The sequence below is a fragment of the Xenopus tropicalis genome, chromosome 2, assembly GCF_000004195.4.
Source record: "Xenopus tropicalis strain Nigerian chromosome 2, UCB_Xtro_10.0, whole genome shotgun sequence".
Lineage (NCBI taxonomy): Eukaryota > Metazoa > Chordata > Amphibia > Anura > Pipidae > Xenopus > Xenopus tropicalis.
Window position 1 is genome coordinate 143700696 of NC_030678.2, and position 144179 is coordinate 143844874.

A 144179-nucleotide genomic window follows, 5' to 3' on the forward strand; every position below is an offset into this window, starting at 1 on the left:
CAACATGTTACTTGGTTCCCTTTATTCCCTCAGATCTTGCAGGACCATATAAAATGTAATGTTACAAGAGAGCATAAAATAACTCCCCATGAAAATACAGTTCACCTTGTTGTCGGTTATCCGTGTGTCAAAACGAACAAAGCAAATGAGTGTGTATTGAGTTACAGCCCACTGTGGGAACTCTGGGACACATTCATGGTGACGTTATAGCCAGGGTTTTTTTTCAGCGTGGATAGGCTTACTTGCACACGATGAGGCAGGATGGACTGCAATGGCACTTAGCACAACTATGAGAAGTGCAAGCGTTGTGTTTGGGCACAAGTACCTTTAATTAGTGGCATCAGTAAGTGAAACACTGGGTCCATTTTATCACAACCTATGTCTATAGGAGCAAATCTCTAAGACACAGAGATCTTTTGATATATAGGAGTGAAGTTGTGGGTAAATAGTTCTGGGTATCAAAATCACCTTGGGGCTTAGTTTTTAATAGCAAAGTGCAAGCTAAGAAAACGGAGAAATCTCATGTCCTCCCTTACTTGTGTGCTATCTACACATTTCAGTTTTCAGAAAGTTGCTCAATGGGCTTCGGTTTACATGAAAGGACATGTAAACTCTATTTTACTGGGGGGTGCCAAAATGTTAGGCACCCCAGCAATGAAACAGATGGCGTAACTTTTCATTGAGCCCATGCCCCTTTTAGGAGAAAACTGCACTAGCCTATGGAAAAGCTAACAGGCATCTCTGTGCCTTTGATTATCTATTGTTTAGCGGTTGGCATTCTGCTCATGCGCAGTAGTGTAGATCTGCTGGGTTTACTCTACTGCACGTTCGCAAACATGGATTTTTGCAGAGGACACCTGGGATGCTGGTAGGAAAGGTAAGTAAAATGCTGGCAGAGCACTAAGTGAGGTTTTTCCACATGCCAGTGCAGTTTTCTCCCAACAGGAGCACCAGCCTTTTGAAAAAAAAAAGCAATCTATTTCAGTGGGGGGGGGGTGCATAATCTTTTAGCACCCCCAGTGATATAAACTTTACATCACATTTCTATTCTCTTTATTGGTATCTATTATTTAAAATATTTTTTAACAAGGCTCTAACTGCCACGCTATTTGCAGTTACAGGCATTTATTTAGTGTTTATTGCCAATGTTACATAAGTTTGGGTTATGCAAACCATCTGCTAGCTTTCACAACAATGCTTTTTATGTGACTTGTACATTTCAGTTTTACTTTACTTTATACCTATTACTGTGATTTATTTTTAAAGCTGAAAACCTCTATCTGCAGTAAGAATTACAATAGGTTGTACATAGATATCTGGGACATGTAACATAGAGGTGTATTTAGTGCATTTGTAGTTCAGAGACCTCATTGCCAACAGGTGGAACCTTGATGGGGTAATGGAACAAGATTGGCGAATACCCAAATGTAGTTCAATATAAAGATAACCCAAACAGTGGGTTGCACAGAAGACATTTTAAGGGCTATAAAATTTACTAGCCCAGGGATATATCTTTTGACCCTACACATATTAAAGGCAAAAGGTAAAGGAGGGCGTCATTTATAAGAAACAAGTATAACTGTTGCTTTTCAGCATGAGAGCAGGTTCATGAAAAGATTTTAAAGACAAACTAATGCTATACCTGTATAATCAAATTATAAACTACATAACAACTGCAAATATAAAATGAAAATATTCTCTCATTTTTCATTTGCCAGGGCCAGAGTGTTACAAGTACAATGATATATTTTACTATCTCTCTCTGATGCATATTTCTGCTGGGGATACCTAAACTAACATTCATTTAAGGGACAGGCAAGCCAATAGATGGCTTTTTGATGTGTGCAGCGATGTCACCTAAACCACTGCAGAGTGGATAGTAGGTGAACTTTAACAATAAATTGCATATTGAATATACCTAAACCACTGGAGGTTATCACTTTGTAGGCTAATTTGGGTTTTGTGTTGACAATTTCGGTTTTGGAGGCAACCCCTCAACCTATCTTACCTTGATTTCCCTTTGAACCTCTGTATCATATGCCCTCTTCCCCCCACAGATGCGCATACCAAAAAATCTTATGTATTATATTATAAGGTATAGTACTCCCTTGCTCCAGCAAAGAAATATTTTATAGTTCATAGCCTTATATTTAACACCAGGGCGTTCAATATTACATATACAGCACTGTAGAGGTCATGTGAGATCCCCACATGCAGAAGTGCAAGAATGAGCACCTTTGTACAGAATTAGGCAGTACCAGAGGGCGCAGGCCAGCCAGCCTGCCATAGGGTGCCTTCCACAATTGACGCTTCTTAAACAGAACTATTCAAAAAGCAGATAGGGCTATTTCAAGAGGAAAAGTGCTTGAGTGATGGCTTGTGAGTTGTGAGTTGAATAGGAGTCTTGAAAGTATGTTTCAAGAAAGTATGTTTATTAGTTTCTTGTTTATCTGTGTGTATTAGATTTTTTTATTCACTAATCTAGCTGATGGTGGTAGTTTTAGAAAAACTAATACTGTTAGGATGCACATATTCAATGACATTGTGGAGGGCATCTTATGGGTCAACTTCACCTTCCATTTCAGCAGAGAAGGCTTGTCCATGGATCACCAATACCAATGTCTTGAAGAAAGCTAGCTAACTTATAATAATATAAATATGTACAGTATGGTATAATGGTTAAGTTTCTCCTTAACATTTCATTCCATGTTATCTGAAGAAATAGAAAATTATTTGATTATTTAGCTGGAAAGTAATTTATTTAAATGTTAAATACATTTGGATGGGAATTTAAAAACAATTATTTATAGCTGCAGGCTACATACTATTCTTGTACTACAGTCCTGTGAGATATACCACAGGGAACATAACAACACTCTGCTTCTCTGTGTTTATATTGTTCATGATTCAATAACAGTAAAATAAGATAGATTTACCAATGAATTATATGAAGTTATTTGAGTGTGAGAATAATATTGGGATTTCAAGATGTAGCAGGCATATCATTTAACTAGCAAATAAGGCCGGGAGGGTAAGAAAATAAGATTTGCTGTAGGCAGTGCTGGTTGCCTTGTTATGGGTGTATAAGAGCTAAAATACTGGAAGGTATAGAAGCAACTGAGAAAACAAAAAGTGAGAAAGTAAACACACTGAAAGCAGCGTAGACATTGAATAGAACATATGTGAATTGAAATCCTTTCCAGACATCAAGGTGGGGGAGTTAAAGCTAAAATAGCACATGGAAAGACCACCAGTAAAACAATCACACCAAGGGAAGCATATGGTCGCTTGGTTTGTACTTGTGCAAAGTGTATGCTCATTCAAAGATAAACTAACCCCCACAGGCATCATGTCCATAGCCCCAAACATATCTGTTCCATTAACTCTGCAGCTCTGCATTGCCGGCTTGGTAGTTACTGTGTTTGGCTGTGTTATTTCACAGTGGTGTTCAATGACCAGGAGCATGACAGTTGACTCCTAATACAGGCCCATTATGCATGCTCCTGTTCACTGATCACTGCAGCGGAACCTGGAACTATAAGTGCGGTGGCTGCCAACCCAACTGTGCGACTCTGCACTTCTAAAGATGGAAGTTTGGCTCTGAGCCAGTGATATGTTTGGTGGGGGCACCCTGGTTCTAATGCATGTGTGTGTGCATGGGATATATGTGGACTGCCACATATATGTATGCCCCGCAAATGAAAGGTGCTGACAGCATGCCTTAAGCTGGCCGACACATCTTATTGCTCCATTTCACATTATTTTCCCTGTCTAAAACCAAGCAGGTTTTAAGCTGCAAAATGTAATTTGTTTTTCAATTTTTGTAGAAAAGATGAGATTGACAAGAAAACAAATGTGATCACAGAATCATGGCAAAATACAATCTTGAAAAATGAATAAATCAGCCTTCATCTGTTCTCTCAGGCAACGTGCATGCTCCCACCTTTCAGCCAATTCTACTATTCCCAACCAGGGTACCTATGAAGGCTATAAGCAGTGGGTGTGCAGAAATGTCAACTTTTTAAAAACGGCATAGGGAATATGCCAAATGTGACGTTTTAACTTATAACTGTATTACAAAAAAAATGTTAATTGCTTTTTCGAGATTCAGTGTTACAGATAGTTCAAAGTCTTTCCAAATTCCTGTTTAGAAACGTTGATTCTTTTATGGAATGAAAATAATAAGAATGTTACTTTTAAATGTTCATGCATTTAAAACTAATATTTTACTAAAACATATGTAATAAAATAGTATGATAAAGTCAGTGACCCCCATTTGTAAGCTTGAAAGATGGTAAATAATTAAAAAAACTATACAAAATAAATAATAAAGACCCATTGTAAAGTTGCTAGGAATAAGATATTTTATAACATATTAAAAGTTATCTTAAAGTTGAACCACCACATTAAGAAGTGCGTGTGCATTAAGCTGCTTCTCTTCTAGACCAGCCAAGTGGACATTTGCTGAATGTCAAGTCATTGTCTTTTGCAAATGTCTATGGCAGAATGACTGGTATAACACCTGCTGTCAAATGCAACCTATAACATCATATATAGAGATAGATATTTTAAATATCCAGCTGATCTAGTAGAGCCAATTTACATTATATCCAAACACAGTCAAGGGAAGAGCACCCACCATAGAGGAGCATACTAAAAGGATTTAGTATCCATTTATTGAAATTGGCAGTAAGCAACAATGGGTAGCATTAGTGCCTTGCAGTGTTGGATTCTGAGCTCTGATTTCAGCCAGGTCTCTGAAAGGTGATTCTTCATTCTCCACATGCTTACGTGGGTTTCCACTAAGTACTGTGGTTTTTTCCTATATCCCAAAAACATATAAGAAGTTTAAACAGCTTTTGATAAATCTGACCATAGTCTGTGTATGTGATAGGGACCTGATTGTAGGGGTAACTGAGTGAGGGACTATATAAATAAAGGATAATAAAGTCTGAAAGTCTGCATCAGAATGCAGTCAAAACTTATTCTACGGCAGTGTGAGTCAGGTGATTTGACAATCATGCAATGTGATCCATTTATCAAACCTAATATAGGTATAGGATCTTCTTTCTGGAATTCTTGGAATCTGTGGTTTTCCAGATGAGGAATTGTTCCATAATTTGGATCACCATACCCTAAGGCTACTAAGAGCAAACCCAACAGGATTGTTTTGCCACCATAAAAGGAAATCATTTTTTTTTTAAATATTCTGGATAAGGTATCCCATACCTGTTTAAAACTTGGATCAAAAATTCCCAAGGAACATGAGGAACACTGAATAAGAGAATACAGCAAAATGTAGGTCAGTTATCTTTGGTATATAATTTTCCTTTGTTACCCAATTTAAATAATTACGCTGCTCTTATTTTAACTTTTTTTCATCTATTCCCCAAGTTTCCTATCACCCTTACTGAGTCATATCCCATTATTTACTTTTTCATCACCTGTTGTCCTACCCAGGCTGATAATAGTGGCATATGGTATAAAGGAGCATCTCTGTGCCCTCCACCAAGGCTAAGAAAGAGAATGGCGGATAATAGTAAGCATGTGTGACATACCACCTCACAATCCTGGTCCAATCACTAATAAACTACCTTGGGCCATCTAACTTATGAACACTAAAAAAGGGATTGTTTTATTATCAAACTGAAAAGGGAAACCATTAAAAAAATAGAATTTACCTAAAATGGAATCAGATGACCTTCCTGTAATTTGGAGTTTTCTGGATATCGGGGTTCTGGATAAGAGATGCATGTACCAAAATGAAAGTTCCATGTATTTGTAAACATTGCTTTAATATTTTGTTTACATTGACTTCATAGTATAAATGTGGAACCACAATTGTGATCATTTTGGACTCCAAGTTCTAGAGCAACATTTTAAACCATGAGTCAAAAAGGTTTGGCCTGCAGAGTTCATTCAGACCTCACCAAAATGACAAGTGCATCTGACAAGTATGGCTGGCTTCGCTGTCTGAGCAACTTTGACTCAACTTGATATAAATAGCAAGTGTCTGAAGAATGAAGGCAGCAATCTGATAAAAAGTAGCAGAACAGGGGAAAGTTTCCCTTTTCTCACTTACACCTGGCAGAAGCATTTGGCTTAGTTATGCAATATAACAAAATCTTACAGATCGCATTTCCTTGGCTGATACGAGGATCAGTTAGATAAATATAAGCCAGTAATATTAGGGCCAGAGGAAATGTAATCTCAGTCAAGAATTTATGCATCTGTGAGTCTGATATCTAAATCAGGCCAATCTGTAGGAAGTATTGTTAACAGGTAACACTAAACAAATCTGGACACCGATAATATAGTTAATGCTAATTTGTCTGATATTGTATGAGAGATGGATCTTTAAAGGCTACATGCACTTGCAAAGAACTATGGCACACGCAGAGATCATTTCTATTACATTAGGAAAAGGTCTCGATTTTACTAGTGAAGGGTCAGTTTCTGCTGATTATAAAGTAATAGCAAATATTACATGTATTTATGTGTAGTTTATGCTCCCTGTTTTATCCTATTAATGTTTTGTTTTAATGTGCAGCACTGTGTATGCAAGTAATTAGAAATGTGTGGGTTGACCCGTAACCCGTGGGACCCATTGGCTTACCCTTAAGTCAGGCAGGTTAGAGTTGAAATTTGGGCGAACATTGCGGGTTCGGGTTGGGTGCAGATCAAACTGGGGAAGTACACTCTTCCTTGTCTTGGAACCTAAGGCGTGTGCAGAAGTAGCATACAGAGTAGAAAGACACAGGCACAGGTTGGGTGGGGGTCCTACCAAGGCATTGTTTTGTGCGTTAGATTTGGGTGCAGGTTAAGATTTTGCAGGTTAGGGTCGAGTGCGGGTTGAATTTTTCCTGACCCCCACATCACTATAAGTACTATATAGATGATAATATATATACAAACAACATTGTGCATCAGAGTTACAACAGTATGCTCAAAACCTGCATGCTAAAAGGGCAATTCTAAATTAAGATGCCCATGCATCAGCTGAAAAGTTGATTTGGCCCCATCAATCTAAGTCAGGAAAACCTTGTCCCAATGGTGTAACAATAGAGAGGCCTGGGGGCCAGGGGGCCCAGACCACGAGGGCTGGCTTCCTCTATTGTTGCATATAAATCCTGGCACTCGGGTAGGCTTTGCCCCTCCAAAGATTATTTTGTGCGGGAACCCTCGCAGAGTAGTTATGCTACTGGTTTGTCTGGTTAATATCTGGCTGCAAGTCGGGCAACTTTTATCAGGCAGGTTTGAGAATCTTGTTGGGCAAGGAATACATCAACGTGTCACATCCAACAGGGCTACATAGGTCCGGTGTGTAATCTAATTGTTGACTCCCATATTGGGTAGAGATCGACTTGTTTAATCTCCACCAGAGACTGTGGAAATAATTTGGTAACAGAATTTGGTAACATTCATAACTGCAATGTAACCCCCAAGCAGCAGTTAATGGGGCATTGAGGGGGAATCAACCATAGTAATTCAACCAACTTTATTCAGCAATCAGGTGTAAACAAATTCATTTTACCACTTTATCAGAGATGTTTGACACAAAATACAAAGTTCATCCTCTTCCTCTTCCAGGATTTCCCTCACAAACTCTTATTTACACTTTGTGAGATGTACCTGGATGCCTTGAATGAACCATGTTGTATGGGCTGAACCATGTTGTGATAAAGTCATCCCAAATACAAGGAAAAAGTGGCAAAAACACTGTTTCTGTTATGAATGAACTAAATGTTCTAGAAAACACTTGTTTGACTGTCATATATTAAATCCAATCTGTAAATAACATACCCTTTTAATAGTGTTAGTTTGAAGAATTTATATCTCTTTGCAGGAAAAGTGGTATCTGTTACTACTGCAGTTGTTCCGGCAATTTTTTTTGGATGCATCTGATATAAAAGGGTACTGTGATTATGTTGTTCTCATTGTGAGTAGTGTAATCTGGTTACAATGGGAAACCATTTGACATTTCAGGACGAGCCTTTCATTGAATAGTTAGAATAGGACACTGGAAAATGAAATAGTCCATTAGTTATTTCATCGCAAAAAGTCACAGAGACATACAATGACATAACCCACTAATGCAACACAATGATTTTGCTGTGAAGGTACACAATAAAGTGTATTGTTCATTATGCAATGACCTGGTGATGGAATTATATAGTGGGCACTATGGGCACTAAGCCCCCTCCGCTAAATATCACAGTCACTTAAGGCCTAATTCAATTAGACTCTTAATAGAGAATAAATCTACTTTTTGATCACAAAGCTTTATTCGGCAGGGAAATGTGTGGATAAGAGTTGAACATGGCTGTCAGCAACAGTGAAATTACATTTATGCAAACAGACTTTTTTACCATATCAGATTAAAAGTTGTTTTGTTTAATTTGCAAATTGTATCAATGTCTATATGGCTTTTTAAATGGGGCCTAGGGAGTAAACTCACCACATTAATAGAAAACTATACCCCTGAAATGAATACTTAACCAACAGACCTATTAAAGAATCTTGTCACAGTGAAATATATATATATAAATATATAAGTATCAAAATAAAACAGCCAGCACCAAGGGTCTTTGTATTTCAAAAAATCTCTTGTGTATTATAATTGCATGTACAACCGACGTTTCGGTCCCTTTTGGGACCTTTTTCAATTGCACTAGTTTCATTAGGCAAAGTGAACATGTTTGTTTGAGTCAATTTGAGGGGTAAACCCCCCAAAATATAGTATATATATATACTGTATCTATAATGTGATACAGTATCTATAATGTGATACAGTGACGGGAAGAACTGTAAAGGTAGGGGGGTATGTTTTTCCCAGAATTCTCTATGAAACACAGCAGATGAATATAGAGGTATTGAATCAGGCTGGGGCAGCCAGACCAAATGCTCTGACCACCTGGGGAAACAGGAGGGGCTGGGGGCGAGCTCTCTGCCCAGGAAGCAGTAAGTAGGAAGTAGGTGAAGAGTTCCTTGTGGAATTAGTTTTTAGAGTTCTGAGGAAAATTGAATGGGAGTTCAATATCTGTGTTTTGTATGGAGTAAATGACACAAATAATGGCTGAAACCTTATGAAAGAGTAAGTCCTGTATAGGCAGATGCCAATAAATCAGCTGTTCTGGTTAAACAGGAATAAACTGTGAGTTGTCTGTAAAAAAAATTTCCAATGTTTTCCCAAATTGTGGTGGGGTGTTCCCAAAGGGTGATGGGCCAAGCTGAAGTTCAGTTATGGTGAGACATTAGGAGAATGCCAACTTTCTGTGCTAGATACTTCTAGAAGACCACCTTTGGGTTAAACAGAGTGGAATTTGGGGTTAGTTAGGCTTTTAATGTAAGGTGAAAGTCCTACCGTTTATGGTTTCTTTATAGAAGACTGAAACACACTAGCAGTTTTTTTCTGTTAAGTGCACTACTACAAACAATGACAGCTTCCATTTTGAGATGTGGCCTTATGCAAACAAAGACAGTATGCTCTAATGGAGCCCAAGCATGAGAAAAGAAATGAAATCAACTCTGGATGCTTAGCAAGGTTTATAATGCTAATGTACAATTGTGAAGGATTTTAAAGGGAATTTAAAAATTAGAGGCCTTATTTACTAAACCAGTGCAAAATTTGGACCCATTCTCCATGTTTTCGAGCAACAGAGCTGTGCATTTTACAGAATTCCAGCATTATTGTGGGAACCTGCTGAATAGTGTGCACCACACAGGATTTACCAGTGTAGACACATTTAGTTGGTGCCAAATGCTACCAGTGCCCTGGAAATAGAGCTAACTCAAGGCAGTTGTTAATTCCAGGGTTCCCTTCAGTCCATTACTCCCTGTACTTAGCACTTGTGCCCCATTCATCTGATCAGACCGAACATGTGCAGAATTAGTAAGGTATGTGTCTGGGAGCAAAGAAAACCTGCGTGAATAGCATTAAATGGCGCACAATTTTACATTCATTCTGGTGCACTGCACATGTTCTTGCTTTCTTGAAAAAGACTTCAGGTCTTCGGGGCTCTGGTTGTTTGACCAGGAAAGGAAGCTTCCAAAGACAGCCCCTAACCACAGCCACACCCTGCCCTTGTGAATGGCAAGTAATGGTCGCGTTTATAGGCTACTTGCCATTCACTAAGGCAGAGTTAAAGTAGGCAAGATCCCATTTCTCACTCCACCATACAAGGTTCATTTTATTTTCTGATAAATGGAAATTAAGTTTTGCTTGATATTAGAGGAAATAAGAAAATATGTTTGAGAGAGAGAGAGCAGTACATGACCATTTCCATAATAGCTTGTCCCTGGTGAGACTGCCCTCATTATATCTGTGCAGAAGGATGAATATGGAGCAAGCATAGGTGAATGAATAATCCACTGTGCAGCTGGACTCACCAGCACCCATGATATAGCATTTACACTGATAGCCTTATACTTGCACAGCAGAGTGCAAAACTAGATACAATGGGATTATTCACACTCTAACTGCCTCTCACTAAGTGCAATGTTATTCCCTAGAGCAGAGGTGTGCAAAGCTTCCCTGAGGATGGAACAGGAACTTCATACAAGGGCATTTGCTGTAACATCTGCACTGCAGCCCTAAATGGCTGATTTCCTGATTTCCATGATTCATCGCCAGTGGGTAGTTAAAATGAAAACTAGTACTGGAAATAGGAATGAAATTGGTGGCACTGGATTGCTTAAACCCCCCCTGCCTGCTGGGCTCTAAAGATGCTCAAATTTGTAGATCTTCAGCAGCTGAAGTTTGCCCATTTCTAGTGGAAATTGTGCTTCTCTTCATTGCTCTTGCTAACTGAATTTAGTCATCCTAATTTAATGAAAGATGAAATATAAGTTAATAAGTTCAGGTTTAATATATTGGATGCTAAAATAATCAGCAACACCTCTTTATACTTCAATAAATTTCAAAGCAATTATTGTTTTAATCTTAATTAAAATATGAGAACATCAGATGTCTAAAGAACCTCACTAAAAACATCTCAAAATCCACTCATATCATGCAGACCTGTCAAAACAATGCTGCCTCTGAACCTCTCATGTGAAAAGTGATTGGCTGAACAGCTCTTATTTTAATTGGCTAGAACTTGTGACACCCATTTGGTATATTTAACTAATAAACGAGTAATAGGAAAAGCAACTAAAAGGACAGAAAATCAGCACTTTGAAAATGGTTCTTTTCTGTTCATCTGTGCCACCACCCAAAAATGTTGGTGCTAATATTTAAAGTAATTGCCCAATTAAATGCTTATTAAACCATAGAATTAAATGTGCCTTGGAATATCAATCAACTGAGGTGCACAGAATAAATAGTTCATTAACTTTGGTTTAGTAACAATGGATACATTTATTTGAAATCATACATAAATTATCAAAGGGCATGTATATCTGCAATGTATCAGTTCTATTTGGCACCACAAATACAATGTTACCCCGAAGAAGACAAAAAAGATTTATTTTGATAAAATATGAAATAAATACAAATAAAACAGAATGACATTTTGTATAGAAAATAAAAGAACAAAAATGTAATATTTAGCCATATGCTGCATTCAATACAACATTGCACTATTATAGAAAATGTAATTTCCCATTATTAAATCTTATATTCCCAAAAACATAAATGAGTAATATTGGCAAATGAGTAATATTGATTAATTCAAATAATGCTGCAAAAAGCTCACAGCAGAACTGACTTTGCTAGATCAAATCTGATTTCTGACCCTCCCTTCCAGCACTTAGAGCCCAAAAGAGTTAGTCCCACAGATCCCACTGAATAGGACCACCTGGCCAGACTGACATCAGTCTGAAAACTAATTCCTAGCTTTAACATACGGTTGTAATAGAAAGATCATTCAGCTCTGCTCAGAAAGAGAAAACAGTTACACATTCTTGTGATTGCATTAATGAAAAGTCCTTCTGCTTTGCCATGTTACTTGTATTAGCCATCAGCTGTACATGCATTTGCTACAAGCTGAGCAATATTAGGTCTGCCACTGCTAAATGTATCCTGATTACAGAGAGACAGACAGAGAAGACTGACAGAAGCACCAGCTGAGAAAAGGGAAAGCTAAAGAAAACAGACAGAAAATAGAGAAGTAGATAGACTCATAGTAGTTTGTAGGACAGAGGGAGAATCTGAAAGATGGCAAGACACACATACATACACATAGAGAAGGATAGATAGATGGATAGATAGATAGATGGAAAAATAGATAGATAGATAGATAGATAGATAGATAGATGGATAGATAGATAGATAGATAGATAGATGGATAGATAGATAGATAGATAGATAGATAGATAGATAGATAGATGGATAGATAGATAGACAGATAAAAAAATAGATAGACAGATAGATGATAGATAGATAGATAGATAGATAGATTGCTAGATTATGTTCTAGGATAGATGCCTGAATGAATAGATATAGATGATGAAAGAAAATGAGAGAGATGAATGGATGGGTGGATAGGCAAAGAGATACATAGATAATTGGATAATAAATTCTCAATAATAATGCTGATGTAATTATGATAGGCAGACAGACATGCATACATGCCTATAACACTGTGAGAGATAGATATAGATGCAGATTCAGAGAGACAGAAAGAAAGAAAGAAAGAAAGATAGATAGATAGATAGATAGATAGATAGATAGATAGATAGATAGAAAATCAGCTGCAGTTATGAGTTAGTTTCTGTGTTAAGAGTTAGATGAATAATCCATGCCAGATTGAAGTACACATACAGAAGCAGAATACAGACACATAGCAAGGCAATTGGATGGATCTTACAGGTTCAGTCCCTAGTTGCCAAAAGTGGTTAAAATGCACCAGAAAGCAAAATGGGTTAGAAAACTGAAAACACACATACTTTGCCCTGAGCCTTTTAAATGTGCCATATTCCAGGTGGCACTGAGCGAAAGGCGTTTCGATCCACAGCCAGAAAATCACAAGAACCGTATGAACCTGGGAGACCTCCCCAGATCAGCTCTCACATAGCTAAACTTTTCTACTTTAGCAGAGCTCCCAAGGAAAACTTTCCTGCAAGCTCACTGTAGAAAAGAGACCTGCTTTAACAAATTGCAGTTTTTTTCCTGCCTCTCTCTAAATGGTAGCACTTTTTTTTTTTGACAGAGGAATGAGAGAGTTTAGGTGAGGGGGGCGAAGGAGGGAAGAGAGAGAGCAGGAGGGTTTGGGACAGTGGGAGGGAGGCAGAAGGGGACAGAAAGTGGCAAGCAAGGGAAAGGGTCCCTGCAAGAAAGGAGGGGTTTGGTGGGATGGGGAGAGGGCAGAGAGGAGTGGAGGGGCTCAGATTTCAGCTCTGCTGGGGGCAGGGGAGGACTAAGATGTGGGCATATACGTTGACTTCAACCCACACAGGAGTATAACTTCAGTACCTTGGCCCAGAGCAGTTAGTACTAAGTTTCTGCTGGGGCCTGGTACTGGATTCTCCTTCTTTTCCCAAGAAATCGGCTGCATGAAGACAAGATAACTATTGGAGACAGCCATCCTCCTTCTCCCCTTCTCTTCACATTTTTCCCCACAAAGATTCTGCATGTCTAATATTTAGACATGTTTAGCTTTGTGGATTCAAGGACTCTAGTGCTGTTCGCAGCCACACAAGTCATTTTATTAGCGGTTGTACGATGCCAAGATGAAGAAGATGTCCGTAAGTTGCCATTTCTTTAAAGTTTTTGCATTATTTGTATGCACTTGCTGAGAGGAACCTGAAATCAGCCTGGGGAAAGGTTAACAGCACTGCAAAGGTTAAGCCTTTCAGCTGGTTAAAGGGAAAAAAGAGGGAATATAACATCCAAAATGATATAAATGTGAATGGGGCAAGTGGTAACAGGTCAAAGTGTGTAAATGCATCGGTAATCTCTGTGTCGGAGACTGATCCATTCAAGTCTTCTGCATCCTGGGTAGTGAGAGCATCCAGTGCACTGCACTTTGGGAACTTGGCATCTGTGCTGCAAACTTCACTTGGGCTACGGAACTGGGGGTTTATTCAGATAATGTTCTGATCCCTGGCCAAAGTGACCACAATGCTACATGCAAAACAGCAGCACTCAAATACTTTGCCTGTATGGAACAGTATCTGATTAACAACTTCTTTCCAGTTTAGATTCAGACTTTAAAAATCTGTATTATATTATTGTCCAATGAACAGTGTGTGGCCCTTCAGCTTTAGCTGAACTGCAACTCTATACCTCCAGTTGTCGGAAGGTGATTGCAGTTTAGCAAAAGGGTCTCAAGTGAGATATTGTTTATACAACAGAAATGTAAATGCATGTAATGGTTAAATAATTCATTGTGAGATGGCCCTGCTAGTTACTCCAGTGCATAAGACACTGTGGGGATTGATATGCATTGAATATGATTGTGGTACAGTAGGTGCTATTGCTGAGTATTGTTCCAGTAGGGATGTGAAACCTTATCCCCTCTATGAACAGCTGAAATAACCATAAAAGAGGCGTTTAATGACACTGACTTACTTTAGAAGTTGAGGTTCCTTCTGTTTAAACTCATGCCTGCAAATGTTAGCTCTTACTGATTGTGAAGGAAAGGAGACTTAAAAATAGGTTTTTGTTGCCCTTTTTAGACAAAACACAGCCCTGCACGTCTGGGGATGGCAAGTAAGGTGTTATTAGTATAAGGGGAGAACAGAAGCTGCATTCCTGGGTAACTGATAGCTTTGGAGAACCGAATTGGAACGTTCCCACGAGGCCACCTGAAGGTTGAAAAACATTCTAGGGGGCTTCCATTTGTTCCAAGGAGCTCCTTTAAATAGACTCACTTTTACAATAAGTTAGGCAGAAAGCCCTATTTCCATGGCAACTCAGAAGCACTTCATACTCTAGAAGTGAATAAAGAGAAAACATTTTCTTCCCCTTTTCCTAATGCTTTATTAGTAATCATTATCACTGTGATATAAATCCTAATTAATGGCCATCAAGATTGTTTCTATTATTATTGCTTTCAGTATTGTTTCAGTTGTAATTGTTGTATTTAAATGACAAAATAAGGAGAGAAAGTAAAAAGAAAACTGGCAAAAAAAGAATGGAATATATGAGAGAACACCTGGCTACATAGCCGTCTGGGCAATTCTTCTAGTTAAATGCTGGAAGCTTTCTTTCTTTAGAGAAAAATGTGCAACTTGCTGGGGCAGGTCCCAATGGTTAGAGAAAAAAATAAAAATTCCTTTACGAGTCCTTCACATACTACAGACTGTAAATCCATTGCACTGCTAGTATGGAAAAGGCATCTTTTTCTGAATATTTGCCAGGTTTTTTTTTTATTGGAATACCTATTCTTTTCCATAAAACGTTCTTAATCTGAACTGCACATCTGTAGAAAGGGGAATATGTGTGAAATGCTCAAGTAGCAGGCTGGAATCTCTCTCAGCTGATCTACTGTCTGTATAGTTTCCAGTCAAAGATTGCTTTTCATAGCTTAAATCAGGGCTTTCAGAGGGTTCTGGGAGTTGTAGTTTTAAGATAGCTGAAAAGTTACAGCCCCCTGCCTTAAATCATATACTTGCTAAATACATAGTTTACCATTAATACAATTACTGGAAAATAGACATGCTTACCTATGGCCTTTGAACTGTTGTTGAACTACAATCCCCACCAGTCCTTGGCTGTCGAGGAATGCTGGGAGTTGTAGTTTATTAGCTAGAGGACAGAAGGTTAGACATCTCTGATGCAGAAAATAGATTTTGGGTGGCACCTGTCAACTTGAGGGTTTGCATGTTATATAATTCCCCCTTGAGGAGAAAGCAATAATAAAGGAAAACATACTCATATGGGAATTCTATAAACTCATAGAGGAAACCTTATAAGTATGTTATTGTTGAAGACTGCTCTGGGATATGAGGAAATGCTCAAAACTTTTTAATGTACGCATATTAAGTCTAGAGGTCCATCCACTGTATTTATAAAGGTGATTAAAATGGAAGGGCCTTGCTTAAAGGCTTCAATTCAGTATTGTGATGGTTTATTTGCACTGGGAGGATTGGCAGCAATGGTTTCCAGATGGAGTTGAAATGCTGCCCATGTTTATTTAAACTGGCCCCTGACAGTGAAATGTGAATTGAGACCTCTGTGTATTTTACAAAAAGGCCCATTCATTAAGGGTCCTCTGGGCTACCCAAGCATGGGCCATGGACCCAACGGGAGTGATGCAGGGTCTAATCAAGATCACTGCTTGGGTCACAATGGATTAATATGACATCCTTTGTTATCTAATAGCCTTTATTAACAGAATCTCATCCTACCTTTCAACAAATGTGAGAACTAGTTGGTATGTACCATTCTTCCCAGTGTTTGATCTTAGCAAACATTCTTGATAAGTACAGATTTTTCATCCAGTAGCTGCATTTTATTCAATTATGCTCCTTTTTAGCCTTTACTATTTCCTATTAATTTGCTTTATGAGAAACAGTGAAGACACCTTAGGGAGTCTAATTTCAAAAGCAGATTCTCTAGCTTTTAATGACCTCAGGGAGACTGTTATTAACTATTCACCATAGTTCATGTTGTAATATTATACTACAACTTCCTAAACTCTCAGCCAATATATACTGGATGAATGCCCCCAGCTACTCACACCCTCCTTACAAGACTCCCTGCGCTAGCTTTACCCAGATCACCTTTGCCTCTTTTATTTAACACTGCCCCCACCTGGTTAAGAATTTCACTACACCAAAAACTATTGTAAATTTTGTGTGCAAAATAGCAACACATGGAGAAGATGGACATTTATTTGTATGGACATTTTATGAATTTCTGATGTTTTTTTATTATTTCTTTGCTTCCCCTTTCTGCTTCCTTATCAATGTTAACCCTTCCCACTCTGATACAGTGGCCACAGGCAGCTGCGTGCAGCATGGGCAGAGGTATAGTGATAAAGATGTGTGGAAACCAGAGCCCTGCCAAATCTGTGTCTGTGACACTGGGAATGTTCTCTGCGATGAGATAATCTGCGAAGATCCCAAAGATTGCCCCAATGCTGAGATCCCCTTCGGAGAGTGCTGCCCCATCTGCCCAACTGAGCAATCTTCTACCTCCAGTGGTCGTAATTTATTTATTATCTATTTTAAATAAATTACTTGGGCATACCTATGGATGAAATACCTTTCTCTAACAGACTGGGCATCCATAGGTCACTGCTGGACATTAAAAGGGCACCTCTTGTTTACTCTTCTGCCTCCAGTATAGAAGTGCACAAAATTCTAGCAGACTATATTATTTTTGGGGAAAATACACTGTCTATATATATATATATATATCTATATATATTTACAGTATATTATAGACCTTTAATTTAAGGATAACATCAGAAGAGTGTACACTGTATGTGCTCATTTGATTTAAAGCTTCATACCACAAAGTATAAGCTTTAAAGATCTCTTCTGGCAGAGATATTACTAGCACATACCACACAAACCAAACCTAAAGCATAGTGCCTATTCCAAAAAAAGACAAAAAGCCCTCTCTCTTTCTGTTTGATAAAATAGCAAACAGAGCCCTTTACACAAGAGGCAGGAGATAAAGTATTACCTGAGGTCCCCTTTTAACAGGTTACCTACATGGGCTGTACTGTAATTTTAAATGCTGTTTATATAAGTTTAATTACAGACCCATGTTGGTAATGAGCAACTGCTGTTTTTGTTTCATACTAAACTTATGTTTAACGGTGCATTGTTCCATGGCTTCCTGTTACTAACCACTGCAACCTATGGCCTTATTCTTACAACATTTCTCTCTCAATTTAGAGAAACTAATCCTGTTTTTATTTGTTTGCTAAACTTTTTTTTATTTAGTTTTTTCCATTCTTCCATGTCCATGTGCTTAACATTTCCATGCTTAAATGAGAAGGTGCTTCATTTTCCTTCATTAGTCCTCTGGTCATTCTATTAGAGAAATCCATACTTGATCTACATCACTTCTTTACACAACCCCATCTTGAATGGAGCAGTTGGATTTTATTTTTATTTCTGGTGTTTGGGGTGTGGTTGCTGTTACTTGAACAAAGCTATGTTCATCCTTCCTTTCACTTTGGTTATGTTGTGTGTTTTTGTCATTGACATTGTTTCCTTGTTTTTTGTGTTTAGTTGCCCTTTATGTCTTTAATGATCAGTGACAATATTTAATTTTGTTCTTATTTTTTACAGGGCAAGGAGTACTCAAGGTAAATTACTGCAAACTCTGATTTTGTTATGTGTTTGTGACACATCCTCTACATTAAAGCTCCTTCATCCCACATGACTGGTCTATAATGTAGATGGATCTAGACAATCCAGTGAGAACCAGGATCTTTCAGGCCTGCCTTCCTATTACAGCCTACAGGAATACATATTTGTTTCAATATCTCTAAGTCATAACAGGATTCTGGGAAGAAATTCCTTAAGGCTCCTAGAAAAGTCCCATTTACATGGGCTTTGTCCCATTTACATGGGTTTATCCTATAGGCTAAAGCTCACCCACTGGGTTTAAAGCAGAAGCCAGGATAATAGCTGATCAGATTCCCAACTACAGACCGGTTTATATCTCTTTAAGACTTGGCTAGACACAGGGTGAATGTGTTTTAATGTAGACTAGACTTGCTTGGTAATCACTAGACAAGTGAGTTGACCTTGTTCTAGTTTTGTGTTGATAAAAGTATACTGTATTTGTAAGGAGGCGTTATAGCCACTATAAATCTTAAGTGAAACCTAGTGGCGTAGGGTGTTTTACATAGAAAATCCTATTTATCTGACATTTGTGTTTATTCATATGAGTTGAAGCAGCAATGGTTGCTCTTAACATATCCTTTCATAAAATATTATATGCCCTCCTGTGGCCAAATGATAAAAAATGTAGGGATGCTTGCTTGGATTTGCCTAGCATTGATCAGTTGTTAAAGCATATAAAATCTTCTTCATCAATAATTGGTCAGTGTATTTCACCTTTAAGCTATCTTAATTATCTTATGAGTGCATGAAATGCTACATAACCTAGAACAAATGACTTAACTGCCAAAGCAGCCTGTTTTAGAGTAATATAAATATATCTATACACATATATCTATACATATTTATATATAAAATGAAAACATAGATAGGTTATGATATTTTTTAGAATCACTGATGGCCTGAAAATGTTCTTATTTTTGTTGTCATTCCCAGGGCCAGAAAGGTGAACCCGGTGATATTAAAGATGTAAGTGGTTTTCTTTCTGGCTTTCTGTCTGTTTGGCAAATTAACATTAAACCTCATACAAGTAAACTAATAATCATTACTTTGTGGGTTTTTTTTTAACCAGGTTGTAGGACCAAAAGGACCACCTGGACCACAGGTCTGTAATTTAATGTTAACCACATCATCTGGATATTTTGTATGATTATTTTGTGTTGGGATAATGTTTATTTTTCTTCATGATAAATCCCTTATCCTATTTTAGGGACCTTCTGGTGAACAAGGACCTAGAGGAGATCGTGGAGACAAGGGCGAGAAAGTAAGTGAATTTAGAATTATGTTATCAACAAAGAAATGAGTGTCACACTACTTCTCCTGGGGTTAGAAGCTAAGTATAATAATATGCTGGACCCCTGTAGGGTACCATAACATACTGTCCTCTTGTTTTTAGGGTGCTCCTGGACCCCGTGGAAGAGATGGCGAACCCGGTACTCCTGGGAACCCAGGACCTGTTGGACCCCCTGGACCTCCTGGACCCCCTGGCCTTGGCGGAGTAAGTAGAAAAATGCACCAAACATTTGCCATAGCTCTGTGGTGTTCACATTTACTCTAGATCTCAGAACTCAGCTCTCAGTGCTGAAAGGCCTCACTGTTACCAAGTAGCACATAACAGTCATTCATTGTAATCACTCAGTTTGTTTGCATTCCTCTGACACAATATATCTCCTCTGCTCAGCAGCACTTTTTTTTTCTAAAATCACTGACCTCAATACAAGCGCATGATTATCCCAACCTAGAAATAGTATGCCCTGCCATTGTCTGTAATGTGGAAGTTTCATAATAATAATTTGGAATCACTTTTTTCATATCTTTTAATATTACAGAAATGTTTGACCTCCCAGTAGCACAAATAATTTGGAATGAAACATAACTAGCCAGGGACTCTGGCTGAACAGAAGTCCCTCATAACTGAATAGCAATCACTCACAAAACAATTACAAGGCTAGTTTCATGGGAGGAAAATAGGGTAGGAGCTATGAAGCATATCATTATTATTTGTAGACATGTTTTTTTCATTGGCTACAAATTGAGGCAGAATGGGTAATGTTACTGACCTTTTATCTGCCTCTCCTTTCATCATTATAGTGGGCAGGTGGTTAAGTCCAGCCTAAATGGGCCTTTGTTGTCTTCAACATTTTCATTTGAAGAACCCTACACCATAAAATAAAATGGCCCTTCAGTTCCAACATTACTTTCAAATTTCATTTTTTTTAGGTTATTAAAGTAAATTATAAAGTAAATTATAGTATTACCAGTATTTTCAGTCCCACTTAAAATCTTATACATTTAAGCCCAAACAAGTCAGAGATAACTGCAAGTTTCTTATTTATTAGGAAAGCTGGTAGCTTCAAAAGGTGAAGTGCTGCAGATATATCCTGGCATCCCAAAACAGAGGGGTGTGCATAGTAACCTAAAGTATAATCATAAAACAGATCCCAGTTTAGAAGGCAATGGATGATTTGCCAATAAATTAATTTGGAATGCTAGTTAAGTTGGTTTCATACTGGGAGAACTTAAGAGGCACTAATGCTAAAAAACCATACAGATCCTATAACAATAGTCACTAATAGTTACAGCAGTAAAATCTTATAGTTCCTGAGCTGTTTTAGCTAACAAAGGGAATAATGGGGACAGTGTAACAAAAGGGACAAAGTAGACCAAATATCCCATAATAACCAATCATATGTTTTATTTTAATTAGCAGACCAGTAAATGATACCTGTTAATTGGTTGCTAAGGGTTACTGGAACAGGACCAAACTCTGCACCTGTTAATACATTGCCCTATTTTATGAAAATGGAAGCAGTAGAGATAATTGTGTCTTTGGACAATTCCCAATGATATGAATTGTCAGTGACTGAAGACAATTACTGAGTGGTTTGATACTTGCAGTTACCTACAGTACTGCTTCCCAATACATTTGATATTAGATAAATATTGACTGCAATAGAAAAGGCAAGATTTTGTACAGCTTTTTGCAGCAGACAATTGATGTTAATGTACACTGAAGAATTTGAGCTATCCTTCTCAAAGAAATAGCAGACACATGGTTTCTACTATGCCTACTAGCATAAAAATGGTATGATTCAGGCATAATGGTATCCTACACTACTATAATGTTATATATGATGCAAAATCTGCACCACGTCTAGTAGCCTATAGCAACAAGTCAGTAGTTAGCAGTTAATGGTGACTTGTATGAAAGGAACCATTTGATATGGGTTACTAAACCTGGTGCAAATATTGTGTTGGTTATTACATTACCCCTGTATGAGATAGTAACAAGTGGAAGATTTTCTAGAGCTCTGGTAACCCCCGAGCAACCAATCAGTAGGTAGCATTTACTGTCTATTGGTTTCTAGCCCAAGAGCTAACATTGTATCTAACATTGGCCCATAATGTGTGGTGGCATATTTATTAAAGAGGATTTCTATAAATTAGGGATTGCCAAAGCATTGGCCAAGTAGTTGTGTCCCATAAACCTCAGTCAACAGAGGCCCAAAGGTTGAACTCTAATCTTAAAGGGTGTCTTAGGATTCAGAAGTATTTATTTTATTCACCCATAGCCGCCAATCGACAGATAGCATTTACTGGTGACCAAACATCTTATTGGTAATATTTGTTGTCCATCTGTTTAAAAGCAAACATCCAATTGGTTGCTATGAGTTACTGCACCAGGAAAACATTCTGCCTTTTGTTACATATGGGTTTCTGAACTAACGGTTTATTATTGCTGAAGCATAGGTATTGTATATGTCCAGTATTAAAAGAATAGGAAGACATCATGCAAACATATGGGAGTGTGGCAGAGGTATAAGAACTAGTTACTATGAGGACAGTATACAGGTATGGGATCCCTTATCTGGAAACCCGTTATCCAGAAAGTTCCGAATTATAGAAAGGCCCTCTCCCATAGACTTCATTATAAGCAAATAATTCCAATTTTTTAAAATGATTTCCCTTTTCTCTGTAATAATAAATAAACAGTACCTTGTACTTGGTCCCAACTAAGATAAATTTAATCCTTATTGGAGGCAAACACTCCTATTGGGTTTATTCAATATTTAAATGATTTTTAGCAGGCTTAAATTGTGGAGATCTAAATTACAGAAAGATCCCTTATCTGGAAAACCTCAGGTCCCGAGCATTCTGGATAACAGGTCCCATATCTGTAAAAGTCACATCCTGACACTCTAGCTGCAGAAAGTACTAAACCAGACACACCAGTACATTCTCATAAGCTAAATAGTAACATTTCCAACAAAACAGTTTCTGTTTCCAAGGGCAGTGATCGTTATAGGTCAAAAATTAACTTAAAACATTTATAGCTAGGAAAGCTGCAAGCAGCAAACACACTCTGCCAAACAGACATGCATCCTATGGTTTCTACATTTCCACTGGTACAGAGAATACATTAGGACACACTAAGTTCTTATACAGTATCAAGTATACCAGTGGTATAATGACTGTGCCTACCTTAATATCTTCTTGTGCCACACACACTTCAGACAGCTGGGCAAGGCAAATATGAATACACTGAGGCCCTAAAATTTTTGGAGCCTTTATGTTGTAAAAGGCACAAAGTTTGTTCAGGTGCAGTAACCCACAGCAACCAATAAGATGTTGGCTTTTAAATAAGCAACCAGTAAAAGCTTCTTAGTCCCATTGTTGTATTGTTCCATCACTGTTGCAGGCTAATATAAGGTCTCTATAAAGCACTGCAGCAACATCAATAAAAGACATATGCATTTTAAAGGAACGCTTAACCCTGATGCTAATTTATATTTAATGCAGAATAGTGAACTAGTGAACCTTACTTTTACAGTTCTTTTGAAGTGTGTTTTGAATTTTCAATAGTTCATAATTCATAATTCAATCCAAAAGCATGTTAAGTCCATTAGTTTCTTATATCATGGGATATCATTTTACCAAATACCCAAATCTATTTGGCCATGAACACATTCATTAGTCATTATTAGATGACTAATCATCTTCCAATGTCTAATATGTTCATTGGAAGATGCTTATACCTCTGTATTCATTTAGATTAGATCACATGAGGTTAGAATCTTAGGCAGCAGACCACACCTACATGCTCAGTGGCATCTTACAAGAGAGTGGTAGTGAATCCTTTAAAGTGATACTGACACTAAAAAAACAACTTTTCAAAATATGAATGTACATAAAAAGTTACCCATAGGTCATTTTTTTCACTGATAGGGCTGCTTTTGTAAGTAATTGTTACTTGAAGTTTTTAAACCTGACTGTTTTGCCAACCTGACTGTCACTTCCAAACTATCAGTTATAGCTTCTAATACTAAAAGACTACTGGGGCACAATTATGGCAGCCTCCTTATAGAGGACATAGAGGATCAGATAGGTAATATAAAAGTACCAGGCAAATACTTTTATGGCAAAATGATTAAGGTCATACAAAGACATTGTTATGATACATGCAAAAAAAGGTTTCATTTCTGGTGTCAGTATCTCTTTTATGTAAGTCCTCTAAAGCATGCATTAAAAAATATTTATATTTACCTTTTGCAGTAATGCGCTAGATATGTTTATAGTGAAAGTCAATTAGCTTTTTGGTTAGTGCTTATGTACATTTGGATATATTAATAATGAGTCAATACATCATTTAATATATTTAAAAGTAATTATTTTAGAGCTTAGATGAATTACAGATTCTATGAACAAGAAAAACTATTGAGCACATGCAAGGTTGTCTTCTCAGTAAATTATCAAATCTGATGAGATTCAGTTCCTGATACACTTAAGCAGTGCAAAGTTAGGTTGTGCTGTTTGTAACATCAGGACTCTCTTTCCATCCTGGATTGGTCCATCATTTTTTGTGTATGAGCACAGAGCTCACTAATAAGCATTATGAATAAATGGTGATAAATGCATGCATGCTTGATTTCTAAAATTCTAGATTTCTAAAGTCTAAAACATATTTCCAATTTTGTTTCTGCAGAACTTTGCTGCTCAAATGACAGGAGGATTTGATGAAAAAGCTGGTGGTGCACAAATGGGAGTTATGCAAGGACCAATGGTGAGAAGCTCATTTTGTTTTCAACGGCTCAGGCAAATATATTACACTGCCACCTAGAGGTCTGGAGCAAGACTATGCACGAATTGTACTGGCATTCCCTGAGGGAAACAAGCTGCATACTGTACTGAGACAGAACAGACTATGTAACATAGACTAGACAAATTAGCTAAAATGGCTTTGATCTTTTCTCTCCTTGCTATTTTGGCTGAAAACCTAAGCCAAAAACCTCACGAATAATATTTCATGGGTAAACACAAAGTGCAGTTTGTTTTAGAGGCAGCATGCTCATGGACTGGAAGTTAAAACATTCAGACGGCAGCTACAACTTTGCAAAATCCCTAAAGAATTCCAACAGGAAATGTCTGTATTGCAGCCTTTCTTGGCACACACTAAATGAAACTTAGAATCTTGAAACATGGCTGCCTTCCAGCTAAAAGCTTCTTAGGGCTGCTGTAAATAAATATAGATGTGTTACACAGTATTAACAAATGGCACACAGTTACTGGCGCTGTACAGAAGGCTATTGATTTGCTTCTCAGTCATGTTCAGGATGGGATTCTAAAGTCTCTACATTAATCATGATTTGTTATTATTATTACAGGGCCCTATGGGACCAAGAGGACCTCCCGGCCCAACAGGAGCTCCTGTGAGTATTTCTATTCCATAAACAAGCTTCTCCACATGTTTCTCTTCTCCACATTCATTTCTCTTCCATCAACACTGAATCCAGAGCTTAACATATATTCATTGTTTCAAATTCTAGGGACCTCAAGGTTTCCAAGGCAATCCCGGTGAACCTGGTGAACCTGGCGCTGGTGTAAGTAATTAGAGAAATTTTTAATAACTGTGAAATGTTGAAACAACCATAGGCCCCATTAGGTGCAATTACTAAAGGGCACAATCAGAGTTTGCTTGCATGCAGTACAGTAGCATAGGATACTGTACAAAGTGCAGCCTCACTCATACCATTTATAAATGGGGCTCACTGGGATGTAATGGGATGCCGAAATGCGATGGAGCCCTATCAAATACAGGGCTCCTTTACACAGACTCAGGATTGGTAGCTGACACATTTCCTAAGCAAATCCTAATATGCTTATGAAACTCCCAAACTGATCACCATTCTGGTACCACCTACTATACATAGCCCCCTATTATATCGTATTGTATAGCGCTGCGGAATATGTTTGGCGCTTTATAAATAAATGTTAATAATAATAATAATATCCTTTGTTCAGCTTAAGTTTAGTGGGTGGGTGGACCTACAGGAAATGCCAGTCAGTGGTAAATATGAAATCTGGGGAATCTAATACAGGATATGATGTCTGTTTTAAACATTTGTAGATCAGTTGGCCACAAACTCTACTCTAGACCAGGGCTTTCCAGATGTTAGACACCTAAGCCAGAGATAACCCTCCAAATGATTTTTATGGGGTTCCTCATCTGGCACATGTGTGGCATCATCATTTTAATGTAATATTGCCCACGATCAATAATTGGCTCACTATATGTTATATGTAATTGTTTGTATTCATTCCTCTACATTATGATTCATTCAAGTGATATTCAGCTTATGTCCCTGTTGTTAACCTACGATTCACTGCATGCCCAACAATCTTCGGCAATTATACTTCAATCAGTGTAAAGCCACAGGCTTGACATTCCCTGGTTTAATTAACAGAGTAGCAGGCAGCTCCCCTGTGTTAAAATCACACTGAGCTGTGGACCTTGCCATGAGCCATATGGGATATATATGCAGACAAACATTCCTCTTTGAACTGTGTAAATAAACACAATATATCATTACACAGCGGATGTCTGTGGGGGGCTGGCAGGAAAGAAAGGAAATCAAAGAATACCAAAGACACTTTTATTTCCAGTTTACAGTGTTTATCTGCAGATTGTAGGTGAAGCTGAGCATGCAGTCTGTGTGATCAGCTGTCTGGAATTTGCAGCAACATACCCCTTCCTTTTGTTCCCCTAATGCTCACATAAGTACTGTGCTGCTATACATCTGCTTCTGCATCCTAAAGGACCCCTTTGCTGTCATCACATTATTTTAATTATTATCCTTTTGTTTATATAGCAGCATAAAATCCACTTTCACGAATACATGCATAGCTATTACAGTACACCCATATATACATAGTGCTGTACATTAACCCACTGATGATGCATTTTTTATGCACATCGATACAAACCTTTTTCCATTGAAAGAAATTCTTGATTATTTCAATCAAGAATTAGCATTCCCTTTCTACTATGACAACGTAACAATAATATTCTATTGTATCCATGCAATAGATTTCAGTGGGTATTCATGAGATTCTGGAAGCTGGCCTTATTGGTTAGTTGGTTACCCAAGTTAGTTCATCAAAGGTGAATCCAGTTGAATATACAAAACAATCAAACCTTCTCTCTGATATCTTTCCCATAGTCTGGTACTGGTTGAATTGAATGGACTTATTTTAGAGCTTTAAATTTATATATGATTTAGTCTAAATGTTTTTCTTTTCTCTTATCATTGTAGGGTCCAATGGGTCCCCGTGGTCCTCCTGGCCCTGCTGGAAAGCCTGGTGATGATGTAAGAATCATTTTCTATTCTGTATTCTAGCAAATTAAATCTTTCAGGTATTCACATCCCTTTGCAGGTTGCTCTGTAGCTGAAGGTAGGCCCAAGATTTATATCAATGCCATAAAGTCCCAAATATAATAAATGAAATTGCTGCCAAAGCTTCCCTGCAGCAAATGTAAACTTGACACTCCAAATACTGCTGTGTACTATTCTCAGCATCCTCAGCCAGGATACTGGGTGTCATAGTTCAGCAGCTATCCCTGCCCAACAGAGCAGCACTGCATAATAGCAGATAGATTTCTATTTTCTATTGTTTCTTTAAATATTTTGTTTGTTCCAGTTGATAGAATATTTGTCTCCCTTGAGTATATTTGCAATATATAGAGAAACTGACCAGTATTTATTTCCTAACTATAGGGTGAAGCTGGCAAACCTGGCAAATCTGGTGAGCGTGGACCCCCAGGACCACAGGTAAAATTGCCATTGACAAACTGATTTAAATAAAGCAGGATGTAATCAATAGAGGGAGCTGGACAGAGCAAACTGACATTATTCAAGCCAGTAACCTAAACTTCCTAAGTAAGAGCTAACATATTGCTTTCTCTGCAGAGGTAAATTAAAACATTTTCCATAGACTACAACAGCAAAAACAACCATAGTAAATACATAATGATGTTTATGGAGAATGCTCAGGCTTACCCCTACCAGTTCCAAGCACATACTGGGGTCTGAAGGACATTAATAAAAATATATAGGTTTTACTGAATTACTGCTTAATATCATCTTTATAATGTGGAACATTAAACTCATTATATAAAGATATCTAGCTTAGTAAATGGCATAGTAAAATGAATAACTGGGAAGGCAAAGGGGAAAGTATAATTTTACCTAGAAATATCCAGCTTTTGGGAAAGCCAATTAACATGATTACCAGCACTTGGGCTTCTGTATCACAGCGCAGATAATTTTTAAACCATAACTGTTATAGTCCTTCTATAAAGTAAGGCATATTTAAATGTCTCTTTCCATTCTGGATAGTCATGTAGTGGTACATATACCAGTTGCATCAGTTTGGATGTATTGTGTGACACTGAAGATCTATAGACACAGAAATGTAAAACACACCTAAACATGAAAGCTCCCAGTCCTAGAGGTAATGGGAACTACAAATTTCAGCAGACAAAATAAATCAAAAAGTTGAACTTTATGGTAGATTATTGGTTCTGGTTGTGATGCTGACTGACACACTGGATTATGATGAGGGCAGGCCCAGACTGGCAACCTGTGGATTCAGGCAAATGCCAAAGGGGCTGCTGTAAGGTACCATAGACACTGTTTAGTGGGTTGGTGGGGATGTGAAATGCCAGGGCCCATTTTGAATCTCAGTCTAGATAAAGGTTTTGTTCTTTGCCCTTTATAATGATTTGTTCTTCTTTTTTAGGGAGCTAGAGGTTTCCCTGGAACCCCAGGACTTCCAGGAGTAAAAGGACACAGGGTTTGTATTCACTTACTGCTCTTTCTTAGCTGTCTATACACATAGATTCTGCATGCACACAGAGCAGAGAGTTGGCTCAATATGCATTTCCTTACATGCTAGTTTTAACTTAAGGATCTTACAGACATTTGCACATCTATTTAGAGTGTCTTGGGTTTAGGCATAAGCATAACTTGGAATAAATGTAGGTAATGAACTGAAATTAATGTGGATGTGTTTCTTGCCTGTAAAATATCCTACAACATCCAAAGGAATCAACAAAGTGACCACACCAGACGTATTGGTCATATAGTTCCTTAGCACCCAATGCATTTATTTGGGGGCAGCAAAAAAGGAAAATAAAGCCATCAAGTTCCCTAAAGTGTATATGGTGCAGTAAGACACATAAGTGGGTTAGAACATATAGTATTTGTACACATTCTCTTCTAGAGCATTCTCTTCTAGAGCATATAGCTACATCTTAGCCAGCTACTACTACCAATGTTAAATAGTGCCATGTCTTTTCTCTATCATTAAATAACCATTGCCATTATCTTGTTATTCAGGGTTACCCAGGTCTTGATGGGTCAAAGGGTGAAGCTGGTGCTGCTGGTGCCAAGGTAAACTTTTTTTTTATTCTGCTGAGAGAGAATTGCACAGCCACCAAATGTTGTCCCCTCTACCTTCTTCCCCAACCACAGGAGATTGTGTTGTTGTGCTCTATTTTTTTCTGGAGCTGGAACCTCTGACTTATAAGCAGAAGTTCATTTTATTAAATGGCATATTCCCTGTGTTTTCAATTTGGCATTCATTTGTCTGAGGTAAGGAGCTTACCTTGCCTTATGGCTGAAACACCCCTGGGGATTTTGTAGAACTACAACTCCAAAGATCTCACTGACATAGGTTGGCCAGCCTTTGTGAAAATAACAGAAAAAGCATATAATAAACATCATTTTTACATTTAAAACATTATTGGTCAAAGTGCCCCTCGAAGACTGGAGCCAATGGCAATGCCTGCTGTGACCTGCCCCTAAAACTGACCCTGATTAATTATTCATATTATGTGAAAATGTTAACTGCCATTCACTTGTCAGTATCTGTTGCCCCACCATATTATATGTTGCATTGCAGCTATAATGTACTGTATATGGGATAGGACTCAAGCAACCTATGCAGTCACAAAGTAATCCAATTGTGACAGCCAAATATACCCTATATACCTCTGTCTGAGTTTATATTGTGTTATAGAGAATACTCTTAGCTAATATCTTCATTTTTGTTCCATCTTCGTCTCTAGGGAGAAGGTGGTGCTACTGGTGAAGCTGGATCTCCTGGTCCAATGGTATGTAAGAACATTGTTGCAAAAATCAATAGTAACATTTTATCAGAAAGTCAAAAAGCTTTCTAGTGAAAGGATAGCAATTATGAGTATTTGATGACCAGTAATCTGCCAGATCAACAAAGGAAAGTGAAATAGGCCAGGACTACCTACAAAAAGCTGATGAACCCTCAGAACTCCATGACCGTTAAGCAAATACTACCTGTAAGTAAAATGATAGGCCAGGTTTTTGAGTAGTGAGAGAGGATAAGGCAAAGTTTGTTTCAAGTGTTGAATATAATAAATATAATTTAATTAAGCTACTAAATATAATTTACAAGGCTGCTAAACATGGAACCTATTTTTATATGTTTTCAGGGTCCCCGTGGTCTTCCAGGTGAGAGAGGACGCCCTGGAGCTTCTGGTGCTGCTGTAAGTATTAGATTGTTTTTTAAGATGTGTCTGTTTCTTCCATACTTAATAGAATTATACTTTTGTATAATTCTATTATGACACAACCTTCATTGTAAAATATGGCCTTCCCATATGGCCTATTCCCCACTACATTGATACCCTAACTGAATGCTGTATTTCTGTTTGTCCAACTGTCAGCGGCTTAAGTCTATTCTAGTGAACAAATCTCTTTTCTCTTTTAGCGACATAATGAAAGTCACTCAGCACTGTCTTTAAGCTGAGACCACATTAAACAGATAATGTTAGTACAGGGCAGGCTTCTTTTGAAAGAAACTGTTTTTAAAATAAACATCTCTGTGGGGAACCTAATGTTCTGTGTTTGAAAAGAAGTCAAGGGTGTCAGTAAGATCTGTACAGTGTTATTAATGTGCATTGAACATGTACAGTCTAGTAGCCCTTGCAGGCCTTAGGCCCTAAGAAAACCAGGGTTATATTGCTTAGATACAGACACTCAGTCTTATTTTTAATATCTTTTTAAGGCTTGATATTTTTATTAGGAGACCTGAAAAGATAACAATTCCTTATATCAAATCTACTACAACCCCACATAGTTGTTTTAAGCCAGTGAGTAAAATAAACGAGAAAGATGTTACAGCATGTATTACAACATACACCCTGCAGCTCACATATATGGTATGAGCAGCATATTTTACTGTCCCTTAAACATTGGGTTCTAGAACAGTTTTTGTTTAGGCTTGTTTCCAACATTCCACCATAACTCAGCTTGGCTCACAGCTGCCCAGCAGGGATTTAGCTGATATGTTAGGAATATTCCTTGCTTTCTGAGTTTAGGATATCTGCCACTTTCCCCTCACTGTCCATGTCTGATCCAGTTACCCCATAGCCAAGAGCATGTTGCAGATTTCACTCTGATAAATGTACAGAATGACATAATAACAACTGATCTGATGATACAAGATATAGTTTTTAACCATCCGAGGGACATATTTTCCTTTGCACTCCTTACTTGCCCAATTTTAACACCCAGATTTGAAAGTGAAAACATGTTACTTTGGGTAATTTGGGTCTTTTTTGGGCAATAGCATATATTCTTTAGGTATACGATTACCTCCTATTCAAAATTGGACTGGAATACAATATACATGCTAAGTGACTAATTAGCAATTAATTTTGTATGCATGATGCATGGCTGCTCTGGGACTAGTGCAGTCTGCAGCATGCATCTCATTAAGATTGCTGTTTACTTTTGAAACAGCAATTTCATTACTTCTTTTAAAGTGATGAGGTTGCAGTGCTAATCAAATACCTTTATTTCTGTTACATACCTTCATATACATGAATATGTATTTTATTATGATCCTGTAACTGCTTTTACATAATGCACCCATAGGTGGTGCTGTGTCAGTATATTTACAGCAGTTACAAGTGCTCTTGCCCATAGCAGTTACATAATTAAATCAAAGATCTGATTGCTTGTTAGGGGCAACTGCACTAGTGCATTTTAGCACCTATCATAGCAAATCAGCCCCACAGTAACTAAGGTTCTTTACTTGGGCATAAAGGGGAAGAAAAGCTCAAACTTAAGCTGCACCTTTACTAAAAAGTAGCATTCACATGCACATTCAGTTTTAGAATTTTTAGAACCATAAATATATTTTCAATACATGTTGCTAATAATAATCAGTTGGGCAATGTTTAGTTCAAGTTTATAGTACACAGCAATTGCCAACAAAACTGACGGTACAATAGGATAAATATCTATGTGAACTTTAACAATACTGCATAATTATAATTATTAGATATTGTTGCAGTGTAACTAGAAGCAACTAATCAGATGTTTGCTTTTAAACAGGCTACCAGCCTGGGGGGTTTTGCAACTTTTATCAACCTTTGTGGTCTTTAAAAAATAACAAAAGTGTATGCAGTGCTGCATTTTCCCCACTATGTGGCAGTAATGTGATACAGCTACTAGGAGACACACACAGTAGCCTAGAAGAAATTCCAAACACAGATCCTATCATAAGAAACTCAAGTTTCTAACTCTAAGCTGCAGTTAACATATCACTATGATATGCTCTCTGGCAACACAAGATTTACTGCTTCTAAAGTTGAAGGTTGTATGTCATAAATATTTTAGAAGAATGTTAACACATTACGAATTAAGAGAAAATTGGCTGCCTGCCTGTGAATGATACATCCCTGTGCTATTTACTACTGGATGAATTAGTTGGGATAAGGGCCTCCATTCCAGAAAGCTCTCCAGCTATTACTTTACCTGCAGTTATCAAGCAAATAGAAAGTTTATATTTTACAGCAGGTGCAGGTTTATTTTGTAGATCTGTAGTTCTGAGAGTATGCTGGGAGTTGGAGTTCAGTACAGTGATAATTCTTGTTTTAGTAATGCGTTTCAGTAATTTTCATAGGAAATTAAAGTTTGTCGTTCAGTAAGGGGAACCTTTAAAAGACACACATATTTCTGTAAAATAATCTGCAAATTAAGTGCATTTTGATGCATTTCAGCAGGTTAGACCATAGTGCAGTTTGACCTTACCAGAGTTCTGATTGGCTACATCTGGGAGTTATATAAATATATCAATTCTGGAAATGTTTCTTTTAATAAAACAAACTTCTCATAGGTTACTTTAGTTGACCGGACCATGGAAACGTAATGCAGCACATCATAGCCTTGTATTGGCAGTTAATAACATTCATGAGACTAAATAATACATTTTCTGATAAATTGTATGAATTTAGTGGATTTTCTTAAACATTTAGATGAGAAAGATAATTTATACTTTAACTTTGTGGCAAAAACAGTCAGTTTTATTCCATCACATTTATGCTTATGGGTATAGAAATGCTACTATCTACATTTGCTACCATATTTCATAGATGATTCACTTTTAACTTAGCCAATGTTTTATTTTCCCAGGGTGCTCGTGGTAATGATGGTCTTCCTGGCCCTGCTGGTCCCCCAGTAAGTATTTTCGTTTGGCTTCTTTATCTCTCTGTATTTTTAGAAGAGCATTTCATATTATTTTGACATAATAGAAAAAACGATTATAAACCTGCATAAGATTTGCTCTTAGTTACTCTGCCTTTACAACCTGTTAGAGGTCTGCAATACACTTTATTTCAACTCTTACTGCACCCTGATTTCCCCAACAGCCAACAGTATTAACACTTTAGTATAAGCAGAGGCAAAGCTGCTTACTGTTATAATCACTTGCGTTGAGTTGGCTATGGGTTTCAGGTCTCCATGAAAAGAATACTTGCTTAAATAATAGATGTCCAAAATGCAGTCATTCAGCTATGCACTGCAGGTCCCACAACCCCTTGCATGTAATTGGATTGCTGGATATTTTTGGTATATTTTAAGGCAAGGTAAATTAGCCTAAATATGTACATTCATCAAGTATATATTCCCTACATTAAAACCAGCCTAAAAAGTTTCTGACTGTATACGCTCAGCATTGGGTAATACAGCAGGCAGTAAATGAGGGATGCTGCTCTGTGCCATCATGCAACATGAATGTATATGTTGTTTCAAACCCATCTCCTCACTGACTTTATGCTTCATCACTTTAGGAAACATTTTATTGTTGTATCTCAGATACTTAATTGTTTCTGTGTATTTTATAGGGACCTGTTGGCCCTGCTGGTGCTCCTGGTTTCCCTGGTGCTCCTGGTTCAAAGGTATGTATAAATACTAAGCTTGACATATCCTACTTTAAAGCTCCAGTTCTTCAGATGGCCTGTGGTCTATAGGGCTAAACATTAAACAAGTGTAATAACCTTTAGGTTCTGAATCACATCACACAAGGAAACAAATGAGAGTTCAGTGAATTCCTAGGAATGCAAATTGGTTAAGGCTAGAAAGAAAAGGCTGCATATTTATTGCTGGAAAGGAACACATCAAAAAGCAATGTTCCCAATGCAAACTAGTTATCATCATACAGTTTAGCTTCATTGCTTTTATCAGCTGTATTTTGGTCTGAAGCAGGAGATAAGTAATTTCAGTTATTTGTAATAAAATTGCTACCCAAATAGGTTTGCATGTTACAGATGTAACTTATTATTCCAGACCCAAAGGCTTTATTGCATGAAACAGTGACAGTATATCTTCATGTCAAAATCACTAGGGCTTTATTAATAGAGAAGATCAGATGCATATTTCCAAAATTTAGCTGCTGAAGTAAATTGATACAATCACTAAATTGCCAATATTATGTTTACATTAGCTGCACTTTTCATGCTTAAATATAGTCATACTATGTAATAAGTAATAATACTAATGTAATAACAGTCACAAACTTTGCTCTGGGTCTAGCAACCAACAGCAGTCAATCAGATTTGCTTTCTAAAAGGTGACCAATAAATGCTACCTGTTGATTGGTTGCTGTGGGTCATTAGACTAGATGCAAATGTTGTGACTGCTTTTACATTTCCCACATAGAGGCTGTGCTCTGCCTCTGATACGGGACCTCAGTATTGGGGCCTTCCATATGTCTGCAGCCCAGATGATCCTTTTGGTAGCACCTTAGGCCAGACCATAATTCCCTATCACTTGTTCCCAACAATCTTAGTCAGATATACGCATGTAAGCAAACTGAAGAATAATGCAGCCAGCCATAACTACGTAATTGATTGCTAGCCTGAAGCTGGTATTTTAATTTAAATATAGTACAGGCTGCCAGCACTTGCACATTAAAAGCTAAGTTAAAAACACTAAACATCTGTTTGTTATACATGCTTTTAGTAGCATAGAGAGTATTATAAAGTTAGCATATAGTGTATTGGCATCTGACTATAATAAATGACTTGGTGTGCATTGCAAAAGAGAATAAATGATCATTAGAGAGACATATTTAAGTGTAGCAGTCATAAGCAGTACACCAGTTCCCAAATCTATTTGTACTAGGTTCACTGTATACTCAATAAATACAGTGTAAATGGAGGGCCCAGGGGTTCCTGGAAATAATATAAACTGTTGATGGTAAATTACTAGAAACTATTGAATAGGATATTGTATGTTACTTGGCCCTCTTCAGTAATAGCTTCAGCCCCATAGATGGTAATCAGAAAGCATACATTCAAGAAATGTAGGCAGATTTCTTTTAATTTCTTTAATGGACCCCTTCAAAAAAATGGTTCTAATAGGTTATAGAAGGCACCTGTTATTGCACTATATAGTAGTTAGCACAATCATTGTTCCCCTGTACTGATATTGTGTAGCAGAATTTTAGCTACAAATAAATCATTATTATAGATAAAGAACAAGACCAGGCTCAGTTATTAAAATAGAAAAAATATGTCCCCATGTATGTATGTATGTATGTATATTTTTATTTATAAAGCGCTACTTATGTACGCAGCGCTGTACAGTAGAATACATTAATACAAACAGGGGGTTAATAAGATAATAGATAAATACAAAGTATAACAATAAATACAAATAAATAGAAGATACAGTAACAGTTGCAATAAGTTAAGAGTCAAAGACACAAGAGGATGGAGGTCCCTGCCCCGTAGAGCTTACAATCTATATAATCCCCATGCAGTGCATCAGTGCAGCAAACAATCAGCATCTAGCTTCCATTAGTTTAGTGTTGGTAGAATAAACAAAGAGAATGAAAAAAGATTTTGATTGGTTGTTATGGGTAATAAGAAATTTAGCTATTAGGTAACAAAAAAGTTTGTTTTATTTTTTTATAAAAGAATAGTATGAAAGAATAAATTATTTCAGAGGACAATATTATATGGCTATGGAAGAAATTGAAAATGTTTTGATGGTTTTATATAGTGTAAATCAGATGAATAAACACAGTTTAGACTTCTAGTGCTGAAACAAAATAAAAAAGAGATATCCTAAATAAAGATAAGGATCTACAAAAAGGCCCATTTTAATATTTTCTGTAGCATATGTAATATTTGAGGATTTTCTCTAAAGTGAAACACCAGGTTATCCACTAGATGGTGCTAATTTAAGTAACTGAGTAACCACAGCAACCACAAAATTGGATGTATTCAATGAAATAAAATAGTTGTGGCTTGGCTTATGTGTTCCCTTCCTTTGGTCTAAATTTGGTTTGACTGAATTTAACTTTTACAAATTGGCATAGGATATTATAATAGGATAATATTATACATTCGATATTACCATTCGCTAGAATGGATATTAGTCCTTATCCCATAAAGCTTATCCAATTGTAGGTAATGAAACAATCTAGCAAGCGTAACACAGTCAATATTCTTTCAAGCAGCATTGAAATAAAATGTAATGGTGACTATATATTATGACCAAAAATCTCCTCTTTCTATTAGGGTGAAGCTGGCCCAACTGGTGCTCGTGGACCTGAGGGTGCTCAAGGACCCAGAGGAGAATCTGGTACCCCTGGATCTCCTGGACCTGCTGGAGCTTCTGTAAGTTGCCATCAAACTTTTACAAACACTATGATATCAGGAAATTCTGAGATCCCAGCTAAGACTTTGAGGACTTTGTTTATAGTCCAAAAAGAGGCAGCTTGTACATGGGATCCCTAGTTTTTATACATTGTTTTAATCTGGACACCATTTGCCTGCATCCTTATCATTTCATAAATCAAAGGGGGGGCATCGTAGCCCTTCTACCTTTGGAATGTTTAGAAGCAAATGAATATGATTTCAATGCTTAACAAACTCAACATTGTATCATTAGCCAAACTATCCACACTTACTGTGGCCATTGACTGTTTTTTTTCTGAAGTACCTACAGATAGCTGAGTCTTAGTCCCACACCCTTTAAATTATGTATTAATTAATTATGTAACTATTATTATGTAACTATTATTATGTAACTTAAATTATATCATACACACCTTAAATTGTGTAACTTTCTACAGTAAAATATATTACGTCCTTTGCTTCTATGAACCTGTGTCCAAAACCAGGATTTGTATTAACTTAAGGTGTAATATATATTAATTGTTCCCCACCAGTTGGTCTGGACAATTAAACTCCCATTATGCTCTACAGTTCTTGATAGTGAAAGTACAACAGAAGGGCAAGAGTAAAAATAAAAGCATTATAGTGACAAAAAGAGATCAAACAATTGAACCTCTCAGGAAGGAAACTGTTGCCATATATAACAGATAACCCTAAAGCACTTAGCAGTTTGGTTCACTAGCTATTAAAAGCAATACAGTTTAGTTATAATGGAGTGTCTGTGATTAAATTGATTTTGTACATAGCGTTTAAGGACAATGCATAACTGTATATTAAAATGTTTATTTTTATCCCTCTAATTTAGGGTAACCCTGGTACTGATGGTATTCCTGGCGCCAAAGGTTCATCTGTAAGTAGCATTGCTCATTGATATATAAGAAAACAAAATGAGATATTTTACATAATGTTTGCAGAAAATGATTAAATGCTTTTTTACTTTGGTCTAATTATAAAAAAAAAACATCACTTTTTCTGAATAACTATATGTCCATAGTCTGCATAGAAAATTAGTTATATTGGAAATTAGAAAACTATTAGTAGTTTAATAAAATAGTAGGTATTTTGTTGATTTATTTAACTTCTTTCACCCCTTTTTACCTTTTAGGGTGCTCCTGGTATTGCTGGTGCCCCTGGTTTCCCTGGACCACGTGGTCCTCCAGGACCTCAGGGAGCTACTGGTCCTCTTGGTCCCAAAGGCCAGACTGTAAGTAAATGAATAGTATTAACACTCTGATATATTGTACATAGAATATAATACATATCCTAGTACTATGACTAATAAACTATATAATGTTTAATGACTAATGAGTACATATCTGTAATAATTGGACGTTTTAGTATTTTATTGACCAATACATTATTTTATGCTTGTGCAATACAAATATAATAAATATGTATCATGTCTTACATATGAAATTAATTCCCATTCTAATGTCTTATTTTAGGGTGACCCCGGTGTTGCAGGTTTCAAGGGTGAACATGGTCCCAAAGGTGAAATCGTAAGTATATGAGTCTTTGGAAAGCATTTTTTTATGGCTCTATATTAAGTAATTTAGTCATTCTTTAGCTAGTTTTTGTTCAACCCTATATATTTTAATCTGACACATGATAAATTAGTTACATGTACAAGCCTCAATAATTTTGCACTAAATGTGTAGAAACTGGTTAATAAATACATTTGCTTTGGTTAAATTTGGCACATATAGTCTAACCCTTTACCATTAAAATAAAGGCAATGCCTAGTCTACATTTATATTTATATTACAGAAGAGCAGTAATTGGTAATCAGATATAAAAGTTAGCCCCTAAGGGCTATTATTTGCAATATATGACTGGGCTCCACTTTATTTTCACAGGTGCCTATGCTTTTGCATTCTAAAATGTACATTTAAATTTGAAAACTAGATATGTTTACACCTGATAGCAAGTGTCAGCCATTTATTTAAATTGTTCCTATCCAAGTCAAGATATATAATATTCTTATACATCAGTAAAATGGTACATTTACATATTAATCTTTTATCTGTGTTTAACATAGGGGTCTGCAGGTCCTCAGGGTGCTCCTGGCCCAGCTGGTGAAGAAGGCAAGAGAGGAGCCCGTGGTGAACCTGGTGCTGCTGGACCCCTTGGTCCTCCTGGAGAGAGAGTAAGTATTATTTAGATCACATAGATTTTTCAATCATTAAAACATAATAATCATAAACATTAATGCATGCAATTATGTTGGCGTGCAAATACAGATCAGGAAATTTCTACTGTCCATCCAGTGGTGCATGTATGGTCACCACAGGGAGTAGTTTGGACAGGCAATCTTGTGCTTGCAGTTAGTCTGTCCAAATTGAACATTTGGACAGACCAACTGCTGATCTTGGTCTGGGAATGACTGCTTCTATATACAAATTTCATATAAAACAAGACACTTTTGAATAACTTATTACAATAATCCTCCTAAATGAAGAATATGCAGCCTATTGGCCAAGAGGATGGGTGCATGGGCATCTAAGGCATGGTTAGTCGAAAGTGGCTTGACAAAGATTAGGCATAAAGATCAAAATATTCATCATAGATTTTCCCCTGTGCTCAACACAAGTGGACAGTATATATATGTTTTATTTAGTGGCCATTTAATGCTGTTTTTTAACCTGTGATACAGTGCATCTTATAATGGCACACCATTCTTGTTTAGACACTGCCCTATTTCATCATATTACATTGAGCTGAATTTATATGATTTGGAACTGATGACACAAACTAATAAGTCTATCCTAATAGTTTATAATTACTCCTATCTTCAAATAAACTATTAAATATCCATATGCTGAAATGGCCATGGTATCTATTAACCTGAATAAGAAAAAGCCTATCATTAGAAAATCTTAAATTGGAATATTCTTCACTTCAACTTTAAACAAAAATGACTTTAATAAGAAAACAGAATGTTAAACATTGAAGACATTTTTCCAGATTGTTGGTATAATAATAATCAGTGTACTGTGTTTATTTTACTGCCTAGGGTGCTCCTGGTAATCGTGGTTTCCCTGGTCAAGATGGTCTTGCTGGTCCTAAGGTAAGTAAAATGATAAATGAAATAATAAGTAATAAATAATAACAAGTATATGGATAGGTATATAATAAATAAGTAAATGGAAAATGAGAAAATCAGTTATACTTTGCCTACTAGAAAAAGCAAAGACTGTGAATAGAGGTGAAGTCAAAGCAGACTGATGGCTGGTAATGGCTACCATTTCAGTTACTGATTATATATACACCTCCCAAAATCAATGGCTGCTCTAGGTGGCCAAACTCAAGCTGCAATTGCCCCCAAAAATTTTTGCATTCTCTTCAATATTGAAAATCTAATAACAGAATTTTAAATACACTGTTATTTAATAGCATATTGATATAGTGCTGTGTAGCAAGTCACCAAAGTAGCAAGACCTTCTATAGTAACCTTAAAGAAACATATTATTACATTATTCCCTATTTTTCTTTTGTGAAGTCATGAAACACCATATTCTATCTGTTTGGTATATTACAACCAAACAACTTGTATTTTTCAGCTACTTCTAGATTTATTTTTTTATGACTTCCTTATATTTTCTATGTTGGGTATGGGCAACTGAATATCCAAATAATTTTTCTTTTAGGGTGCTCCTGGTGAACGTGGTGTTCCAGGTCTTGGTGGACCAAAGGGTGCTAATGGTGATCCTGGCCGTCCTGGCGAACCTGGTCTCCCTGGTGCTAGGGTAAGTAAATTTACAATTTACTACAATTTATTGTAAAATAATAGCTACTGTTGAGATGCATTATATTTAGTTAATACATTTATATTTGTAGCTAAGGGTTTTTAAAGCAAACCTTTACAATAATTGTATGCTTTTTGGTAAACTGTAAATGGACATTCAGATTGTAAAATAAAATCTTTAAATGAATGAAAATGGCAAGAGATTTAACTTTCAAATTATTTTCTTTTACACCTTCCAGGGTCTTACTGGCCGTCCTGGTGATGCTGGTCCTCAGGGAAAAGTTGGGCCCTCTGTAAGTAAATATATCATGATAATGTTTGATATTTACATTATACCTGAAAATATTGATTTTATGTTCTAATTAGCTTAGAACATTCCGTTATAAAAATGGTTTCATTATTGATGTTTATGATATTATTTTCTTATTTAATTGATTACAGGGTGCTTCTGGTGAAGATGGTCGTCCTGGACCTCCTGGGCCACAAGGTGCTCGTGGTCAGCCTGGTGTTATGGGTTTCCCTGGGCCTAAAGGTGCCAATGTAAGTCGTTACAATATTAAATGACAGCTTTTGTATTTTAAAGCATAAATTCTTAGCACTGCATTATTGATCAGGCACAGGCAATGGATGTTACCCTTGTTGTGGAACTACTAATCCCAGTAGTCTGCACTGGGATTTGTGTTTCTGCAATGGCTTGTGTACCATATGTTATAGCACATTGCCTTATATGGGCCTATTCACTGACAAAGCCAAACACTTTCTTCTGATCAAGTAATTTCTCAAAAGAATCATGAAACTCTAAAGCCTTGCCTTGACCAATTATCGTGAAATTATCTACTTTCATTATAAACATAAATAGGACATTTAAAAATCGACTGTAAAATTGTGAGAAGTAATAAACTTTATCTACATGTGATTCATGTCTTCCTTTCCCTATTATGCTATTCTTTCTCTCTTCCTCATTCCTCTCTTGACCCTGTGTCATATAAGTCACCTTTGTGCTTTATAAATTTACCAAAAAGATAATATTACAAAGCATTTCACTTATACCTTCATTGCTTTTCTTCATAGGGCGAACCTGGCAAAGCTGGTGAGAAAGGACTGCTTGGTGCTCCTGGTCTGAGGGTAAGTTGTTATTTCCTCAGTAAAATTCTTCCTGTGCCATATTTGCTCAGATACTGAACATAACTGTCCAAAACCTTTATACCAATTTGTATCAGGGAAGGAGGATTCGAACAGGCGTTAGTGCTTAGTGCTGAGCAGCACTGAGTACTGACACCCAAGCTTCAGCTGCCCCAAGCAGTTGAAGATATTCTTTTGAAATAACACATCTATGTGCTTTGATAAATAAGTACATTTATTAACACTTTATTGATAGTCAGGCGAGTATTGTTAAATCAAAAGTAAGACCAAAGTGCTGGGAATCCGTCTGAATTGTCCAAATTGTTTTCTAATAAATATAAACCCATGTTTAAATTTTGTAGACTGAGATCACATATATATTGTATGTATAAAATTTGGAACCAGGGATTTTCCTACTAAAATTGTGAATATTTCTCACTAACTAAAAGTGGGTACATGTGCACTAGAACAGTCATATTGAGAATCATATTGTATTGATTATTATGCTTCCTGAAACTGGCAGTGCTAATCACTGGCTGGTTGCTGTGGGTTACTGCGGGTTACTGCGGGTTACTGCCCAGAAGAAAACTACATTGGTAATATATCTGCACTGTCTTGTTCTATCCTATTTAAAATATATTACTCTGGGATCAACTGGTATAGCACACATTTAATAATGCATTATCTATAATTATTACTATAATAGTACTCTTCAGTTTCCCACATTTAAAATTTCCAAGTAGAATACACAGCTGAGGACAGAGAAACATCTTACCTTAATTCTCAATCTAGAGAAGAGTCTTTGTCCTGTAAAATAACAATTTTGTTGCTGGCTTTCTGATGAACTGGTGTTGCAATGCTAAAACAACTCAAGAGCTAATGGTTGGGATTTTCCTTTTTACATATATCTCTGATTTCTCATTAAGTTAAGACATTTTCCAAGATCACTAATAGCATATCCAACACACAGTGCAGAATTTCACCTATGCCCAAGCTACTCCACGAGGCTCAACATAGATAATTTGTTAATTAATGATATAACATAAGCCAATTTTAATGATTTTATATGAGCCCAATATCTATTTATTTATGTATATGCATGTAATTTTGGCTCTTAAAAATAATTTGGCTTTCTTTATTACTTTAGGGTCTGCCTGGAAAAGATGGTGAAACTGGTGCTCAAGGTCCCAATGGTCCAGCTGTAAGTATCCATTAAAATTGTTAGCATATAATAATATTAACATATATTGTATAGCAAAAAGAATCCAAGTGCAGGCACTTACTGTAAACTTGGATGGTACTAGGCATAGCATCAGTTATTCACAGCATCAGTTCTAAAAGAAAGGAAAAACACTAATATCAAATGGAATCACTATGCAAAAGAGTTTCGAGTTTTTTTGGGAATATAAAGAAGTTATATGAGAATATAAATGCTGTTGAATATAATATTTGTTTATTCCTTTCTGCTCTCTGGTTTTGACTCTGGAAACAATGCAGTAGAAGCAATTTCTCTTCCAGGTCTGTTTACGGGCTTGTTTCAGTAGCCAGAACTAGAAATTCAACTGCATTACATTTGGAACTAACTTTTAGCCATTGAACATTTCTAAATGTGTATTGAAAAGTTGCTTACAAATGCATTTTCCTTTCATTATGCAAAAACATAGATTTTGGGTGGGAAGTTATTGCAATCTTATACAATTACTCTTCAATTCTTGCCTAATATACTTTCACATTAGGCAATAAGCCATCATCCTATTGCATTATGCATTATATTTTTTTAAATGCCACTTGGTCATAACTGTATATATTTTGTTTAATATTCATTATTTACATTTATATAAAATAAATAATGGAAACCATAACACAATTCTATAGACATATATATTTAGATGAAAATATAGTGTATTGTATATTAAGCTATTGTTTAATATTATTATCTTATCTTATATATATATATTCCTATAGAGCTGACTCATTTATTTGAGATCGTCCATCATTAATATAAGTCCTACCCCAGTAGAGTCTTAGTTCCTTACAATGTTAACATGCTTGGAGTTTAGGACCATTTTCATCAGGAGCCTATTAAAGTTCCTGTATGTTTTTGGAGTGGTAGAGTACCCTCAGGTAGCCCAATGAGACACAAAGAGAACATACAAATACCTTGCAAATAATGCAAAAAATGATTACCCTGCACTGGTATAAACTCAATAACTACAATACATTTTATATAAATGAGGTACTATGTAGTCATTGGTGCTGCCATGTAGGTTTAGCAGGGCTGTAGTGGCCACCAACTTCTTGTAGGCATATTAGTATTATATTCATTTACATAACCATCATTTTAATTTTTTATTCTTTTAGGGACCTGCTGGTGAAAGAGGTGAACAAGGACCTCCTGGCCCATCTGGCTTCCAGGTAAGTTTCTATGACTTAATAATAAATAGGCCATCTTTAGTATTATATTAAAATACGAATGTATACATTAATGCCTATATGAATTAAGATTAAATCTAGTTATATTTCTTTGTACTTAATACTATTGATGCTTTCTTGATCAATAAATAAAATAATTACATTTTCTTTAATATAGCCGGTTTTTAGTGCCTACTAGTGAGTGCTTTGTTCATAAATATGGTATCCTACAAAAATATATGTGTGTTTTCAGGGACTTCCTGGACCTCCCGGTTCTCCCGGAGAAGGTGGCAAACCAGGTGATCAGGTGAGTAGTAAACTAGAGAATCTTTAATTTAGTTTTTGTCTTGTTTTTTTCCTTTTGTGATATTATTTGCAATACAATTACAATGTATTTTTTATTTGTTTTTAGGGTGTTCCCGGTGAAGCAGGTGCCCCTGGTCTTGTTGGCCCAAGAGTAAGTTAAATGTTTTTTTTCTTACTTAATGAAGATACTGAACTGCAGAGCTGTCCAACTGAAGACTTGCAGATAGGATACAGCACTTAATATATTTTATAACTCCTTGACTGCCTATGGGCTCCATAAACTCCTCTGTATGATATCATGATACTTTAATACAACCTAGCCACTAAATATGGTGTATACTGGCCCACTACAAGCAAAAAGTTGGACAGCACTGCTGTAATGTATGTGCTAGTATTTATTGAATGATTTATCAGGGCTCTAAACATATAATTGTTCTTTACCTATTAGGGTGAGCGTGGTTTCCCAGGTGAACGTGGTTCTTCAGGTCCTCAAGGTCTTCAGGGTCCTCGTGGTCTTCCTGGAACTCCTGGTACTGATGGTCCCAAGGTAAGATTAGAATAAAGCATTTATTCTAAACAAAATTATACTCAGTGTTATTTGTCATGTAATAGTTACAGTGTACATCAGCTGACATATTATTTAATGATTCCATTAGGGTGCAACTGGTCCATCTGGTCCCAATGGTGCCCAAGGTCCTCCTGGTCTTCAAGGTATGCCTGGTGAGAGAGGAGCTGCTGGTATTTCTGGACCCAAGGGTGATAGAGTAAGTGCATCAGTTTAATTGCATTTGATTCTAGCTCGAAATACTAGAAAGGAAGCAAAAATATGCAGGCATTCTTTTAGTCACCTATGTGGCAAAAGAGTGGATGTAGGACCATGTAATCATTCCCTATTAAGAAATTATTGGGGCCTTAATGGGGTTTGGCCACTGCACCTGCTGCACTTATGGCAGTTCCACCCCAGTAACTTAGATAAGAATATTATTTTAATCTCCCACAAATACCAAGCTCCTAATCAGCTGAAAAAAGCATATCACTGATTTGTTTCTAGAAAAAAATATACAAAAACTGTTTTTAGAAAATGTGAGGCATCCTAATTAAACAGGTAAATTGTACATTAGATAATCATTTATTATTATATTCAATATTTCATCTATCATCTATTAAAATGTCTATATAAGGTGCCTATCAGTAGCAGAAAGTTTATCTGAAATCTATAACTTAAATAAACAACAACACCATACAGATCATTAAAAGCCCAAACCGGTGTCCAGTGGTTGGTGATTAACAGTACTAAACCAGCTACCTCAGATCAGTGGTACTCCAAATGTTTATGGGCTACAACAACCAGTGTTGTATATTCATTCTCTAAACAGTGGATATGCAATCAACAGCAACCACAACCAGCCATGGCCATTCACTAGGTCTCAACTGCAGCAAGAACCTTATGTAGTCAGTCACAGAATAAGGTTATTTTTAAATGTAGATCAGCTACAACTGTCTTCTACTGAATAATATTACAGTGGGCATGCAATTAATAAAACAGTAGAAGAAATTACATCACAGAATCTGACTTTAATGTAGAATATCCTGGTTTAGATCCCAAATCTTTGTGTGAGGTTGGACAACTTACAAGCATGCCTCATTCACTGATTGATCAATGAAACATAAACAGCCCTATACATCTCTCTTTTGTTATATCAACATTTGATACAAAAGATTCAATATGTAATCATTACCCATAGGCCCTGTAATCTTATACTTATTGCAAATTATGTACCTAAAAGCTTTACCACACCAGTTTTATCTGTACACGTGTTTAGCTTAGTCACTTATTTACTAACTATTCTTAAGACACTGGACAGGAATACCTAAATTTAACATGATAATTCACCCTCCAGCATATACAATGTGATTTATGTAGCCATCCAGTTAATTAATTACACTAACAAATCCTTCTGTTTGATAACTAACTTTGTAGGGTGATACTGGTGAGAAAGGCCCAGAGGGTGCTCCTGGTAAAGATGGTTCAAGAGTAAGTATAATTACATTATAGAGAAAAAGAAAAAAAATGTAATAACTTGGTGCATTTTGAAACTATTGGATAAATACAAATCTATGGAATATTTATTATTTCCAATATAAAATATATGTATTGAAGAAGATTTAAGCTTTTTTGCATTATTAAGTATTTAGTATTACACTTTTGCTTACTACCAACTGTGGCTAATGTATGCCCAAATATATCATTCAAAGCTAACGCTATCTGCCATGGTAAGAAGTACATGGAAAAAAATAAAAGACAGGTACTTTGTGTTGATTGAAATAACAATTAAGCATTTAAGCATTTATAAAGCACAAATACAAAATTGAATGGAGTTTTTTAATTCATATGTACATTTTATTTCAGGGTTTGACTGGTCCAATTGGTCCCCCTGGTCCATCTGGTCCTAATGGTGAGAAGGTAAGAGTCATTTTTCAATAAAATACACATATCTATTTGTACTTATGTACTTAAGGTTCAATTTAGAGGCAATGAACTAAAACTGTGCAAAATGACTGCACTGAAGACTGTGGGAGCCAAATCGATTCTCACTCTCTTCAGTCAAACCTGAACTTGACTTATATGCTTTCCTGCTATATTGAGGACTTATAAGTATCACAGTAATTGTCATTATAGTCAATCCTATATGCTAGAAGTAGTGAGATTCCTTTATCACTTACAAGGACAAGCATTAGGAATGGACATTCTTTACCAAGTTGTGTACAATGTTCACTTTAGTATCAATAAACAGCATATATTTAACAACTGAGAACTAATTTTATTTAGAGTAGCCTAAAACAACGACGTTACAAATGACATAAAACAAATTTAGAAAATTTTGAAATTCTAGAAATGTTTCCTGTAAAACATTATTACTTCACAAAAATCAGGTTCATAAACTGAAATGCTTCCTATTGTCTTTTTTTAGGGAGAATCTGGTCCTTCCGGTCCAGCTGGTATTGTTGGTGCCCGTGGTGCCCCTGTAAGTTGTTTGAACATAATTATCTTCTATGACTTTATTTGGTTATTCCTCTATTTGTGTGATTTTTTCTTTCTATATCATTATGGAACTTGCTATTGCATTGTTGCCCTCTCATATTGTGTTTCTCTCTGATCACTAACTGCACTTACAGAATTATATAACAGTTGACATTGCATAAAAGATACACATATATCTATATATATCTACCTTTAAATAATAAATATGTTCCCGGAACTGGCTGTATTTAATGTCTTCCAAAAAGCCAACTATATTTATTTATAAAGTACAAACAACTACCACATCTCAAAATGTATAAGAACAAAAAAATTAAAACATTTAAAAAAAAAAAATAATTATATAACCAGTACCCATGGCCCAAACCCTTTTTAAGCGTATATGAAAAGGTTATGTACATATGTATACATATATATATATACTGTATATATATATAGTGTCTATATTTTGATTTTCTGATATTGATTTTATTTTATATTACAGGGTGATCGTGGTGAGACTGGCCCTCCAGGTCCTGCTGGCTTTGCTGGTCCTCCTGTGAGTACTGACCTCTCTTAACTACAGAAAATAGATCTAATGTATAAATTTATTCTTTTACTTGGATTTTTATTCCTTTGATAAAACATATATGGTTTCTTCCATATTGTTCCACATTTTTAGGTGGTTTCTCAGTATGTTTTTAGAAGACAGATTATCCACATCTCATTCTCCTCTCTGAATGTGTCCAACATTATAAGAAACTGTAAAGGCAAATTACACCTAAATATAGGGGCCCTAAGGAATACATGGGGTGGAATAGAATTAGCTGAAGCCATGGATTGGCCATTAGTCACTATTGTGAGCAGGGGATGTACTATTATTTGGAAAGACCCAGTCTAACAGACTTGTAGCTTAGACACTGCCTAGATAGATGACTAGATAAACGGACTAATTTAATAACTGCTGCAGTTAGGCGAATTGGGGCCTAGTAAATGTAGTCTCCAGTGAATAAATAGACCAGATAGGCTTTGAGTAGACATCAGATACAATATGGCCAAACATTACAGTGCTGATATCTGATAACACACTGCAATCAAATACTTCTACTTCAAAAATATATTTTAGTAGTACAGGTAAAAGTATACAGTATGTCAGGCTAGATTCAGAATGTTAATTTCTGCTGTGACTGGCCCCTTATGCTATATTTTTAATAGATTCATTTTTTTGGATATGCTTTAATGCGTTTACTTTTTGTGTTACAGGGTGCTGATGGTCAAGCTGGTCTTAAGGGTGATCAAGGTGAATCTGGCCAGAAGGGTGATGCTGGTGCTCCTGGTCCCCAGGGTCCATCTGGTGCTCCTGGCCCACAGGTTGGTTCTACATTTTCTTAAATACATTATAATTCATTTAAAACTTATGCATGAAATGTGCCATGTGCAGGTCTCTGTTCACATATAACCCCTTTAAGAGAGACATTTTGTGCAATAGGAAACACATAACACATTCTGATATTAAAAAAACAGATACACTAATACAAAATGCAGTGTATGCACACACTGTAGTTATTGTTATCATCCTTTATTTATATAGTCCCAACATATTCAGCAGTAGTTTACAGAGATAATACATCGTTCACATCAGTGCCTTTCCAAGTGGAGCTTACAGTTTAAAGGGGTTGTTCACCTCTGAGTTAACTTTAGATGCAATGTATTCTGAGTGTTATTCTGAGACAATTTGCAATGGGTCTTCATTTTTTTATTATTAGTAGTTTTTTTATTATTTTACTTTTTGTTAGACAGCTTTCCAGTTTGGAATTTCAGCTGTTATCTGGAGTCCAGTTTACCTTAGTAACCAGGGAGTGACTGATATATGCACTGTAGAGGGGCTAACTAGAAGGATAGGTAATAAAAAGTAACAATGACAATAACATTTTAGCCTCACAGAGCAATAGTTTTTGGTTGCTGGGATCAGTGACCCCCATTTGAAAGCTGGAAAGAGGCAGAAGAATAAGGCAGATAATTAAAAAAATATAAAAAATGAAGACTTGAAAAGTTGCTTAGAATTAGCCATTCTATAACATATTAAAAGTTAACTTAAAGGTGCAGAAACATTAGAGTAAATTAACCTGCCTGCCTGTTTTTGGAGTGTGGAGGGAAAATATAGTACCAGAGGAAACTCACATAATCACAGGGAGAACATACAAACTCCTTGCAGATAGTGCTCTGCCTGGAATTGAACCTAGAACCCCAGCACTGCTCCATAGTAACATAACATATGTAGATAAAAACAAACCCATCAAGCCTACCTATTTGAAACCTGCCTGGGTACTGTTTGAAATAAAGGAAGGCAAAAAATAAAATAAAAACCCATCCCAAGCCATCTCCAATATGCCTCACAGGAGAAATAATCATGTAATATGTATTATTTTGTTATTCAAAAACATTATCAGTACTTTACATGGAATGGAATGCCAACTTTAAGCTAAACAAGCTTTTATTCTAAACAATTAATGCCTGTTCTAGAGAGTAACATGCTAACTATAAATCTCATAATCATTGAAGAACACAGAATATTACTATAAATTGTCTTTGTACTGCTTATTCACTATGGAAAGCATTAGCACATAGTTATGTATTTCCAGAGCCTACACTCTTGGTAAAGCAACAAAATAAAACAACTCTCATCTTCTTTTCTTCTCAGGGCCCAACTGGTGTTAATGGTCCTAAGGGAGCTCGTGGTGCTCAAGGTCCTCCTGTAAGTATCATTTTGCTAAAAATGTAGAAAACCAGCACAAACTATTAAATATATTTCTGAATTCATTAGATATTCCCATAGCTTTAACTTTAAACCCTTCTCCAATATTTGTACTGCATGAAAAACAAACTACTAAAATCTCACATTTGAACCACAGTATGTAATAAATATATGTTTTTTATTTCAAAGGGTGCTACTGGATTCCCTGGTGCTGCTGGAAGAGTTGGTCCCCCTGGTCCCAATGTAAGTGGCATATTTCTAAAATGCACCCATTAAATTTACAGGTGATATTAGTTTCTTAGTATTCGAAATGATTCTAATAGATGTGGACTATAACTTCCTGTTGCTCTCATCACTTCCTGTTCAGGTGGTGTTAAAGTTCTAGGACAATACAAAGCAGAAAATCATAATATCAACCTATATTTTTTACCATAAGAGTTACTTTTCCCACTTATGGTGCAGTAAGTTTTCAAAAAAAAATAAATTACTCATTACCAGCCCATATGTGTGTCTTTGTTGTCAATTACCTTATAGATATATTATACTATTTTTATACATATAACAAATAGTCTAAAGTATATATGTAGCCTATAATCATTATTTTGATACTGGTCCTGGTATTGCAGTACCATTTCAGCCTCCATTAAAACAGTTGTGATGTAACAACTACATGATTATGTATTAAAATAATGTACCCCCAGGAGTTTCATAATCATATATATATATATATATATATATATATATATATATATATATATATATATATATAGTACAGTTCATGTAAATCTAGGTTGTATTCTATTATCCTCACATTTTACAACAGGGTGTATATAATGCATTATAATCCAGTGAGTCACTTGACACAAATTACATTGCTAAACATCATTAAATGATAACATCAATAACCTCTATATAAAAGGATTTAATTAGCAGGATATTTATGGTACTTGTGTATTATCATTTTATGTTACTTGTGTGGCATCACTAATGTTTTACCTTTAATAATATATCTAATGAGGATTCTATAACTCACTATCAGGATCCATCAATAACAACTAAAAGTAACTGGAAAGGACATGGTTTGGCCAAATACATCAAGATGTCAAGTTGATAAAGAAGTCAAGGGCAGGTCATTTGACCATGGATAAAACTACAATTGCATATTACCTTAATATTTACTATGTGTAAGATATTTATATTCAGTATTTATATAATTTCTTCTCAAGCTGGGAATATCTTGAACTGCCCAGCTCCAAGTTTAGTCTAGAAAGACATGTTGCTTCAAGCCATCAAGTTGTTTAGCTGCAAATAGACAATATTACATATTAGTAATGCACCTATAGTTTATTTTTTTTTCCAACAACCACTCATAAAGTATTTAGAAATATATTCCTTTTAAGACATCAAGACTGTGGCCTAAATGTATTTTAATTTTTATCCACAGGGTAACCCTGGACCTTCAGGTGCTCCTGGATCTGCTGGTAAAGAAGGGCCAAAGGGTGCACGTGGTGATGCTGGTCCTACTGGTCGTGCTGGTGATCCAGGTCTTCAAGGTCCTGCTGGTGTTCCTGGAGAGAAGGGAGAGTCTGGTGAAGATGGTCCTTCTGTAAGTGGTATTGCAGAAAATATACAACAGTTGAAGAGTAGGAGCTTGTTTATTTTTAAAGGATGTAGCTTCCAAAGTCTCTGTATCGCTGCACAACCTTTAGAATATGTGGGCAAGTTACCAAGTGCAGCCGAAATGCTTCAACTTGGTAACTTTCAAAAAAAATAGAACGATTGTGGGCATCCCTTAATGGCAGCTGTTTACTAAAGGCTTATAGCTTCCCTATGTTGTCAACTAAAAGCTGTCCTTCAATCCTAAATATAAGGTACAAGGTTAGTGGAAGCATTCTGCATAAAGAAAGCCTCTACCACACCCCATGCAACCTTGCATCTAACTGATATTTGCAATATTTGGGCTCTTGGGGGGAATCTCATGAGCCCAAAAAGCTCACAGCATACTGGCAATTATTTACCACCATATGGACAAAAAAATAAATGGAGATCCATGCACTTAAAGTTTATTTATGGTTTGAATGAAACCTTTGAAAGCTACAAGTGATAGCAAAGACTTCCAAATTCTACTGGTGACATCCTTGCATACCCTACAACCTTGCAGTCTATCTGATATCTTATAATATTAAATATGTTAACACTGTTCTATTTAAAAAGTATAAAATGTAATTTATATTAATGTAGATAAAGAAAAATGAAGACCTATACATGTCAAAAATAATATATGTTTTTACATGCTTAGTATTTTAGATTGTATGAGTGCCACTGGAAAGCCAACATAGAGCAATGCATACATTGATGATTTTTTTGTCTGGTGCACATATTAATGTTTTCTTATCTTCCTTAGGGTCCAGATGGTCCCCCAGGTCCTCAAGGTTTGTCTGGACAGCGTGGTATTGTTGGTCTGCCAGGTCAGCGTGGTGAAAGAGGATTCCCTGGACTTCCTGGTCCATCTGTAAGTTTAAATTTGTTAAGTGAAAAAGCATACACATATATTATCATTATCATCGCCAGTTACAAATGAGTTTAGAATTATTCCAGATTTGAATGCAAAATGTCATTAAGGGGCTATTATAATATTTTCACAGGCTACCAACACCCCTTTATTAAGCTATAAAGTTTATTTGTGGCACCAAACTGTGACAAAGTCTAAACTGATAAAGTGTAAACAAAAACTGGATGCATCTGTATCCATACTACAGTGGTTGTAGATCCTACCTTTGGTCATACTCCAGTTCTTTATTCATTACAAGGTTAGAGATGTAGGAAAATATTGGTGCTGTCATTCAGTCATAGTTCCAAGAAAGTTTTCAAGCCAAATTTCACCGTAATTGACTTTCAAGTTGGGCTTTTAGGTGTATCTATGATAGCAAACAGACCATCTCCTCTTACTGACCTTCACATTGATCCCCTATTGTAATGCTGCAAGTAACTGCAGGGAGGCCACTCCTATAATTTGGGTACCACTGCTATTGCCATAAAGAGAAATAAATGCACTTTACTGTTTTGGCCAAATTTAGTTTGTCATTATCTATTTCTATTTGTTAAGTAAATTACCAAATGAATAGTATAAAAATGAGATGGATGAATCCTTACTCCTGAGGATGCAAACTAGAAGAAATTTGTGAAGTTATAACATTTGGTGAATTTTTGGTTGTGAATCCCTTTAGTGATACCATTCATAACACTCTTATTAACTCCTACAAGCCTCAGGTTTTTATTGACCGATAGATTGGCTGCTATTATTGAAATATTTTGATCATGTAATGTTTACAAATTTTTATTAAGGGTGAACCTGGAAAACAAGGAGGCCCTGGATCTGCTGGAGACCGTGGACCCCCTGGCCCTGTTGGCCCACCTGGTTTGACTGGACCTGCTGGAGAGCCTGGACGTGAAGTAAGTAGATATTAGTATGATCAAGATGGAAGGACAATTTTCCAAAAAGTGTTTAATCATACTGAATTTAAAAGTACAACTTAGGCTAGGAAAAAGTTAGTTGTGTTATATCATATGACATGTCTGTATATTGTTGAATAATAAATATACATATTATAGTATAACTGCATTTATTGGCCTAAAGTAAATATAAGACATTACAATACAGGTGCAGTCTCTGTTACAGTATCAGTTCTGGTTTGGAATCAATAAGACTGATTGTGGGGAGATGAGGCAAAGTAACAGAACAATTAACTCATGATCTTCCTTTCAAATGCATATTTTTGCATTCTTTATTAGGGATATTTTGTATACTAAATGGTATATTTAATGTATACAACCATACCGAATTTACTGCCCTACTTAAAATTGTCTCCATGCCCTCTGGCAACTGTCAGCATATGTATGCAGCAAAGTCCATACTCAAACCTGAGACCTGCATTGCTGACCTTAAGGAAGTGAACATGTTTGGGTCCAATACTTCCATAATCTGAGTTTGTGGATTGCAGCAATGCAGCAGTGTAATGGTTGAGAGTACTTCTCACAAACCTATGGGCTTGAGACATTGTGTTCTCACTATAATGGCTGCACAAGAAAAAAAGTCTTAAACATTCTGGCAAAAATATCACTTTATTTTGGGAGCCATTTTCCTAAAAATTGGTTAGTTATCTCACAGGAGCATATGGTTGCTCTCATGTAGTCACAGAAACCAAATGGACATTGATTACTTATTACTCTACCTTGCACCATGATAGCTTGCTATAGCTTACTGGCTCTGGTTAAGTTTGCCTTTGATACTACATAAACTATTAAATAGCTAAATTGTGTTCCCCATTCAATTTTTATTTTGTAAGGAACTTTTTTTCCTATAGAAAACAGATTATATTGTACTATTATCTTACTAATGTTTACATTTTTTTAGGGTAACGCTGGATCTGATGGCCCACCTGGTCGTGATGGTGCTACTGGAATTAAGGTAATATTGCACAGCCATTTTCTTATTCTTAAACTATTATACACTGTTCATTACCTATTTCCTGAAGCAGTAAGATAATGAAATACACAGTACCCAGCAGGATCTTTTGAAATATTTAGAGATGAAAGAAAGGCTTAAGTAATAATTAAAAATCATATAAATCACAGTGACTTAGTTTTAGTTATTTTATACTGTTTCTTATGAAACTGGTGAATGACATAAATGCATTACATAAAATCATTTACAGACCCATAGCCAGACATGTTTGTGTTTATCATTAAGAAGACTGAATACATAAAGCTATATATTATAATTGTTTCCAACAATTTAATTTTGATTTTTTTGTAAGCAATAATAGAAAATAAGAGATCAAAGGGTGATTAAACATTTTCACCAATCTTTCAGGGTGATCGTGGTGAGACTGGTCCTCTTGGTGCTCCTGGTGCTCCCGGTGCCCCTGGTGCTCCTGGACCTGTTGGCCCAACTGGAAAACAAGGAGACAGAGGAGAATCTGTAAGTATCAGTAACATGTTAAGAAAAGCTCTCAACAGTAGATTAGGGCCATTTCTTTTTAGTTTTATAGGGAATCATGTTTGCTTTCTATATTTCAAAAACACAGATGTAACATAACAAGTATGGCAGAGTAGAACATTTCAAGAACATTTTTGCTGCAATACAATTCTACCTCTACAATTCTATCCCTGCAATACAATTCTACCTCTAATATACAATTGTATTTGTGGATTTTTTTTATGGTATGAGACTTGTTAAGGCAAATATAATAAAGGGTCTTTAATAGACAGGGGCACTAAACAAATGTTGGCATAGTTGATGTATATGAAGCACACAAAACAGAGGCACACACCTTCTAAAATATTAACAATTAGCAAAATGAGAAGAAAAATACAAGCATGCATTTTCTATTTTGTTTATTTTGCATATATATGTGCTTGATCGCAGCCTTTTGGTTACTCTATGCAAAATGACAAATATGATAAATTGTGCTTAAAAAGGGTAATAAAGCCCTATGGCTATTTTGTATTAACTGGCTCCAAAAGTTCTTAAATAAAAATTAGAAATTCCAACCTTTAAAAAGAACATTATTATTTCCTTATTTATATATTCTGCTAGAACTCTCCCAAATCTTCTAGGGAAGGGGGTACATATCTCTCAAAAAACACTATTTAACAGGAACACCTACCCCAAACCAACACAATGGTAGGTTTTCTACAGAACAAAAGGAAATGACACCTGGAAGAAAACAAAAATACTACAATTTATTGTTACTTAGATGTAAACAGGAACTATAAAAAAGGATTATATAGTATTTGGTAATAATAAAAGTCCAAAACACATTATTTTAACATCGGCTTACACCTCCAGCCTTGGCTTTAGGTAGGATATTCCCAAATATTCTATCTAACTCCCATGGTATGAATGCTACCTAATGATTTATGCTATATTAAAGTGTAAGTAGTTTAGCAACAAAGCTTGCTAGTGGAGAGTAATTGGAATATACCAGTTTTCATGTATTTTAGGTCTGAATTAAAAAACAGAAAAGCAATCTATTACAGCATCTCCCAGAATGTTTTTTGTTTTTTTTTTAAAAGGGCACATAAAATCAATAATTTATACATTTTTTTTAATTTTCTGTTATGATTTAAACTTCATGTCTCAATTCTAATTCAAATATAGACCAGCAAAGAATACACAACTTCATTTTTAAATGAATGATCATAGTTCATACATAGTTAAACCAATAAACATAGCTTCCATCCATGATATCTAACAGAAATATGTCTTTTTTAGGGACCCCAAGGTCCACTTGGTCCATCTGGTCCTGCTGGTGCTCGTGGCTTGCCTGTAAGTATCATTTTATGCAATTAACTGCAATGTGGAAAAATGGAAAACTGAAGTATTTTGAACATCATGTGATTTACTAAACCACCCTGTGTTAGATAAAATAATAATAAAAACCATACATATATTATATCTGTTCTCATGATAAAGTAAATGGTGACTCTTAGTTGATCATTGTCTTGCTAAAATGTTCAGTTATTGTGGCTGAGACTAACATGTTATATAGAATAGTGTATAGATCTGGAATGTATTATTACTAGATACATCTGTAGCCAGGACTGAAGAGCTTTATAAGCAATTCCTCAGCAATTAATCCAATTATAATAAGAATTGCTGTTCCGCTCTAACTTATGCATGTGTAGAGTATGGATCATGATACATATATTTTAGTAAATGGTCTTATTTTTTTATTAGACAATTATAATATTAATATTTACAATAATTCAGAATGTATGAGAAATAAGGTAGTCCTAGAAGTTAGATATGCATGCGATTCAGGGTGAATATATTGGATTTAATCAACCAATAAATGAAGTACAGGTATAGGACCCATTATCCAGAATGCTCGGGACCAAGGGTATTCCGGATAAGGGGTCTTTCCGTAATTTGGATCTCAATACCTTAAGTCTACTAAAAAATCAATAAAACATTAATTAAACCCAATAGGATTGTTTTGCATCCAATAAGGATTAATTATATCTTAGTTGGAATCAATTACAAGGTTCTGTTTTATTTCTATATAGAAAAAGGAAATCAGTTTTAAAATTCTGAATTATTTGATTAAAACGGAGTCTATGGGAGACGGGCATTCCGTAATTCGGAGCTTTCTGGATAACGGGTTTCCGGATAAGGGGTCCGATACCTGTACTAGATTTTACAAGCTTGTTTTATCTTTTATAGGGTCCTCAAGGTCCACGTGGTGATAAGGGTGAAGCTGGTGAGGCAGGAGAGAGAGGACAGAAAGGTCACAGAGGATTCACTGGTCTTCAGGGTCTGCCAGGTCCCCCAGTAAGTGAATACTTTAATCGAATGATAATGAATCAATCCAAATCAATCCTATCATTAGTATGAATGCTAGGACTACATGCTGATTATAATAGCTTGACTATTGATTGCAAACTGTCACAACCTTTGTTAAAGCTGACACTTGGAATAGAATAATAGTCTTATCATTATTCAAGCAAATTAGTAAACTAGGATTTTACACTAAGCATGTGGTTCTTATAGCATGTGCAAGAATGGCTTCCCAAACATGTTAAACTAGAAGCCTGGTATGAAATGTGTTAAACTTAGTATATTCTAGGATGCATTTATTTATAGTCTGCCTTTTACTAAATCATTTCAGACCTTAGGGTTCCTAAAACATAGCAGTTTGCCATTTAACATTCAAAGAACAAGGTATAAAACCCCTATTAAATGTTTTCAATGGTAACCTCAGTAACTAACATTAGCTAAAGAGTGTTTAAGATGAAAAGTAAATTAAGCGATGGTCACATAAATACAATAAAATATTTTCTATTTCATAGGGTACTGCTGGTGACCAAGGTGCTTCTGGTCCTGCCGGTCCTGGTGGTCCTAGAGTGAGTAATACAAAATAAATGTAATATTTTTTTTAGAATGTTTGATAATGTATATACTCCATGCATTACTAAACAACTTACCTGCTCTTATATAGGGTCCCCCTGGCCCTGTTGGTCCTTCTGGCAAAGATGGCTCTAATGGTCTTCCTGGTCCAATTGGTCCACCTGGTCCACGCGGTCGCGGTGGTGAAACTGGTCCTGCTGTAAGTATAAAGTTGTTAAAATACATGTGTAAATAAAAACTGAATGTGAATTTTGTATTGAAAAATTTTGTATTGAATACTGATAAAGTTATGATTATATAATTTTCTCTAATAGGGTCCACCTGGTCAACCTGGCCCACCTGGTCCCCCTGGTCCTCCTGGCCCTGGAATTGACATGTCTGCTTTCGCCGGCCTATCTCAACCTGAAAAAGGACCCGACCCAATGCGTTACATGCGTGCTGACCAAGCCTCCAGCTCTGTCCCTCAGCGTGATGTTGATGTTGAAGCCACTTTGAAATCCCTTAATAACCAGATCGAAAGCATCCGCAGCCCAGATGGTACCAAGAAGAACCCAGCCCGCACATGCCGTGACCTGAAACTCTGCCATCCTGAATGGAAGAGCGGTATGTACAAAATTACATTGCACCCACCTTCTACTTATTTAGTTACCCATAGAAACTAATCAGAAGGTAGTATTTGATGGTTGCTATTTGCAAACAACATTTTTTTTGCATTACCCTGTTACTATATATTTTTTTTTAATATATATATATATATATATATATATATATATATATATATATATATATATATATATATATTTCCACTAGAAATTGATTAGTATTTCATGAATTCAAACTACTTTTATCTCTAGAACTTACAATTGACTATAACAGGAATATTGTAAGGAAAATAGGGCTCAGGGAGTCAACAGGGTCATGTTAGTACTGCACATAACAATGAATATTTTACAACTGTTCTTTTAATTCTGTGGCATTTATTGTTAATATATGTTTCTCCTTTTAGGTGACTATTGGATCGATCCCAACCAGGGCTGCACTGTAGATGCTATCAAAGTCTTCTGCAACATGGAGACTGGAGAGACCTGTGTATACCCCAACCCATCAAAGATCCCCAAGAAGAACTGGTGGTCCGCCAAGGGCAAGGAAAAGAAACACATTTGGTTTGGAGAGACAATCAATGGTGGCTTCCAAGTAAGTATTAGAATTTAAACACAATCTATGGATATACCCCTTTTTATAATTACATTTTGTAAATTTAACAAGGTGTTCTACATACTGTTTCTTGGCATATAGTTAAATAATAATGCTAAATGGCTGGCTTGAGACCCTATAATGATAAACTGTTTTATGATTATGGTTAATTTGAATTACAGTCAACCTTCATGTTCTCTGTCTTGACCTTTTCAGTTTAGCTATGGAGATGACAGCTCAGCACCCAACACTGCCAACATTCAGATGACCTTCCTGCGTCTGCTCTCCACTGATGCAACCCAGAACATCACCTATCACTGCAAGAACAGCATTGCATTTATGGATGAAGCTTCAGGCAACCTTAAGAAGGCTGTTCTACTCCAAGGATCCAATGATGTAGAAATCAGAGCTGAGGGCAACAGTAGATTCACATACAATGCCTTGGAAGATGGCTGCAAGGTAACTTATTATGTTGCTCATGATCAAATATAGCATTTAAAATTAAGAAACACATTCTTAACTGAACCAGTTGAACTCTTAATGAAAATGCTAAACAAGATAATGAAATATTTGAACATAGTGGGCCTAATACACAATATAAACCAAATATTTGAAGGCCAAACATTTTTAAAATGGTAGTCTTATGAAAAGAAAGATCTGGAGCCTAGAAATACCTTACAGGGCTGCATCCAGTCTGTGGGCATTAAATGTGGTAATACCATTTTAAATATCAAGGAAAAACATGCTATTGTTATTATTATTACTGTTGGTGGCTTTTCTAGCTTGCTATAGCTAAACACTTTATTCTGCTTCTTTCAGAAACACACTGGCAAATGGAGCAAGACAGTAATTGAATACAGGACACAGAAAACATCCCGCCTGCCCATCGTAGACATTGCACCTATGGATATTGGTGGCGCTGATCAGGAATTTGGTGTTGACATTGGCCCAGTCTGCTTCTTGTAAAAACCAAAAAAGCATAATAAAAATAAATAAAACCCTAAGGACCTGAGTACTTTCCAATCACTTTTAGGACTTCTGCACTGAATGGCTGAACCGACCCCAAATTTCCATTCATCCACGCGCTTACATTTTGGACTTTTTTATTTTGAATTTCAAGGCCAGAACTGGGCAGACTGAAAAATAAAATCACGGTATTATTTATTTATTGTCTTCCTGTAAGACCTATGGGTCAGGTGAAGGTTTGAAACTAACTGGCATGTTTGAAGGCCCCCTAACTGTTGTACAAAGTGCAGTTTAAAGCAGCCCTCCCCCTCACAGTGTATATCAACAGGAAAACTGTGTGTGTAATTGAATTAAATGGTGCTATTGTTGTAAAACAGTTTTGTATTTTAAAATATCAACTGATATAAAAAAATCTTTTTGGAAAGTACAAGTTGATCTGGGCTTTGTTCTTTTATATTTTTATATACTGTAGATAGAAAGAAAAATTCCAAGATTGTCAGTCCGCCTGCCCTTTTGTTGTGGTTTTTTCCAATATGAGATGAAGGAAGTTTAGGGCAATATTAGAACTTCCCAGGTTTAAGCTACCTCACACTAACTAAAAACTAAAGACAAAAGTGAAACCTTGAAGCTGAACTAAACATGCAGTACTGTAGGAGTCAAAGAAACAGTGATTGATGGAACAATCTTGGGTTACGTTCTCAAGTTCAGGTGCTTATCTTATGCTTCTGGGTTCTGCATCTGGGAGAAGACTGAGAGGAAGATCAAAGATTGAGGATCAATTTGATGGCACAAAGGAGTATATAATGATGAATAAAGAGTTGCTGTTTTTTTGGTGGAACAACTAGACAATGCCAAAGTTTAGCAGCTATAGTCTTAATAAAATCAGTATTGTAGGCAAGTGGTTGATGATTATAATTCAGGTCATAGCCATTCAAAAGAGACAATGTTGTCTTCCAAATATGTATGTGAATTATCTACCCCTAACATCTAAGTATCTCTGACCTTATTTTGCTGTGTTTTTGAGGATCAAACAGTTAGACACTTTGGCCAGAGGGAGGGAGGGGGAAGCAAAGAAGGGATAAGAACCAAGAATATGTACTATTTTGTATAGAATTTTTTTTTTTTTAAACTTCGCAATACTGATTTTCGGCATAGTAGATTAGTAAAAATGCCCACACCAACACTAATCTTTCTTGTGAAATAATTGTCTTACTGTATCTTTTTTTTCTCATTTTCCAATCCCTCTTCTTTTCTGCAATAAAGACTAAAAAGCTTTTTCTATTAAAAAAAAAATAAAAATAAAACACGTTTGTTTGATTTTTTATTTGTATTAAATTCCATCCTATGATGTAATCTTTGTTGAATGATGTTAATCTTATCTGGGGTATTTCATGACAAAACGAAACAACACAAATAAAACTTTTAATTAAAAAAGAAAATCACAAGGCTTTTTATTTTCATTGAACCCCTTTGTCATAATTATCTAATCAATGGAAAGATTGAATTCTTGCATTTACACAAGGTATGTTTGAATCACAAGATATTTATACCCTAAATGTTATTTAAAATGATGCTCAGTTAGCCCCAAAACTGAAGATTTAATAAAAAAAACAGGGTGTTGAAGAATTTTTAATGGAATATTCGAGGTACATACATTTCATAATATCCCCTAAGGGTTAATTAGTAAGCAATTGTTTCACCAGGGACCACAGTTAATCAATTAAGCACAGTACGAATTGTCACTAAAGTTGTCATTGTGTATTGGGCAATTAATGGAACTGTGGTCCCAGGTGAATGATAGCTTACTAATTAAGCCTTTGTGGATATTGTGGAACATTTAATTAGAGCAATCTCCTAGGTTTACCCAATACATAGCATGCAATTTAATAAAGACTGGGTTCCCCAAACAAATTACAGATTAGATGTCACAGAATCATGCACTGTCACTAATAATAGGGTTACCGCTTAAACAATGCAATATAGTCGTGCGTGGTTATATTATTTATTTCATTATCTCATTATATTTTATGAGACTTTCTGTTACATCAGTTCTTTTTCTACATAATGGACAAATATGATATTTGGAGGGAGATTTTACACTTAACAGGGCAAATTGTAAAATTGAAAGTCGTGTTCTACTTCTCAGATTGTATGGGCACAATTAAAACAAATCACCAGTCCACTGAAAATCCCCCTGAGTAAACAAATCCCACCCTTCCCCTACCTACAGCCTGTAGTCACTCATTATACCTGTTCTCAATGAACTGCGGATTTGGTTTGATTGTGCTTGTACGAACCAGGAAGCAGAATGTAACTTTGCTATCAATTTCAGAACCCATACACATAATATGCTCAGCACAAGCCTTATTCATTCATTCAGCCAATGTTGAAAAAAAAGGTATAGTGTCTCTTTAAGATAGCATGTGTTATATCTTGTTGGCTAGAATGGCTGCCTCTCAAGTTGTTTTGTTTATGATTTTTAATTATTTGGCTTCCTATTTCACCTCTTTTCAGATTACAGTTTAAAATGCTGTCTAGTTGTTGTGGCCCCAATACCCTTAATATGATGCTTTGTAAGGCTGCATTTGTCTTGTTGTTGCTACTATTTATTGCTTATCTTTCTGTAGGGGTCCTATCCTTTTCGTCTATTCTAACTTTCAAACCAATGCCTGGTTGCTATATTAAATGGCTGTACAAATTTCATACTGGAAAATTGCAGAACAAAAACCTTAATATAATATACACATAAAAAATAAACAGCAACTTGCTAATTGCCCTACAATATTGTTGTTTACAGGATACTTAAGTAATAAACAGTGATGGCATTTAGATACATGCCCCATACATATTAAGGGTTGAACAGAGAGTGGTCCAGCCTCCCACCCCTTAACTGGCATGCTATTCAAATGCACAAGTGAGGGAGTGAAGGCCACAACTGCACGCTGTTCTTATGGCCAGTCCTTTGGCAGGTTGTAATGCCAGAGTTGTCTTTTGCATGCAAAGGGCAACCAGACCCCAGAAGCATGTAATTTTAGAGAAGAAAAGTTACAATCACTGGGGGTGCCCAGAAAATTGCACTTCTCCCCAGGCAGAAGATCACACGGTCAGATACCCAGAGCCGGTGTAGTTTTCTGCTAACAGGAGCACTGCCCCAGGGTATCAGGTAAGTGATAACAATCACTGGGGGTGCCTAACATTTGGCATCCCCAGTGATTAGTCCTTTCTTCTCCTTTAAATGAGCACTATTGTGTATGCTTTTGCAATTGCAGCTTGGGATCAAAGTAAATTATCTCCAAAATGGAAACACAAAAAATGTGGGCAGTATGGTGGCCCAATGGTTAGCAATGTTGCCCTGCCAGCGGCACTGGTTTACTAAGGCACTGTCTGCAGCAAGTTTGTTCCCCTGTGCTTGTGTTGGTTTCTGTCAGGTTATCTGGTTTTTCTCCCAAATCATACAGGTAGGGTCATGGGTTTCTGATAAAACTGACTAGAGTGTATGTGATGGTGATAGGGACCTTAGATTGTGGTGTAGGGATTGATGTATAATCTTTGTAAAGCAGATAGCCAGGGCTTGTCTTTTTTTTTCTTTTGTCTGCCTGACTTTGCTCTCTTTATATATTACTACTACTGAGCTGTAACTCTTTCTGTATAATGTGCTCAATTACAGACTCCTTTCTACTTTCCACATGCAGTTTCCTGGTATAGACTATTCACATACTTTTTTGCACAATTTGGCCTTTATTGCTGTACCAAACATACCACACAGGTTACTTTCTGCAGATGGTACCATACTAAGGGTACTGTGATTTAAGGGTCTCCTTATATACTGTAAATGCTGCCCCTTATCTCATAAGTGCATGATGTGCCTACATACACATGTAATTCACTAACACCCCTTATCTGGCACAAACATTTGCACTGGGTTGCAGGGCCCAAAAAGAGCTGTGTATGGTGGTTTGTGTCAATATTTTGCATTAGTTGAGAAACCGGATTTCATATACATGTTCAGCAAAACACCTGTTCTTAGCTGTGCCTTACCTTACTAGTAATTAGAGACAGTAGAAACACAGAGAAAAGAAAGTTTTGGACTGAATGAACACAATCATTTGTTGATAGTAGAACAAGTCTTTATTTATTAGAGAAATTTATTTACACAGCTTAAACAAAAGATTTATTATACAGCAGAATTACAAAAATGTACGGTAAATTGATTTCTATTATTGTTGCATTAACAAAGAGTTTTAACCATAGTTGTGGGATGAAGCAGCCCATAGTCTGACAGGTGGAGATCTTAAATGAAACAGGATGGAGAGAGTTGTATCCACCTGACATACACAGCGATATTTACTACACTCAATGGTATTACTATTCATCCTGGGAGCAGACATGGTGGGGGTGCCTTTGACAAGCCAATGTGTGTCCATCTCCTTTCTCCACCTTTTGCACATAATACAAAACCATTTCTTTTTTGGAATCTGATCAGTGAGAAGCTAAAGAAAGCAACAAAGGAATTGTGCAATGTAAAAAAGAAAACAGATATATTGTTATTGCTATTATCCTCATCAGTCATTAAATAATCTGAAAGCTTAATAATGGGGAAAGCAGCTGCAACTACACACAGTCACGATTAAATATTACAACTTGAACAACTTCCAACACTCAAATGGAAACAGGGGCTATTAGTTTCAATTATTTTCAGAAATCACAGTGTCTCAAAGCAACAGAGCTTAAAACCAATAGTTCCCCTTGTTCAGTCAATACATTCTTTGCAATGCAAAACATAAGAAGGATCAAGTGAAGATATTAAGACCATATACAGTATGAACTTAATCCATGATATTTGTCCTGAAGGGACACTTTCAGCCCTACTCTGCTGAAGATGAAACTGTACACACAGCCATGCTCACTTACCTCCTCTAGCATATAGGATACCATACCTCACGTGTACATACCACTGCTTAACAACTACATGATTAAGCAGTAATGTGTTTTTTTTCATATGTCATTATAAAATGACATATATGTGTACATGTATACACAAACACGTGTAAGTCTTTATTAAAAAGGCAATAAATCCAATTAAATCAAAATAAATATCCAGTTTATGCTACTTAGCATTTTTTTCTAGAATGTATGAACAATGCATAGAAACTGAACTAATGTTTGATGAATAGTAAATTAGGAGCAGGTTTATCATGCACAGTGTTTGCTTGCTATTACCCCCAATTTGCAGTGGTGATTAAAGGAAGAGTTCACTAAAACACACTGGGGGTGCCAGTGAATATAATTACTTACTTTAGCCCAGTGATCCCCAACCAGTGGCCTGCGAGCAACATGTTGCTCCCCAACCCCCTTGGATGTTGCTCCCCAACCCCCTTGGATGTTGCTCCCCAACCCCCTTGGATGTTGCTCCCCAAACCCCTTGGATGTTGCTCCCCAAACCCCTTGGATGTTGCTCCCAGTGGCCTCAAAGCAGGTTCCTATTTTTGAATTCCCGACTTGGAGGCAAGTTTTAGTTGCATAAAACCAGGTGTACTGCCAGTCCACATAGGGGCTATGAATACAGCCCATATTTAGCACTGCTTGTGTTGCTCGACAACATTTTTTTTTTACATTTAAATGCAGCTCAAGGGTAAAAAAGTTTGGGGATCCCAGCTTGAGACCAAGGGCCAAAACTCTGTTTTGTGCACCGGCTCTGGATAGTATCCTTTGAACATGGCATCTCAGGTGATGTTTCTCCATTCTCTTCGCTGTCCCAGTCAGCCTGAATGTGCCGTACAGTAAATATAGAAACTCAAGTTGAAGTTCAGAATTGTATTATACTGCACACTATATAGGGCAGTGCAGAGAGTCACTGGAACATCACCTGAGATGGCAGAGAGGTGCTCAAGAGATTGTACTCCAGGACGGTGCACTTTTCAGCAAATAGTCAACCTGTGGCCTAAGTTAACCGATCTATTCCCTGGGCTCCCCCAGTGGATCTGCACTGTTCTTTAGGGATTGAGAGTGGTGATAGATCCCAGTGCCACTGCTGAGCGCACACCCATTAGAGCTGAATGATAACCAACTGCTCAAAGCAGCTGAACTACTGTGTCATATCCCAGCCCAATATTTGAGAAACCTGCCCTCATGAGAAAACACTTATAGTAATAAGAGGATTAAAGGATCACTATCATTAGAAAAATATATTTACAACTTAAAGCTGCACAACATTATTTAATAAGATCAGTGTTGAAAAGAAAAAGAAAAAAAGCTGAATCTACAGAAAAAATAGTCATATATTTAACTGCATAGTAGAATACCTTTCCTTCCAGACATAAGATGCTCTACTGTTTGTACCCCAGAGTCCAAAACATAATCAAGGATCTAGACCTACAACACTGAATCGTTTAAAGGCATGGATGTTGCAATGACAGATGTTTTGTTTCCTGTGACTAACCTTAGCTACAGCAGGCAACAAAACCTCCCTTGTTTCCTCTCCAGCAACTAACATGCAAATCCCTGCTTGGGAAACGTATGTGGCACGGTTACTTTGCGCCGCATTATGTTTTCCCAGCAGCAAATTCACGTGTTGGCCTGTAGTGAGGAAACAAGGTCATTCTGACAGCCGCTGTAGCCGAGATTTATCTCTGGAATCAAAACATTCTGTCTGCCATTGCCTTAAAGGTATTGAGCTACGCAGTTAAATTATAATATCCCTTTAAAATATTCAGTCAAGACTAGGCTAATTCTAGCCAATAAGAATATTGAATTGCTGGCACAAAATATATGAAAACATTTTAAATGTGTCAACATCTAGCTTATTTACCATGAATACAGCTGGGTGATTCTGGTATCCTCCAGGTGCAGGTGCAAACAAACACACTGACCCCTAATTATGGGACCTGTTGCCCAGAATATTCAGGGCCTGGGGTTTTCCAGATAAGGGGTCTCTCCATAATTTGGATCTCCATACTATAAATCTACTAAAAAATATCGTAAATATTAAATAAACCCAATAGGATTGCCCTGCCCCCACTAAGCATTTATCTTAGCTAGGGTCCTGCAGAAGGTACTGTTTTATTATTATAGAGTAAAAGGAAATCATTTTTAAAAAATGTAATTATTTGATTATAATGGAGTCTATGAGAGGGTCTATGGATAATAAATCCTTTACCTGTACATGTCACCTACATAGAGGCCAAGCCAAAACCACAGAAATAGAACAATTTAAACAAAATGATCTTTTTTCTTACCCTTTCTTAAATTAAAATTACAACCAGAATGTTATATTCATAAGTTCCCTTCCAGGGAGTTCATAAACTGCTCTGGACTGAATAAGATCTTCTTTTGACTAATGATCTTTACAACATGTTTTGAAGAAAAGGATTATTGTGTAGAGATTTGTTAACCTTTAGTTCCCTTCCCTTTGGATTAAATAAGCGACATGAACTGATCTCATATGGAGTTTGTACATCTTTATAAATAACATTACAAATGGGACAGGATTGCTACTTGTCGACATTCTCTAATATTACTGACTGCCAAATAATTGTATGTTTAGAGAAATTTTTAAAATTTAACAGAATTATTATTACAGTACCTAGGACTTTTAATGTAAACATGCACAGCCATCTTTACTGTGGAATCAGCCAAAATATGAAAAAGCTTTTAGCATTTGCCTATTTTCTGGGTCCAGTTATGGAGTTATCCCAAACAATAGTAGAATTAGCCCCACAATCAATGTACTGGTAGGTTTCCAAGGAGCTTTGGGACACATGTCCAATGTAGGAAAACTTGACAGATGTTCTGTAGAAAAAAAAAAAGGAAAAGTAAATTTCTACTTTGTAACATCAGACAGGTTTCAACATTTAACTTGGCAGAAGAAATATATATAATATATATATATAAATTTTAACCTACGCCTAGGAATGAAAGCATTAAACAAAATGCAAAAGAAACATACCTCATAAAAACCACAATATTATGAACTTTAACTGATGGTAATGTACAGAAGTAACTGCAAGAAAAGGAAAAATCCATTAATGTCATAATCTTATATCAGAAATCAGACTTTGTTTTTGATAAACAGAAGTAAAATCGGACATTTTAATGATTCATTTTACATTTAACCTACTCCCATTACACTCATGTAGTAGGATTATCATTTTTTAGATGGAAGCAGCAGGTCAGGCCTGCTGTCATAGAGGTAAAGGCCAAATAGCCAATCAAAACAGAGCAAAAAGAACTATCTACATCTGCCTATATAAAGAAATACTAAGCAAAACTTAGCACACAAAATGTTTACTGCCCATTTTAGTAACTGGTGTATCGAAAAGGGAAGTTAGCAAATATTTAACACGCCATGAAAAAATGAATTTTGCAGTGTTCTGCTATGTACATAACTCATACTTCCTTACATGCTTCTTTCACTTCCACGTTTCATTTGTCTTGCCTCTTCTGCAGAATCAAGCGCAAATTTACAGTGCTTTTTTACACTGGGGAACCTGACTAGCTGATTCCTGACTAGCCCCAAATGTGCATGCTCCTGTAGGGTCCATGTTGGAGGTGAGACCCAAAGCATTTTCTAATGGAGAGAAGATGGCGCCTAGGTACTCTGCTGCACTGCTCTGCTTTTTTAGGTCAGGTTTTTAAACAGGGCCACTTATCAATGTAATGATGTGCGAGAACAGGGAGGTGAGGGCATTCGATGGAGGGCAGTTAAGGGGGCTTTTGTACCTGGGGGGGTTAGTTCTCCTTTAAAAGTGAGGCTGACCTTTAAATTAACTAGTTGGTCTTCATTTGTTTCTACTTCTGAAATTATTTACCTGCATTGTTTCAACTTGAAAGTCAAAAAGTTATTGCTCTGCGAGGCTACAATTTTATTGCTATTGTCACGGTTTAATACTTATATTTCTATTCAGGCCCTCTCCTATTCATATTCCATTTTCTCATCCACACATCATTTAAAAAATAAACAACAAATAAAAATAAAGACCAATAGCAAACTGTCTCAGAATATTACTATCTACATCAGACTAAAAGTACATTTAAAGATGAACTACCCCCTCTTTGTCTTGAAATACAATAGTTAAGTACAGCAATATTTGCAAGAACAGTTAAACACTTACTATAAATACGAAAGAGTATTACCCAACTCTGCCTTAACTGTGAAATTCACCTATAAATGTAAAAAATACATTGAATAAAATTACATATTGTAAACAAGCCATAAAAACAGTACTGCATATTTTCTTAAAGGAAAAAATCCATATCATATGTTCTGTTTAAACAAATAAATAGAATAACTTGACATGTTTTTCATTTGTTTCTCTATATGAATCAATTTCAAGGGAGGGTTAAAGGGCACACACAGTAATCTAGTACCGATTTCTAGTGATGAGCAAACATTTCAGCAGGTATGGATTCACTGCAAATATTAAAGCAAAACAGCCACAGAAAAATGCCCATAGACTCCAAAGTATTCTATGCAGCAAACGTTGTTCTGAAAAAAAAGTTGCTGCAAAAAAACACCCATATGCTTCAATGCATTTTGCTCTGAAAAAGTAGAATGGAAAAAAATGTTTGTATGGAAAAAGTTGCATTGAAAATATGCCCATTGACTTGAATGCCACTTTTTAGACATTTCACAAATTTTCCCGCAGTATTGAAATTTTTTTTGCAAAGTGAAACATGACCAATTCGCTCATTACTACTGGCCCTCTGCCCCTCCCAATGGCAAGTTTTGTTGAGACTTCACAAATTACACTGTGAGCCTAAGGGATGTTGGGAAATGGTTCTTAATGAGTATCATGGTTTCCTTTCAGGTATGTCTTTGTATAAAACAAATTATATCTCTATTTGTTTCTCATACATCAGATACTGTTCATGGACCTATCCTACATAAGCCTATTTAAATTTTTATTTTTTTTAAAAAGGGGGGGGCTTTTTTTTTTTGTAACTTCTTTTATTTATCATAAACATCAATATCCCATAGCTGCTATTTTACTGTAAATAGCAGTTGTATTGTAGTTATCCAGTGTTAACAGTTCTCTGTAACAGTATTTATAACCTTTTCAGGAAAGAGAAGGGAAGAAAGGATGGCGCAGTGACTTCACTACAGGACCCAGGTGAGGGTAAAGGGGGGGTGTAAAAGGGTGAAAACATAAGCATATATAATATGATATAATAAAACTTTTATAATTTCTATACAGACTAAAGAGGGGCTTTTTTAATGTCACTCTTGGAAAGGTAAAGATTCCAATAGAGATGACTGGACAGACAGATCAAATTTGTTCCTCTATGATCTCTTAGAAAAGAGCCCATTCCTCCATGGAACACAAAACAACAGATATCAGAAAGCTATGAAAATCTTGTACCTGTTTCTCACTGAGCGGGTGAACTAGAGTCACATTACTGTTCTGTTGTGTGCCAATAACGGTATTCATATATTGCACTTGGCTCGTTAGACTGTCAGCAGATACCGAATAAAAGTTTGAGTTGCTTATTTTCAAGGTACTCTGTAAAGTAAGACATTGGATACACATTTATATCAAAATATGTCAGAACTGAGGGATCCTGTGATCTACACTGAAGTAACTAGTATATCTATACGTATTATGCTGTATGCAACACATTTAACAAAACAAATATTTTTAGGTGTTTGTCAAAAACATATAAAACATAAATATTACTTAATTGAGAATAGACTCTTCATTTTTTTCTACAAAGAACTTTTGTAGCGCAAAAAGGAGCTTTTTAGCTTGAACCCAACAGACCACCTCAAACCTTCTGGGGTGCAAGCCAGTGCCATCTGGGTCAAAGCCTTATAGAGGGAATAACTGAAACTTGGCCCAGTGGGAATATCCTTGATGCCACAGACACTTTGGGGCATATTTATCATGCTGTGTAAAAAGTGGAGTGAAGCATTACCGGTGATGTTGCCCAGGGCAACCAATCAGCAATTAGATTTCAACAGTTAGAAAAACAAACAAAAGTATCTGATTGGCTGCTTTGAGCAACATCACCAGTAATGTTTCACTCCATTTTTTTACACAGCATGATAAATATACCTCTTTGTAATGCTGTTTAACTCGCTGTCAGTTTGGGCCACCCAACCCAGATAGGTTGTTCAACTTACTGTATCTCTGTGTCAGTTTGTGCCACCAAATCACAGTGTCAAATTCTAAAAATGGGATGCGTTCCCTTTTGGGAATAAGTCCTATTATATAGAAATAATATATAAATACAGATATTATATGTGTATGCAATCTTGGGACATGTTCTTGGGAAAAGTTGAATCGCACATAGTCTGTAACAGTAATTAATGTAGAATACTGGGGAAATATGATAAATAAAAATATCTGTGTAGATAGATCCCTTACAAGTTTTGTTAAAATAACGGCAAAATCTTACCGTCATTCCAAGGATGACAACTTTATTTTCTGTATCAAACCATACTTTTACCATCTTGATACCACCATCTTCTATCAGCACAGTGCGCGGAAAAAGAAAAAATACAACCAGGCCACATATCAAGAGGCAAAGGATAACTGAGAGCAAAACATACAGCTTTCTGTTGAGAGAAAAAAAAATGAACCCGAAATGTGAAATGTAGTTAATGAACCAAGTTTTGTATCCTTGAACTATAACCCCATTTTTACCCTTTACCTGCCAGAGAATGTAAATCTATGGTGCCTGTAGTCAAGTGCTCCAAAATAAAGAGCAGAGATCTGCGGCAATTTAACTAGTGTGAAAGACTGGGTGCAAAGTACAAAAACACAGCAGTTTGTGTCCATTTTTTGCAATTTGCTTCCTTCCACATCATTAGTGACCCCTTAAATGTGCATTTAACTTGCTGCACTTAAAAACTAACTGTGAAACATAATACAATAAACATCACTAGTGTGTATGAAAAACCCTCTATACACTTACGTTCTTTGGGGTTGCAAACGCTGGTCACTGTATGGTATTAATGCCACCAACTCATTCACTTGTTCTAAAAGAAAGAAAGTGTAGGAATAAATTAGTAGTGTTATTACTTAATGGCAGGAAATCAGTTGACACCACAATTCCCATCAATGAATTTGGCCTAAATAAGACAATATCATTTTATAAAGTTAGACTCATATACTGATTCATCTTCCTCCATGTAACCACAAACTCCTACTTAATGTGGCCACACAACACATATCTACCTACATGTGGCCACACAACACATATCTACCTACATGTGGCCACACCACACATCCTACTTAATGTGGTCACATAGCACATATCTAACTCCATGTGGCCAATAAGCATGCAGAGAAGAAACATCCCTTAAACGCCTCTTTTATAGGACTACCAACATATAGGTTTTAGGATTTTGATGACTGTATATCATCATAAAGAAGCCAGGAAAAACAAACAGTGTTTTGGTAGACACACCCAAAGATTGCTAAATTAGTAGCGCCTAAGCAATTTTGCAAACTCTGTAAATGCCAGTAGTATGACAATAGAACATACACAATATATACAATATGACAAGCCAGGCTTCAGATACTCTTAAGAATTTTGGGTTGGGAATTTGCTCCCCTAAATGCACTCATATGTAATTACTGAAATACCCCAGACTTGAACAATTTCCCCTCAGTCCAACACATGCAGCTTGCAGCAACATAAAGTAACCAGGAAATGGTTTATAGAACAAACATCAGAGCTTAAGACAAATTCTAAAACAGAATCATAAAATCCCTTTTTAGGCTCTTACAAACTTTATGCACTTATGCAGATACAAAATTATTTTCTGTAAGGTGAGGTTTAAAAGCAGATGGTCTGATAATAAGACAAGAAATGGGTAATGGGTACAGATTCTGCCAGCATGGGGTTAAAGTTGCTGCAGCTTCATATCATTTACAAAGTTTTCTGTCTGATGGTCTGGCCCTGGCAACAAGGATCAAGCGGGCTGGGGTATACATCAGGGTAGCAGGACTAGGTGCCCGTTGCCACTAGCATTCTGCACAGTGAGACATCTGCATAACAGTGGCTACTGTAGTTATTCTGCGAATGATTATTATTGGTTATACATTTTTCAGTGTGTGTAGAGGTCAGCTTATCCCAACTAAAATGCATATACTGTTGTTGTTGGTCAATTCGTGAACCAAGTCTGTTTGGAAATGTTATCTCCTTATGCACTATATGTGCAAGTATACAGTGCATTTGCAGATAAGGAAGTGAACAGGAAATGCAGCTCTTTTTCATTTGCTGCTTTTTTGATGGTTTATTCTGTCTGCCTAGATGATATATAAAAGGCAGCCAAACTGTGTAAGGCCTGTCGTACACTGCCTTTCTGTTTAGCCCATGGGCCAATCAGTCACATAGTACATGGGGTTGATTGGTGTATGGTTGCTTATGAAGCATGGTGACCATGACAATAAGTTAAACATTTCCCATTAAGAATTTATGCTTAGATTTATATATAACTGGTAGCATTCCTTAAGAAAAAGTAGCTAGAGAAACAGATCATTTGGCTATTTATAAAGTGTGTTATTGTACTGACTAAAGCATATTCGATAATGGTTTTCATTTATTACACTTAGCTCTGCAATAGGGCCAAAACTTTGGTCACTTTAATGCACTTCCACTGTTGTTCCAAATGTTATGTGAGAAAAGATCCCAAAGGAAAGGTTTTTGGTTTCATTGGTACCGACGATTATAAATATGCCACTGTGTGTTTATCAGCAATATATAATTTATGCAAAAATCACCTGTAGGAATGCATCCAGTTCCCTGGCACGATGGACAGGTAATGCTGTCACGCCCAGTAAATTCAACGTAAGGAAACTGAGCAATGTCTTGCTCTCTGTTCTTTCCATCCAGCAAATCATCATCTTCCCCTTCTGTCTTGTTAGATTGATTGGAGGTCTCTGCACGACTAGAGTAAACAGACGTTATCGCCCCCATGATCAGTTCTGTCTCCGTTCACCATCTGCTTTGTTGACCTTTTTATAAAAAGAAAGAAAAACAAACAAATATATACATTAAAGGAGCAGTAACATCAATAGGAGAAATTTCTCATTTAACCACTTCCTATAACAGATCTACCATATGACTGCTTCACTTTGTTTAGTAGTAACTACATGTGCGAAATGTTCCTCGTGGCTCTACAGGACATACCAAGAATGGTGATTCGGCACTATGCAGTGTGCACACATGTATGTGCTCACTCATCTTCCTGGCTTGAACAGGCCCTGGCACTAGCTTACTGAATAAGTATTGGCACACAGTGGAGATGTCACTTCTGGTCTTGTGGACTGTAAGTAAGATGTTGTTAAAGAAAAAGTAAACCTTTTAACATTTTAACATTAAATTTACTGTAAACAACCCCCCCAGGGACTAACTTACCTTAGCCCCTGCATTAAGTCTGATCTGGTTTCTGAATTATAAGTTGAAATCTCCAGCACCTTTTCTCTACTTCTTAATACAGCATGAAGCCCCGCTCAGTTCTCCTTATCTCTTCAACTACGGGATAGTCTAGGACAGGGGTGGGCAAACTACGGCCCGCGGGCCACATCCGGCCCCTTGGCCTTTTTAATCCGGCCCGCCGACGACGCCAAGTCTCATCACGAGAGACTTGGTGTCATTGGCGTGCCGGAATTAAAGAGACGAAGGGGGCGTAACGCTGGCCTGGCCCTGCCCGCCCTGGCCCGGTCCGGCCCAGGGGTGAGTAAATGTGGCCCGTGAGCCAAAAAGTTTGCCCACCCCTGGTCTAGGAGGAGAGCCTTTAGGGCAAGCCTAACAGAGAAGAAGCTTTCTGGGAATGCACAGAGAAGCAGGAGCCAATGCGCAGCAGCTTTTTTTTTTTCTGTGCTCACTCATGACTTCCTGACTCGCTGAATACACACAAAAAATGCACGTATGAAAGTGCTTCACAAACAGAAAGTCTATGTACCCAAATCACAATTCATATCTGTTAAAAACCTCATACCAGAGTTCCGCGTTTAATCATACCTATATATTGTTCTAAAAATGTACAACAAGTTTGCAACTTGACAGTGTAGTGAGTTATAGTTTAACACAATAGTTGAATCAATTAAGATGCAAGTGCTAATTAGTAATAAAATGTATGTTTTAGAATGAAATTAATCACTGTATTGATGGATTGCTTGCACTTGCATCTTATTTGATTCAACTGTGGTGTTGAACTATACACTGTCATGTTACAAACATTTTGTGTGTGTGTATTCAGTGAGTCAGGCAGTCATACATGAGCACAGGAAAAAAATCTACTGCTGCTGCACACTGGCCCCTGCTTCTCTGTGCATTCCCAGAAAGCTGCTTCTCTGTCAGGCATGCCCAGAAGGCTCTCCTCTTTGACTATCCTGTAGCCGAAGAGATAAGGAGAGCTTAGCAGGAAGAGGGGGTGGGGCTACATGCTGTACCAGGAAGTAGAGGAAAGGAGCTGGAGATTTCAACTTTTAATTCACAAACCAGATCAGTCTGAATGCAGGGTCTAAGGTATGTTATTCTGGGGGGTTGCTTAGAGTAATTTTAAAGACAGAAAAAATAGGTTTACTTCTTCTTTAAAGATCCCCACACAACACTGAAACTCCTATTTTACCTATCACTGTAAATCTGTTCCTTCAAAAATTATTAATAACTACCATTTAATATGCTGAAATCCAGCTGCAAAACAGCTCTTCAGTTCCCACATCATTTGAAATCCTGGCAGGGGAGGAGGTACTAAAACACTGATGTTACAAATTGTAACAACTTCTCCACAGCTTACAGACAGCATGCAGGAACTACAAAACCCACAGTGCATTGCACTACAATGTTCCTTTCCTTTCTGACATCACATGTCAACAAAAGGAGTCTCAAATAAGTCAGCCAGATCAGCAGGAGAACAGGGGGCTAGGTTTCAAACTGCTTAAGTTGTGTTTGGGTGGAGTTTCCATTTAAATATGCATTCGGCATCTCCTATAAAACAATATGGGAATTTTAAAGCTGTGCCACCCACTGAGAGTAAAGGTCCCCATACACGGGCCGACTATAGCTGCCGATAACGGTCCCTTGGACCGATTCGGCAGCTAATCGGCCCGTGTATGGGCAGAACAGAGCTGCCTGGCCGACCGATATCTGGCCTGAAATTGGCCAGATCTCGATCGGCCAGGTTAGAAAATCCGGTCAGATCGGGGCCTGCATCGACTCGTTGATGCGGTCCCCGAACCGACTGCCCCATAAGCTCAAATGTAATCCGATAATTATTTTTTTTTTTAAAGCTGGCCATACACGCACTGATCAGATCCGCATTGTCAGATCCGCCACACACAGTCAGGGCTGAAACAGCAGACAAGGAGGTAGAAACAATAGGATTTGTACCTCCTTCTATATTCGGTGCGTGTATGGCATGTTGGCGAGTCGACCGATATCGCAGGAAGCTGCTGATATCGGACGACTGGCCGTTCGGCCAGGTTAGAAAATTTTGATCGGGCGCCATAGAAGGCGCCTGACCAAAATCTGCCGTCAGGGCTGAATCGGCAGAAGGAGGTAGAAATCCTATTGTTTCTACCTCCTTATCTGCTGTTTCAGCCCTGACTGTGTGTGGCGGATCTGACGATGTTTCGTGCGACCATCGTTAGATCGCCACGTGTATGGCCAGCTTAAGTCCCTTGCTACCTGATATCGCCCACCCGTAGGTGGGGATATCGGGTGAAGATCCGCTCGCTTGGCGACATCGCCAAGCGAGCGGATCTTATAGTGTATGGGCACCTTAAAAGAAGCCCCTACCTGCCAAATATAGGGTCCAGTTAATCTGATATTGACTTTGCTGCACTCAAATACTCACTTCAGAGTAAAGTGCTTTTCCTAAGGCAAGAGAATGAGCTCATCCCAGCAGCTGTCACACAGCTCTAACAGCCAAAGGGGCCAGACACAGTGTCTCACTGGAACCACAAAAACGCTGATATTAGCAGTATAAAACTGCCACTATTACATGACTACATTTTTTCACAGTTATCCATAGAAATGGCGTGTCTGTGTTTATAAAGAGCTGGCAGGATACACTTTTGGTGCCAGATAAACAAACAGATGTAAAACAGAGGCACAGCACTTGCTTGACACGGAGCATATTAGTTTCCAGGTCTGTACCATACCGGTGTATATGTCACTGTATCTCACACTATAACTCTATTATGGCGCTGGATAAACACAGTACAAATACAACACACTTGGCATGGGGGGAAAGAATCAGCTTTTACACAGCGGAAATCGCTTCCGCGTCACGTGGTGTGTAAGTTTCCCTACTGAAACCCTACCTGCAAGCGAGGCGGGGAGCCCTCCGGCGCTGCACCTTCTTCCCCACGGGTTTATGTTACAGAAGCACCAAACTCCGCCCACTGGCTGCTCACGCTGCAGGAAGCGGAAGTGAGCGTTGTGTTTGTTGAGTGAGGCTGGGTGCAAGGTGCGCTGGGGTCCAGTTCACGGTCACACACTTGGGATACCAAGTAGCTATGGGACATTACAAATGGGTGTAGTAATAGTTTTAGCAAAGGAGTACGCTGGGAGCTTTTAAAGATCGAAAGATAAGGCAGGGTCGGCGTCTAATTGTCGTTTTGGTTCCTTGTTATAATGTGTGAGGCCATGAATGAAGCGCCCATTGGCGAAATGGCTTTCTGACTCTGAAATACAGAGGAAATATGGCATTGCTAGCTAGCCTGTGTGGGTATGTTATTGTATAATGGGGCGCTCTGATGGCTGCGGGTTATAATGGCACTCATAGGGCCGGGTGTACAAGTTTCATATCAGTGCTGTTAATGGGGATGAAAGATAAAAATAGAGGAAGCCTGTGTAGGGACCCATAGGGTTAAATGGCCCCTATGGCTTTAAATCCCTACAGGTTCAGTTCCCTTAGTTGCTGGGCAGAAGGGAATGTATCTAAGTGAGTTCATTAAAGGAACAGTAACATCAAAAAATTTAAGTTTTTTAAAGTAATTAAAATATAATGTGCTGTTGCTCTGCAAAAAACTGGTGTTTTTGCTCCAGAAAAGCTACTATATAAATAAGCTGCTGTGTAGCCATGGGGGCAGCCATTCAAGGTGGGAAAAAGGAGAAAAGGCACAGGTTACATAGCAGATAACTAGTAGATAAGCCCCATATAATGGGGGTTTATCTGTTATCTGCTAAGCAACCTGTGCCTTTTCTCCTTTGAATGGCTGCCCCCACGGCTACACAGCAACATATTTATATAAACTATAGTAGTCTTTCTGAGGCAAACACACCAGTTGTAGCAATGCAGGGCAACAGTACATTATATTGTTATTACATTTATACACTTTCATTTTTTGGTGTTACTGTTCCTTTAACGTGTGCTATTGGTTAGAAGGTATGATGACCACATCCTGCCTCACTTTGGTATAGTGCTGGGAAAGGAGTGGCATCTTTATGTTTACTTCCACCTGAGGAACAGTGTGTGTGTGTGTGTGTGTGCTGTGAGCCCAGGCCCAGTGAAGTCGGGGAACAGGGCCTCGTGAATGAGGCATTAGATAGTGGCAGGTGAAGCTCCCTTTATAGTACACTCTAGGAGTGTAAGGCAGTTAAGGTTGAGCTAGAATGAGCAGCACTGAGCTCCTACATAGGACTGGCAGTTTTGGAGATATCTCTCCCAGGCCATATTGCCTGTAGCGTAGGGATCCCAGTGAATAGGGAATCAGGATAGAGAATTCCCTGAGGGATCCACTACAGGGTATGTCGCAGAGGTGAAATGAGATTTCTGCCAGTCTGCTGCAGGGGAGTGTCAGTCTGTTTATACACTCTGTATGTGTTGCATGTACCAATGGCCTCTGAGAAGCTGTATTGTGAGTAACCCTGTGAATGTTCAATAAACACTTATCATTTTGTTATTTGCAAGAACCTTTGGCGCCCTCTGTTTTCATTTTTCTGTATAGCAGCAAGAGAGGTATAGTTGCACCCTTACCTTCCTCTTCCACTTAGCGAAGGCCCATTCTGGGTTAGAGAGTACAATGTAACCCATGTTCTACTGGTACTAGTCCGGGAAGGCAGCTATTGCGCTGAAATAGAGGTTACAGAAGATCCAGAAGATGCTGCGACCCTACTCACATTAGCGATGTTACATACCTCCTAACATTTTGAAAAATGGAAAGAGGGGAAAAAAGGAAATTGTAAAAGAAAATTATCTGACCATGCCCATTTCACAACCACTCCCCTAAATACCACTCCCATTTGACTACATTTGGAAGGTTATTTAATGTTTGAACACATTTCTGGGGGTTTGGGGGGTTGTTTTAGGTGTTATTACAGTTTTGTTAATAAAGGATAAATTACTCTTTAAAGAAACAGTAACACCAAAAAATGAAAGAGCTTTAAAGTAATAAAAATATAATGCACTGTTGCCCTGCACTGGTAAAACTGGTGTGTTTGCTACAGTAACACTACTATAATTTATATAATAAGCTGCTGTGTAGCCACGGGGGCAGCCATTCAAGCTGGAAAAAAGGAGAAAAGGCACAGGTTACATAGCAGATAACAGATAAGTTCTGTAGAATACAATAGTGTTTTATCTGTTATCTGCTATGTGCCTGTGCCTTTTCTCCTTTGAATGGCTGCCTCCTTGGCTACATAGCAGCTTATTTATATAAATTATAGTAGTCTTTCTGAAGTAAACACACAACTTTTACCCCTGCAGGGCAGCAGCACATTATATTTTAGTTAGTTTTATACACTTTCATTTTTTGGCGTTACTGTTCCTTTAAGCTGCGAGTCTCAGTTCCCCCAAGAGGCCGATTTAGCTTATTAGTTACAATTGTATCTCAAGTGTAGCTTGTTAACTTTCTGGGCTCTCTGCCTAAAGCCTACTTATTTAATTACCTCTTAGAAACAATGTATCTAAGTGCAGGTACAGCTGATTAAGATTTCTGGGCTCTCTGCCAAAAGCTACTTTGAATTAAATTTGTATCTTTTTTTTTAGATTTCAGTGCAGGAGATCAAAGGGAAATGAGGGACTTTTCAGTAAGAATCCTGGACTGTGGGTTCAGCTGTCAAGAGGGACTGTCCCACAAAAATCGGGACAGTGGACACTTGGCATATGGTTATTAATATGCCTTTATATGCTGTTATTCTGAGGGTTATGCTATGACCCCTAATAACCGGAAATTGAGCTTGGAGAGAAGCATGCGCAGTGCATGATTAGTCTGCAAATATTTGTTAATACAATATGTACTAGGCCACAAGCAATTCAGGCCTAATTCCTTAGAGCAGTGCTGTCCAATGTCTGTGGTGCCAAGGGCTGGAATTTTTCCGTCCTACATGGTGGAGGGCCGATAATGGAAGCCAGTTTTGACCACTACCCCTTTTTAAACCACACCCACTTGAAACCACACCTATGTTATCACATGACCATACCCATATTAATGGTGGTAGTAGAGCAAAAACCTGCCATACTCTGCCTTCCCTACCCTGCCTGTGTGTGCCATACTCTGCCTGCGCTATGCTGCCTGTGTGTGCCATACTCTGCCTGCCCAATGCTGCCTGTGTGTGCCATACTCTGCCTGCCCTATGCTGCCTGTGTTTGCCATACTCTGCCTGTCCTATGCTGCCTGTGTGTGCCATACTCAGCCTGCCCTACCCTGCCTGTGTGTGCCATACACTGCCTGCCCTATGCTGCCTGTGTGTGCCATACACTGCCTGCCCTATGCTGCCTGTGTGTGCCATACACTGCCTGCCCTATGCTGCCTGTGTGTGCCATACTCTGCCTTCCCTACGCTGCCTGTGTGTGCCATACTCTGCCTCCCCTATGCTGCCTGTGTGTGCCATACTCTGCCTGCCCTACCCTGCCTGTGTGTGCCATACTCTGCCTGCCCTACCCTGCCTGTGTGTGCCATACTCTGCCTGCCCTATGCTGCCTGTGTGTGCCATACTCTGCCTGCCCTATGCTGCCTGTGTGTGCCATACTCTGCCTGCCCTATGCTGCCTGTGTGTGCCATACTCAGCCTGCCCTACCCTGGCTGTGTGTGCCATACACTGCCTGCCCTATGCTGCCTGTGTGCTGGCACTGCTCCTACAGTTTGCACAATAACTATATATTAAAAAACTTTTTAATTGCAGTATACAATACAATACAGCGGGATTACAGCCTGAATATGAGGTGGGAACCATGCAGGGGGCCAGTAAATCACAGTACTGATACCATTTAAAGTTTACACAAAGGCCATCAAAGCAGCCAGACAGGTGGGGGGCAACACAGAGGGGGGCCGCGGCCCGCCAGTTGGACAGCCCTGCCTTAGAGCACTGGATAAGACATAATTTTCTTTCACAATTATGAATTGCAATGCGAAAAAGCAAAACATGCAAGGATAAAGCCACTTGGGGCAAACCGTTTACTCACATATGCACCATCTAGGATTGTGAGTTTAGGTGTTAAGGGTTTGTCTGTTTTGAATTTTATTCCACCATTGTCTTTGTTTTATGGTAGGGTTCTTAGCATTGGGGGGCTTGTGCCATTCACATAGTGAGGCGATCACTACATTACTAGATTTTGTAAGTGGAGATTTGTCGGATTTTCCGCCATATTCACAAAACTCTGTACTTCTGGGCATGCTGTGGGGGCTGTTGGGGATGGGGCTGTGTACTAAACATTTTACAAGGAAACTTCTCCTTTAAATAAAGAATTATGCAATATACACTGAAAATTTTATTATTGTCTTATTCATTAAGCTAAAATTAGCAAAATAAATGCAAATGTGTGTTAAAAAAACTTTTTTAATAAACAAGATATAAATGTATAAATTACACTTTTTTGTTAACCAGTGTTTTTCTTAGCAGAGTAGATAAGATGAGGACTGATATGACATGAGGGGAAGTTTCACTGAGCTTTACTCCATTTTCAAAATGTTGGTAAAAATTGTCTTTCAGAATGTCATTTTTGCACTGTTTTTATGTTGTTTATGAGACAAATTCACAAAACTGTCTTTCTTTCGCTAAAAAATGAAACATGGCACTTACGTTGGAATTTAGACAGATTTCTGTTTGTGAATATGGAGAAAGTATTATACGCAAGTTTAAACCCCAGATTAAGGACTATCTCCACTTTAGTGAATTCCCCCCATTGAGTCTTTCTTCCAGTCCATTATGTTCAGCTAAATAACCCATCATCGGCTTTATTCTAATGTGGCTTGTTTGGTAGAACCACAACCTCACAAGACACATTAGCTTCTATGAGGATCTTACTCATCTTGCCTGCTAAGGAAACTCCTGCAACAAACACTATGATCATCAATAGAATCAATTTATAATCCTATGATGTCACTCTCAGATGCCGTTTCCTTTTTACACGCCCAGCTGATTTGGAAGGAGCAAGAAAGTAATTACACAGTTCTATCAGCACACAATGTAATCACTTTCCTGTTCTTCACATGCTTAGCCTTGTTTAAACCAACTTTTATTTAAATTGGCAAAAGGACCATGCCAGCGCCTGTGCCTCTTTGCTACACTGGCTATCAAATATTGATTCTTCTTATATAATTAAAAACACATTGCCATCTAGTGGTGGGTTTTAATAAACATCAATATGTGTTCCTCACTGTAAAACTTCTTTCATACGGACTTGGGGTTTGTCTACACTGGATAAATTCTACCAAATCTATATATCAGATTTTGATGATACATTGTTTGTTTATTTATTTACATCGATTTTTAAGTTTATATACATTACTTTGCTATATATTATACTTTATATTGTTCCAACATATTCTGCAGGAGATTTTTTAATATTTTTCTTAAGAACCAATTAAATTGAGTGTATTTGGAGTGTGGGAGAAAATCAGCTAATGCCAATGTTTTTAAAGACACTTCTTTAGGAAAAAACATAAACAACTAAACTTATATATAATGAATAAAGACATAAAATTAGGCTGTATTAGTATACATTTTATTTAACATTTATTGCCAAGCAGTTTTAAAGCATTGTGTGCATTTGTTAAGCACAGGAAAAGCGTCATGAAATCCTGGTTATTATATACATTTTTTCAATTTTTTGCACAAAGTGGGAATAAACATTAATAATTAGGAATTAACAATGATACATTTTGTAATTATTCTTAATGTGTAACCAAACTTTGGGGTAAAAAAAATAAAGAATATGAAAAATGTCTTTATTTAAAAAAAAAAAAAAAAAAAGCAATTTGAACACAAACTTTATTGAAAAGAAAATTAAAAAACTAAAGCAATTTAACCAAGTTAAAGGGGACCTGTGTTTTATTGTGTTTGTCAAGTAAAATAAACTTCACTTACCCTATATAAATGATTTAAATCATGTTTCCTTCAGTCTTGGAATTCACAGTCACAGCAAGCAGACTTTTTGACCATTCGTTACAGTTAGCGATGATCAGTGCTCAAAATTGTAAAAGTTATACTGCAATTATATGATGGGTAAATAAACTAAGGGAAAGATACCCACAATTCACCACAGTCTATGGGTGTATCATACAGAAATCAAAAGAAACAAATGTGGATTTCCCATAAAGTAAAGGAACAAAATTAGAAATTAAATTAAAAACTCATTTATTAGGACAAGGATTAAACCTAATGCATTTTGTGCCCATTCAGGCACTTATTCATAGGTTAGTTAAATATACACCCAAAAGGGTCACAGACTTTGCATTTTGTGAATTTTAATTTCAAATTATTTTCATTAATATAATCAAAAAACTTCTTAAAGCATTTTTAATTTCCAACCAAAATAAATCAGGTCATCAATAACGGTCATCAATCAAGTAACAACCGTAGCATTGAATGAACTCAGAGAATGGATTGTCCTCATGAGAAATAATGGACCCTTCCCCCCAACCCATATATAAGTTAGCAAAAATGTAAACAAATTTAGCCCCATTGCGTTGCCGCACTTTTAAAGCTAGAATTTATTGTTAAATAGAAAAACATGATGTGTCAGCAAGAACTGTATGGCATATAGTGCTTCATAATAGATGTTTCATTTATTCAAGTGATGAGAGATGGCTTGTTAGGTAGATTTTTGGTTGATTTTTTTAATGTAGATTTTTGTCTGAACTTTATGTTATCCATAATCGGAACTCCTACTCTACCCACAGGGTCCACGTTTCCTTTCTGCAGCTGTCACACATATAACACTGCACACATCTTTGAAGTTATACAACTTTATAACATTTGTCAGTACAATGTTATCATTTTCAGAATAGGAATCACTATATAGGGCTAGTTCAAAAGGTCTCTTAATTTATAGTTTTCTTATAAACCTGTCAATATGAAAGTATCAAAAATGTCAAAAGAGACAGTTGGGGAGAAGACCTAGCTGTAAAAGTCTTTTTTCAGTCTCTGTAAGATTTCTGGAGGCCATATTTTGGAGGCCATATTCTGTAGGCCAGTGATCCCCAACCATTGGCTCGTGAGCTACATGTTGCTCATCAACCCCTTGGATGTTGCTCTTAGTGCCCCCAGATCTGCTCATAGCCTGCTACTCTTCCCTGCCTTCCTTCCCAGTGTAACATTAGCCCGCCCAGTAGGGGGAGTAGCTACACGGAGCTGAAATTACTGAGGGAAAGCAATGCAGAGAGCTGGAGAAGGTGCTGCTTTACCTTATTAGTAAGATAAGCACACATATATTCCTTTATATATAATTTATTTTTATAGTCTTGTACTATATCGAAACTGTAGGAGTGCTAGCAAAGTTTTACATAGCTGTAATAGATCTAATGTTCAGCTCATATAAATTAGAGGTACACCCAAGGGTTAAGTCTGAGGTGGAAACTGATTCTTTTGGGGCTATCTAGATTAATCTTTCTAGGAAATGATAAGGAGTGATTGCCTCTCAAGGCAACGTCTGCGATTTCGGGAAATCATGGTGCCAGCGTATGCTATCCCACGGGCGATTAGTCGCCCGCGACAAGGGAGATTTGTCGCAGGCGACTAATCTCCCCGTGTACCCCAGCCCTTAGGCTATGGGAGAAATGTTCAGCTGGAATTGGTTATTGTGGGGGGCTTAAATTTTGGAACTGGAGATATTAAGCTGATAATGGCTGGACTGGCTGGGAGTTGACAGAAAATCTGAGAGACAATCTGTAGAACTTAGAGAAATTAGTAGAAGAACTTAGAGAAATTAGTAGAAAATGAATGCTGGGAGTTGATTGTAAGGTCCCTGTTGGTTTAGAATTAATCTCATATTAAGTGTTCTTAGAGAGACAGCGTTATGGAACTGAATAGAGTTAAAAAAAAATTTAGCTGTAAAGGACCAAAAAATTAATTTTTTTTTCTGTTACCCTAACTGCTCCAACTGCATTTTTACTTCAGTATTTTAAAATTGTTAACGTATGAGTGTTACAACATTATTTATAAGTTGTTCATGGCTCTTACAGACAAGTGTTTTTCCCTGCGTTTCCCTGTGCTGGATCTTTCATGTGTTTCAGCACAGGAAGAAATGCAGGCCTATATACCCTATTAGGCTGTACTCTGTGTGGCACAGGGAAGCTCCTAACACAGCAAGTTGCATTCCACCTGCATTCCACGCTTGTCTGTGCCACAGTGACTACAGTCATATAGGAAATACAGGCCTGCGTTTCTTTTTGTGTTCCCCTGCGCTGAAACACACGCAAGATCCAGCGCAGGAAACGCATGCATAAAACACTTGTCTGTATGAGTGGGGTAACTGTCATTGCATAGAGATACGCAACATTTTTAGCCTCCCCAAACAAAAAAAATCACCATCCGCCTATGACATAAATACAAAATAATACCAAAGTGACACAGTAGCAGGTGGGACAGGAAGAAAGCCAACCTTAAATACATTAGGGGAATCTCTTAGAAGGGAGCCATCTCCCAAAGCCTTACCGCCCTCACAGTGAAGAACCATTTACGTTGCTTCAGGTGAAAATTCTATTCCTCAAGTTTAAATGGGCGGCCTCTTGTCCTGTTTTAGTCTAACAGCAGTTGGTAAAGTTTTACTAATAAAGAAATAAAAGATGCAGTAAGATAAATCATCAGTCAATAGACACAGAGCAGTTCATACTATCAGGGCTGTGATTGGGGGGGTGACAGGGGGTACAACTGTACTGGGCCGTGTTCCCCTCCCCTATGTGCCACCTCCTCTCCCTATATGTCACTCTCATCCAACCCCTATGTGTCAGTTACTGCCTTCTTCATTATTTTCATTTATTAACCCCACCCTCTCTCCTGTCCCCATATATCCCTCATGTAATGGCGGTCATATCAGGCTTTTCACCCATATGCCATTCCCCATGTGTCACTCACTGCCACACTCACTGCCCAGTGCCATCCTTGTGTTCATGGGGGGACCCATATAAATCACTTGTATGGGGCTCCAAAGTTTCTGATGGCAGCCCTGATAAAAGTCTCTTATGTTCTGGCACTTCCCACTGATTGGCAGCTCTGTTCCTGTTTGCCCATCCTGCTTCTAAACTATCTACCAATATGTCTGTCAATATACACATTTATAAAGCAGAAAACATACATGATATAAGAGTGGCCAGCCAGCCTTGTATGGAAAGTCTCTCATATAACCCACATAGGGCTTTATTGGGTCCAGCTTGAATAGCCATACAGGCACCTGCTTTCAGGTCAAACACTTTTCAAATAGATGTTGTGCCTATTTTTATGTTATGAATAGTGCAGCACAGTTTCCAGATTCATTCTCTCTACTTATGTAACAGTCCCCCTACTCATACAGGTCTTGGTGCAAGCAGCCGGCTTTAACCCTGCATGTTTCCTTCACACAGTTATGACATCGCCGTCATATCTAAGACAAGAGAACGAATAGATCCTTTTATAATCGGGAGGTCCCAGATAGTGGTTAGGGAATCCACCCTCAGTAGGTAACCCCCACTGAGACGCAGGTTCAATTCCACCCTGGTTGCTGGCTGTACCCTGTGATGTTGGACAAGTCACTTAACCCACAGTCCGGGTTGGCTGTATAGCCTTTTTGACTTTTTCAGTGGCTACATTTACCTTTCCCCACCAATCCTCTTTTTTGCATTTTGATACCAGCTATGAAATTGCCTGCCTTAATTATGGTTGATTGTCCCTGTCACAGTTAGTGGAACTGAGGTCTATGGCAGCTGAAAGCAACTATCACAGGAAAAATCAGTTTCTTCCCAATAAGAAGTCAATTGATACACATTCCTGATGCTTGTGATATAACTATGAGAGCCCACTAGATATCAGACCGATGCCAATGGCAGTAAGAGACTGAAAGCAGTTGCAGATCAGCAATAGCTGGATATTCTGAAGACAGGGGCGCTGCTGCCATAAAGTAAATATACATAAATGGAGGGCACTCACTTAGCATGCAAAAGAACAGCAATGTAAGTATTTGGTGCAAAAATCCCCAAAACAGTACCCCCATATAGGGCACCAAAAACAGTAATTTTAAATACGATAAGTGTTTGCACACAAGAAATACAAGCACAGCGGTAGTATTAAAAAGTATAGTCCTTTATATAGTATACAAAAGAATTTTTAACAACAATCAATTTTAATTGAAAAGTTACAAGTACATAGATTAATAAGATAATACATACCACAAAATGTGCACAGGCAAAAGAAGACACACAAGTTAGCGGATACACTTGCCAAAGATGAGAATTACCCCAACGTTTCGGCAAAGAGCCTTTAAAAAAAAAAAGTAATTGAAATTCTACTAGAATAACAGACTTACTGACTGGAGAGAGGATATTAATGAGCTGGAGAGAGTGCAGAGACTGCAACTAAACTGGTAAAGGGGATGGAAGATTTAAACTATGAGGTGAGACTGTCGAGGTTGGGGTTGTTTTCTCTGGAAAAGAGGCGCTTGCGAGGGGACATGATTACTCTGTACAAGTACATTAGAGGGGATTATAGGCAGTTGGGGGATGTTCTTTTTTCCCATAAAAACGATCAACGCACCAGAGGTCACCCCTATAGATTAGAGGAACGGAGCTTCCATTTGAAGCAGCGTAGGTGGTTTTTCACGGTGAGGGCAGTGAGGTTATGGAATGCCCTTCCTAGTGATGTGGTAATGGCAGATTCTGTTAATGACTTTAAGAGGGGCCTAGATGAGTTCTTGAACAATCAGAATATCCAAGGCTATTGTGATACTAATATCTACAGTTAGTACTAGTGTTTGTATATATAGTTTATGTATGTGATTGTATAGATTGGTAGGTGTGGGTTGTGTGTGCTGGGTTTACTTGGATGGGTTGAACTTGATGGACTCTGGTCTTTTTTCAACCCTATGTCACTATGTAACTATGTAACTGACCATTTAAAGAAGGAAAGGAATAATTAATGGGGGCGCCAGTTTGTTAGGCACCCACTCCCCAATGCTTAGAATTGCTTACTTACAGCCATGGCCCAATGCTCCTGTTCTCTGAAAACTGCACTGTCTCTGAGGAAGGGTGGCACCTACCCACAGATTCATATACTTCAAATTTTGTAGATTGTAAGCTCTTTTGGGCAGGGCTCTCTTCACCTCTTGTATCGGTTATTGATTGCTGTATATGTTACTCTGTATGTCCAATGTATGTAACCCACTTATTGTACAGCGCTGCGGAATATGTTGGCGCTTTATAAATAAATGTTAATAATAATAATAATTCTAAGCTTAAAAGAACTTGGATGTCTGAAGGGGCAGGTAGTAGTTCTGCCGTAGTATCTGTCTTAAAAGTAGTAGTCTCTTTTAAATCTTCTGCTGACTGAGCAAAGAACTTTTGACTCCGTGATTGAAAGAATAATTCCAGAAAATACATTTGTGGTAGAAGTTGACAATGCTAATAAATGGTTGAATTGTGTTTTATTAGAAAGGACAGGTCAATGCAAAATAGAGGATTTTTTAATATAGATAGATAGATAGATAGACACATACTGTTAAAAGTTACTTATGAAATCAAAGATTTTAATGGATTCATTTTCAAACTCACATTCATTGAGTTTAGCATACAGACAGTAAACCTGAAGACAAAGATTTTCTTTAAGTGAACCTGGTGCTTCTGTATAGGACTTCTACAGGATTTGCAACAGGTGGCAGAGTTGTGTCATACTAGATATTACAGAATAAGCTCAAAATAAAGATATGCTTACTAATTAGATTCAGTGCGTGCAAGAACACATTTGGAGGTTCTATCAAACAACAACAATGGGGGAAGAGGCCAGGTAACAGTCACTGCCAAAGTCAATTAGTAAAAAAGAAAAAAGATACATTAGTTTTCCCCAAGTTTTGACTATCACCTAAAAGAGCTGCTGATTAAATCTGACAGTGAAAATTAAGAATGGAAAAAAAAATAATCTTTAATAATCAACCATTATTTTTGAGGAAATCTTATAAGGTAATATTTAGCAATCAATAATTAATTGATATCAAACCTGGGTTGATTAAAAAAAAAGTAAAGCGCTGGATGAAGCACAGGGATTCTTCGGGTATAGCCTCTCTCACTTCCGAAGGCTTCCGACAACAAACAAACAACGAAATATGTGGAACACACTAAGAGCAAGTACGCCGGGAGCTGTCGCCAATCCTGGATGAACCCAAACTGTCATAAAGTGAGGTGCTTCTTTCTCAGCGGCTTGTCTTTGCCTCCTTTTTTGGAAGGGTTAAAAGGGAAATGAAGACATGGTACCCTCTTTGGTACCCATTTGGAAAAAAAAGTTCTGTATTTATTTTTGGACAATAATATAGATAAATATAGTTATTATTTGTAAATTGTACTTTTTCCTCCTCATAGTTTTTTATCCTTTCCTTTACTTGAAGGTTTGGACATAATCTAGGTACTGAAATAAAGTTAATTAGAAATGATTTTGTTATGCAATAAAGTATATAAAAAGTTACGCTAAAAAAGGTACCTTAACGCATACTTAACCAAAATAAATAACCAACCTACAAGTTATGCATTCATTTAAATATACAAATATATATACATATTGTGAACCGGTAACAGGTAAACAGGTGGAAGGGAGATATATTTCCCCTAGGTTCATCTCCTACTCCCTCATGTATAGTGGTGCTGAGTGGGTTAATTCCCCAAAGGAATCACACCTGGGGAATAATTAGCAGGCTAGATATGCCTGCAGTCAGAGAGAGTGAGGGGCTGGAGCTGAGACTGTGAACTGAACTTGCTGTGTGAGGGTCTGTGCCTGCCTAAAGCAGCTTGGAGCATTTTCTCCCAAAGAGAAGGACTCTCAAAAGGTACTGTGACTCTGGGGAGTTGTGTTTTTGGTTTAGCCGGTAATCCCAGTAGGGGACCGGTAATAGAGAGGGAAGCACCCTGTGTATTAGTTAGAGCCCAAGTGTGGCAAGGGTTTTGTTTACTTTTGTTTTACTTATGCTCCTGCTGGATACCAGAGTCAGTCATTGTACACAATAAAATGGACTGTATTCACCTAAAGGACTGTCTGTATGTCTGATCTCGCTTACAATATTAATAGACATTTGCTTTATATTGTTTTATTGAAAATAATGGTTTATTGTCCTTTTTGTACCCTTAGAGATCACATGACAGAAAATAATTTAGATGTGTACTATAACAAGAAGTCTCAGATTAAAAGACCAAGCCTTGAACATTCATTGGCTAATGGGTGCCACCACTATTTTCTTTCATGAAATACTTGGGGGCACCACCATGTTAGTTATAAGATGCTTGGGGTGTACAACTGTCTGTAATGAAGTATTTGGGAGTCAACGCTGTTGTTTTTCATGAAAAACTTTGGGGGACAGCACTATTAATTCTTAATATTAATACTTATTCATTAAGTGCTTGGGGGCCACATCTGTCATCCAGTAAATATTTTGGGACTAGCACTAGTGATGAGCACATTTTTTCAGAAGGCATGGATTCGCAGCAAAATTCTGCATTCCATGAAATGTTGTGGCATGCAGCCCAGAAATATCATTTCTCACATAAACCCCATTATTTAACAATAGCTTGAACACCAAAAATGTGTATCTGATTCAACTAGTGAAGTGCAAATGCTAAAAGTTTTGACTTATAAAGTAAGTTATGAATTATTAGCATGAACTGATGCTGTTACTCATACATTAAACCCTTTTAGTTCATTTATAACCCTTGAATTTGAGAAATTATTTGTAAAGAAAGAAAAAAAATCATATTAAATAAATTAATTATACCAGTAAATAAATGATTATCGAGCATAAGTTATGTTTAAAAGGTGCTGGGCTTCAGTCTTCTATCTATTTATGCCTCTTGTTCATTGGAAAGAAATGATAATGCTCTATATATCTGTTAAAAGATGACCCATATTTATGATTATATGCATCCTATAACTCACAATCATATCCACTACTGAGATAAATGATGATTCAGAATGGTATGCCTTTATGTACAACAGTCTATCGTATTTATTGTAAAACTTTTTCCAGTTCTGGGATATATATATCTTCAAAAGCCTTTCTTTTACACTTTTGTGCAAAATTTTATATAAAAAAAAATCATGTATTTATACAGCTCTACTGTTGTTCTATACTTTGTGATTATGGAAAAAAAAATCAGTTATAAAGCTATTACAGTCTGTAAAGCAGGAACTGCAAACTGGAACCTTCCTGTCAACACTGGTCTTGACCGATGCCCTTATAGACCCCTAAACTGGACGATGACAGGGAACCTGGACACAGCCAAAATGGAGTACAGACAAGGGTGAGGCAGAAGTGTACTGTAACTGCTATTTAAATTCAAATTTGTGACATGACAAATGGGACATTATTGAATTAGAGAGGGTCCAGAGAAATAAAAGGCGTAGTAAGATAAATCATCAGTTAATAGACACAGAGCAGTTCATACTATCAGGGCTGTGATTGGGGGGGTGACAGGGGGTACAACTGTACTGGGTCGTGTTCCCCTCCCCTATGTGCCACCTCCTCTCCCTATATGTCACTCTCATCCAACCACTATGTGTCAGTTACTGCCTTCTTCATTATTTTCATTTATTAACCCCACCCTCTCTCCTGTCCCCATATATCCCTCATGTAATGCCGGTCATAACAGGCTTTTCACCCATATGCCATTCCCCATGTGTCACTCACTGCCACACTCACTGCCCAGTGCCATCCTTGTGTTCATGGGGGGACCCATATAAATCACTTGTATGGGGCCCTAAAGTTTTTTGATGACAGCCCTGATAAAAGCCTCTTATGTTCTGGCACTTCCCACTGATTGGCAGCTCTGTTCCTGTTTGCCCATCCTGCTTCTAAACTATCTACCAATATGTCTGTCAATATACACATTTATAAAGCAGAAAACATACATGATATAAGAGTGGCCAGCCAGCCTTGTATGGAAAGTCTCTCATATAACCCACATAGGGCTTTATTGGGTCCAGCTTAAATAGCCATACATGCACCTGCTTTCAGGTCAAACACTTTTCAAATAGATGTTGTGCCTATTTTTATGTTATGAATAGTGCGGCACAGTTTCCAGATTCATTCTCTTTACTTATGTAACAGTCCCCCTACTCATACAGGTCTTGGTGCAAGCGGCTTTAACCCTGCATGTTTCCTTCACACAGTTAGGATGCACCAACTGTCATATCTAAGACAACAGAACGAAAAGATCCTCCTACAAGTGGGAGGACTCAGATAGCCTAGTGGTTAGGGAATCGGCCTTCAGTGGGGTGACCCGCTGCGACTCGGGTTCAATTCCACCCTAGGTGCACCTTGTGACCTTGGACAAGTCACTTAACTCACATACCCATGTCCCGGCCAGCAAGCTGCGCGGGCAGCTTGAGAGCCGTTTTTACTTTTTCAGTGGCTACATTTACATTTCCCCACCAATCCTCTTTTTTGCATTTTGATACCAGCTATGAAATTGCCTGCCTTAATTATGGTTGATTGTCCCTGTCACAGTTAGTGGAACTGAGGTCTATGGCAGCTGAAAGCAACTATCACAGGAAAAATCAATTTCTTTCCACTGGCAATAAGAAGTAAATTGATACACATTCCTGATGCTTGTGATATAACTATGAGAGCCCACTAGATATCAGACCAATGCCAATGGCAGTAAAAGACTGAAAGCAGTTGCAGATCAGCAATAGCTGGATATTCTGAAGACAGGGGCGCTGCTGCCATAAGCCTGCAAGTTACTTTGGGCAGCAAAAAGTCACTCCTGGTAGCTTTAAGAACTGAAATTCTGATTTTAAATCAGATTTTTGACTCTGTACTAGCAATGTGGCCCCCTCTTCACACCTCTGCGAGGGAGGCGGCACCTGAAAGGCTGCCTCAGGGCAGCATAGACCCCAGAAACGCCCCTGTCTGAAGATGATTCGTTTTTTTATTAGAGCAAGTATGAATGTATAGGACACGGTCAGCATTGTTTTCTAGCTTAGGGTGCATCAAGGGCTCACTTATAGAAAGGGTTAATAAGCACAGGACTTTACCAATGGCTCAGCTAGTGGGAAAACAGAAAGTTTGATCAGCTTGAAAAAGGAACTAAAATGTTCTGAAAGCTTGCTTTGGTTATCTTAGTTAGCCAATAAAGGTATCACCTTTATACCACTTTTGTTATTTTTTATTTCAAAAGGGTTACCCTGTAAACATTCTGCTTCCCTGAAATTGGAGTTAGGAGATGGTAACTATCACTGCGTGATAAATAATGTAGAGTGTTGCATGGGAATGAAGGGCTGGGTCCAACCAAAATGTCACTGCACTGTGAATAAACACAAAATATTCACTGCTCTCATACCAACAAAAGAAAAAGTAATAGAAATTCTACTAGAATAACAGACTTACTGACCAATGCTTAGAATTGCTTACTTACAGCCATGGCCCAATGCTCCTGTTCTCTGAAAACTGCACTGTCTCTGAGGAAGGGTGGCACCTACCACAGATTTATATACTTCAAATTTTGTAGATTGTAAGCTGTTTTGGGCAGGGCTCTCTTCACCTCTTGTATCGTTTATTGATTGCTTTATATGTTACTCTGTATGTCCAATGTATGAAACCCACTTATTGTACAGCGCTGTGGAATATGTTGGCTCTTTATAAATAAATGTTAATAATAATAATAATTCTAAGCTTAGATGTCTGAAGGGGCAGGTAGTAGTTGAGCAGTAGTATCTGTCTTAAAAGTAGTAGTCTCTTTTAAATCTTCTGCTGACTGAGCAAGAAACTTTTGATGGTTGCGACTCCTTTTTTTGGAAGGGTTAAAAGGGAAATGAAGACATGGTACCCATTTGGAAAAAAAGTTCTGTATTTATTTTTGGACAATAATATAGATAAATATAGTTATTATTTGTAAATTGTACTTTTTCCTCATGATATTTTTATCCCTTCCTTTACTTGAAGGTTTGGACATAATCTAGGTACTGAAATAAAGTTAATTAGAAATGATTTTGTTATGCAATAAAGCATATAAAAAGTTGCGCTAAAAAAGTTACCTTAATGCATACTTAACCAAAATAAATAACCAACCTACAAGTTATGCATTCATTTAAATATACAAAGTTATTGTACTTTAATGGCATATACATATTAATATACATTTGCTTTATATTGTTTTATTGAAAATAATGGTTTATTGTCCTTTTTGTACCCTTAGATATCACATGACAGAAAATAACTCACAATCCTATCCACTACTGAGATTAATGATGATTCAGAATGGTATGCCTTTACGTACAACAGTCTATCATATTTATTGTAAAACTTTTTCCAGTTGTGGGATATATACTGTATATCTTCAAAAGCCTCTACACTTTTGTGCAAAAGTTGATGTAAAAAAAATATCATGTATTTATACAGCTCTACTGTTGTTCTATACTTTGTGATTATGGGGAAAAAAATCTGTTATAAAGCTATTACAGTCTGTAAAGCAGGAACTGCAAACTGGAACCTTCCTGCCAACACTGGTCTTGAGCGATGCCCTTATAGGCCCCTAAACTGGACGATGACAGGGAACCTGAACGCAGCCAAAATGGAGTACAGACAAGGGTGAGGCAGAAGTGTACTGTAACTGCTATTTAAATTCAAATTTGTGACATGACAAATGGGACATTATTGAGTTAGAGGGGGTCCAGAGAAGGGCAACTAAGCTGGTAAAGGGTATGGAAAGTCTCAGTTATGAAGAAAGACTGGCCAAGTTGGGTTTGTTTACACTGGAGAAGAGGCGCTTAAGAGGTGACATGATAACTATGTATAAATATATAAGGGGATCATATAATAACCTCTCTAATGTTTTATTTATCAGTAGGTCCTTCCAACAGACACGAGGGCACCCACTCCTTTTAGAAGAAAGAAGGTATGTTACAAAGTAGCAGTGTGCATCAGAATATGTGCGCCTACAGATGGACAGGAATGTCAAGGCGCGTGCTGCATGCCACACCCCCTCACAACCCAAGGGACCAACTGACAAATGGGCTAATGGTATTAAAAATTTGTAGTTTTAAGCATAAAATCTACACCAGTGTTTAAAGGAGAATGAATGCTACCAATACCATCTTATGTTAAGAATTGGGCTCATCTTGCTCTCCTTAACGTCTATCTATTTTTACTATACATACATTATACAATACAAGTGTATATACAAGTTTCCTGTGTTCTGAGTATATTCTGGCTGCAAATAGAGCAGGAAACACTTTAGGAATCAAGTATGAACAAGGAAAAGTGATGCTACATTTCTTGTTGTGGAGTAACTATAGGCAGCGCTTTGAGGGGCAGTTGTAATATGTAGACATATCTATTGATGTGTGCGTCATCACTAGGCAGAATGTAATGGCAGATATAAATATTTGTTTGTTGGATCCATATTAAAACCTACACATTTTTTACATTTAGAAATATAAGAGTAAACACTGAAATGTGGATAAAAGAAATTCATTTACACATGTGGTAGAAATAATGCACCGTACATCCATACAGCATTACTAATATAATAAAAATAAGCAGGTGGCATGGAAATCCATTTGTTTCCAAGACAACCTTGATCTATTTTCATTTCTTGTGCTCTTACGCAGTAAACATGTACTGGGAAAAGAATAACAAGTCGAATTCCATCAACAGGTCAAAGTAAGTAACTTTGTCTATGCAGCAAATGAGAATGTTCCAATGTGGAAAACATTTTAGATTGTACAAAAAAAAAAAAAAAACTAGTTCCATTTCAAGAGGGAATGTAGTTTGTTGTCAAGGATACCTTTCAATTAGTTCCATGTAGACTTTTTGTGACCATTAATTGATGCCCTCAAAGGATATGGGCTTTTGGTAGCAGAAGCAGCAGATGCATTCCAGAGAATAAAACTTTTTTTTTTAGATTACTTATCAGGAGGCCAGAAAATGTTTTGCATTCTGAAGAGTGGTACATAAGTATCTTGGTCAGCATTGTTAGCTACCTCAGTGGTTTGAAAATGGGAGCAGGGCAATTAAACTGTGAGTATTCTCTGTATTTTAAATAAGAGCCCTTTATGTAACGTGGCTAAATAAAAACAAATAGGCTTTCACTGGACATCAGTGCTTGTCAAAACAGCATGAAATAATTTAAAATGGCCATGTTGTTGTTTTATATTAATTGTAACAATACTACACTTTTCACTAAAGGGAGCAGAAAGGAGAAAAGTGAAAGAAAACAAGATGCTAAAGAGAATTTCCAGGTATATAGGAAAAAAAAATAAAAATCAGCATAGGGAAGTGTTTGGTTTGTTAGACTTCTTTTTCAAATCTGCTCTTATTTGTTAGTTCACATTTAGTTCAAATTAGTTGAATTTTCTTTTAAACTCCTAAGGGGCAGATGTCTCAAATCAAATTGGTAGTTTTTCTTGATTCAAGAAACAATGTAAATTTATGTGTGACTATTTTCAGGGACTTCAAATAATTGGGATTTTTTAAAAGAGAAAACAGAAAATTCGCCAGAAAAAAACTGAACAAGTTTCCATGAAAGTCAGTGAGGATTGTCTATAGCATCTTTATTTATTTTTCCAGTTAATTAAAACTACCACGACTTTCAGCCTGAAAATGAATGACAACTTTTTATTTCAGGCAGTTCAGGAACATATAGGAATGATTCTCTTTTGGATCTGGTAATAACAATTAATACTGAACTCATCTCTAGCATTTGTGTGGGTGAGCATTTAGAGAACAGTGATCATAATACAGTCTCCTACTTTGAGTCTCACTGCCGATACGCAGTTGGCGCTAGTAGGGAATCAGCTTCAACTGTGCATGGTCATGCAGGGTTCTTGTCGGCGTTGAGATCCAAAGCATTTTCTAATGGGCAGAAGATGACCCCTAGTTTTTCTGCTGCGTTGCTTTGCTTTTTGGTTTTTAAATAGGGCCACTTTTCAATGCAATAGGCTGTGTGAGAAGGGAGAGATGAAGAAGGGTGATGGATGACAGTTGAGGGGGTTTAGTTTGCCTTTAACAAGTATAAAGGTCAGTATATTCCCCTTGTAAGCAAGGAAAGACATTGCAAAGCAAAACCTTTATGGTGGGATAAAAGGGTTGTTGTTGAGGTTGGTAAGAAAAAACGTGCTTTTAATGCATTCAAGTTAGCTGGGACAGCAGAAACTTTCATCAGGCGCAAGGAAACCAATAAAGCATCAGGCAAGCTAAAATAGAGATGGAAAGGGGTATTGCAGAGTATAATGAATCCATTTTTTTTTAAAATATGTAAATAGTAAAAAAAAAAAAAACAAAGCAAGAAGGGATGGGTCTCTTATTTTCACAGGGGGGTCAGTTGGGATGGGAGCAGGGAAAAAGCAGAAATACTTAAATGTTTTTTTTTCATCTGTTTATACAACTGAGGAGCCAGCTAATGAAGGTTTCCCATTTAATATGCCCAGTTCTAGTAATATAACTACTGACGCATGGGTCACTCGGGAGGGAATTCAAGAGACTTGAACATGTAAAGGCAAACAAGGGTCCAGGATCGGATGGTATTCGTCCCAGGGTATTAAGCAAGCTTAGCTCTGTGATTGCCAAACCTCTTCACTTAATTTCTCAGGATTAATTGAGGTCTGGGGCCGAGAGACTGGTGATTTGCTAATGTGATGCCTCTATTCAAAAAGGGATCCTGTTCTCAGCCTGAAACCTATAGGCCTGTTAGTCTGACATCAGTGGTAGGAAAGCATTTAGAAGGGGTAATAAGGGATTGGATACTTGGTACATTGTTTTGTGTGTAACAGATCTTATCAGACTAATTAAATTGCGTTTTATGAGGAGGTGAGTAGGAACCTCGACTCTGGGATGGCAGTGGATGTCATCTACTTGGACTTTGCTAATGCATTTGATACAGTACCTCACAGAAAGTTAATGAAGGATAGATTACAAAGAATGGTGGTAAATGGAACATTTTCTAATTGGACCAGTGTGGTTAGTGGAGTACCGCAGGGGTCAGTCCTTGGTCCTTTGCTTTTTAACTTATTAATGACCTGGAGGTGGGCATAGAGAGTACTGTTTCTATTTTTGCTGATGACACTAAATTGTGCAAAACTATAAGTTCCATGCAGGATGCTGCAACTTTGCAGAGTGATTTGACAAAATTGGAAAACTTGGCAGCAAACTTTAAAATAAGGTTCAGCGTCGAAAGTGCAAAGTTATGCATTTTGGCAGAAATAATATATAAATGCAAGTTATACACTAAATGGTAGTGTGTTGGGGGGATCCTTAATTAAGAAGGATCTGGGGATTTTTGTAGATAACAAGTTGTCTAATTCCAGGCAGTGTCATTCTGTGGCTACTAAATAAAATAAAGTTCTGTCTTGTATAAAAATGGTATTGACTCAAGGGATGGAAACATAATTTTTTTCATTTTTCTTTATAGGTCCCTGGTAAGGCCTCACCTTGAGTATGCAGTGCAGTTTTGGGCTCCAGTATTTAAGAAGGATATTAATGAGCTGGAGAGAGTGCAGAGACTGCAACTAAACTGGTAAAGGGGATGGAAGATTTAAAGGACCAGTAACACCAAAAAATGAAAGTGTTTTAAAGTTATTAAAATATAATGTACTGCTGCCCTGCACTGGTAAAACTTTTGTGTTTGCTACAGAAGCACTACTATAGTTTACATAAATACCCTGCTGTGTAGCCATGGGGGCAGCCATTCAAACTGGAAAGAAAGGAGAAAAGGAATAGGTAACACAGCAGATAACATAAGTGCAGTGTGGAATGTAATGGGGTTCTATGTTATCTGCTAAGTAACCTGTGTCTTTTCTCTTTGAATGGCTGCCCCCATGGCTACACAGTAGCTTTGTTTATATAAACCATAGCAATCATTCAGAGGCAAACACATCTGTTGCACCAGTGCAGGGCAACAGCACATTATATTGTAATTAATCTTTTACACTATTATTTTTGGTGTTACTGTTCCTTCAAACTATGAGGTTAGACTGTCAGGGTTGGGGTTGTTTTCTGTGAAAAAAAAAGATGCTTGCGAGGGGACATGATTACTCTGTACATGTACATTAGAGGGGATTATAGGCAGATAGGGGGTGTTCTTTTTTCCCATAAAAACGATCATCGCACCAGAGGCCCCCCCTTTAGATTAGAGGAACGGAGCTTCCATTTGAAGCAGCGTAGGGGGGATTTTTCACGGTGAGGGCAGTGAGGTTGGGGAATACCCTTCCTAGTGATGTGGTAATGGCAGACTCTGTTAATGCCTTTATAAGTGGCAATTGTGATAACATTATCTACAATTAGTATTGATGCTGGCATAAATAGTTTATATATGTGAGTGTATAGAGTTTGGTATGGGTCTAAGATGTACTCCTGGGTTTGCTTGGAACGATTGAACTTGAAGGACATTGGTCTTCTTTCAACCCAACTTAACTATGTAACTGTATGGAGTAATGTCATTCTCACTTGAGTGTTTTCCAAACAAAACGCTACCAAGACTATTTGTTTTGAATTTCTTCTTAAGGAAACTGGTTCTTGAGTAAAACATGTTGTGCACTTTTTGTTGCAATCGCGTTTTTATTTTCTCTAATTTAAAAATTAATTAAAACTATTGAATCGGCCTCCCCAGAGCAGCGTTATCAAAGGTTCAAAAATTGTTTGCATTTTATTATCTGTGGAAAAGAATTTGAATAGTCTGGAAATGTTCCCTAATGCAGCCTAAAACTTGAAAACTATTAATCACTCTGGCTCATTTATCAAAGAATGTCTTTATTTTTTTTTCTTCATATTATCCTATGGGCCAAACACTATAATCTTCTCCAATTCCTATATCTGTCAACCAAGTTGTAAAGTTGTTTTGTTTCAACAACCTATAATAAATCTGCCCCTATTTTTGTATTTCCCTCCGAGGCGCCCATATATGAATCTGTGTTATTCTTTAATTGACTGAAATGTTCCTATCTGACTAACTGGTTCCTTCTACTTTTGTTCCAGTATCGTGACTAAAATTAGTATCTTGCTTCAGTAAGTATTTCTTGGAATACAGATTATAACCTGCTACATTTTGAAAAGCTGCATAAAGGTTGTAATTTTTTAAAAAAACTATTGAAGTTGAACAATGATTACTGAAGAAGAAATAACCAGTTGCCATTTTCAAGTTCGATTTATGAGACCATAAATGACCAACCAATGAAATATTTTATTTGACGTGTGTGCATTTAGGCATAAAAGTGGGTGAAGGGATTACCATTCAAATAAAATACTAATCCAGTCAAGCAGGCAAAATCTTTAATGTTGTACCTTTATATTTTAAACGATTAAATTGAAAATAAATGATAAACTACATTTATAAAAGGAAGCCAATGTACTTTCCTGCATGTTATAAAATAGTGTTCATATCATTCATTCTCATTTAATTAAAAGTTAAATGCAACTCAAAGTTTCTCTAGTCTAGAATTCCTTTGAATTATTTATAGATTGAGCTCTAGGAAAATCTGTAAAATGGTTCTAAGTAAAATAATGTTTGATTTATTCTCATAAAAACGAGGAAACTCAGCTACTTTGGTTTGGAATCTGCTGTATTTTCTAGCAGCTGCATTTGCCAGCATGGTTTCAGTAGGGACATTTATATTTGGATGTTGTCGACAGGAATGTTTTAGCAAGTTTTAAAAGTATAGCAGTAAAGGCTATAATCAGAGGGGAGAGTTTAGAAAATGGTGCATTTCTTGGATTTTGCTGTTTTCATGTATTTGTTTAACAACAATAATCCCCCTGAAGCAGTGTTACAATTAAACAGTTATATTTTATAACAAAAGATGCCGTATGATACCAATATCATTTTGTCACAGATTTCCTTTTCCAAGGTAAATAGGCAGACAAGCTGCATAAAAAGAAATACATACATACAGGTATGGGATCCCTTATCCGGAAACCCGTTATCCAGAAAGCTCCAAATTACGGAAAGCCCATCTCCCATTTTAATCAAATAATTCAGAATTTTAAAACTGATTTCCTTTTTCTCTGTAATAATAAAACAGTACCTTGTAATTGATCCCAACTAAGATATGATTAATCCTTATTGGATGCAAAACAATCTTACTGAGTTTAAATAATGCTTTATTGATTTATTAGTAGACTTAAGGTATGGAGATCCAAATTACGGAAAGACCCCTTATCCGGAATACCCTTGGTCCCGAGCAATGGGTCCTATACCTGTATATAAACATATATATATCTTTAAATATATTATTTTGTTGCATATTTTGCACAGGTATGGGATCCGTTAACCGGGAACCTGTTATCCAGAAAGCTACGAATTACAGGAAGGCCATCTCCCATAGACTCTATTATAATTGAATACCTGCATTTTTTTAAATTGTTTCTTTTTTTCTGTAGTAATAAAACAGTAGCTTGTACTTGGTCCCAACTGGGATATAATTGATCCTTATTGGAGGCAAAACAAACCTACTGGGTTTATTTAATGTTTAATTTTTTTTATGTAGAATTAAGATATGTTGATCCAAGTTACAGAAAGATCCCTTATCCAGAAAACCCCAGGTTCCGAGCATTCTGGATAACAGGTCCCATACCTGTACTGCTATATTCATTGCTATATTCAGTTTGTATACCAGCTGCTTATTATTCTTGTAAAAAGTTTACATCTAAATTTAGCGTAAGTATTGTTAAAGACTCTTGCAATTTCCTACCTGTATGAGAACATCCTTTATTTCCTTCCTTCAAGTTATTTTCAATGTACCACAATATTATCTTTAAAGTATGTACTTTGCGCCCACTGCTTATATATCTTATCAAACACATCCAGTACATACAATTTACAAATATTAATTGAATAAACATTTTTTTTCATTATATGCTGCCAAGGCCTGTTTGTATACCGATGTACTTTAAAACCCTTCTATGCAAAATCATGAACAGCCAAGTACTGATTTCTGCTTAATTCAATATACTGTATAGTAATCGGCTTAAAAAAAGATCATTTCTAAACATCAGTTAGCAGCTGGAACTCAGTGCCCTATAAACATGACTAGTTTTCCAGGAGTCCTCCAGGGACAAGTGCCTAACCTCCAAGTTAATTATACAGATGGCTGCCAGCACAAAATTATATGATTTGTAACTATATTTCTGTAAAGAATGTCTATGTGACTTGTGACACTTCCACATACCTTTTCTAGACTTCTAGAAAAGCACTGGGGTTGAAATAAATTCTGTATGATGTAGCTGGGGTTCTTGTCTGATACTCAACATGTAACGTTTTAACATTTTACACTTTTAAGTTTTACTTTAGTGGTTGCTATAGGTTACTGCACCTAAGCAAACTTAGTTTCCCTTATTACCTGGGAGCAAGTATTTATACAGTAAGACGACACTATTTCCCACTACATACGTGTGATTTTTACTTCTTTGGTTTTCTTTATCGGTGAGAAAAAAGACAGTTTGACAGCAATAAACAGAGGAAAAACTTTTTGATCAGTTTGGGTTGCATAAACTACTGTATAACTGTCTGAATTGGTATAAAATTCCTTGATTGCTTGTTGTAAATGTGACAATAAATAAATCAATCAATCAATAAAACATGAATTAAACCCAATAGGATTGTTTTGCATCCAATAAGGATTAATTATATCTTAGCTGGGATCAAGTACAAAGCTTTAAATGTTCACACCTCAAATTCTGGTTATAAACCTGCATAGTTCACACCTTTAAGCCTCTGTATTATTCACACCTATAAGAATCCATGCATTATTCACCCCGTGAAGCCCTGCACTGTTCACACCTGTAAGACCTCAGACTGTAGGAGCCCACATTGTGCCAGCATTGTGTCACTGCATGTAGTACAGTACAAACTGTCCATCTTGGAGTAGTCAGGATCAGTTACTTACATAGGCATGATAGGTTTCTCTGTACCCTTCCCTACACTACCAGCCCTGCCTGTGTGTGCCATACTCTGCCTGCCCTATGCTGCCTGTGTGTGCCATACTCTGCCTGCCCTACCATGTCTGTGTGTTCCATACTCTGCCTGCCCTACCCTGTCTGTGTGTGCCATACTCTGCCTGCCCTACCATGTCTGTGTGTTCCATACTCTGCCTGCCCTACCCTGTCTGTGTGTGCCATACTCTGCCTGCCCTAAGCTGACTGTGTGTGCCATACTCTGCCTGCCCTACCCTGTCTGTGTGTACCATACTCTGCCTGCCCTACCCTGTCTGTGTGTGCCATACTCTGCCTGCCCTATGCTGTCTGTGTGTGTGCCATACTCTGCTTGCCCTAAGCTGACTGTGTGTGCCATACTCTGCCTGCCCTACCCTGCCTGTGTGTGCCATACTCTGCCTGTGTGTGCCATACTCTGCCTGCCCTATCCTGTCTGCGCATGCCATACTCTGCCTGCCCTTAGCTGCCTATGTGTGTCATACTCTGCCTGCTGTACCCTGCCTGTGTGTGCCATACTCTGCCTGCCCTACCCTGCCTGTGTGTGCCATACTCTGCCTGCCCAATGCTATCTGCGCATGCCATACTCTGCCTGCCCTATGCTGTCTGTGTGTGTGCCATACTCTGCCTGCCCTATGCTACCTGTGTGTGCCATACTCTGCCTGCCCTTAGCTGTCTATGTATGCCATACTCTGCCTGCCCTATGCTGCCTGTGGAAGGTGAACCTGACAGGGGTTTGTTCTGGGAGTTTGTTAGTCAATATATGGTCCCTTAGTTGTGTAATTGTTGCTGTGCTACCCACAGGGGAGGAGGAGCCACATGGAATTAAGGGTATGTCTTAATATGACATAATAAACTTCTTTCACATATGAGTGGAAGGTGGTATCCCTGCAGTGAGCACCACTTATTTGGTTTTTTTTTTGTGTTACCACCATTAGGGCAGGGGTGGGCAGGGGTACACAGGGATATTAGTCGCAAAGTTTCCTCTCAAGGCAACTTTGGCAACTTCAGGAAAATCACATTGCTGCGTATACCATCCCACCGGTGATTTACATTCTAGCCGATGGGTTGGCATTGTGGGGAGATTAGCCCGTGACAACGAAAATTTGTTTCGTAATCTCCCCATGTACCCCTCCCCTTAATGTGGGTATAGTCTTAAAAGCTCTTGTGATAACATGGGTGTGGTTTAAAAAAGGGAGTGGTCAAAACTGGCTTCCATTATGGGCGTTCCACGATGAAGGCCTAAAAAATTGTGGCCCTCGGTAGCACAGAAGTTGGACCACACTGTTTTAGAGGATTCAGAAAACTAAAATGGAGCATTTCAGTTTGAAATAGTATAATTCTGCATCCTCCATTTGTCACCGACAGTATTTTAGTATCTATTTTATTTCAGAGATTTGACTGCAAAACTCCCCTTAAAATTGTAAAATGCTGTTTTTTTGGTGGATGAATATTAACAGGGAACCAAATCAGGAGATATAATTGTTCTACTTATTCGGCTGAGGATCACACAGTGCTTGTAACAAAAAACTATTTCGGAATACAGTTCTAAAGCTGAGATATTGTAGGTACAGATTTTATTATAATAACACATTGACACTCATTCATATTCTCTCACCCAGACATTTCTATGAAACACCTTCACAAAAAAACACCAGTCTATTTTCAGGAATTTGAAATCACAGACCTTGATCTCAGGCAGCGTCGCCCACTCACTCACAAACTGACATTCATGTAAAAAGAAATAGGTCTAACCAACCACGTGACGTGTCTCATCCCTGTTACTAAGCAGAACCACATACTTTCCTCCACTGTTAATGCATTTGCACTCCTTTAGGCTAATCGTTCTCGGGCTCAAATCCCACACCCCTGGCTAATTTCATAAACCAGAATCTTACGCTCCTGTGCAAGCGAAACGTATGTGGACAATAACAAATCCAATCCAGAATGGCTGTTTCTATATTCAATACCCAACTGCATCCCTCATCAACAGAATCACTGAACTTTATGCACTCTCCCCAGGACTTTGCTGATGTCTTCAAGAGCAAAGTATAGTCGATCCACAGTCAGATTCCCACCTCTACTAGCACAAACCACTTTCTAAGGCCCCTTTTGCGTGTCTTAATACTTTCCATCCTTTAGCAGCCTCCAAAGTCTTCCGGCTTCTCTTGTCTTCACAACTTGTTCTCTTGACCATAAGCCTTATTCACTGCTTAATGGAACAGTTCAGGTAAAACAGATAGACTGCACAAAATAAAAAATGTTTATAATATAGTTTTGTGAAAATGTAATCTATACAGGCTGGAATGGGAAGATGTCTAACATAATATCCAAAACACTACTTCCTGCTTTCAGCGCATATTTTCCCCTAAATGGGTAAATTTTGCACTGCTGGGTCCGTCTTTCTTTTTTTGCGAATCATAGTGAATTGTGCTCAAAAATTTGCAAATGATATAGCAGTTTGCATAAGCAGCCCCTCTTTGCCTGTTTATTGTGTGCCAATATAGCAGAAATTTTCACTTTGTGAATAGAATAAAAAACAAATGCAATTTTGTTAGCACATTAAATGCACCAGTCTTTTCTACCTTTATAAATATAAACACGGGTAGGGTGAATATGTACACTGAGTGAATAATTCTGAGCTGCGTGAATTTTATGAATGACCCCCAGTGACTTTAGGGGGGCACATGGGACATAACTGCTCACAGGTCAGATTCAATGCAAAGTAACTGAACAATTAAGTCCCATATGACCCCCACCTCGTCACTGATTGGGTACTGACTGCTAACAGCTTAGAGAGCTGTAAAGGAGGAAGTAGTGTTCTGGCTATTATTTAAGGGATCTGTTCACTCCAGCCTTTACATTTTTGCCTAACTATCTATATTGGAAAGATTTTTTATTTTGCACAGCCTAACTATTTGCCTAGCTTCATTTTTACACTGAACTGTTCCTTTAAACACTGTGCTGCTGTGCTTCTTCTGGAACTTTCCCCTCTCTGTTCGAACAAGCCCGTGTCAAGCCTATTCTTTAAAACGCCATGCTGGACCTGTCCTGTCTCTCTAATTACTGTCCTGTCTCACTTCTACTACTTGCTTCTAAATTCCTAGAATGTATTGTGTTCTCCTGTATTACTAACTTTATTAACACCCATAATCTGCTGAACCCGCTGCAATCTGGTTTTCATCCTGCGCACTCTACTGAGACTACATTGTGCAGAGTTTCAAATGATCCTCAGGTTGCCAAAGCCAAAGGTCATTTCTCTATACTAAGCCTCTTTGAGGCTGCATTTAATAGGCTGTATCCTGTCTCTCTTCCTACCTTTTGGACCGATCCTTCACTCTTTTATGCTAACAAAACCTCTAGTTCCAGCTAATGTAGGTGTGCCACAAGGCTCTGTGCTTGGGCTATTGTTGTTCTCGCTCTGTGCTCTTATCTTTGGGAGATCTCATCCACTCATTTAGCTTTAAACCCTTTCTATATGCTGATGATATCCAAATATATTTTTCGACCCCTTCATTACAGTTAAAACTTAAACTCAAAACTCTAACTGCATCCTATAAATCTCCAACTGGTCCAACACCACCTCAAATTGAACCTAACAAAAACTGAATTGATTATCTTTCCACCTGGTCCTACTCCCCCTTTAATATCTTTATTGATGGCATGCTCGGGTCACGGGGGGTTCAGGTTGAGCTCTTTTGCCTGTGCTCCCCGCATGCAATATTACACTTATTACATGGCTTGCGGATTTATAGGCGTGCGTCTTCTCTGCCCCACCCCTTTTGTGACATCATTGGTGGGGCTGGCTGTGCGTGGGTCTTTAAATAGAGGGAAGAACCCGGGTCAATTAGGATTTGGGTTGGGAGTAAGCTGGTTAGGGTTGGTGTGGGTCGAGTTTTTCTCAAACCGCACATCACTACTCTGCGCCTCACTACATCTCTTCTTGTGTCTCCATACATTTCTGGCCAACTCCCCTGCGCTTCTCAGAAACCGCTTGGTTGCAAACCCCACTACTGCTGTTTCCCACTTTTAACCTTTCTGCTTTCCAAATATAAAGAGCAGCAACTGCCTTGTTGCCCCTTACATGTGGAATGCCCTCCCTGAATTCCTCCCGAGAGAATCCTTCCTCAGTCTCTTTAGAGCTAAACTCAAAGGGGCACATTTACTAACCCAGGAACGGGCGAATGCGTCCGATTGCGTTTTTTTCATAATGATCGGTATTTTGCGGTTTTTTTGGAAAATTGACGCGACTTTTTCGTTACCAATACGATTTGCGCGAAAAAACACGAGTTTTTCGTAGCCATTCCGAAAGTTGCGCAAATTCGCGTTTTTTTCGTAGCGTTAAAACTTGCGCAAAACGTCGCGCCTTTTAAGTTAACGCTATGAAAAAAGGCGCAACTTTTCACACAAGTTTTAACGCTACGAAAAAATCGCCAGATTTTGCGCAACTTTCGGAATGGCTACGAAAAACTTGCGTTTTTCGCGCAAATCGTATTGGTAACGAAAAAGTCGCGATAATTTCCGAAAAGTTGTAAAGTCGCCGAAAAAAATCGCAAAAAATACGAAAAAGTCGCAAAATGTTCATTTTCCAATCGGAATTTTTCCAATTCGGATTCGAATTCGTGTCTTAGTAAATCAGCCCCAAAGACTCCCTTTTGGAGCACTTGCCCAGCACCTGATCTGGGAACTGGCACTTATATTGCAGTGTCACCCACTGTGACCTACAGCACTTATTACTCTCCTATTTGTGTCTGTAAGTTACTTTCCCATTTAGATTGTAAGCTCTACAGGTCAGGGATCTCCTTCCTCTTGTCAGCTCTATAGAATCTTTAATGCAACTGTACTTTTTATTTATTTGCATTCATTATTGTACTTTGTATTTATCTATTATTGTAATGATCACCCTCTTTTTGCATTCATTTATTGTTGTGCTGTACAGCGCTGCGTACATAAGTAGCTTTATAAATAAAAATATACATACATGTATCTATTTATATTTTCCAAACTCTAATAAAGATGAACCACCCCTTTAAACAGTCTAGCACGCAGTTCCTTTCCAGCTCTACATTGTTCAGGAGTTAGAAACATAAACATCCAGACAGATACATTTTCCATGAAAACAATAAGATCCGCTTGGAGAGCTGAGTCAGTGCAATAAAGTGTAGATTTATTTAGAGATACATAGCACTACATGTTTCACAAGAATCCTTCTGTTGCAGTTTACTTAAGAATGAGTGAATAGCCTTATAAGTCCATCAAACCCAACACCAAACTATGTGGCCAAAGGTAACAGGTCCACCCATTGGCCAGTTGTTTAAAGGGGAGGGCAATCCTTAAAAACTTTTGGTACAAAATATCTTTATGTCTTTAATATATTGACAATAGGCGATGCAGAGGATCTCATGTCTTTTACTGTATTAATTTTGTGTTCAGACCCTCATGCACCCCCGCTTAATTTTAAAAATTGTTGATGAGTAAAACTTTACCTTTTTTGCTATAGTCTATACAGCAGCAGTGGCCAGCTCCATGTTGTAGCTCCTGTAAATCCCAATGGGGATTAAGAAAACAAGCAATGATTTGGGAGTTTGAAAGAAGTAAAAACTTAGTCCCTGTACAAATGTTTAATGAAGCAGTAGAATCCTTATGAATCAGATGCTAGAGGGCTCCCCATAATGGATGTTGTTAGGAGTATCAGTAATGTACTCATGCTCAGTGGGCTCTGGGCAGCTGTTGAGGAGCTAAATTTAGGGATGGTCACAAATTTTCAAGCAGAAATGAAGATGGGGAGCTACTGGGGCATCTTTGGGGGCACAGATCACAGATCTTCCCTGCTAAAGGGCTGGGGTTGCCTTGGGCTGGTACAGAAGTCCAAAACATAATGTACAACTTTAAAACAGTTAAAAATGTTAAATGTATAGATGTTTGCTTAGAATTAAATTTCATTATGCAAAAGCCACCTTTTTAGTGAAAACTAAAATTTGTTGTAGTAGGAAAAATGTATATTCTATTTATGCAACCATATGAAGTTCTCTGCTAACTCTTGGCTGCCCCTCTGAGATGATAACCATGCTATTGTTGTGGTTGTTTACAGCTATCGTAAGTCAATTTTAACAACATACAAAATCATCTTTCATTTGTGAGCCCAAGGCAGCTTACCAAACTCAGCATCTCGGGAAGGCAAGAAAGTATTGTCTGCTGCTCTGCTTTCAGCATTTATTAGTATATTCAACTGTTTGAACCTAGAAAGTTATTCTTGTTTTTCCTACAAACATGGTTAAAGTAAACTCTGTATCCCGTAATGTGTCTCTGTGCACCCAGCATGAGAAGGGCATTTTGATGGAAATCAGAACATTTACTTGAGCACTTACCTATACTAAACTCCGCTAATGCATCTTGCATACAACTGGGGGTTCATCTTTGCATGATAACAACCTTTACTTATGAGATGGATGTTCCCAGCTGATGTCAATGTTGTGCGTAGATGACTTCAAACAGAAATATATTAGTGTCTGTTAGATGCATAAGAAAATAGACTCCAGTTTTAAATGGTGCCACATTACAGTTAATTGAAGGCTTTTAAAGTTTGTTTATCAGATTAGTGCTTTTAGCACACCTACACCATTTTTACTGTTTCTGTAGATGCTCAGTGCATAATCAGTTGTCTAGAAATGTATTACGACTAGAGTACAACTATGAGTAAGAGCTTTTTCCTTTCTTATTTTACAATTTTAACAATTTAATTGCCCACTAAAATTTTGCCCCTCTTCCCAGTGTATTGATCCTTGGTAAACAACTTTTTATTGTTGCATTCATTTATATACTGTATTTATACAGCATACATTTAAAATAACTTACTGAGGACTTACACTTACAAAGCAATAGTAGTAGGTAGTAGTAGTACCACCAATGGAGACAAACTCTGCAAAAACTACAAGTAAAGTAACAGTAACAAATATAAATATTTACTGTACATATTAGGAGACACATGAAGAATGAGGTCCTTTAAGTGTGTGTGGGTTACTTACAGATACAAGTAGGAAGGTAAATACCATTCTAGTCTTCCAAGATGTAGGTCTGAGTTTAATTTTGAAGAAGCTGATTGAAAGTTTCTTTCAGAGGGATTCACAAATAGAATTCCAGAGATGGTTTAGCAAGAAAAAAGGGTTAATAAGGGAGGTGGCAGTCAATGTGTGTGGCATCCAAAGGCAGTAGGCCTGAGAGGAACGAAGGAGTTGACCAGGAACTTATAAAGTTATTTATTAAGAGATGTAGTAAGATGTAGATAGTGGATAAGTGAAGGGCTTTAAAGGTTAGCAAAAGCATTTTAAAGATTCTTTGCTTCCAAGGAAGTTATAAAAGAGCAGCATTTAAGGGGAGAGAACAGGGCATTAGACAAGCACCCTCTTTGCTGTATTTCTGTCCTAGTTTTCAGTTTCATGCATTAAATTGATTGAGTTTACCACAAACCATACAAACAGGAGGTACATGCATATAATATGAAAGTTATCCAGACTCTGGAGAGTGATCATAACATGGGCCCTTTTGACATATTGCAGAGACAACTCTATAAAAGAGTAACTGAAACACTAAAATTGAGACGTGCATAGTTTGCCAGTATGAGGGCATCTCTGCAATATATTAACTGGAAAAGGCCTTTCACAGAGTTAAACACAGAAGAAAAATGCAATGTCTTTAAAATGTTGTTTAATAGATATACATGTCACGTGGATATGACACAGGTTTAAGAATTGGTAGGCTTCCTTATTATGTATCTTTCCCCTGCGTAAAACGGGTGGTAAGGGAAATGTGTTTGGTTTTGGGGTCGACATATTGGGGGCGGTAGCTTCAGCTATATGGCTGCTGTTTAAACAGGAAAAAGAACTAATTTCAAGTTGTAAACCATTAAAAAAAAATAAAAAAATTAGGGCAAAGAATGAATTCTACGAGATACTAGGAAAAACTGCAGGAAAACCTGTTTATGACTGCTCTACAGTGGAAGACTTAAAGTTGTTATTGCTGCACAAGGCAGCTCTACAAAACATTAAACCAATGAAATATACCAACCACACTGACTAAAGACTATATTCTGGTACATGCCAAGTATCTCAGCATAGTAATTATGTGCAACAAAACATAAAATCTAATGTAAATTTTATTTATACACAACTTTGGTTAAACTATGGGATAGGGTATTATAACCTAAGTGGTGTATAAATAAAATTTTATATGTAATGTTTTGTTGCACATAATTACTATGCTGAGATCATCGAGACCTACTGGATATAATATAATCTTAGTCGGTGTGGTTGGTATATTTTATGTATCTACACGCTGTGCAGGCCCTGAGTCTCTAAGATTAGAGGTGTAGTTCATCTTTACTGTTGATATTAAACCAATGAATTGAATATTTAAATGTATTTCACAACTATTTTCAAGTTTGTTTTCTGACTGGGTAACCTGAAGCAGAAGAAAAGTTATAATCACTGGGGGGGAAATCCAGATGTTTGGCGGCGCTCCTGTTAGCAAAAAACTGCGCTGGGCCGAAGTAGTTCAGTACGAACACTATGAATCCATCTTTCTCTTTTGCGCAGTTGAGCACAGATTTGACACTTTCACTCTACTGCACGTGAATCAGCCCTGGGCCATTGAAGAACGAAGGAGTGGAAGATGATGATCCCCCCCCCCCGCCATGGTGCTCATACAGAAGCACCCCAGGCTGGTGTAGTTTTCTGCTAACAGGAGCCATTAGGGTGCCTAACATTCAGCATCCCCCAATGATGATTAACTTTTCTTCTTTAATGCAGTGAATAACGGGAGAGTCATTAAATTATATTGTGATAAATGGAGTTTTTTCCTCCAAAACCTTGTGTTCAATTTGATTTTTTCCTGTGAATAAAAATGTGTAATTTGTAAACTGTGATTGGGCCTGTGTATTCTATGTTTTTTGTTTGCTGTTCTCCCTGATACCATTGCTTTTTGTGTAACCTGCATCTCTCAGTGAGTCTTTAATGCAATCAAAGAATCCAATTTTGCATTTATTTGATCTCAAAAAATTGTTAGCTTTGTAAATCAAGATTACTAACAGTAAGCAAAGTGCAAATATCATCCTCATTATCATATTTCTATAGTTTAACCATAATCTATTTCTTTTGAACGGATGGTATGTGTGTGTGTGTAATTCAGGTGTTCCTTGTACCTATTCTGAAATAGTTTTCATTTGCATAAATCTGTTTTCATTTGCAAATCTGCCTTTTTTCCAATCCTCTGCACATTTGCATTGAAAGGGTTATATTTCTATGTCTTAGGCAGAATACATGCTAATAAAGACACAGTTGCAATAAAACAATTCATGCTTTATATGCAAACAATACAGGTTACGCTGTCTGGCTTCCTGCAAGGAATGTTTTCATTCGTACTTTCTGAGCATCTTGAAAAATTGCCATGGTGATACACAATTGGGCACATTTGGCACAGAGTTTTGAATGCCGCACTTCAGCTAAAGGTGAGCACTGTTAAAGCTATGCCTGGTACTTGTATTCCTGTACTGAAATTAATATAAGCTTTCAGAACTGGAAAACAAATCCTTCTGCTCCGAATATGTGCAATGTTTTAACAACAGAATAATTATATGTCTATGGACAGGAGCCACATTTCCAAAGAATACTCTGGTGCACAGTAAAGAAATGTCTATATATCTATCCATCCTTGGTTTACATGACTAGATAATGCTGAATTCTTTTGCATTTCTAATGAAGATCAGTAGAATTCTCAGTGGTGAGTTTCCCTGCATCTATAAAATGTTTTCCAGCAACTTCTGTAGCAAAACTAGGGTGCAGCCGGAATTATTAGACATAGCAGGCATTTTTACTGGGTGTTTAGTCCTCCCTGACCCCCAGCAGCTGGATGCTGAAAATAATATTCTGGGCCTCCCCCTTCACCTTAATGCCAAATTATAATTTTAAAAGATGAGAGCTTCAGGTACTCATCATTTTTACCAATTTTCAAAAAAATCTGAAAAACTTGAATTGTATGAAGTGCTTGAATTTTGCTAGGACAACTACCATTGACTTCTACATGAACTTGCCAGCTTTTAGATGCCGAATTTCATCATGCAAGTTTCCTGCGCTTAATAAATCTCAAGCATTTGAGTTATAGAGACCCTAATTCAAATTTGTGAGTTGTAATGCAAAAACCTGGAATCATGGTAAAAATGTTTGGATATTTATTAAGCGCAAAAAAAATCCTAAATGCGAGTTATTCATAAATTTCTCTGAAAAATTCGGATTTGTTAAAAATAACTTGTATAATTTGAGATTGTTGGGTTACTTTTTTCTCAGGAAAAAACATTAAGCAGGTTTGATATGTCTAGTACCATTGAGTCCTATTGAAGACTTCAAATACTAGAAAAGTTCGAAAATGGTTAAAAAATTTTTGAATATTGTCAGCCTGTCCTTTTGCTGCTCACTTTCAAGGGGAAGTTAAACATGATTTTTTTTGGTTTGCTACACACTTACAAAGGGTAATCCCATCATTGTTTTCTATTTCACACAGTTTGAAGGGGAAATTAATCCCATTATTGTTTTCTATGTCACCCAGTTTGAAGGGAAAATTAATCCCATCACTGGGTTTTGTTTCACCCAGTTTTAAGGGAAAGTTAATCCCATCATTGTTTTCTATTTCACCCAGTTTCAAGTAAAACTTAAGCACTGTTTTTTAGTGGAGTCCATGGGAGATGGTCTTCCCATAATTAGAAAACTTCTGGATAATGGATCCCATACCTATATATATATAAATATATAACTTTGCCACAACAAAAGTTTTGCACATGAATATATGTAGATGTTCCATCCCTGTAAATTATACTGTCTTCTTTAGTCACTTTGATCTTATTGTAGATGAGCTAACCTGAAAATTCAGGGACATGTTTAATAAATACACATTGCAGGGCAGCACTGATTGCATTTAAATGAACCTGCATTCACTTCAGCCCTGCTGGCCTGATTTCCTAGATGTGTCCCGGAATTTTTAAGTGATCTGGTCACCCAGTTGTGTAGAGAAGATGCAAATGACCAGTTGAAAATTTCTATGTGGCATTTGCCTTTGACCGCGGGACTATACTTTTGCTATTTAAAGTTTGAATAATTCAGCAAATGGGATATGTATTTGTGATACTAACTTTTTTATCCTCTGACGAGAGTGACAATGTTAGTAACACACGTTTGTGCCCTAGGGTGCCATAACTTTCCCCTAATGCCAAGGGCTGCATAGCCCAGCATCAAATTGTGTGGGGAACTTTTTTGTTTTCTTAATAATTAACTCTAGCTGCTAATTTTAATAACTGTTGACTTTACTAAATGCTGGACAGGAAAATTACTACATCACCTGCATTCACCAATAGATTTGACTGTTAAATAAATAAATAGCTGCATATAGAATGGCAGGGACATTTTTGTGCAAATATGATGAAACTTCGATTTGAATGTTAAGGAAACTGGAGGAAGAGTTTTCTCAACATTTAAGTCAAAGTTTTATCACATTTGCACAAATATGTCCCTGCCAGTCACATACTATAGATGTCAGCAGACAGAATTAGTTGCCAAACGAGAAAATTCCTGTACAGCCATTTCTCTCTCACTTTAAGACTAATCCACTAGAGCAACAGCTTCTTTCCAGTCATCAGTCTGCCCCTTGCTGGGGAACAGCTTATAATATGAGTAACTCCAGGATCAGTCGTAAATTTGCAGCTCGACTCTGTCTTCACTTTTCAACACGTTTCACTGATTTTCTTTTTTATAATTCAAATGCTTATTGGAAACAGCAATGAAAAGTTTGGGGCCTTTGTTTGCTTCAAGGCTTTTGTTAAACTGCTTTGGGATATATCGCTCCCTCTGTTGGGGCAAGTTTAGCATTGTGTCCATTTCTCCGCCACTCCCAGCACAGTGCCTCCCTTGTTTCACTACCCCCATATCTGGAAGTATTTCCCTTTCCAGGAATACTCCCAACATTTTTCAAACCATCCTTCAGGGTATCCTTAATTATAGACATCTCCAGCCATTGCATCCTTTTAGACTGATCCACTATATATTCACACGTAGACAATTTTTTCTGGACTTAGGAATACTTCCTCTGTCTATCTGATATGTCTGCCTAATGATAAATTCTTCACACCAAACTAAACATAGACACATTTCTAAAACTTTGTCTTTGATATCTCCATCAAGTATTCTCCCATAATCTTCAAGAATGTTGTAACTTTTTTCTTCTATACTACTTTCAGTTACAGTAAGGGGCTCATTTACAAACCATCAATTTTTTTATTTTAAACTTGATTTGTTCAAAAAAGTCACAGAGAAAAAATGCAATGTGACTTTTCCATAATTTACTATGTGTCTAAACGGCTAAAAACGGGTGACAAAATTTGCCGCGGAAAAATTGGCCACGCATGCAAAAATTGTTGCCCACGTCCAAAGAATTGTTGTGAGTGTCAAAAGAATTGTCGCAAGCGTCAAAAAGAAGTGTCTTACTCCAAAAAGAATGGTCTCTCTTCCCAAAAGAATTGCGTTTGACTGTAATTTAACCCTTTGGCTGCTAGAGTGCTTGTTGAATTAGTGAAAGCTAACCCTAACTACAGTGTGTGATACATTTGTGTATTAGGTTTCTATCACCTGGTAATGATAGATGGTGGCAGCAAATAGTTATTTGGGGTGGTGGTGTGTTTGGGGATGTCTAATGTTAGTCTAACCCGTGTGAAAGGTGACTGAGTGTAACCCCTTGTTTCCCCGTCCCGGTGTCACACGCGTCTGGGAGTGGCATATTCCTGACATCAACAATTTCCCCATTTCGCAAATTTTTTTATCGTTTCACGATCTTTTAAAAAATTCACAAATTTTTTGGCAAAGTGAAACGGGACAGATTCGCTTATCTCTAGTCAATGGCAAAGGTCCCTTCCCTTTTCTTGATATTTTTCCTTTTGTCTGGAAACTTTACAGATTTTACTGGGTTTTGTCCAAACATGAAACTTCAAAAAGTGACCTATTTTAATTGTCTGGTATTAGTTTTTTGTGTTGATGCAGAGAAATAATCTGATATGGTTAAGTTTTTTAAATGGGTACAGATATTGCCATTGTGAACAAGTACTGTATTTGTGCAACATTCTAAACAAACACAGTACTCATCATAGCAATCAGCCTGATTTATAGAAGTAAAAACTCTGAGTAGGGTTTGTGTATTCATCATTATAAGGATTCCAAGGTGATGTTACAGTTATGGAATTTTCTGGAGATCTGGTTTTTCTTATCTTAGAACTTCCAGTAATTTGTCTCTGTGGTTTTCGAGGGGGTGGGGGAGACCATACTCAAATGGTGCTGCTACAAAATCTCCAATTCCATATCCAACCTATGAGTTAGAGAGAAAGAATCATTTGTTCATTTTCACGAATTGTACTTTTTAGTGCTAAAAATCATGTATTTAAAGGAGAAGGAAAGGTAAAAACTAAGTAAGCTTTATCAGAAAGGTCTATGTAAATACAGCCATAAGCACTCACAGAAAAGCTGCATTGAGTCCTCTATCAAAAGAAACACAGGATTTCTTGTCTCATTTTTTGTAAACATGTTGTTTGGGTGTCTGGCTTCCTCTCTCAGAAAAATCCTTCATTCCTGTGGCCAGACTCTGTGCAATTCTCTCCTCTCTCCCTTCTCCTGCTCCCCCCTCCCATAAGAATGCTAAGTACTCCCTCCCCCCATCTTAGGAATGTGTGATCTGAGCTATAAGGGCTAGACTGCAGGCAGGAAGCTATTTAAAATGGCAGCTGCTATCTTAAGCAAACAAAGAAAGCTTCTAGGGCTCTTGGGTATGGTAATGCTTTCTGCAGAATAAATATAGTGTTCTAGGTGGCACTAATGAGGCGAATCTATTGGCAGTAAAATGCCAAAATGACTTTCCTTCTCCCTTAACCAATTACTCGAAAACACAAGTTTTTCGATATTTATCAAGTGTAAAAACCATGAAAAAAAATTACAAAACTTTGCCATCTAAAGCTGGTGCGGTTATGTAGAAGTCAATGGGAGCTTTTCTAGGTAAATTGTAACATTCATTTCATTTGTTTTTTATGTTCATGCTTTTTGTATTGGGCTGATTTAATAAATGACTAGGCATTTGTGGTTTTAGTAAAAATGAGTTTGTTCATGGTTTCTAAAACCCACTAAAACCACAAAAATCAGAATGCTGATAAATGGGTCTCTAAAGACCAGATTACTAATGTTCGTATTTTGTTTGTTTTCACGAATCATAGTTTTTAGAGCTAAAAATTGTGTATTTAATGAACCTACTCAAACACTATGTTTTTGATAGTTATAAAAACCATAAAAACAATACAAAACTTTGCCATCTAAAAGCTGTTGAGGTCATGAAGAAGTTAATAGGAGCTGCTGTCCTAGGCAAATTGTAACAATCTTTATTTAATTCATGGTTTTAGACATTTTTGTGATGTTTTTCGCTTGTAAGCGCAGAAAATTCTTATGAAAATGAAGGAGTTTGAGGTTTTTGTATTCTTATTTGTATTTGTATTGGATTATGGTTGTGCTGTTTCTTAGATAACAAGTGATGACATATACTTGTATACAGTATATGTGTTATATGTGTATATATATGTATTAGTGCTGGGCGGTATACCGGTAAAAACCGATCACCGTTTTTTTTTTTGAAATGAATACTTCCGGGTGCGCACGTGACGTCAGCGCGCACACTCTACAAAAGCTCCATCACTAGGACGCATTCAGAGTCGGATACCAATGTGAGCTGTCGGGGGGTGCCTGGCCAGTAATTATATTTTATGTGAAGGGGATGGGTGGGGGTGGGTGGGTTATACTTATGTGAAGGGGATGGGGTTGTGTTTGGGGGGGGTGGGGTGGGGGGTTATATTTATGTGAAGGGGATGGGGGGGTGTGTGCGGATGGGGGGGTGTTTGGGGTGTGCGTGCGGATGGGGGGGTGGGGGTGTGCGTGCGGATGGGGGGGTGGGGGGGTGCGTGCGGATGGGGGGGTGTTTGGGGTGGGGTGGGGGGGTGCGTGCGGGTGGGGGGCTGCGTGCGGATGGGGGGTGTTTGGGGTGGCGGGGGGGGTCCGGGTGGCGGGTGTTTGGGGTGGTCACCTTATCATGCATGGGGGAAAAAAAATACCGTCAAATACCGTGATACCGATATAATTTTGAAAAATACCGTGATATAAATTTTTGGTCATACCGCCCAGCACTATGTTGTATACACACATTTTGTCTCTGATCCAATTAGAACGTATCTATCTGTAGCCTCAGTTAGAAAGTATAAATACTGTAGCTTTCTGCTGAAGGGGTAGTGAAAGGGGGTTATTTGCCCAGGTGAACCAAAGAGTTAACTTTTGCATTGCTGCAGTGTTGGATATAAAAAACGTGAAAAACATATGAAAGACATGTGGAAGCTTGCAAGGTCATGTAGAAGTGAATGGGAGCTGTCCTAGGCAAAAGTTCATTTGCGTTTTTCTTTTTGCACTTCGTGACCTATTAAAAATGACAAGAAAATTCCAAACTTGACATATTCAAGTTTATTTTTATGTTTTTTTTTGTTCCTGTTTTTTATTAGGATTTTTTTAATAAATAAGGCAACATTCACATTTCAAATCTAGGTTAGAAATAAACCTCAAAATTATACTAATATGGATTTTAATAAATAGGCTTCTTGTTGTTCACCTTTAGCATGATGTAGAGAGTGCTATTCTAAGACTCTTTGCTGTTGGTCTTCATTTTTTATTATTTGCAATTTTTAAACTTACTAGCTTTTGTTCAGCAGCTCTCCAATTTGGAATTTCAGCAGCTATCTGGTTGCTAGGGGCCAATTTAACCTAACCACCAGGCACTGGCTTGAAAGAGAGACAGGAATATGAATAGAGGAGGGTCTAACTAAAAAATAAGTAATACCAAGTAACAATAACAATAAAATTGTAGCCTCACAAAGCAATAGTTTTTGGCTACTAGGGTTAGTGACCCCCATTTGAAAGCTGGGAAGAGCCAGAATAATTAAAAAAAAACTGCTGTTGTTATTTTATAACATACTACAAGTTAACTTGAAGGTGAATTGCAAATATGTTATAAGTGACTGACATTGTTCTTCTTTAAATCAAAGATGTAACCTCTAAAATAGCAGCCCAGTATCATGGGGTCAGTGAACTGATTTCTTGCAAAGTTATGGTACAGTGTGAAAGTGTGTTTACTGGTAAATCACTGGTAAATCAGTATGGAACAAACAGTCTATATGTAGCTACATTGTCAAGGCCAAGTAATTAATACATTGCTGTGATGCAAGCTGCCTCTGTCTGGTGTAATAAATCTCACTTTATGGTCTCTCTTCTAGAAAAGCAGGACCTCAGTTTCCTAGAAAGCTTTGTCAGATATAAATCCTAGATACATACCTTCCAGAGCATTTAGCTCAGAACTGCCTGAGACACTGTGTTATTTGAATCTTTCTTTGATTTTTAGATTTCTGCTCCCAAGCCTAGCTTTTGGGATCTAACCTGTCTTTGGAAGCAGTGTCAGCACAAGAACTATACCCAGGGAGAGGCAAAGAAACCTAACATCACTGTGTGCAATAACAGGTATCAGCTGGATTGGTGTGTCACTGCCATTGGGCTCTGGGTGGGAAAGCCTGGGTTTGGCAGATACCATTATTTGGGATGGGGCCTCTGGTTACATTAAAAGAAAAGCTCATTACTACAGTGTATAAATCATACACTGCAATTATAATAATTACACAATTTATGGCAACACTTTGGAGAAAGGATCAATACTTTTTTGATATAAACATTGTGGTTCTCTTTGCACATTGTGGCCGCAAGCCAAATAATACTTCTAATCCAGTGATCCCCAACCAGTGGTCCAGGGGCAACATGTTGCTCACTAACCCCTTGGATGTTACTCCCAGTGGCCCCAAAGTAGGTGCTCATTTTTAAATTTCTGACTTGGAGGCACATTTTGGATGCACAGTTTTACCCCAAGCAGAGCCTCCTGCAGGCCAGCAGCACCCATGGGGCTACCAAATAGTCAATCAGAGACCTTATTTGACCCTAAAGAACTTTTTTTCATGCTTGTGTGGCTCACCCACACTTTCTGCATCTGAGTGTGGCTTATGAGTAAAAAAGGTTGGGGATTCCTGATCTAAAAGATAACTAGTGATGGCTAAATCTGTCACTTTCTTAAAGGACATGTAAAGCCTACATTTGCCTACAATGTTTATCAGTTGGGATATCCCCCCCCCCCACCCAAATGGCATAATTTTGACTGCATATATCCCCTCCGCTTGCCAGCACCATCAAATTTTCCTAAAGCAAATAGCAGCTTTCACCCGGTGGCCATTTTCCTGTGATCCATAATCAGTTACATTTAAATCTGCAAACAGCATACACACACACAGACCAATACAGGCTCACATTGGCAGAACTGTCTCTGATAAAAGTTCTGCTTTGTTTGAGCAATGTAATGGTAAAGCTGAGCTCAGGAGAAAAAAACTGAAGCAGACAGCTAGAGCGGAATTTCTATGGGAACCAGCAATGCCATCTCTTTACTGGCTGTTAGACTGGGGGGCGTGTTTAGTAATCTGAGCTTAGAACAACTGAGTGGGTTACAGGAGGAGAAGTAAATCTAAGTGATTAAGGAGATGTTGCAGCCTTACTATTAACCTCTGGACAACCAGAGTGGCAGGTATTGAAATATTTTAAAGAGGCTGTTCACTGATAACATTTTTGTGTGTGGGGTTTACATGTCCTTTTACAGCATTTTTTTCACTGCTTTTTTTTCCATGCAAAATGCATTGAAGCTAATGGTCAGTGAGCCCAGCAAACAACAATATATTGACTGGGTAGCTTTAATTTTATTGTTGTTTTTGTCTCATCTTTCTGTTAACCCTTTAAGTGCCAGCCGAATTCGTCATTTCAGTTCCCCCCAGTGCCAGACGTTTTTTAAGCATTTTGTACTCATTCACTTTAAAAATGTTTTTTGGTAGGAAAACCTCCATGAAACTAGGGAAATTATATATCGTTTTTTTCGTCACTAAATGGGCTTCGACATACATACCAAATTTTATAATTTTTCTGGAGATATGATGTGTATTTTGGGTGAAATATGTAAAAAAAAAATAAAATTATGAAAAATTTCTGTATATTTTGAGTTTTTTTTCCATAGAAAAGTTAATTTTACACACTTTTTTTTGTTGTTTGTAAAAGCCCTGATACTCCCAAGTCCAACGATACCAAATATGTGGTGGTACCCCACAGTTCCTGTCCAGAAGTAACCCCCAAACTAAAGCAATACTTAGTACAATATCACACCAGAACAAAGCGGAAAAGCGCTTGTAACAGTTGATGCAGCATAACTTATATGTAAATCTAGAATATCCCCTCATGTTTGGTATCTTTAGAAACTACAGACCTTCAGGTTTCCAGGTGCAATGTAGTTTTCACTCAAAAGCCAAATACCTTTTGTCAGTGCATTGTGAAATTTGGAACTTTTTTTGACATTTTTTTTTTTTTTCTAAAACGTAAACTTGGACGCATGATCAAATGTGGATTTGACAAAAAAAAATCTCATAAAAATTTTCTAACAAAGGCAAATTTGAAAGACAAACTTCTCCTGAATAAAATGATGCCCCATATGTATGGGTGCACATAAAGACATGGGCATCAAACACTCCAAAGCAGGGGCAATGCACAAGGGCAATTACAGCTAAAAATGTGGGTGCTGTGCTCCATGTGCACTACCTGCAGTTTTTCAGTGTTAACCCCCCCTACTTGTGAAATAACCCCCACAAACTATATATGTCTGAAAAGTGCACACCTTCAGCTATTCAGAGACGCCACTCTCCTCTTTCTACATGGAAAATTGTGGCCGCAGTCCCTTGCAGAAGTCAGCGCTTTGGTCAGAAATCAAGAAAAAAACAGATACAAACCTAGATTTCTCCCCAAAATCTCCATGGCAACTACTAAAAACTTACTAAACATCAATCTGCAAGTTCCCCTGAATAAAACGATACCCCATATGTATGGGTGCACATAAAGACGTGGCCACCAAATGCCCCAAAACAGGGGCAATGCATAAGGGCAATTTCAGTTGAAATTTTGGGGGCTGCGCTCTATGTGCACTTCCTGCAGTTTTTCAGTGTTAACCCCCCCTACCTGTGAAATAACCCCCACAATCTATATATTTCTGAAAAGTGCACACCTTCAGCTATTCAGAGACACCACTCTCCTCTTTCTACATGGAAAATTGTGGCCGCAGTCCCTTGCAGAAGTCAGCGCTTTGGTCAGAAATCAAGAAAAAAACAGATACAAACCTAGATTTCTCCCCAAAATCTCCATGGCAACTACTAAAAACTTACTAAACATCAATCTGCAAGTTCCCCTGAATAAAACGATACCCCATATGTATGGGTGCACATAAAGACGTGGCCACCAAATGCCCCAAAACAGGGGCAATGCATAAGGGCAATTTCAGTTGAAATTTTGGGGGCTGCACTCTATGTGCACTTCCTGCAGTTTTTCAGTGTTAACCCCCCCTACCTGTAAAATAACCCCCACAAACTATATATTTCTGAAAAGTGCACACCTTCAGCTATTCAGAAACACCACTCTCCTCTTTCTACATGGAAAATTGTGGCCGCAGTCCCTTGCAGAAGTCAGCGCTTTGGTCAGAAATCAAGAAAAAAACAGATACAAACCTAGATTTCTCCCCAAAATCTCCATGGCAACTACTAAAAACTTACTAAACATCAATCTGCAAGTTCCCCTGAATAAAACGATACCCCATATGTATGGGTGCACATAAAGACATGGCCACCAAATGCCCCAAAACAGGGGCAATGCATAAGGGCAATTTCAGTTGAAATTTTGGGGGCTGCACTCTATGTGCACTTCCTGCAGTTTTTCAGTGTTAACCCCCCCTACCTGTAAAATAACCCCCACAAACTATATATTTCTGAAAAGTGCACACCTTCAGCTATTCAGAAACACCACTCTCCTCTTTCTACATGGAAAATTGTGGCCGCAGTCCCTTGCAGAAGTCAGCGCTTTGGTCAGAAATCAAGAAAAAAACAGATACAAACCTAGATTTCTCCCCAAAATCTCCATGGCAACTACTAAAAACTTACTAAACATCAATCTGCAAGTTCCCCTGAATAAAACGATACCCCATATGTATGGGTGCACATAAAGACGTGGCCACCAAATGCCCCAAAACAGGGGCAATGCATAAGGGCAATTTCAGTTGAAATTTTGGGGGCTGCACTCTATGTGCACTTCCTGCAGTTTTTCAGTGTTAACCCCCCCTACCTGTAAAATAACCCCCACAAACTATATATTTCTGAAAAGTGCACACCTTCAGCTATTCAGAGACGCCACTCTCCTCTTTCTACATGGAAAATTGTGGCCGCAGTCCCTTGCAGAAGTCAGCACTTTGGTCAGAAATCAAGAAAAAAACAGATACAAACCTAGATTTCTCCCCAAAATCTCCATGGCAACTACTAAAAACTTACTAAACATCAATCTGCAAGTTCCCCTGAATAAAACGATACCCCATATGTATGGGTGCACATAAAGACGTGGCCACCAAATGCCCCAAAACAGGGGCAATGCATAAGGGCAATTTCAGTTGAAATTTTGGGGGCTGCGCTCTATGTGCACTTCCTGCAGTTTTTCAGTGTTAACCCCCCCTACCTGTAAAATAACCCCCACAAACTATATATTTCTGAAAAGTGCACACCTTCAGCTATTCAGAGACGCCACTCTTCTCTTTCTACATGGAAAATTGTGGCCGCAGTCCCTTGCAGAAGTCAGCACTTTGGTCAGAAATCAAGAAAAAAACAGATACAAACCTAGATTTCTCCCCAAAATCTCCATGGCAACTACTAAAAACTTACTAAACATCAATCTGCAAGTTCCCCTGAATAAAACGATACCCCATATGTATGGGTGCACATAAAGACGTGGCCACCAAATGCCCCAAAACAGGGGCAATGCATAAGGGCAATTTCAGTTGAAATTTTGGGGGCTGCACTCTATGTGCACTTCCTGCAGTTTTTCAGTGTTAACCCCCCTACCTGTAAAATAACCCCCACAAACTATATATTTCTGAAAAGTGCACACCTTCAGCTATTCAGAAACGCCACTCTCCTCTTTCTACATGGAAAATTGTGGCCGCAGTCCCTTGCAGAAGTCAGCGCTTTGGTCAGAAATCAAGAAAAAAACAGATACAAACCTAGATTTCTCCCCAAAATCTCCATGGCAACTACCAAAAACTTACTAAACATCAATCTGCAAGTTCCCCTGAATAAAACGATACCCCATATGTATGGGTGCACATAAAGACGTGGCCACCAAATGCCCCAAAACAGGGGCAATGCATTACAATGGGGCTGCAATTTATGTGCACATCTCAAAGTTTTTCAGACAAAATTGCCCCTTACCTGTGAAAAAACCCATATAAACTATACATTGATTAAAAATAGACAACTTCAGCTATTCAGAGACACCACTCTCCTCTTTCTACATGGAAAATTGTGGCCGTGGTCCCTTGCAGAAGTCAGCGCTTTGGTCAGAAATCAAGGAAAAACCAGATACAAACCTAGATTTCTCCCCAAAATCTCCATGGCAACTACCAAAAACTTACTAAACATCAATCTGCAAGTTCCCCTGAATAAAACGATATGCCATATGTATGGGTGCACATAAAGATGCAGCCACCAAATGCCCCAAAACAGGGGCAATGCATAATAATGGGGCTGCAATTTATGTGCACATCTCAAAGTTTTTCAGACAAAATTGCCCCTTACCTGTGAAAAAACCCATATAAACTATACATTGAAATAGACAACTTCAGCTATTTAGAAACACCATTCTTGGTTTTCTACAGGCAAAATTGTGGATGCAGTTCCCTATACAAGCTGGACTTTAGTCTGAAAAAAAATATAATAAGTTAGATTTCTCCCCAAAATCTCAATGGCAACTATCAAAAAACTTGCTCAGTATCAATTAGCAAGTTACCCTGAATAAAATTACACCCCATATGTCTGGTTGCACATAAGTACATGGCCGCCAAACCTGAAAATGCATAATATTGGGGCTGCACTCTATGCACCCCTTGCAGTTTTTTAACTTTAACCCCCCCCCCCCCAAATAAACCCCTAAATTGTACTTTACTCACCTATTTCAGTTTAGCGGAGCATCTTTGATTTGAGTTCCATCTTTCCTGTGGTGTTATGATACCAGTTTTTTGCTTCTTCCTACACTACTTTAGAAATGACAAAATCTGCACCACATTTAGAAGGATATTTGCCAAAAAAATCCATAGTAATTTGGCCCATAAATGATGCAAGTGTCCTTAGAAGTTGCACTAAAGGTGCCAACAATAAAGCTTGGGGCATTAGCATCAGAGATAAAATTATGTGCACCATTACGTGCCGTGCAGCAGTCACCAGTGGCACACCAGTATTACGCAAAGTTTTTATATTTAGAGAGCCACTGCAACTTGTGTAACCTAACCAGAACATACAGTAGATATTCAATTTGTACTACAAGCACAAAAAACCGTAATGTATCTGTCATCCTGTGCTCAAGAACCTTTGCAAAAAACTTAAGGCCTACACTTACAGTAGTTAAATGCTGCCCAGAAATACAAAGTATATAATACAAAACTATGCACAGATAACTGCGCTGACAGGCATGCTTTTGAGGTGCCAGTAAAAGGACTTGTGGCATCAGCTTTAGAGATAAAAACATCTCATTGATTCATCACACACCACAAGTTTTATCATGCGCCCTGTCAGTCACCCAGCACCTCAGTTCGCTATACCAACAGCACAATACAAGTCCTACCCCATAACCAAAGAAACACTGCAACTAGCCTGAATAACCATAGCTCAAACACAAAAATCTGAATGCCCAAGAACAAGTCTAAACAACCACAAGCTACAAGCACACACTGTTTTTCTGACAACCTGTGCAAAAAACAAAATCACATACCATAAAACCCTACTTTACTAAAAAAAAGAAAACTTTTGCCAATAATATGACACACCTTACCAAACTTTTCATCACATATATCTATAACCTAGTTATAAGTAAAGTACGGACCTGCCAGAATAGATAAACTCAATAAATAAAAAACAGCGTCACTTTGCCAGCACAGCTAAGTTTGGAGGCCTGCAACCTTGTGCATAAAAACCTAGAACATGCCAAGTCCACTATTCTGATATGCTAAATCCTTATTCCACCAACAAACCCAGAGAACCATAACCTACCTATAAAAACACAAAATTCAAGTCCTCTCATAGTGTACCACAGTATGGTACACTTCAAAACATGGGTGGAAACACAAAGCAGGCTTGCTAGGACACTTGGGACAATAATACCGGACATCTCGCCTAACACCCTTGGAACGGCAAACCTTACATTTTCTCTGGGCATATCTTTTATTAGGTGTTGGTGGAATTTGTGCTATAAAATGCTTACCCACCATTCGGGCAACATTGTCATTACCTGGCATGTCAGGAACCTCCTCTACATCACCAAACAACAAGGCAGGGAGCAACTGCAGCAAATAATTATAATAAGACAATCTGGGGCCTGGTACTGCCGCCTTGTAAACGACATAAGAATTATAAAGGGCCATTTGGATCATATAAATTGCTGCTTTTTTGTACCAGGCCCTGGTTTTTCGGGTGGCATTATAATAATGTTGTATTTGGTCGGATTTATCAACACCACCCATATGCTTACTATATTCTTTACTACACAGGGGCTTTGTTTTTGAGGGCCTACCGCCACTTCTGTGTTGGACAATCATGGTCTCATCGTGGATAGTAGTAAGCATAAGAACAACTTTGGTGTCTGAATATTTTATGGCCAAGAGCTCATTGCTTCTTAGAGCATGTACTTCTCCACGCTTCAGTTTCTTATCCAGCAATTCCCTGGGCAGTCCTTTGCGGTTACGGTGGACTGTGCCGCAGGCTGGGGTGTCCAAAGAATTTAGGGCTCTAAATAAAGGGATGCCTGTGTAAAAGTTATCCACGTATAAGTGGTAACCTCGGCCCAGCAGTGGAGTTATGAGCTCCCAAACAATTTTACCACTGGTAGTCAAGTCAGTGGGACAACCGGGGGGGTCCAAATTAGTGTCCTTTCCCTCATACAGCATGAAATAACTAGTGTAGCCCGTGCTGCTTTCACAGAGTTTGTAAAATTTAATCCCATAGCGAGAACGCTTACTAGGGATATATTGGCGAAATTTTAGGCGCCCTTTGAAGAGCAAAAGGGACTCATCTACACAGACATTTTGGGAGGGGGTGTAAACCTCTGCGAAGCGCTGAGACAGGCTATCTATAAGGGGCCTCAATTTATAAAGCCTGTCATAACCGGGCTCATTAGGGGCAACAGCCGTTGTGTTGTCGTTAAAGTGAAGAAACCGCAATAAAATTTGATAACGGTTTCTTGCCATAACGGCTGAAAAAAGAGGGATGGAAAGGACTGTATTGGTATCCCAGTAGGAAGCTAAAGAATTACGTTCTACGAGTCCCATTGCCAATGTAAGAGCCAGGAATCTTTTTATTTCGTTTATATTTGTGGGATACCATGCCTGGGCTCTTGAAAAACCCGGTAAAGGGTTGCTGGCAAGATACTGCTCAGCATACAAATTTGTGTAACGGACCATGTCCTGTAGGATGGCCTCTGTAATATAGAGATTAAAAAAATCTATAATTTCAAAATTAGTGGTGTCCACACTGAGGCCAGGGACTGCAGTGAAAGGGGGAATTTCAGGGACATAATTACAGGGAGGCCCCCACGCAGGCTCTCCAACTGCTGCATCAGTGCTACCCTCACCCTCTTCTACATCCATGGGTACATCTTGGGCACTACCACTAGCCTCTGCCTCTTCAGCAGTAAGCGTGCCACCACTACTAAACTCTGCGCTAACCGTGTCACTATCCTCTATCTCTGATTCCTCAGTAGAGTGGTCAGATGGAACATACTCAGACCCAGAATCGCTAAATTCTTCTGAGCTGGAGTCCATGCAATACCTAGCAGCTTCCTCTGTGCTGTAAAACCGTTTGGCCATTGTGCCAGAAATATACAGACAACTACAAATCTAGCAATCAGCAGGCAAAGTCAAAACAAGCAAGCAAAAAAAAAAAAAAAAAAAAGCAAGACAACACTTGTAATGATGTAATAATGTAATAGGAGAACACTTGTAATAGGAGAAGCTAGAAAAAAAAAACTCACTGTAACCTTTTGATAAACTCAAGCCAGCAAGAGATGACCAGGAGTTAACCTTTGGCAATAGAAACTACCAGAACAATCTGAACTTAGCACCTCTGGACCTTTCTAGAACAACTGAAATCAAATGGAATAAAACCACTAAAAGCAATCAAAGAACAATAATTGCAATGAAATCAGTGGTCAGAGCCCTGGATCCACTAATGTCACTGCAAAAGCAACCTTTTTTGGGGCACTAAACACACAATAAAGAACAATGCAAAGATAAAACACCATAAAATCAGTAAAACCCAATAAAACCACCTAAACCAACAGAAGAACAATAATTGCAATGAAATTGGTGGTCAGAGCCCTGGATCCACCTATGTCACTGCAAAAGCAACCTTTTTTGGGGCACTAAACACACAATAAAGAACAATGCAAAGATAAAACACCATAAAATCAGTAAAACCGAATAAAACCACCTAAACCAACAGAAGAACAATAATTGCAATGAAATCGGTGGTCAGAGCCCTGGATCCACCAATGTCACTGCAAAAGCAACCTTTTTTGGGGCACTAAACACACAATAAAGAACAATGCAAAGATAAAACACCATAAAATCAGTAAAACCGAATAAAACCACCTAAACCAACAGAAGAACAATAATTGCAATGAAATCGGTGGTCAGAGCCCTGGATCCACCAATGTCACTGCAAAAGCAACCTTTTTTGGGGCACTAAACACACAATAAAGAACAATGCAAAGATAAAACACCATAAAATCAGTAAAACCGAATAAAACCACCTAAACCAACAGAAGAACAATAATTGCAATGAAATCGGTGGTCAGAGCCCTGGATCCACCAATGTCACTGCAAAAGCAACCTTTTTTGGGGCACTAAACACACAATAAAGAACAATGCAAAGATAAAACACCATAAAATCAGTAAAACCGAATAAAACCACCTAAACCAACAGAAGAACAATAATTGCAATGAAATCGGTGGTCAGAGCCCTGGATCCACCAACGTCACTGCAAATTCAGCACCCAATAGCAATACAAAAGTTACAGTGCAATAAAAACAGAAATCAATTATGAAAATGCCAAAAAAACACTAAAATGCAACCAAATAAATCAGATAATTATAGAGCAAGATCAGAAATAAAGTTTTAGTAAAAAAAAAGACTGCCAAAGAAAGCAAAGAAAGAAAGAAAAGAAAAGAAAGAAAGTTTTTTTTTTTTTTTTTTTTTTTTTCTAAGTGTAAGTGTGTGTGTAAGTGTCTGTGTGTGCTTTGGAAAGTTGTAAATAAGTGTGTATGTGTGTAAAAGTGTAATAATGACAAAGATAGAAGAAGAAATGGAAAAAAAAAAAAAAAAAAATTTTTAGACAGTTGAGATAAAATAAGCAAAATAAACAGTGGTTAGAGAGTTGTAGTTCAGCTCACACAATGCAGGCAGGCAATCAGGGCGACCAATCCAGCAGGAAGGCAGCAGGAAGGCAGCAGGGGGGCTCCAGCAGTCACACGTGCACAGCAGGAGTGAAGAGGCGACGCAGGGGCGGCGACATTTAAAGGGACAGCAGTGGACACGTCATCAATGCGTGTCCACTGCTGTCATTGGCTAAGGGACCGGATCGGTGCGGCTGGGCGACCGGATCGGTGAGTATGTCCATTCTTGCTCGTTGCCTAGGGGGTTGTGCAGGCTTTACAAGCGCTGCGCTGCTTTAAAAGCGAGCGCAGCGCTTGTAAACCCGAAAGTGCCATAGGACGTAGATTCTACGTTCTATGGCACTTTGGTCCTTTAGTGCCTAGGACGTAGAATCTACGTCCTATGGCACTAAAAAGGTTAAGTTTCTTTTCCATTCTGATGTTTACACTTTTTCTTGATTACTAGGCTACATAACCCCTAGCAATCAGCTGTTTCAGCACAATAACATAGAAAGTGAGTGGCGCATACACGTCTCTGACCTCAATGCAATCAAACACCTGTGGGATGAAATGGAATGTTGACTGGGAGCCAGGCCTGATCCCCAGCCTCAGTGATTGACCTCAATATTGTTCTTGTGGCTAATTGGAAGCAAAACCAACACGGTTCCAAAATCTATAGGAAAGCTTTCCTAGAAGAGTAGAAGGTAACACAGCAACAAATGGAGGACCAACCTCATATTAATACCCTTAATTTTAGAATAAGATGTTGGACAGGAAGGTGTCTGGATACTTTTGGCCATATCTTGTATATTAGTAATACATAAGATATACCCCTTGTTTTAAAGAAAAAGCTGTAGTTCTTTAGATAAACTGTACTGTTCTCTGTAAATCTGGTTATTAGGATTCCCAAGTTCTCCGTAGATCTAGTTATTGGGATTCCCAAGTTATCAGTAGATCTGGTTATTGGAATTTCCAAGTTCTCCGTAGATCTGGTTATTGGGATTCCCAAGTTCTCCGTAGATCTGGTTATTGGGATTCCCAAGTTCTCCGTAGATCTGGTTATTGGGATTCCCAAGTTCTCTGTAGATCTGGTTATTGGGATTCCCAAGTTCTCTGTAGATCTGGTTATTGGGATTCCCAAGTTCTCCGTAGATCTGGTTATTGGGATTCCCAAGTTCTCTGTAGATCTGGTTATTGGGATTCCCAAGTTCTCTGTAGATCTGGTTATTGGGATTCCCAAGTTCTCCGTAGATCTGGTTATTGGGATTCCCAAGTTCTCTGTAGATCTGGTTATTGGGATTCCTAAGTTCTGCGTAGATCTGGTTATTGGGATTCCCATCTGAGGACTTAAATTTCAATCAACGGTTTATTAATCTTCTGAGGTAGTTATTACTTTGAAATAACAAAAGGAAACATTGGTTGTCCATTGAGGCACACCTTGTCAACGCAAACATTTGGCTTTATCTCCCATTAGATGGCTTCTCTGATGAACATTTTGAAAAAGATTGTAGCTTAAATCTCTTCAGTAATATTTTAAATAACACCCATCCATGGGTTAAGGGTGTGAGTTACATATCACACACTCTTTCTAAATCTTTTGATTCCTGTGCTTGATCCAAATTCTTGCTTTTAATATCTATGTTGCCATTATTGGGAGGGGAAGAAGTGTGGTCAAAGTGTTTATATAACCCCATGTTATCTGGGCTCCCAGAATATTTTCAATATAAAACTGCTATGCTTCTCTATAGCCAGTGCCAAATATTTTGAATAATACAGTATATGGACTATTGTCATTACTACTGTATAAAAAATTTCATTGGTCTGAGGTACATAGAGTGAAATGATGGGAATTTGCACTTGGTTTTACACTACACCGTATCTAATTTTAGAAAAATTAGGCATTTAAATGTCCTTCCAGTAAACTGGGCAATTGCAATAAATGAAAAATAGACCAAAACAAATGGATAATGTAAAGTCATGTAGGGGACCCTAAGAACCTGTCCAGCAAAAGGAAACTCTGATAGTATTATGAATGTGCACCTACTGTATACATGCAGTATTTTCTCTTCCGTGTTCTACGCCACTGGGATCCTTGAAGGTTTATTTTTAGTTCTCTACATAACACAATGGCCATAGTATCATTATGACACAGATAATGTACTCACCCTACCCACAGGATTTATAGAATATTGTCAAAGCAGTTGTGATTATGTAAGTTAATAATGATACAGCAGATAATGCACAGGGACTGGTCTAACCAGAAAAGCAGTGAAGATACATCATATATCTGCAAGAAGCAAAATAACTGAGTGCCTTTACATTCTGTAGGTGGAGATCTGTCCTGAAGGACATTATGGCAGAGCTACAACATTATTCTAATCTGCATTAATTGTACATTACTGATTAAAGTATAAAACTGTTTGCATAACAGCAGATTAATGTGCACAGTAGATTCATGTGCAGCTGTTTTTTCCCAGAATTTTTTTTCAGTTTTTTTCAGTTTTAGTAGTGTATGTTAGTATCTATGAGCTCTATATTAGACACTTATGTAAACATTTTTTATGTCATTTTTAAATGCAGTCATGCCTGTGTGACGTTTGGTAGTAGAATATAATTTCAAGCACTAGAGTGTGGTTTTCAGTAAGTAAATATTTTATGGTCTCTTCATTGTAGACAACCTATTGGCTCCTGCTGGGCCACAGCACATCAATTACTATGGGGCTGATTTATAAAATATCCAACTGAAGAATCCTAAAGACTTCCCAGAAGTGGTGACACTTTTACCATTTTAAGGAACACTAAAGATTTACTAAAAAAGTAGGGCAGATATGTTGTACATTATGTTTTGTGCTTCTGTACCAACCCCAGCCCTTTAGCAGGGAAGATCTGTGCCCCCAAAGATGCCCCAGTAGCTCCCCATGTGTATTTTTTCTAAGTTTTAGAACTGTGCGTATTTTCTGTGTTTTTTTTTTCATTAAATTGCGCAACTTTTTTGTACTTGGCGACAATTTGTGCAACAAAAACGTATTTGTTTTAACAAGTACAAAATTTTCGGAATTCATTCAAGCTTCGGTATCGTGACTTTCCTTGGGCCAGGTTGAAGCTGCAGAGTGCCATTGAGCCCTATGGGAGGCTTTCATTGGGCCAGGTTGGAACTGCAGAGTGCCATTGAGTCCTATGGGAGACTTTCCTTGGGCCAGGTTGGAGCTGCAGAGTGCCATTGAGCCCTATGGGAGACTTTCCTTGGGCCAGGTTGAAGCTGCAGAGTGCCATTGAGCCCTATGGGAGACTTTCCTTGGGCCAGGTTGGAGCTGCAGAGTGCCATTGAGCCCTATGGGAGACTTTCCTTGGGCCGGGTTGGAGCTGCAGAGTGCCATTGAGCCCTATGGGAGACTTTCCTTGGGCCGGGTTGGAGCTGCAGAGTGCCATTGAGCCCTATGGGAGACTTTCCTTGGGCCAGGTTGGAGCTGCAGAGTGCCATTGAGCCCTATGGGAGACTTTCCTTGGCCCAGGTTGGAGCTGCAGAGTGCCATTGAGCCCTATGGGAGACTTTCCTTGGGCCAGGTTGGAGCTGCAGAGTGCCATTGAGCCCTATGGGAGGCTTTTGGCAGTTGGACTGCAGGCCATGAGTCTTGGGAACTTCTGGCCAGGGAGCTGCAGTGCCATTGAGTCCTATGGGAGACTTTCCTTGGGCCAGGTTGAAGCTGCAGAGTGCCATTGAGCCCTATGGGAGACTTTCCTTGGGCCAGGTTGGAGCTGCAGAGTGCCATTGAGCCCTATAGGAGACTTTCCTCGGGCCAGGTTGGAGCTGCAGAGTGCCATTGAGCCCTATGGGAGACTTTCCTTGGGCCGGGTTGGAGCTGCAGAGTGCCATTGAGTCCTATGGGAGGCTTCCAAAATCATGCACACAAGGTTCAAAGTCAGAAAGTTTTTTGTGGCTTTTCCGATCGTTCGGATACAAAAATTTCGGAACGTTCAGATTGTACCACGATATTTTCATACGACCACAATCCAAAATTTTCACATCAGAAAGTACTTTTAGAAGACCGAAATTCGGACTTTGATAAAATAGTATAAAGTACATTGCATGTTCACTTTATTGGGGGAATGAAACTTTCATTCAGCACCACGGATAGAGTTCCATCACATCTGCAGTTTGTAGAACAGTTAATCAAGTTTCCTCTACATATTCTGCAGAGCATATAAATTGATGCTGACATGTTTCTAACAATGCTAGCATCACTGAATCCCAAATACTGTACACTTTAACAGATAACTGATGGTGGCCATGTCTGTCTTTCAGTCACATCAACCATTAAATGGAAAGTTCAATTTTAAATACACTTTTTATATATTTTATATAGTTTCAGTAGCTTTTCCTGTTTATGTTTGTTTGCCTCTTTCTGGCCTGCAAATAAAATTGCTGTGGTTGTTAGGGTCACGGATTCAGTGGTGCAGCCAGTGCTTGTCTTTTATAATCTGTCTTTTGTCAGAGTGCTGTTTATACACAGCTTGCCTCATTTCTACTTTTCTGTTCATTTATTCTCAGTGTGTTGCTGCATAAAGCAATATAGTAAAGAAAAGCTTTCATGTTTGAACCCTGATCACCCAAAAACACAAATGTTAGAAAAAAAAATCTGACACATTGCCAAAGTCAGTACAGTGTATGTCCTTATATCATATTCATCAGCGGTAATTGAAGAGAGTGATCTTCTTGTTCTTTTAATTAAGTCTGTCCTTTTTGCCTTAGTTTCCAAACTCCTGCCACTCACAGTGTGTCCATTAGGAAGGACTGTGTTTGCATCTACTCACCCATATAACTTTTTTATATTTTAGGAAGATAATAGTTGTAATTATTTGCTTAAAGTGCTTGCTTGTTCTATGATCCCTCCAGGTTCCAGCAAAAATTATTTTTTCAAGTATGTGTTGGCCCTAGAGTGATGCATCCTTCAGTTTTCAGGGAAATGGTAATTTCCATCACTGATTGAGCCCACCCCCCCCTTTTTTTTCTTCTTTTGGGGTGTGCTTATCTACACATTGACTTTTTTGCACATAGGTGCAGGTTAAGTTATCTTAGCTTGTTTGGTGAGGTTGCCAAATGAGCAAATGTTTCCCCCAATATGCCAACCTTGGGTGGGCGATATCATGCTAATGCAATCATCTGGCCCTAGGGCCAAACAATCACACTGCTATGAATGAAATAGGAAAAGTTGGAGTGAAGGGCGCATCAATGAGCCGATGTGGTCCCTGATCCAACATAAAATCAAGCCTGTCTGATCGACATATGGACAATTTTTGGGCAGATATTGGTCAGGGAGGCTTTTCTGAGGGTCCCTTACACAGGCAGATAAGCTGCCGAATCAGTCTTAAGGACCCGAATTAGCAGCTGAAATCTACACATGTATGGCCACCTTAACTACTAGTAGCAACTATACTAGCTATTGTACAGTACTACTAGTAGCAATATACTAACTGTGTTAGACCAACACACAGCATTTGTATCACAAAACACCAACACTAGTGCAGACTTAGATAATAAATGTTATCTAAAGAATGGATACTCATAAAGTACTACTAGTAGTACCAGGCAATATAGCTAGCTGTAATATAAGACTGTTACTAGTTGCAAATACTGATCAGTTGCCACTGATGCCAATAGGACTTTGTTGGTTCATTGGTCTCCTTTCAAGGCTTAGCATGTTCTTGACTCTTGCTTGTACTGTACACTGCCTTCCATAACCTAAGGCATGGACTTGGGCTTAAAAGTATTACATTTGTCCTGTGCCTTGCTGTAAACTTATTGTATGTACTTACCTCACCTGCCTTGCCTGTTCCAACAGCTCCTTTGCCTTCCACTTAATTTTTAGGCGTGCGACTATTCTTTTGACGCCTGCGACTATACTTTGCCCATCATTAGTCCATAGTAGCTCCCTGGTTCTGTAACAGCTACAGTACTTTTAGTAAAGGAGATCCCCTAGTTCAACCTACTTTTAGAAACGGAAAGCATAGACTCTAAAAGGTAAAAAAAAAACCCAAACTACTAAATATATTAACACACAATCAAATGGTAGTTAGCTAGCCTGGTTCTTTGTCCACATCTCTTTGCCCTCTCTGTCCTAAAAAAGGACAGCAAACAACCCACCCTCTAAATAATTATGTATTGCATTCCTTCTCACATGGCACCCAGTTATGTTGAAAAAATGCGCTTGTATTTGACACATTCAAATGCAGATTTTTGGACTTTGGGGCTAGAGATGACTGGGGTGAGGCAACTCATAAAGAAGCAATCTGAATATTCAAGGCTACAGAGTTATAGAATATACTGTCACTGCCATTCAAGGATCTTATAATTATCTTGGACTTTCCAATATACACTGATAGACAATACACTGCCTATCATAAATAAAACACAGCTATTCTAAAAAAAGTAATGATTTTCAGTAAAAACAGATAAAAGTAAATCATACTGCGATAAATAAAACAATAAACTAATACACAAATAATTAAAGATCTAAATTATAAGACAGGACCAAAGTTTAAAGTATATATCATTATCTTCGATGATTTAGCACTGTACAGAGAGACCTTGCAGCTGTTTGCCCTAAGTGTTGAGCACAAAAAAAAGGCAGATCACTGCCATTTTTTGCACGCAGTGCGGCGCATTGTAAATTAGCACTAATGTCTTTATTTTTGATTCATAGCATATTATATTTACCTGCGTTTGGATTTTTTCATTACCCCTACACCAGCAGATTAAATTAAGTGGAACTATATTTGTGATTATGAAACGCACCCAGGCCAAAATCTAATTACAATTTAAAAAAGATCACATTAATTTGATAGCATGCTCAGAGACAGAGAACCTTGGCAAAAACCAGTACATTCTTAGCTTGCAAAATGAGGGTAATGGATCCAAAGGAAACAAACATAATTCTGCTGTGTAAATCATAGATTAGAGCACACTTTAAATAAGGGTTATAGTTTTGTTTGCCCTTCTATAAAAGATTCACATTGGATCTTGATAATAGAAATGAACTGTTGAGTGGATTAACCCTTTCAGGTTGAACTATAATGGAAATGAAAATATGCTTGTATTGTGTATGGGGAGAAAGAATGTAGACAATTGTTTGCTGTGATGGAGTGATGGTTTTAGAGCAGAAAATAACTTGTTGAATCTATTATATAGATTCTATAAGGCTCGTTAAGTTACAGCCCTTTGATAAATTTTCTGCTTAGTTTTGGAAAAAAAATATTTGTTTCTATTTTGATGGTATATGGACTTGTATAGTGTAATGAAACCTGCTTTATCCCACAGTGGATTAGGTTTGTCATGGATTAAAGCTGAGCCTTAGTATACCCTAGCATTCAGAACAAATTAGAACAAATAGTGCTTATTCATGACTGCTAGACTCATATATGTAAGTATATCTAATATACTGAGGCATTTTATGATGTGGCTATCCTGTAAGAAAGTCAGCTACACACCAGTCTCTGGATTAACTTTATGTAAGAACCTCCTTTCCAATCTCTGTGGATGTTCTTAGTCCGCTGGATCTACTGCTGAATAAAGCACCAGAGAGTTTATTACTTGGTCCACTTGTTTAGTAATATATAGTTATCATATTTCCCCTTAAGTGCCTCTTCTCCATAGTGAACAATCCCAGTTTGGCTAACCATCCCTCATAACGGAGACTTTCTATATCTTCCATATGCTTTATCAGATTACTTGCTGTTCTTTGGACTCTCTCTATTTTAATAGGAGGGGCCTTAACTTAATCCCTTTAAGGATAGCATAAGAAATATCAACAGCAGATATAACAACATAAATAAAATGTGTTAACGTTAAAGGCAGCTGTTTCACCCAGGCCAGCAGATGACCGGACTGACTGTTGATGGCCAGGTGGGACGGGTTAAATCAGAATGACCCATGAAAATGCGAGTGAGTGGACATGTCTAAGGTGATCTTTTCAAACTGAACAGATAATATATGATCAGACAGGATTGAATCATACTCTGTGCAAACCATCATATACATTTCCTATTTCTGGCAACCCAGGTTTGCTCCTAATTCTCTCACATCTTTTAAGGCATTTGCCAGTTGCTTGTTTTCTTTCTGAATTGTGATTGGGTAAGATAATTACAAGCAACATCCTTGCATCTATAAAGTCCATGCTGAAATGAATTCTTTTTGGTCTGTATTTCAGCATTACACTATGGTCAGTCTCTGGTGATTAATATTATGGTTCAGGAGGGACTGCCATATTTCACAAAACAATTCATATCCTCTGGGCAGTTTCTAGCAGACCCCCACCCCCAATACAAAATAAGCAGCCTCTCGTACACCTCCCACATGAGATGCAGCACCTGGAGATGGGTACAGGGCTGGCTCAGAGGAGGAGTGGCAGGAGCGCAATGATGGGGACAGCTCCTGCAAAGTGGTGTAGTTCAAGCACAGTACCAAATCAGAAGGCAAAGTCATAAACCAGTACGAGCAATAAAAGTCAAAGGCAGGCAGCGAAGTAGCCTGGACAATAAGGGGAAGCAAGGTCAGCAACAGGTAATCAGGAATCAAACATCGCTTAGTAACACAGCCAGGAAAAGCACAGATCACTAAGCAATATTACAGGAATCATTTGTGTCTTTAAAAGCAGTGTGTGCACCGAAAACCCGGAAGGGCACATGTTGAAGACATTGGGGACATCTGGGGCTGTCAGTATGCCAATCTCCCATTATACTAATAGTGAACTGGTTATTCTAGAAACTTTGCATTGTTTTTTCCCCAAATGTTAAAAACTGCTGGAAAAACAAATTTTGTAGAGAAACAGAAAAATATTAATTTAGAGTTTTGTTCCGTGCCCAAGATCATGGATCTGTCACATAACTGTTACTGTTACATAAACTAAACAAAACTGCTGCAGAGATTAAATTGAATTATTCATTTTTTTTCGACACCTTTAAAAAAAAGCAAAAACATGTTCTTCAAAACATTATTAAGTTTTGACACGTGGCAAATTTTTCTACGGCGGATTTTCATGGAAGTTTCGCAAAACTATTTGCCAATTGCCAAATGAGGAAATTCGCTGCAAATCCATGCCTGGAAAGAAAATTCACTCATTACTAGTTACCATCAAAAAAGTGACTTTTCCAAAATGTAATTTCTTTTGCAGCATCCTAGAGGTCTAAGATGAACATCACTGATCCAAAGCTGTCGTAAATATGATCTCTGACCAGGCAATGACTGTATCAGGTAAGTTGAAATGCAACTGTGCTAAACCGCTTCTAATCAAATTTGTTGTTTTATATGCAACCAATATCATTACCACCAAATTGGATGATAATTACATTCGGTTTTTCCCATATATTTAACAATTTTGCAATTTTTGCCATCAGGCCATGCTCCTTTACACCCAGCCACCTGGTATTTTTTTCTTTTGAAAAGAAAGTAGATAGAAGCCACAGTTTTCAAATCTGCAGTTTCAATTCAATTTCAATTCAACACAAAGGAGTATCTGATCAAAATAGAACATTTTTATGTTGCCCACTAAAGTTGGTTTTACATAAGATAAACAATGCTTTAAATCCCACCTTTTAAGCCATTTTTGAATTCCTCATCCATTCCTAACAACGCTGCCTGCCCAGTTAAAAAAAAAAAAACTTTTATACTAATTAGCTATTAAGCCAAGCTTTGAGGTACACAGCTGAAAGACTTGTTCCATCTGAAATTTTGATCCAAACGTACCATCTTTGTGCATGAACGCAGGACCTGCTACCAGGGGCCTAACTACAGAGGAAGCAGACCCTGCAGTTGCAGGGGGACCCAAGATTGTAGATGCCCTAATTAATGAACAATATCAATATACAGTCATGGCCCAAATTGTTGGCACCCCAACAAATTTTCCAGAAAATCAAATATTTCTCACAGAAAAACATTGCAGTAACACATGTTTTGCTATACACGTGTTTATTCCCTTTGTGTGTATTGGAACAAAACAAAAAAAGGGGAGGAAAAAAAGCAAATTGGACATAATGTCACACAAAACTGCAAAAATGGGCTTGACAAAATTATTGGCACCCTTTCAAAATTGTGGATAAATAAGATTGTTTCAAACATGTGATGCTCCTTTAAACTCACCTTGGGCAAGTAACAGGTGTGGGCAATATAAAAATCACACCTGAAAGCAGAAAAAAGGAGAGAAGTTCACTTAGTCTTTGCATTGTGTGTCTGTGTGTGCCACACTAAGCATGGTCAACAGAAAGAGGAGAAGAAAACTGTCTGAGGACTTGAGAACCAAAATTGTGGAAAAATATCAACAATCTGAAGGTTACAAGTCCATCTCCAGAGATCTAGATTTGCCTTTGTCCACAGTGCACAACATTATCAAGAAGTTTGCAACCCATGGCACTGTAGCTAATCTTCCTGGGCGTGGACAGAGGAGAAAGATTGATATAACGTTGCAACGCAGGATTGTCCGAATGGTGGATAAGCAGCCCCAAACGAGTTCCAAAGAAATTCAAGGTGCCCTGCAGGCTCAGGGAGCATCAGTGTCATCGCAAACTATCCGTCAAAGCTTATTGATGGTTATAGGAAGCGACTGATTTCAGTTATTTTTTCCAAAGGGTGTGCAACCAAATATAAAGTTAAGGGTGCCAATAATTTTGTCCAGCCCATTTTTGGAGTTTTGTGTGACATTATGTCCAATTAGCTTTTTTTCCTCCCTTTTTTTGTTCTGTTCCAATACACACAAAGGGAATAAACATGTGTATAGCAAAACATGTGTTACTGCAATGCTTTTCTGTGAGAAATACTAGATTTTCTGGAAAAAATTCTGGGGAGCCAACAATTTGGGCCATGACTGTATCTTGGCATAACAGATCAAGTTAGCAATATTTTGAGGCCCTGAATTGAATTTGCTATGGGGCCTCGTAACATCTAGTTACACCTCTGCCTGCTACCTTGGATCCATTGTGAAATTAAAAAAACAGGCTTCAACAGCAGTTAAGATGTTATGGTGTTGAAACTTTCCTATTCATAAGACATCTGTTTTTGACCTTCTAACTGTAACCTTTAATCTTTCCTGTATCATTACTACATCTGACACAGCCACCCTGACTGCTCTATATTTTGTTTATGACATTTCCATATTAGTACAATTGCTTTGTCAAATGAAGCATGTTCTACAGAACATACTGTATGCCTGGTGTTACCCATCATTCACTGAGAAGCCTTTTGGATATGCCAAATGATCTATGTACAGGTACCAGAATGAACCATGGTCTGTTTTAGGAACAATGCCTAATGGAAAAATGTGCTTATTGTTTAATGGGATATAATCAAATAGGCCCTCAGTTCTATTTTTGGACAGTTCTTTACATAACTTATCTTTAACCACTTGAGAATGACAACTAACCAACTTTACATTATCAACTATATTAGGCAACTATTTTAAATTGTCTGCTGCTGGTATTTGAAAACCCACGGCAATACCTCTTGCTGTCTGCTTGTCTGGATATATTCTTAGCTAGGGGAGCATTGCATTGAGCCTCAATGGAGTTATCTCAACCTGAGGATTCCTTCTGATTGGATTTATTTCAGTTATAAAAACATTTCCTGGCACAGGATGTGCCTCACTACACATAAAGCACTAATGTTTAAAATAGCAACTGTTCTATCACTTACTAACATTCTTAATTAAAGCCCAACAAGTTTGTCTATATACTTTATGCATTTATAGAATTTATATATACAGTCATATGAAAAAGTTTGGGAACCCCTCTTAATTCCTTGGAGATTTGTTTATCATTGGCTGAGCTTTCAAAGTAGCAGCTTCCTTTTAATATATAACATGCCTTATGGAAACAGTAGTATTTCAGCAGTGACATAAAGTCTATTGGTTTAGCAGAAAATATGCAATATGCATCATAACAAAATTAGACAGGTGCATACATTTGGGCACCCCAGCATAGATATTACATCAATACTTAGCTGAGCCTCCTGTTGCAAATATAACAACCCCTAGACACCTCCTATAGCCTTTGATGAGTGTCTGGATTCTGGATGGCGGTATATTTTTGGACCATTCATCCATACAAAATCTCTCCAGTTCAGTTAAATTTGATGGCTGCCGAGCATTGACAGCCTGCTTCAATCATAGATTTTCAATGATATTCAAGTTCAGGGGACTGTGACGGCCACACAAAACATTGTACTTCCCCTGTAATAGGACCTTCCCATGTAGTTTTCAAGGGATAATTCCCCTTGACCCTATCATACAAATCTTCCAAATTTGTGTTGTCCCACACAGGCAATTTTTATTTCATCTTCTTTGTTTTTAGTTCTTTTTGAAGCTGTCCCTATTGGAAAACTACCATGCAATCGACGTCTACGTGCTCCAAATCCAATATTTCAAGGTACGGCTAAACCCTGAATTCTTTGTGAAAGATTCCACCAAATACCGAACCAAATCCTAATGTGCATATGCAAATTAGAACAAGGAAGGGCTAAAGAGAACTGTGCGCTTGGCACAAGATTTTAAGGATTCGGTTCAGCCAGAGGCATCGATACTACAGAATCTGAATCCTGATGAAAAAGGCCAAATCTTGTCCGAATCCTGAACTGAATCCTGGTTTTGTTGCATCCCTACTTACTATCCATTCATTCCCCTAGGAAACTGGTTCTACCTTTAAAGTTTTCTAAGCTGAACTAATTGTACTTCATCTGTCAAAGATTGGTGCTCAAAGAATGTTTGTGCCCCAACCTTTACTCATACAACACACAGTATAGTGATTCCATGTCATGCATAAATGAGAACTGTAAAAGAAAATTAGTAACTAAATCCCTTACTTCCAAGATTTTTATTATCATTGCAGTTTTGAACTATGGCCCATATGCTATAACCCTACAAATAGTTACTACATTTGCCAAGAGACAAAGAATGAGGTAGGGTGCAGAGGAACACAATTAAAGCATTAGGAATTCTGTAAATGCAAAGCTTTGTAATATTTCTCATTTATAAAAAGAAGCTATTTATTTTATGGTGAGTCTTCTGCCAATTTTTATGCATAAATTCCTTATTGACACACAAATAATGTATAACTAAGACTGCGCTCCATGGTCTAACTCCAGATCCCGTATAAGCTTAATGATCTGGAGTTAGATCAAGAAGAGCAGTCTTGAGTATATATTTTTGTCTTGAGTATATATTTTTGTGTGAATTTTTTAAAGACATTTACTAACACAGTGCAATTTGTCTTACTATTGTTATAAATTCTTTATTGCACAATTATAAATAGGACCCTAGGAGCTGGATGAGTTAGAGGGGTAGGAAGCTGTGGATGGAATTGCGGAGGATGGATTGTGTGGAAGGTTTAAGGAGATAATGGACTGTGCAATAGAGGAATGCAGCAGGGGATTACATATTTAGAATAAAGTTAGCAAGCCCAAACATTGTCTTGCATTAAGAAATACTGTAGGAACTTACAGAAAAGTAGAAAAGAGATGTAAATCACAAAAGCTTTATTGCCTTAACAGCAAGCTATATGCCTGTAACTTTCTTTGTAATGCTATGATGTTTCCCATAAAGCTACTTTATGTGCAGAGCATCTGCAGCTGCCTCTATGTTGCATTCTTTATATTTCTTTCCCAAAATAACCAAATGAATATAAGCCCTGTTTGCTACTTGGGTTTCCTGTTTGGTGGGGCATAGTGCCGGCAATCAGTTCTCGTAGCAATAAAAAAAACATTGTTTAGGCCACTGATACACTGGGCACTTCATCTCTCTGTGGGAAATTTTCTCTGCAGCAGGCAATGAAGTGCCCAACAATACTTTCTCCTTCAGTTTGTTGTAAATCACTGCATGTAAAACACATTATATACAACAATCCTGGGTAACCAATTCTGCATTTTTGAGCGATTACCAGGGATTGCAGCATGTAATGTGTTTTGTGTGATGTAATTCAAATAAGAGTGAAGGAGAAGGTATTGTTAGATGTTTCAGCGCCAGCAGGAGAGGAGATTTTTTGCTCACCTCATTAGAACAGTACAATTGGTGGTAATTGCATCTCTGATGAGGTATAAAGATATCTGCCAAAATTAAAAGACATGTCAACCCCAAAAATATTTTTTTGCCTAATAAAAGAAAACTTAATTGTAAACAACTTTGCAATATACATCCATTACATATTTGTAATGTTTTTTTAGTTATTTG

General features: G+C 37.8%; 2 protein-coding genes across 4 annotated transcripts; one reads left to right on the plus strand and one right to left on the minus strand.

Moving 5' to 3' along the window:
• The first annotated feature begins 13391 nt into the window (after positions 1–13391).
• On the plus strand, positions 13392–61465 carry col2a1 (collagen, type II, alpha 1). 3 transcript variants are annotated; one of them, NM_203889.1, is given in 54 exon segments: positions 13419–13686; positions 16881–17090; positions 18193–18209; positions 19186–19218; positions 19322–19354; positions 19460–19513; positions 19646–19747; positions 24233–24310; positions 24912–24956; positions 25074–25127; positions 26841–26894; positions 27303–27356; positions 28327–28380; positions 28926–28979; positions 29657–29701; positions 30056–30109; positions 33045–33089; positions 33755–33808; positions 36437–36535; positions 37401–37445; positions 37701–37799; positions 38041–38094; positions 38634–38741; positions 39609–39662; positions 40243–40341; positions 40580–40633; positions 40782–40880; positions 41412–41465; positions 42610–42663; positions 43824–43877; positions 44128–44181; positions 44287–44331; positions 44629–44727; positions 44837–44944; positions 46162–46215; positions 46591–46644; positions 47153–47206; positions 47705–47758; positions 48463–48570; positions 49901–49954; positions 50144–50197; positions 51399–51560; positions 52359–52466; positions 53300–53407; positions 54369–54422; positions 54828–54935; positions 56232–56285; positions 57183–57290; positions 57809–57862; positions 57958–58065; positions 58181–58469; positions 58873–59060; positions 59277–59519; positions 59880–61465. In NM_203889.1, coding segments are annotated over 54 exon segments (4479 nt in total). In that variant the 5' UTR covers positions 13419–13589; the 3' UTR covers positions 60027–61465.
• A 4757-nt stretch (positions 61466–66222) lies between these two features.
• tmem106c (transmembrane protein 106C) lies at positions 66223–77318 on the minus strand. The gene is given in 8 exon segments (NM_001016848.2): positions 66223–67814; positions 67972–68025; positions 69137–69186; positions 70385–70525; positions 71421–71580; positions 71940–72003; positions 73754–73987; positions 77303–77318. Coding segments are annotated over 7 exon segments (792 nt in total). The 5' UTR covers positions 73950–73987; positions 77303–77318; the 3' UTR covers positions 66223–67687.
• Positions 77319–144179: the final 66861 nt, after the last annotated feature.

Coding starts and splice junctions, on each gene's coding strand:
- col2a1 (XM_012956661.3), top strand. CDS start 13,590: ATGTTTAGCTTTGTGGATTCAAGGACTCTAGTGCTGTTCGCAGCCACA. Junction 29,702..30,055: donor CTGGATCTCCTGGTCCAATG/GTATGTAAGAAC, acceptor ATATGTTTTCAG/GGTCCCCGTGGTCTTCCAGG. Junction 47,759..50,143: donor CTGGCTTTGCTGGTCCTCCT/GTGAGTACTGAC, acceptor TTTATTTCAAAG/GGTGCTACTGGATTCCCTGG.